Raw genomic sequence first — 144,179 nt, forward strand, 5'->3', positions numbered from 1 at the left:
GAGTAAAATGGTCGGAGTGAGGTGTTCTCTCATTTGTATCTGGAAGTACCTAGCAAGCTAGCTAATGTTATCCAGTTAGTTTGGGTGCTTGATTGCCGTTGTGAGGTCAGAACATTCGGCTCAACCCTACTCAGGTAGCAGGTAGCCTACTGGTTAGAGCGTTGGACCAGTAACCAAAAGGTTGCTGGATCGAATCCCCAAGCTGATGAGGTAAAAATCTGTCTTTCTGCCCCTGAAAAATGCAGTTAATGCACAGTTCCCCAATAGGCAGTCATTGTAAATAAGAATTTGACTTACCTAGTAAAATAAAGGTTAAATTAAAAATATATATATATTAAAAAACTAATCGACCAGAGTGTCCAGTGTGCGCTCTGAACATGAAATGCTCTGAATGTATGAACCACAGCTGCAGTCACCAACGCTCTGGAAAACATAACAACCTAACCAGCTCTGCTAGGGCGAGTAATGTTCAGTGAGCTGTTCTCTCTCACTTGGATGTCTGGAAGTAGCTAGAAAGTTATCTTGGGTGCTTGACTACTGCTGTTAGTACAAAACACTCTGATCAACCCGTAAAGAGATGGGTGGGGCTAAAGCTTAAGAGGGTGTGAATGATGCTGAGTGGGTGTAGACAAAGAAGGGGTCTCCAATAGTAGTACCAAAACATTCAAAGGCCATTTTCTCAAAAGTGAGTTTACAAGTTTATCAACTTTTAAAGCAAAATTACTTTCCCATTGTTCCTCAACTGTAGTGTATGACATACCATTTTGTAGCTCTGAGTCTCTACTTTTCGCCAATGTAAAAAACACAATTTCAAATTTTGCTACATAAGACCGATTGGAACCGGTTGGTCACAAAAGTGTATATGCAATTCGACCTGTTCACACCACAAAAACAATCTGATTAAAGTTTGACTATGCCCTGTCTTCCTCTCTCAGTCCCTCTGTCTCTCTCACTCTACTTTACCTATCTGTTTTTCACACCCCATTTCCCTCTCTCACTGCCAGCATCATCCCTCCTCTTTCTCAGTCCGTCTCTCTTAACCATTTTCAGTTTTAGGTAATGATATTTTAGGTCATTCTTCCTCCCGTCCTTCTCTCTCTCCCCTCTACCAGAGCCGGATTTGGGTTAGGAGGTAGAGGTCAGGGGCCCCACGGGCCCGTTCGTAAATCCGTCCCTGCCCACTTCACTCTCTATCCCTCTCTCTATCCCTACTCTCTCCCCTCTACTCCCTCTTTCCCTTTCTCTATCCCTCCTCTTTCCCCTCGACTCTATCCTGAAACCCTAGGAGCCCTAAAAAGAAGATTTTCTCCCAAACTACAAAACAACTCCTTGTTCTGTGGGATCACAGAAGGAGTCCTGTGTGTGTGTGTGTGTGTGTGTGTGTGTGTGTGTGTGTGTGTGTGTGTGTGTGTGTGTGTGTGTGTGTGTGTGTGTGAGTGAGTGAGTGTATTTCATCTTGCTAAACCAGCTTTATCCGTCCCAACCCTGCCCTTGCTGCATATCACACATTCTCTCTCCTAGCTATAGATAGAGGAAGGGAGAGGAGGAGGAGGAGGAGGAGGAGGAGGAGGGGGAGGAGAATGAGGAGAATGAGGAGGGGAGAGGAGATAGAAGAGAAGGGAAGACGATCAACTGATTCATGTTTTATTGACTCAGAATTGGCAGAACTGAAATTATTACTGTGTGTGTGCATGTGGATGTGAGAGTGTCTGTGTGTGTACGATGATGCAAAATTATTACTGATCAGATGGTGGGTAGAGCTATGCAATGCCAGAGATGTTTTTCCTCTCTTCCTGTATCCCTTTCTGTATCACTTTCTTCCTACAACTCTCCCTCTCTCTCCACCTCCCCCTTTCCTCCCTCCCTCTACCTGATTCAGTGCTAGAGAGAGAAAGCGTGTGAACGAATGGATTTTTCTATGTCCCTCTTTCTCTCCCTCTCTGCTTGCTCCTTGGCTGCAGTAAAAGAGAGAGAGAAGGGGAAGGCGTGTGAATGAATGAGTTTTGGCTTGACTTCACTCACACACGCTTTGAAGAACACTCACTGGCCTTTACAGTTGAGGCTTCACTCTCCCTCCTCCTCTGTTCTTATCCTTTTCTCTCTCTTCACTAGATATTTTCTCTTTCATCCTCTTCCTGTTTTACCACTTCACTCTCATTCCTCCTCATCATTGGGATTTTAGCTGGACTATCGTAGCAGACTCTTAATAAGCTCCTGAAAACACCAGGAAATTTGAATCAGGAACTTGAAATTTGTTGAAACACGTTCTATCAGAATGAACAAAGAACAAAATAAACAATCAAATATGAAATTGTGCAGCAGCTAAGCTGAAATACGTGTGTCTGTGTGTCACGTGTGCGTTTGTGTGGGTTTGTTTGTGTTCATGCGTATGTGTGTGTCTGTGTGTCTCTCTCTCTCTCTGTGTGTGTGTGTGTGTGTGTGTGTGTGTGTGTGTGTGTGTGTGTGTGTGTGTGGGTGTGTGTGTGTGTGTGTGTGTGTGTGTGTGTGTGTGTATGTGTGTGTTCCAGGGCTACAAGTGCTATGAGAGTAGTTTGGGAAAATAGCTCTCACAGTCTCATGTCAGAATTAGACGTTCATCCATGTTTCTCAAACATTACATTTCGAAGTTGTTGCAAACGTCAAATTTCAAAGTATTAAAGGCAAAGTTTAGAGTGAGGTATTAACTCTGAATGGTTAGGGTAAGGGTTAAGGTTTAGGATAGGCATTAACTTCACAATCTTAAGGTTAGGCATTAACTCTGAATGGTTATGGTAAGGGTTAAGGTTTAGGATAGGCTTAAAACAAAAATCTCAAAACAACTTTCTATCGCTGTATTCAAACTTTGCAACCTTTGGTACCAGATGCAGATGCTTACGCCCATCCATCATCCCCGTCCACAACGCCTCAGCAAAACCCAAACCTATTGAAGGTGACAGCGCTCAGTGTTGCCCCTAGTGGCCGGTTTCAACCTCATCTCCCAACGTCTTCAGGCATGGATGGACATTGAATAGTTACTTGTATCACGGGTGACCTGGCTGAGTTTGAGCACCAGCTCTCTGCTCAGTCCTGATTTAGAATTAGGTCTATTCTTGTTCACCCCTGGGAAATACTTAAATCTGCCATGGAATGTGGTGTGTGCATGTGTGCGTGTGTGTGTGTGTGTGAGTGTGTGTGTGTGTGTGTGTGTGTGTGTGTGTGTGTGTGTGTGTGTGTGTGTGTGTGTGTGTGTGTGTGTGTGTGTGTGTGTGTGTGTACATGCTTAATGTGAATTAACAGGGAGTGAAACTAAAGCCATGGTCAGTAATTCATAAACAGAGCGAGTATAGTCCCAGTCAGTCTCACCTTGTGGTGCCACACACACACACACACACACACACACACGTCAACCACAGTCATACCTCGTATTCCACATAACATTCCATGGGGACTAAAGTGAAGTGCCACAATTATCGCCTTTGACACACCATTAATGATAATATACACAGAAACAGAAAAAAACGCAGACACACAAAACACGCTGACACACAAAACACACAGACACACACACAAAAACACAAAAACACATACAAAACACACACACTGCCCTCAGGTGACACCAAACACAGAGGAGTATATGATATGGGTAAGGATCGGTGCGTACTCACCTCAGGCTCCCCTGTGCTCCGTGGCTCCACTGCAGAATGGATTGGTTCCCCCGTACACACACACACTAACACTGCTGTTTGTGAAGACAATGAGACCGGGCAAGTGAGGGAGCGGTAGGAGAAGAGAGAGGGAGTGAGGTGTGACGAGGGGGGCAGGAAAGCAAAGGAGAGTGAGAGAGGGAGAGAGACAGAGAGAGAAAAGGAGAGAAAGAAGAACGGTGAGAAAAAGAGGTAAAGGGAGAGGAAGAGAAGTAGAGATATGTAGAAGGGAGGAACTGAAAGACCAATCAATGTAAGAATCAGGAAGTGTAGAGGTCTTTGTAGTGGAGATATGGTGTTCTCAGAGTCTATATGGAGAGATGGAGGAGAGATGGGAGAGAGACAGGGAGAGAAGGGGGCAGAGAGAGGGAAAAATGGGTGCTATAAAATAAATAATTCTGAAAAGAAAAGGGTCCCAAACGAAGCCAAGGTTCTTTTGTGTCTGTGTGTGAGTGTGTGTATGAGTGAGTGTGTGTGTGAGTAAGTGTATGTGTGTTTAGGGCGCTGTACCCTAACAGAGATGGACCAGAATGCGATTGGGGTCGGAGGGCTGACTTGTCTGTGTGTTTGTCCGTCCGTTCTCTCCTCAGTCTTGTGCATTCTTCTCAGTCTCGGTGTTGTATGAGCAGGGACCGATGAGCAGGGACCGATGTCATACTCTGTCTATCCACAGCACTGGTTAGACCTGAGGTGAAAATAGTATTTTCCTTTCTTTCTTCCCTCACACCACTCTGGGAAATACTTATTTCTAGTAGACTCCACACTATTATGTTTTATCTCTCACTCTCACGTTTATTCTCTAATTTCTCTGTACACCCACTCCCAAACCCCCTAGGGATGTCAGAGAGTTTTTGTATGTTTTTTTCTTTTTCTTTTTGAGTGGCAGCCTACAGGTACAGTATGTGTGGAAAAAACAAATGGAAAATACTGATATGAACAGAATATGAAATTATCGCCCTCAAAGAGAAAGGCTCTTTGAGTGTTTGCATAGAGGGCAATTAATTAGAATGAAAAGAAAGAGAAAGCATCTCTCTCTCCTCCGCTGGAGTCCTGAGAATACTCCACAATTAGCCAGAGTCCCAAGCACAGCCTGCAGACAAGACTGGGGTGGGAGAGAGGGAAGGAGGGAAAATAGAGCAGGAAAGAGAGGGAGATAAATTACACTGAAATGAAAAACACCAAAGGGACATAAAGGAGCTGAAGTTGTTAGGAAAATGATTGAAGTTTTTTTAACCATACCCTTCAGGCGAACTGGCTGTCCAGAGCTCAATGCTTGTATGCTCTCTTCCTCTATTGGTCTTTTTCTTTTCTCCTCCACTCCTCCTTCTGTCCGTGGGGCCGGCGATAATCCATCAGGGAAACGGGAAAGTCTGGATTGTTTTGAATGGACAGAGTTCACTCTTCCTCTCCTTCTCCTCTCTCTGTCCTCTCCTCTACCTTTTCCAGCTTGTTCGCCGATCATTTTCTTCACCACGGTGGTGACACAGAGCGTGTGGGTTAGAAGGGCGTGGGGGCTGGAGAGAAAGAAAGAGCGATAGAGAGATAGATGGGATGATGGGATGGGGTGAGAAGGAATGAGACAGAGCTGGAGGTAGTAATGACAATGGGAGAAGGGAGTGGGATGGAGGCAGGTGGAAGGGATTAGGAGCAGTGGTCTGTTTGTGTGTGGAGGGAGGGTTTCCTTTCCCACACACACCTCCACTACCCCGTCACTGAAGCAGAAGAGGAGAAAGAGAAAGAAAGGATGGATAGATGGAATCAGCCGACTGCCTTGTTCCCTCTCTGTCTACTCTCCTCCCTCTCTCCGCTCCCGTTCCTCTATCCACTCTTCACCCTCTCTCTGCTGGCTCTGCCCTCATACTCACTGAATACTCCCTCCTTCTCTGAGACACACACCCTCACCACCACACACACACACACACACAGTTCATTACCATTCACTGGTTCTCACTGTGACACGCTTGGCTAACCCACTCACAAAGACTGGGCTGAGCAAGGAGTAGAATCCTAATACAGGGAAGAGAGAGGGAGGGAGTTAGGGAGAGGTCATAGGGCTAGGGAGAAAATAAGTGAGTGAGGGAAGGAGTGGAGAGGAAAAGAGAGAAATAAAATGAGTGAGTGAGGGAGGGAAAGGGAGGTACTGAAGTAGGGAGAGGAAAATAAAAAGAGAGAGGGAGAGAAGAGAGAGAGAGAGAGAGTAAAAGAAGGATGGGGGAGTATGAGGAGGGGGTATATCAGACTAGCAGGAGTCCTCTAAAGTCTGCTCATGTCAATGAATAGACTGTCCTTCTTGGCTGGTTTGCATTGTTCTCTCTCTCTCTCTCTGTGTGTGTGTGTGTGTGTGTGTGTGTGTGTGTGTGTGTGTGTGTGTGTGTGTGTGTGTGTGTGTGTGTGTGTGTGTGTGTGTGTGTTGCCAGTCACTATCTACTAAGCTGGACTCAAGGGATCACTAGAAAATCATTATTTTTCCCTAAATATTCATATTTATAATCTCATTTACCTCAAGAGATCCCAAGACCAATAGGTTTGGTGTTGTCTCACATTTACCTCACTAACACTTTCTGATTCAATTCCTATTGATTCCAGGTTTAACTTCATTGCTTTCTATACACACTGACACTGATATCATTACATTTCCTCTGAATCACAAAGAATCTGTCAGTGTTCTTGATAATAATAACGATTCTCTATTGTTTGTCATCATCTCTGTGGTTATGAAAAACAAATTGTGTGCGTGTGTGTTTATGGAAACTGCCTTTCTTAAATGTCAGGTAGAGCATGGCCGTCACCATCCCTCCCCCACACCTCTGGAGAATCATGGGTAATATTGTTTACAGATCATGGTGAGTGGCTGCTGAGAAGCCAGTGCCCTTTCCACTGCTATGATTGACAAGAGTGAGGGGGTTCTAGGAACAAATGTTGGGGGTGATTTGTGTGAGTAGGAGCATGTGGGTGTCTTTCCTCCAAATTGTTGTGTACTCAGAGATTATAAATGCAATAAACCTATCAAAAAGAGAATGGTCCTGTGTTTCTGTCACACTGTCACCATTCTGTCCCCAGTAGGGTGTCCTCATAGTGAAACAGTGTAAGTGAGACTGTCTCCTTTCTTCAATAAGGGGAACAGTCAGTGAGTTTTCCCACAAATTTCCTTGGGAGCCACAGACTTTTTTACAGTCTATGTGTGTGTGTGTGTGAGTGTATATGTGTGTGTATGAGTGTGTGTGTGTGTGTGTGTGTGTATCACAGGGCTTTGTCTGGCCCCTCTGGGACTGAGGGGTCGACTCCACGCGGCCATGTCCATCGGAGCCATTCGTCACGCCTAAGGACTGTGTGTCTGTGTCATGGCCGAGCAATGTTAGACCCCCAGACACGGAGAATGAGTTAGCCTCCACCCTGGTTACCATGGCAGCGGCTAGCTTTATTAGAGTCCCACTTTGAATACCACACACACACAAACACGCACAAATACCAGCCAGGTCACATCAGATCCACTGCAGTATTAGATGTTTGTCCAGGTTTCCAGGATGACGAGAGATGCCTTCAATACCGTCCACTAGGGGCATTGCGAGCGCCTATTACAATCTAGTAAGCTCGTGGCTTGCTATGGCTGTGGCTCCGAGGATCGCGGGTCCAATCCCAGTGCTAGGCACTTGTTTTACGTTTTCTTTTTTAACCATTACCTTAAAGGTTAGGAAGCATGAGTTTTTACTCACCAAAATAACAACACAGACTTAGTAACTTAGTTGAAGTAATGATCTGGTTAACTATAACTACAAACATAGTTATGTTTTTGGGTAATTACATATGTATTAACTTATTTCCGAATATCTCTTATTAAACTACCCACAATGCACTATTTCTCAACATCATATGGAGAATCTGCTCTGTGCTCCCAAGTTCGTATGCTAGATCGGTAGCTAGCTCAAGCTGGATAACGGTGGTGGACTGGATGGCTGCTGTTTTACGGGATCCTAACTAACTGAGCTATTTTGTTTGTTTTCTCGCATTGTTTGTAACTAATCTTGTACATAATGTTTCTGCTACCGTTTCTAATAACCGAAAAGAGCTTCTGGATATCAGAACAGCGATTTCTCACCTCGGACTGGACAAAGTTTTTTTCTTTAATGAGTTTGACGCAAAAAATATACTACTTCCCCGAGACCAGGCCCAAATCCCCATCATTCTTGTGAAGAAAAGATGGAAATACAAGGGGTAGAGATCGGGGTGCCTTGTGAGAATTTGTCAGCGAGTGGGTAACCCGCCTCTACTATCCATTCTATTGGCCAACGTTCTATCACTGGAAAACAAACTGGATGATCTCCACTCGAGATTATCCTAACTATGGGACATTAAAAACTGTAATATTTATGTTTAACCGAGTCATGGCTGAATGACAACACAGATAATATAGAGCTGGCTGGGTTTTCCATGCATCGGCAGGAAAGAACAGTTACGTCTTGTAAGACGAGGTATGGGGGTGTGTGTCTATTTGTAAATAACAGCCGGTGATCAATGTCTAATTTTAAATAAGTCTCGAGGTATTGCTCACCTGAGGTAGAGTACCCCATGATGAGATGTAGACCACACTATTTACCAAGAGAGTTTTCATCTATATTATTCGTAGCTATCTATTTACCACCACAAACTGATGCTGGCACTGAGACTGCACTCAACGAGCTATATAAGGTCATAAGCAAACAAGAAAAATTATCATCCAAAAGCGGAGCTCCTAGTGCAGGCAAGGTTAAATCCGTTTGACCTCATTTCTTCCAGCATGTCACGTGCAAACGGAGGGAAAAAAAACTCTAGACCACATTTACTCCACACACTGAGACACATACAAAGCTCTCCCTCGCCCACCATTTGGCAAATCTGACAATAATTCTATCCTCCTGATTCATGCTTACAAGCAAAAACTAAAACAGGAAGTATCAGTGACTCACTCAATACAGAAGTGGTCAGATGACGTGGATGCTATGCTACAGTCTGGAATATGTTCCGGGATTCATCCAATGGCATTGAAGAGTATAGTCAGGCCCAAATCCCCATCAAAATTGCACCGGAAGAAATGGCAGCAGTTTTACGGGCGCCCAACCAATTGTGCTATTATGTGGGGTTTTTTCGCGTTATTTGTAACTTATTTTGTACATTATGTTTCTGCAACCGTATCTTACTGCAAAAAATAGCTTCTGGATATCAGGACAGCGATCACTCACCTCAGATTAGATGAAGATTTTTTCTTCAACAAGCAAGACGCACAGGACATTCTCCAAACACCCGACAGGGCCAACATCCCCATTATTTGCAAGATGAAGCGAAGCAGGTACAGAGGACAAAGAGCCGGATGCCTGGTCAGGACCCGGAAAAGGTGAGTGGGAAAACTGCCATTACCGTCAATACTACTCTCCTACGTGCAATCATTGGACAAAAAACTAGATGAGGTATGATCATGAATATCCTACCAACAGGACATCAAAAACTGTAATATCCTATGTTTCACAGAATCGTGGCTGAATGACGACATGGATATTCAGCTAGCGAGATATACGCTGCACCGGCAAGATAGAACAGCACACTCTTGTAAGACGAGGGGAGGTGGTCTGTGCATATTTGTAAACAACAGCTGGTGCACGAAATCTAAGGATGTCTCTAGATTATGCTCACCTGAAGTAGAGTATATTGTGATAAATTGACACACTACTTGCCTAGAGAGTTTAGCTATACTGTTTGTGGCTGTTCATTTACCACCACAGACAGATGCTGACACTAAGACCACACTCAGTCAGCTCTATAAGGAAATAAACAAACAGGAAACCACTCACCCAGAGGCGGCGCTCCTAGTGGCCGGAGACTTTCATGCAGGGAAACTTAAATCAGTTCTACCAAATTTCTATCAACATGTTAAATGTGCAACCAGAGGGGAAACATTCTAGATCACCTGTACTCCACACACACAGTGTAGTGAGGTGCGTTCTGGCGGCAGAGAAGTCACAGGAGAGCAGGAGAGCGAAAACTGATCTTTAATATCCATAAACCACCATCAATAGAACAATACAAATAAATGGGTCAAACAAAACCCGGTAATAACAGCATACCGTGCAAAAGCACTACAATAAACAATTACGTACAAGGACATGGGGGGAGAACAGAGGGTTAAATACACAACATGTAATTGATGGAATTGGAACCAGGTGTGATGGAAGACAAGACAAAACCAATGGAAAATGAAAAGTGGATCAGCGATGGCTAAAAGGTCGGTGACTTCGACCGCCGAACGAACAAGGAGAGGGACCAACTTCGGCTGAAGTCGTGACACAGAGACGCTTACAAAGCTCTCCCTCACCCTCCATTTGGTAAATCCGACCACAACTCTATCCTCCTGATTCCTGTTTACAAGCTCAAACTAAAGCAGGAAGCACCAGTGACTCGGTCTATAAAAAAGTGGTCAGATGAAGCAGATGCTTAACTACAGGACTGATTTGCTATCACAGACTGGAACATGTTCGGGATTCTTCCGACGGCATTGAGGAGCACACCACATCAGTCACTGGCTTTAACAATAAGTGCATTGAGGACGTCGTCCCCACAGTGAATGTACATACGTACCCCAACCAGAAGCCATGGATTACAGACAACATTCGCACTGAGCTAAAGGGTAGAGTTGCCACTTTCAAGGTGCGGGACTCTAACCCGGAAGCTTACAATAAATTCTGCTATGCCCTGCGACGAACCATCAGACAGGCAGTACAGGGCTAAGATTGAATCCTACTACACCGGCTCCGACGCTCGTCTTATGTGGCAGGGCTTGCAAACTATTACAGACAGGAAGCACAGCCGCAAGCTGCCCAGTGACACGAGCCTACCAGATCAGCTAAATCACTTCTATGCTCGCTTCAAGGCAAGCAACACTGAGGCATGCATGAGAGAATCAGCTGTTCCGGACGACTGTGTGATCACGCTCTCCATAGCAGACGTGAGTAAGACCTTTAAACGGGCCAACCTGCACAAGGCTGCGGGGCCAGATGGATTACCAGGAAGTGTGCTCTGGGCATGTGCTGACCAACTGGCAGGTGTCTTCACTGGCATTTTCAACATGTCCCTGATTGAGTCTGTAATACCAACATGTTTCAATTAGATCACCATAGTCCCTGTGCACAAGAACACAAAGGCAACGTGCCTAAATGACTACAGACCCGTAGCACTCACGTCCGTAGCCAAGAAGTGCTTTGAAAGGTTGGTAATGGCTCACATCAACACCATTATCCCAGAAACCATAGACCCACTTCAATTTGCATACTGACCAAACAGATCCACAGATGATGCAATCTCTACTGCACTCCACACTGCCCTTTCCCACCTAGACAAAAGGAACACTTATGTGAGAATGCTATTCATTGACTACAGCTCAGCGTTCAACACCATTAGTGCCCTCAAAGCTCATCACTAAGCTAAGGATGCAGGGCCTAAACACCTCCCTCTGCAACTGGATCCTGGACTCCCTGACAGGCCGCCCCCAGGTGGTGAGGGTAGGTAGCAACACATCTGCCACGCTGATCCTCAACACTGGAGCTCCCCAGGGGTGTGTGCTCAGTCCCCTCCTGTACTCCCTGTTCTCCCACGACTGCATAGCCAGGCAGGACTCCAACACCATCACTAAGTTTGCAGACAACATAACAGTGGTAGGCCTGATCACCGACAACAACGAGACAGCCTGTAGGGAGGAGGTCAGAGACCTGGCCGGGTGGTGCCAGAATAACAACCTATCCCTCAACGTAACCAAGACTAAGGAGATGATTGTGGACTACAGGAAAAGGAGGACCGATCACGCCCCCATTCTCATCTACAGGGCTGTAGTGGAGCAGGTTGAAATAGTGGAGCAGCTTTAAGTTCCTTGGTGTCCACATCAACAACAAACTAGAATGGTCCAAACACACCAAGACAGTTGTGAAGAGGGCACAACAAAGCCCATTCCCCCTCAGGAAACTAAAAAGATTTGTCATGGGTCCTGAGATCCTCATAAGGTTCTACAGCTGCAACATCGAGAGCATCCTGACCGGTTGCATCACTGCCTGCTAGAGCAATTGCTCGGCCTCTGAGCACTACAGAGGGTAGTGTGTAAGGCCCAGTACATCACTGGGGCTAAGCTGCCTGCCATCCAGGACCTCTACACCAGGTGGTGTCAGAGGAAGGTCATAAAAATTGTCAAAAACCCCAGCCACCCCAGTCATAGACTGTTCTCTCTACTACCGCATGGCAAGCAGTACTGGAGTGCCAAGTCTAGGACAAAAAGGCTTCTCAACAGTTTTTACCCCCAAGCCATAAGACTCCTGAACAAGTAATCAAATGGCTACCCGGACTATTTGCATTGTGGGCCCCCCAACCCCCCCACCCATATTTTAACGCTGCTGCTACTCTCTGTTAATCAAATATGCATAGTCACTTGAACTTTTCATTCATGTACGTACTACCTCTATTGGGCCGACCAACCAGTGCTCCCCCACATTGGCTAACGGGGCTACTGTATGTAGCCTTTCTTTGTACTGTTGTTTTATTTCTCTACCTACCTATTGTTCACCTAATACCTTTTTGCACTATTGGTTAGAGCCTGTAAGTAAGAATTTCACTGTATGGTCTACTACACCTGTTGTATTCGGCGCACATGACAAATAAACGTTGATTTGATTTGATATACAACCTCAGTCACCAGCTTCATCAATAAGTGTATTGATGATGTCGTCCCCACAGTGACCGTGCGTACATATTCTAACCAGAAGCCATGGATTACAGGCAACATCCTCACCGAGCTAAAGGCTAGAGCTGCCACTTTCAAGGGTGCCACTTTCAAGGAGCAGGACACTAATACTGACGCGTATAAGTAATCCCACTATGCACTCAGACCCATGTGAGCAACATTCACAAGGCCGCGGGGCCAGACAGATTACCAGGACGTGTACTCAGAGCATGAACGGACCAAGTGTCTTCACTGACATTTTGCCACGCTGACCCTCAACACTGGGGCCCCTCAGGGGTGCGTAATTAGTCCCCTCCTGTACTCCCTGTTTACCCACGACTGCGTGGCCAAGCACAACGCCAAAACCATCATTAAGTTTGCTGATGGCACAACAGGCCTGATCACTGACAACGACGAGACAGCCTATAGGGAGGAGGTCAGAGACCTGGCAGTGTGGTGTCAGGACAACAAACTCTCCCTGAATGTGAGCAAGTCAAAGCAGCTGATCGTGGACTACAGGAAAAGGAGGGCCGAACAGGCCCCCATTAACATAGACTGGGCTGTAGTGGAAAAAATGGTCAAAGACTCCAGTCACCCAAGTCGTAGACTGTTATCTCTTGTTGTGCGGTAGCAGAGAGAAATGAGCACCAAGTTTAGGTCCAAAAGGCTCCTTAACCGCTTCTACCCCCAAGCCATGACACTGCTGAACAATTAATCAAATGGCCACCCGGACTATTTACATTGACACCCCTACCCTTTGTTTTTACATTGCTGCTACTCACTGTTAATTATCTATGCATAGTCACGTTACCCCTACCTACATGTACATATTACCTCTACTAACATTGACTCGGTACCGGTACCCCTGCATATACTGTAGTTAGGCAATCATTTGTACCTACGGGGAAAGGATGGACAGCCACACAGGAAGGTGACGTTTACTAAGGAGGAGAAGAAGACCATGCTGACTGAGATGCACTGGCCATTTCGGAGTAAAGCGCATGATTGCCAAAATCAACCTACGTTTCTTCTAACAGGGAATTGTCAAGGAGGTGGACAGCTGGGAAAGTGAAATAACCTTTTGTTAATCAATCACATTCTATATTATATCTGAAATTATTATGATTTCAATGAATGTCATATCAGAGAGCATTTGTATTTGTAATGTATTTGTAATATGAAATATAATTGCATTTATTCCTGTTATAAATCAAGGTGAGACTGAACATCGACAAGGCGCAGGATAAACAGGAGAGCTACCGGAGCAGAATCAAGGTGGGAAAGAGAAGGGGGGATACCTAGTTAGTTGTACAACTGAATGCATTCAACTAAAATGTGTCTTCCACATTTAACCCTAAGTGTTTCACTCACTACTACTACTACTAAGTGTTTCACAGAACCCCATCCTTAAACCCCAAACAGCCAGCAATGCAGATGTAGAAGCACGGTGGCTAGGAAAAACTCCCTAGAAAGGCCGGAACCTTGGAAGAAACCTAGAGAGGAACCAGGCTCTGAGGGGTGACCAGTCCTCTTCTGGCTGTGGCGGGTGGAGATTATAACAATACATGGCCAAGATGTTCAAATGTTCATAGATGACCATCAGGGTCAAATAATAATAATCGCAGTGGTTGTCGAGGGTGCAACAGGTCAGCAACTCAGAAGTAAATGTCAGTTGGCTTTTCATAGCCTAAAATTCAGAGTTAGAGACAGCAGGTGCGGTAGAGAGAGAGAAAGTCGAAAACATCAGGTCCGAGACAAGGTAGCATGTCCGGTGAACAGGTCAGGGTTCCATAGCCGCAGACAGAACAGTTGAAACTGGAGCAGCAGCAAGACCAGGTGGACTGGGGACAGCAAGGAGTCATCAGGCATGGTCCTAAGGCTCAGGTCATCAGAGAAAAGAGAGAGAGAAGAGAGAGAGAAGGGAGATAGAGAGATAGAGTGTCACTTTCGTTGGAATGAATATCGGGCCAAGGCAAGGTATGTTGAGTTCCACATAATTTTAATGAATAATGTGTAACTTAGCAAAAACAAAAAACAAAATAAACAATAAACTAACAACGAACCTTGACTACAGAGATGCAACGTGCAATAACTCAAAACAATATCCCATAAACACAAGTGAGAAACACAGCTACTTAAATATGATCCCCAGTTAGAGACAACGATTACCAGCTGCATCTAATTGGGAATCATACACAAACACCGACATAGAAGATCAAACCTAAAACCCCACATATAAATAATAAACTAGACTAACCCCTAGTCACGCCCTGACCTACTCTACCATAGAAAATAAAGGCTTTCTATGGTCAGGACTTGACAGAGAGAGAGAGAATTAGGGGGAGCGTACTTAAATTCACACAGGAAACCGGATAAGGCAGGAGAACTCCTCCAGATATACAGACTGACCATCGACCTGTTTACGTTCTGCTGTGCGGTTTGTTGCTAACCTTACTTTGCTACCTGCCAACTTTACAGTTTTTACCTTTTAGTTACCGTTTATATTTAAATGTTTTCCCTAAACTTTTTCACCCCAGATGCTATCTGGATGTGGTTCGTCAGGACCTCCACTAGCCGAAGCTAAGTAATAACATTAACATTATGCCTTCTAATTGCAGTCGCTGTAATCATAATATACAGGAGAACGATCGCCTTATGGCGAGGATAACTGCTGCAAGCCCAGATTCAGATGCAATCGTTAGGCAAGGGTAATTTAAGTGTAGGAAAGGATGAAACAGTGTCTGTGCCACCAATAAGTGCAGACAGTAGTATAAATCCTCTCACACAGTCCCTGCAGCCGGACAATTTTCTCATGACTTCTGGAAGGAAATGCTGTAGGAATGCTCAACCGGTGTCGCTCATTCAGCTGACAGAAACGTTCAACCAGTTCTCCCCACTAAGCAACGGGTTGGAGTCAGAGGCCGAGCCTTCTCTGGTCTCTCCTCCTCCCGTTACGAGGTCTGAGACGCCGAAGCCTCCCACCATTAGCTCTGACAAATTGAAAACCCTAGTCATTGGCAACTCCATTTCCCGCAGTATTAGACTTAAAATGAATCATCCAGCGATCATACACTGTTTACCAGGGGGCTGGACTACCGACGTTAAGGCTAATCTGAACATGGTCTGGCTAAGGCTAAAACTGGCGAGTGTAGAGCGTATAGGGATATTGTTATCCACGTCGGCACCAACAATGTTAGGTTGAAACAGTCAGAGGTCACGAAGCTCAACATAGCCATCAGTGTGTAAATCAGCTACAAAGATGTGTCGGCATTGAGGATTTGTCTCTGGCCCCCTCCCAGTTAGGGGGAGTGATGAGCTCTACAGCAGTCTCACAACTCAATCGCTGGTTGAAAACGGTTTTCTGCCCCTCCCAAAATATATAATTTGTAGATAAGTTTAGAGTTGGTTTTAGACTTAGCCAGCACCATGTTCACATTAGCCATAACATCTGTAGCCCTGCCCCCGGTAAACAGTGTATGATCGCTGGATGATTCTTTTTAAGTTTTATACTGTGGGTAATCGAGTCGCCAATGACTAGGGTTTTCAATTTGTCAGAGCTAATGGTGGGAGACCCCGTAACGGGTGGAGAAGAGACCAGAGAAGGCTTGGCTTCTGACTCTGACTCGTTGCTTAATGGGGAGAACCGGTTGAAAGTTTCTGCCGGCTGAATGAGCGACACCGGTTGACAGTACATGTCTGGGGTGAAAGAGTTGAATGAAAAAAGTTGAGCGAGGGAAAAAAATTAAAATATAAAACAGTAATTAAAAAGTAAAAACCGTAAAGTTGGCAGTTAGCAAAGTAACGCTAGCAACAAAACTCACAGCAGCACGTAAACAAGTCCACAAGTTGTAACAGAAAATTGCGTCCATCGGCTCTGGGATTTGATCCAGCAACCTTTCGGTTCTTATCCCAACGCTCCTACCCACCAATGCTACGACATCAGGGCGATTTACTTGGTTTGAAAGAAGGATGAAAGGAAGGCGAGACCTGGGAAACCTCGCTGCTCTTTCGCTCCTAGCTGGGGTCACCATCTGTTAATGTGAATATAAAAAATCTCAGATAATAACTATTGCATTTGCACAAAAAATAACCTGAAGCTAGTTTTAGTTTCCCTAACACTGATATGTTTCTCTTTGTCTTCCTAGGGTTACCTCAGTGGAAGCCAACTATCTTCTCCAGTTGGAGCAGTTGGACGGTCAACCACTGAAAATACTGACGCCCTATACTTCGGTGAAGCCCGATAGACAAAGTATGTTAAGCTTTGGTTAACATTTGAGAAAGCAAGAAATGGTAGCTATGCTGAGCTTGTAAATATGTACATCTTCAATTTTCCTCTTCAAATTCCTTTAGGACCATCGACTGTCCAAACCCCCAAGAGGTATCCCATCCTCTGGTCTGTGGTCTGAGTCAGAGGGGGAACCAGCTTGAGGTAGGCTATACCATCCTAAAGTGTTAAAAAGTACATATCTCCCACTTATAACACTGCACTAATCCATCAAATTATCTCCCAGTATAGTGTAACCTGCGTGTTTGCTTGTTTACGTCTCTGCCTCCTACCCTGTTCCCTTTTACCTCTTAAGGATCCACCCGTTTTTTTCAATTTTTGCCTAAAATGACATACCCAAATATAACTGCCTGTAGCTCAGGCCCTGAAGCAAGGATATGCATATTCTTGGTACCATTTGAAAGGACACACTTTAAAGTTTGTGGAAATGTGAAAGGAATGTCGGAGGATATAACACGGCAGATCTGGTAAAAGATAACACAAAGAAAAAACAACTGTTATTTTCAATTTTTTTGTACCATCATCTTTGGAATGCAGGAGAAAGGCCATAATGTATTATTCCAGCCAATGTGCAATTTAGATTATTAATAACTTTTCATGTTCAAAACTGTGCACTCTCCTCAAACAATAGCATGGTATTCTTTCGCTGTAATAGCTACTGTAAGTTGGACCGTGCAGTCAGATAAACAAGAATTAATGCTTTCTGGCAACATCAGATATGTCTATGTCCTGGGAAATGTTCTTGTTACTTATAACCTTATGCTAATCGCATTAGCCTACATTAGCTTAATCATCCTGTGGATGGGACACCGATCCCAAATAACATTTATAACTCTACTCCTGTTCTCCAGGACCTAGGGGTTCTTCCCAACACCCAGACGTGGATCCACCTGATGTCCTCCATTACCAACCACCCTTCAACGTTTCATTACATCATCTACAGCTACTGTTGTTGTCAAGTTGTCATTATCTGCTAAGAACGTTTTCTTGCTCTATCATACTGGTCACATAATTATGTGAGATACACAGTTGAACTAAAAACATTAGCACTGCAAACACTCAGAACAAAGAGAGCAGCAGTGCCTGGTCTCCCTCTTCAAGACCCCCTTCTAAGACTGGCTGCCTATTGAGAACAAGTGACAGGCAGAACATCCCACCCACTCAGTAACCACCTACTCTATTTTCCACACACCATAATTCAGTATTTTAGTCTATGATTGCCATGCGAGGTTATAAAAAAATCTGTGAAAATAAATTAATGACACAACTGTACCAACAGATATCAACGGTAATGTATTAAAATCTTAAATATTGCCAGGTTGGTTTTCACAGTTGTTTCACAAGTTGTTCATTGTATGTTGTAAGATATCCTTTGATGGTATGTATTTGTTCCACATTATTCATTGTTGTATCCCAGGACCTACAATACAGTATATTCAAGCATAAGGGTGTACTAATGAGCAATGCGAGCTAGAAAAAAAGGAATCATAATAGAAGATTACTGAAATGATATTATTTCAGTGTAGATAAGGGAAGGGCAGGTTAAATAAAAACATAAGCATATGAATGGAGTGGAAATGAGCTGACTGTGATCTGTAAGGAAAGTAACTTTAATGTGTCAAGTAGATTACACATCAGATGGCTTTATGTATTTCCAAAACTTTGATTGACTTTAATGTAGCTGTAAGCTAGGTGTTGATAGTAAATGACAGACTCATGCTGTGCTGGTAGGGATAATGTTAGCAGACTAGTTGGCTAGCAACCTTGCAAGATGATTTGTAACTATACATTCATAAAGTATTTGCTTGCAAGTTGGCTGAAAATTAAATTGAAACCAATAGTCATAAGTGCAAATGATTTTGATTAATTTGCTATACAGTACCTGTCAAAAGTTTGGACACACCTACTCAGTCAAGGGTTTTTCTTTATTGACTATTTTCTACATTGTAGAATAATGGTGAAGACATCAAAACTATGAAATAACAAATATGGTATCATGTAGTAACCAAAGAAGTCTTAAACAAATCAAAACATGTTTTATATTTGAGATTCTTCAAAGTAACCACCCTTTGCCTTGATGACAGCTTTGCACACTCTTGGCATTCTCTCAACCAGCTTCATGAGGTTGTAACCTGCAACGCATTTCAATTAACAGGTGTGCCTTGTTAAAAGCTAATTTGTGGAATTTCTTTCCTTCTTAATGTGTTGGAGCCAATCAGTTGTGTTGTGACAAATTAGGGATGGTATACAGAAGATGGCCCTGTGGTAAAATACCAAGTCCATATTATGGCAAGAACAGCTGAAATAAGCAAAGAGAAACGACAGTCATCATTACTTTAAGACATGGTCAGTCAATCGGAACTTTAAAAGTTTCTTCAAGTGCAGTCGCAAAACCATCAAGCACTATTGTCAGGTTCATTGTCTTCAAACTCCCTGTCATAAATGAGCCAAGGCGCAGCGTGCATGTAATTCCACATTTATTAATTGTAGTGAAACCTTAACAAAAACACAGGAAAACAGAAACCGAACGAGACGCAACCGTGGCGCACACAAACACACACCGAAAATAAATAATTACCCACAACATTAGTTGGGAAAAAAGGCTGCCTAAGTATGATTCCCAATCAGAGACAACGATAGACAGCTGCCTCTGATTGGGAACCACACTCGGCCAAAAACAAAGAAATAGAAAACATAGAATGCCCACCCAAATCACACCCTGACCTAACCAAATAGAGAAATAAAATGGCTCTCTAACGTCAGGGCGTGACAGCTATGATGAAACTGGATCTCATGAGGACCACCACAGGAAAGGAAGACCCAGTTACTTCTGCTGCAGAGGATAAGGTCATTAGAGTTACCAGCCTCAGAAATTGCAGCCCAAATAAATGCTTCACAGAGTTCAAGGACCAGACCCATCAGGCCTTCATGGTCAAATTGCTGCAATGAAACTACTACTAAAGCACACCAATAATAAGAAGAGACTTGCTTGGGCCTAGAAACACGAGCAATAGACATTAGACTGGTGGAAATCTGTCCTTTGGTCTGATGAGTCCAAATTTGAGATTTTTGGTTCCAACCGCAGTGTCTTTGTGAGACGCAGAGTAGGTGAACGGATGATCTCTGCATGTGTGGTTCCCTGTCATACCCTGATCTGTTTCACCTGTCTTTGTGCTTGTCTCCACCCTCCTCCCGGTGTCGCCCATCTTCCCCATTATCCCCAGTGCATTTATACCTGTGTTCTCGGTTTGTCTGTTGACAGTTTTTTCCCATTCTTCTGTTTCTTGTTAGTTCTTGTTTTCTAATTCTCCCAGTTTTAACTATTCTGCCTGCCCCGGACCCTGACCCTGCCTGCCGTTCTGTACCTCTGACACTGCCCTGGATTACTGACCCCTGCCTGCCCTGACCGTGAGCCTGCCGTTCTATACCTTACGGACTCTGCCTTGGATTACTGACCTCTGCCTGCCCTTGACCTGTCGTGTTCCTGCCCCTGTTTCATAAATAAACATTTGTTATTTCTAATTGTCTGCATCTGGGTAACATACTGATGTCTGATAGTTCCCACAGTGAAGCATGGAAGAGGAGGTGTGATCATGTAGGGTGCTTTGCTGGTGACACTGTCTGTGATTTCTTTGAAATTCAAAGCACAATTAACCTTAGCATTCTGCAGCGATACGCCATCCCATCTGGAAAGCACTTAGTGGGACTATCATTTATTTTTCAACAGGACAATGACCCAACACAACTCCAGGCTGTATAAGGGCTATTTGACCAATAAGGAGAGTAAGGGAGTGCTGCATCAGAAGACCTGGCCTCCACAATCACCCAACTGAGCCCAATTGAGATGATTTGGGATGAGTTGGACCGCAGAGTGAAGGAAACAAGTGCTCAGCATATGTGACAAGTGCTCAGCTAACAAGTGCTCAGCATATGTGGGAACTCCTTCAAGAATGTTGGTAAAGCAATCAAGGTGAAGCTGGTTGACAGAATGCCAAGAGTGTGCAAAGCTGTCATCAAGGGAAAGGGTGGCTACTTTGAAGAATCTAAAACATAAAATATATTTTGATTTGTTTCACACTTTTGTGGTTAAAAATGAAACGTCCTCTCACTGTCAAATGTGTTTATTTTCAGCAAACTTCACACGTGTAAATATTTGTATGAACATAACAAGATTCAACAACTGAGACATAAACTGAACAAGTTCCACAGACATGTGACTAACAGAAATGGAATAATGTGTCCATGAACAAAGGGGAGGGGGGTCAAAATCAAAAGTAACAGTTAGTATCTGGTGTGGCCACCAGCTGCATTAAGTACTGCAGTACATCTTCTCCTCGTGGACTGCATCAGATTTGCCAGTTCTTGCTGTGAGTTTACCCCATTCTTCCACCAAGGCACCTGCAAGTTCCCGGACATTTCTGAGGGGAATGGCCCTAGCCCTCACCCTCCGATTCAACAGGTCACAGATGTGCTCAATGGGATTGAGATCCGGGCTCTTCGCTGGCCATGGCAGAACACTGATATTCCTCTCTTGCAGGAAATCAAGCACAGAATGAGCAGTATGGCTGGAGGCATTGTCATGCTGGAGGGTCATGTCAGGGTGAGCCTGCAGGAAGGGTACCATAAGAGGGAGGAGGATGTCTTCCCTGTAATGCACAGCGTTGAGTTTGCCTGCAATGACAACAAGCTCAGTCTGATGATGCTGTGACACACCGCCCCAGACCATGATGGACCCTCCACCTTCAAATCGATCCCGCTCCAGAGTACAGGCCTCGGTGTAACGCTCATTCCGTCAACCATAAACGCAAATCCGACCATCATTAGACAAAACCGTGACTCGTCAGTGAGGCAACGTTGTTGCCGGTGATGTCTGGTGAGGACCTGCCTTACAACAGGCCTAAAAGCCCTCAGTCCAGCCTCTCTCAGCCTATTGCCGACATTCTGAGCATTGATGAAGGGATTGTGCATTCTTGGTGTAACTCAGGCAGTTGTTGTTGCCATCTTGTACCTGTCCTGCAGGTGTGATGTTCGGATGTACGATCCTGTGCAGGTGTTGTTACACATGGTCTGCCACTGCGAGGACGATCAGCTGTCCGTCCTGTCTCCCTGTAGCGCTGTCTTAGGTGTCTCACAGTATGGACATTGCAATTTCTTGCCCTGGCCACATCTGCAGTCCTCATGCCTCCTTGCAGCATGCATAAGGCACGTTCACACAGATGAGCAGGGACCCTGGGCATCTTTCTTTTGGTGTTTTTCAGAGTCAGTAGAAAGGCCTCTTTAGTGTCCAAATTTTTCATAACTGTAACCTTAATTGCCTACCGTCTATAATCTGTTAGTGTCTTAGGGACCGTTCCACAGGTGCATGTTCATTAATTGGTTATGGTTCATTGAACAAGCATGGGAAACCGTGTTTAAACCCTTTACAATAAAGATCTGTGAAGTTATTTGGATTTTTACAAACTGTCTATGAAAGACAGGGTCCTGAAAAAGGGACGTTTCTTTTTGATTTCATGTGTGTTATTTCATAGTTTTGATGTCTTCACTATTATTCTACAACGTAGAAAATAGTAATAATAATGAAAAACCCTTGAATGAGTAGGTGTTCCAAACTTTTGACTGGTACTGTATATTGGAAGTTATTTCTGTTGTAGTTTACATTATAGAGAATAGGCTGGCTTGCCGGGTCCTCCATATTACATCACACACCGGATAAAAATAATCCGACATGACTTCGGCATTCTTTCAAATTCTGAATGGTTTTATGGAAGAACTAGAAAAATAGAAACTTGAGGTGCAACTTTGCATTGGGACTTTTGATGCACATACCAATGCAAATCCATATGTAACATGTGGTTATGTTTATACTATCTACCCTTCCACTCTTACATCAACCAGTCGGAATAAATGGCTAAACTTAATGGTCAATATTTTTCTGTTTTAACACTATCCCAAACCTATTTTGGTATTTTCCTCATTAGTCCACTGTAGATACAATTCCAAAATGTTTTGCATGTAAACAGTCAAGTTTTCAAGATATTTGACTTTCAAGAAGCAATGCGTCACCCCCCCCCCCCCCACCCCCTTCCACAACCGTTGAATGCTGAAATGAGACCGTGAGATCTTGTTGCAGCCACGCATACACACAAGCACATATACATTCACACACACACACGCCACGCCACCCACCCCGAGGCGCTTGCATTTTAGAGCAGTTAAGAAACTTGTCAGGAATGGGAGATGGGTGATGTGTGGCGAAATGTGGCGGAATGAATGAAGGAACCACCACACGATTTCACACTAGAGTAGCCCGTGGTACAGCCACAGCACACACACTCATGCGCTCGCACTCACATGCAAACAGATTTACCTGCATGCATGCACGCACGCACGCACGCACGCACGCACGCACGCACGCACGCACGCACACACACACACACACACACACACACACACACACACACACACACACACACACACACACACACACACACACACACACACACACACACACACACACACACACAAAGGCACAACGAGATGCCTGAGGTGAATGTACTCTAAATACAAACCACAAATTCATATTGTCTCTGCAAAACCCTTTACTTATGAATATTCACCAATCCATATCCCATGGTGTTTTGAGAATTAATTCCCATATCAATTCCCTATAAACCCAACTCAATATCTAGTCTATGAACCGTATCCCATATCCACACTCTTCCCATTATAGTAAGCCCTGCTCCAGTCCATTTCCCAAATGGCACAGTCCTACCAAACCAAACAGCCCAACAGCTATTTAGACACTGTGGATGAAGGGGGGCCTATTGGACACCAGGGAAAATAACAGTCTCTCTGGAAAAGTGGAAATAATTATATTTTTTACATGTTCCTCCCCTTCCCCCCTTCTCCCTACTTCTCATCTTCCCCCTCTCCTTTCCTCTCCTCTGTCAAGCACTGGTATTCTCCTCCCAAAGAGCAGAACAGGGACGCAAGGACGCGTGTCGGAGAGAATACTAAACACTCTGAGGGGTGTTAGACACAAAGGCTTGCACACAAACACACAAACACACACACACACTCAGACACACAGACACAGACACACACACACACAGACACACACACACACACACACACACACACACACACACACACACACACACACAAGCACACACTTGTCAGCTCAAACACTGAAGATTATGGGGATAAGAGGGGAATGCTAACACCAGGAAGGAGGGCAATGCCCTTGGCATGGGTGAGAAGGGGGAAGGAGGGGAGGAGGAAGAGGGAGGAGGAGGATAAAGGAGGGTTGAAAAGGATGGAGAAGCAAGCAGTAGCACAATAAATTTTGAGGCACCCACTAACATACACACACAAAAAGTCTGACTCTTGTCTCTGTGTGTGTTTGAATTTTTATAGATAACAGGTAGACGTGTCTGATAACAGATAGCAGTGAAAATGTGGAACTACCATTTTCATCAAATACTACAGGACATTGAGGAGTGGTTCATCGCCCTGTACCGGTGCATTTGTGTGGAAAATAGGGGATGTATCATATACTTCTACAAGTGGCAGGAGAAAATACATCTGTCATTTTCATTTGTGTCCTGTAATGGGGTGCATGGTATGTGGGAACATGCTAGGGCTGTGTGTGTGTGTGTGTGTGTGTGTGTGTGTGTGTGTGTGTGTGTGTGTGTGTGTGTGTGTGTGTGTGTGTGTGTGTGTGTGTGTGTGTGTGTGTGTGTGTGTGTGTGTGTGTGTGTGTGTGTGTGTGTGTGTGTGTGTGTGTGTGGTGAGTCAGCTGGATGTGTCTAGCAGGGTAATAACCTCAGATTGGATCTGTCAGGTCATTTTTACAAGTGTAACAGCGAGTGGGGAGGCAATCAGGGGGTGAGGGGGCAAGGAGCGGAGGGTGTCAGGGTGGTGAGGAGAAGAGATGGGGACAGATCTCAGCCGTGATGGGGATAGGTGATGGGAAGACAGGTAAGGAGAAGAGACTGAGAAAGGGAGTAGGGGAACAGAGGAGGGGGGTGGAAAGGATGAGGGGTGGGTGAGGAAATTAAGAAAGCATGGAGAAAGGGAGTGGGGAAGGGATGGGAGGAAGAGAAAGTAGAAGGGATAGAAAAGATGCTGGTGCTGTATTTCAAGGCATGAGGCATGTTGAATCTTTCCAGATAGGACTGCAAAGCTTGGTTAGATGTGGCTCTATGTGCGTCATGTCTTTTGTTTCTTGTGTGTGTTTGTGTGTGTGTTCCCTTGGGGTGTGAGTGTTCCCTTGGTGTGTGTGTTCCCTTGGTGTGTGTGTTCCCTTAGTGTGTGTGTGTGTGTGTGTTCCTTTGGGATGTGTGTGTGTTCCCTTGGTGTGTGAGTGTTCCATTGGGATGTGGGTGTGTTCCCCTGGTGTGTGTGTTCCCTTGGTGTGTGTGTATGTTTTCTTGGTGTGTGTGTGTCTGTGTGTGTCAGGCTGATGCTAAGGTGAGGTGATGGTGATGGGTCAGTCCATATCACACAGGGACACCCCCGCCCCCCGTTAAGGTCATGTAGTCCCTGTGGCATTAACGTTATCCCCAAATGCCACAGACCGCCAACGCCAGCAAAACAAACAGCCAGGGTTGTTACCTTGGAGACAAACTAACCCAAATATCTGTAATATTCCAGTACATCAGGTGAAACTGGGATGGTTAACACTGGATAGACCACAGAGACACAAACAGCCATTTGGAGGACAAACATTGGATAGATGTGTGTGGAAAATATAGGTTCCCTTTATGGGAAACTGAGATAGAGCACACACAAACACAGCTATTGATACAAAAAAATGATATACTCACATATACTCAGTTATACAGTACACACAAACATACACAGTAGGCAACCAGGGAACACAAAGCAGAAAGACTGGAGCTGGGTCTCATTCTCTCTCATCATTCTCTCTCTCTCTCTCTCTCTCTCTCTCTCTCTCTCTCTCTCTCCCTCTCTCTCTCTCTCTCTCTCGCTCTCTCTCTCTTTCTCTATCTCTCTTTCCCTCTCCCTATTTCAAGGAGCTAATTGGGCTTTCAGCTCTGGGTGAATGTGTATGTGTATGTTTGTGTGTATGTGTGTGTGGTGTTTACCTTACCACAGAGGGAGCGCTCTGTGCTGATACATAGTGACAGCTTCTCCTCTCCTCACAAACACTAACACACTGCTGGTTAGTGGCTAATTAAGATGCATGAGTCACCCTCTCTCCTCTTCTGCTCTGCTCTGCTCTGCTCCTCTCCTCTCCTCTCCTCTCCTCTCCTCTCCTCTCCTCTCCTCTCCTCTCCTCTCCTCTCCTCTCCTCTCCTCTCCTCTCCTCTCCTCTCCTCTCCTCTCCTCTCCTCTCCACACTCATCTGTTTCATGCTATACATGAATGGTGCTGTCTAGGGTGTAATTAGCAGAAGTTAATGTTTTTGGATCCAGGAACAGTGTCTAATTCAGGAATGACACACGCCACACAGAAACATTTCAGAGTAAAAATAAAAAAATTCACAAAGTATGATTACATTTTTTTTACAGGGTCAGCCATAGTAGTACAGCGCCCCTGAACCAAATTAGGGTTGAATGCCTTGCTCAAGGGCACATCGACAGATGTTTCATCATGTCAGTTTGAGTATTCAAACCAGCAACCTTTTCGGTTTCTGGGCCAACCGCTAGGCTACCTGCCGCTCTTTTAGGCAAGCCCTTTAAGTTACACCATCCATGTTCCACACAGTAAGTGTAACACCAACAAACTCTTGACAGGGAGAATTATGATAGTATGAGTGAGACCAGTTGGGTGTGGGAGTGTAGAGTGGACAGAAATAGTATAATCGTCACTTTCCAAAACCCCACACACTCAAAAATATCATTACATTTTCAAACGCTAGAACCTCCCCCCCATGACACAAAAATATCATGATCATCACCATCAGACATGAAATATCATCATCACCATCACACATGAAATATCATAATCAAATCAAATCAAATGTCTTTATATAGCCCTTCTTACATCAGCTCATATCTCAAAGTGCTGTACAGAAACCCAGCCTACAACCCCAAACAGCAAGCAATGTAGGTGTAGGAAAAACTCCCTAGAAAGGCCAAAACCTAGGAAGAGGAACCAGGCTATGAGGGGTGGCCAGTCCTCTTCTGGCTATGCCGGGTGGAGATTATGATAGAACATGGCCAAGATGTTCAAATGTTCATAAATGACCAGCATGGTCAAATAATAGTAATTACAGTAGTTGTCGAGGGTGCAGCAAGTCCGCACTTGGCTTTTCATAGCCGGTCAGTAATAAGAGTATCTCTACCGCTCCTGCTGTCTCTAAAGAGTTGAAAACAGCAGGTCTGGGACAGGTAGCACGTCCGGTGAACAGGTCAGGTTTCCATAGCCACAGGAAGAACAGTTGAAACTGGAGCAGTAGCACGGCCAGGTGGACTGGGGACAGCAAGGAGTCATCATGCCAGGTAGTCCTGAGGCATGGTCCTAGGGCTCAGGTCCTCCGAGAGAGAGAAAGAAAGAGAGAAAGAGAGAATTAGAGAGAGCATACTTAAATTCATACAGGGCACCGGATAAGACAGGGGAAGTACTCCAGATATAACAAACTGACCCTAGCCTCCCGACACATAAACGTGTAGGTATGTACGGCAGGACCAAATCGGAAAGATAGGTAGGAGCAAGCCCATGTAATGCTTTGTCGGTTAGCAGTAAAACCTTGAAATCAGCCCTTGCCTTAACAGGAAGCCAGTGTAGGGAAGCTAGCACTGGAGTAATATGATCAAAATGTTGGGATCTAGTCAGGATTCTAGCAGCCGTATTTAGCACTAACTGAAATTTATTTAGTGCTTTATCCGGGTAGCCGGAAAGTAGAGCATTGCAGTAGTCTAACCTAGAAGTAACAAAAGCATGGATTAATTTTTCTGCATCATTTTTGGACAGAAAGTTTCTGATTTTTGCAATGTTACGTAGATGGAAAAAAGCTGTCCTTGAAACAGTCTTGATATGTTCGTCAAAAGAGAGATCAGGGTCCACAGTAACGCCGAGGTCCTTCACAGTTTTATTTGAGACGACTGTACAACCATCAAGATTAATTGTCAGATTCAACAGAAGATCTCTTTGTTTCTTGGGACCTAGAACAAGCATCTCTGTTTTGTCCGAGTTTAAAGGTAGAAAGTTTGCAGCCATCCACTTCCTTATGTCTGAAACACAGGCTTCTAGTGAGGGCATGACAGCTGTGATTCATCCGCATAGCAGTGAAAGTTAACACTATGTTATCGAATGACATCCCCAAGAGGTAAAATATATAGTGAAAACAATGGTGGTCCTAAAACGGAACCTTGAGGAACACTGAAATTTACAGTTGATTTGTCAGAGGACAAACCATTCACAGAGACAATCTGATATATTTCCGACAGATAAGATCTAAACCAGGCCAGAACTTGTCCGTGTAGACCAATTTGGGTTTCCAATCTCTCCAAAAGAATGTGGTGATCGATGGTATCAAAAGTAGCACTAAGGACTAGGAGCACGAGGACAGATGCAGAGCCTCGGTCTGATGCCATTAAAAGGTAATTTACCACCTTCACAAGTGCAGTCTCAGTGCTATGATGGGGTCTAAAACCAGACTGAAGCATTCCGTATACATTGTTTGTCTTCAGGAAGGCAGTGAGTTGCTTTTTCCCAAAATTTTGAGAGGAATGGATATAGGCCGATAGTTTTCTATATTTTCTGGGTCAAGGTTTGGCTTTTTCAAGAGAGGCTTTATTACTGCCACTTTTAGGGAGTTTGGTACACATCCGGTGGATAGAGAGCCGTTTATTGTGTTCAACATAGGAGGGCCAAGCACAGGAAGCAGCTCTTTCATCACTATCACATATGCACAAATACAGTGCATCAACAAGTTCCCTTGTGCCTCCTCCACACTAAATATCATCCCATTCCGTCCAGTTTGTCTGTGTCATAGCCTGGGTGAGGGACGGGTGGGTGAGCCCGTACACACACACAACGTGGGCATAGAGGAGTGTGTCACCCCATGTTCCTGCTCTGTTTCCCCCTCCTCTCTCACTCTGTCCACCCTGTCTTCTCTTCTAATTTTCTGAACATGTCTCATTCCTACTTCTTTAACTGGCTTCATTTGACTCATTTCTCTATATTCATAAAGACAGAAATGCAGGTGACTCCTGATACGTGCACAGCAGATAGCTCCATGTCTCTCTATCTCACTCTCACACTCCTACTCCCCGTTAGTGTTTTTCCTGCACCTGCGTGGATTTGTCTGTTCATCATTGTTCCTTTGAACAGAATAGGAATGAGCATGGTACAGTCTGTCCTTACGTCTCCCTCTGTCCATTCTAATCAATTAAATTCAACTGCATTCAGTTCAATTCAAATCTGTTCTAAAACCTTTATTGGTATAAAAAGTGAGGGACCAGTTAAGTACGTCGGCAAGAAAAGGATGGCATTAAGAACATCAACAACAAAATGAACAACGTCATTACAGTGAACAATAGCAATAATAATCACATGACGAAGAGTCACCAAATAAAACATTAAGTACACATACACACAAAATTGGAGACACCATCTCTATTGTGCTGCTCTCTTTCTCTACCTTCAGATATCCAGACAGCACAAACAGTTCAGATTAGAGTTGTATGAATATTATCACACACCACCACCACCTCGTCCTTACAGGCCACCGTACAAACCAGACCTGATTACTCCATAAATACATGACCAGAAAACTTCATATGGCAATAACATTTCAGTTTTCTACTGAATATAGGATTTACAATTCAGTATGTTTCAAAAGCCCCCTGTGGTGATATAAACAGGAGCCCAATAAATGCATGATATGAGCACACAGTATTAACAATAACATAACCATGCCAAGACACTTGACATTCATGTTAATTCTCTTCCCTATATGTGAATAATCATTATCAAAATCAATCAATCTATTGGACATGCAAAATGCAAAATGTGAGTGATGAGTCACTAGTGCAGATTCCCACTGCTTGTGTCATGGTACTCTCCCATAAACAGTTCTATAAATTGAGGGATAGTTCCACTGGGCTGGTAGGTATCATGGGGCGGCTGTGGAGGGTAATGAGTTTCTGATGACCTAATTTTAGACAGGAGTCTGGAGAGAGGAGAGAGAGGTGTGAAGGTGTGATGTCTCACAGCTCTTCTCCTTTTCTCTGGCCTGTACCATGGAAGTGTAACCAGTCTGGAGCTGTGAAAGCACTGTCTGGAATATTATACACTGTACAGGGCTGTGGAGGACTTTCAGCACACTTATAGGGAAGGGCACTCAATACGTACTGCACTGACACAAATGACTGATGACTGGCTGAAAGAAATTGATAATAAGAAGATTGTGGAAGCTTCTTTGTTAGACTTTATTGATCATAGTCTGCTGCTAAAATGTGTTATGCTGTTATTCTTTACTAGTGACCTACCACTAGCACTGAGAAAAGTCTGTGTGTCTATGTATGCTGACAACTCAACATTATATATGTCAGCTCCCACAGCAAATTGAATCACTTCTACTCTTAACAAAGAGCTGCAGTCAGTTTCAGAATGGATGGCAAGTGATAAGCTAGTCCTATATAAAACACTGGCAATTGAGCAAGTTGTGGAGACTAAACTGCTTAAAAAAACAGATAAAACAACACTGTTTTAACCATGTTTGGACCCCGGGAAGAGGAATGGGGATCCTAATAAATCCTAATAAAAATTAAATACTTGGTATCAAATAAAATACAATTTTATTAGTCACATGAGCCGAATACAACAGGTGTAGTAGACCTTACAGATTAATGCCCACTTACGAGCCCCTAACCAACAATGCAGTTTAAAAATATATATACAAGTAAGAATAAGAAATAAAAGTAACAAATAATTAAAGAGCAGCAGAAAAATAACAATAGCGAGATAATACACAGGTGGGTACCGGTACAGTCAATGCACTGGTTAGGCTGTCATTGTAAATAAGAAATTGTTCTTAACTGACTTGCCTAGTTAAATAAAGGTTAAAAAAAAAAAAAAAGGTAACATGTACATGATGGTGGAGTTATTAAAGTGACTATGCATAGATGATAACAACAGGGAGTAGCAGTGGTGTAAACGAGGGGGGGGGGGACAATGCAAACAGTCTGGGTAGCCATTTGATTAGATGTTCAGGAGGTTGACGGCTTCAGGAAAGAAGCTGTTTATAAGCTTCTTGGATCTGGACCTGGCGCTTCGGTACAGCTTTCCAATAGGTAGCAGAGAGAACAGTCTATGACTAGGGTGGCTGGAGTCTTTGACAATTTTTAGGGCCTTCCTCTGACACCGCCTGGAGTAGAGGTCGTGGTTGGCAGGAAGCTTGGCCCCCAGTGATGTACTAGGCCGTACACTCTACCCTCTGGAGAGACTTGCGGTCGGAGGCTGAGCAGTTGCCATACCAGGCAGTGATGCAATGGTGCAGCTGTATAAGAGGATCTGAGGACCCATGACAAATCTTTTCAGTCTCCTGAGGGGGAATAGGTTTTGTTGTGCCCTCTTCACGACTGTCTTGGTGTGCTTGGACCATGTTAGTTTGTTGGTGATGTGAACACCAAGGAACTTGAAGCTCTCAACATGCTCCACTACAGCCACAACGATGAGAATGGGGGTGTGCTCGGTCCTCTTTTCCTGAAATCCACAAACATCTCCTTTGTCTTATTCACGTTGAAGGAGAGGTTGTTGTCCTGGCACCACACGGCCTGGTCTCTGACCTCCTCCTTATTGGTTGTCTCGTTGTTGTCGGTGATCAGGCCTACCACTGTTGTGTCATCGGCAAACTTAATGATGGTGTTGGAATCGTGCCTGGCAGTGCAGTCATGATTGAACAGGGCGTACAGGAGGGGACTGAGCATGCGACCCTGAGGGGCCCCTGTGTTGAGGATCAGCGTGGCGGCCCGTCAGGGAGTCCAGGATCCAGTTGCAGAGGGAGGTGTTTAGTCCCATGGGTCCTTAGCTTAGTGATGAACTTAGAGTGCACTATGGTGTTGAACGCTGAGCTGTAGTCAATGAATATCATTCTTACATAGGTGTTCCTTTCGTCCAGGTGGGAAAGGCCAATGTGGAGTGCAATAGAGATTGCATCATTGGAGTGGTATGCAAATTGGATCTGTGGATCTGTTGGGGTGGTATGCAAATTGGAGTGGGTCTAGGGTTTCTGGCATAATGGTGTGAGCCATGGCCAGTCTTTCAAAGCACTTCATGGCTACAGACGTGAGTGCTATGGGTCGGTAGTCATTTAGGCAAGTTACCTTAGTGTTCTTGGGCATAGGGACTATGGTTGTCTGCTTAAAACATGTTGGTATTACAGACACGGACAGGGAAAGGTTGAAAATGGCAGGGAAGACACTTGCCAGTTGGTCAGCGCATGCTCGCAGTACACGTACTGGTAATCCATCTGGCCTTGCGGCTTTGTGAATGTTGACCTGTTTAAAGTTCTTACATTGGCTGTGGAGAGTGTGATCACAGTCTTCCAGAACAGCCGATACTCTCATGCATGTTTCAGTGTTATTTGCCTCGAAGTGAACAGAGAAATAATTTAGTTTGTCTGGTAGGCTTGTGTCACTGGGTAGCTCTTGGCTGTACTTCCCTTTGTAGTCTGTAATGGTTTGCAAGCCCTGCCGCATTCGATGAGCGTCAGAGCCGGTGTAGTGCAATTCGATCTTAGTCCTTTGTTGATACTTTGCCTGTTTGATGGTTCGTCAGAGGGCATAGCGGGATTTCTTACAAGCTTCGGGGTTAATGTCCCCCATTGAAAGCGGCAGCTCTAACCTTTAGGTCAGTGTGGATGTTGCCTGTAATCTGTTTGGGTTATGTACGTATGGTCACTGTGGGGACGATATCATCGATGCACTTATTGATGAAGCCAATGACTGATGTGGTGTACTCCTCAATGCCATTGGTGGAATCCCGGAACATATTCCAGTAGGTACTAGCAAAACAGTCCTGTAGTTTAGCATCTGCTTCATCTGACCACTTTTTTATTGATCGAGTCATTGGTGCTTCCTGCTTTAATTTTTGCTTCTAAGCAGGAATCAGGCGGATAGAATTATGGTCAGATTTGCCAAATGGGGTGCGAGGGAGAGTTTTGTATGCGTCTCTGTATGTGGAGTAAAGGTGGTCCAATGTTTTTTCCCTCTGGTTGCACATTTATTATGCTGGTAGAAATGTAGTAAAATAGGTATTGTGTACACATAATGTTCACATTTTGCTTGTCGAAGATGCATGTCCTCTCTAGAGTCCCCTAGTTATATTTGCCAGCTTTAACTCTTCTTTTTTAAACTCTAAATTTGGACAGGGGATTAGAAACTGCTTCATTCAAACACAGTCCATGAAAAACTGTTGAGCTGGTGGATCTCTGGAATCCACACACAGAACTTTGTTCAGACTTTCATCTTAATTGTTCGGAAATGCTATTTATTCGCCCTTTCTCAGTACATACATCACTGCTTTAACCCTGATTTATTAAAGCTTTGAATGTTTTAAAATTCTGGATTCCGAACGCAGACCCATAAAAACAGCCTTCCAGGTCTGATGTAAAAGATGCAGGTGTATCCAGGGACCGTTTGTTTGGCATGTCTTCTCCACTCACTGTTTCAGGAAATGTTATTGTGTTACAAATTGTCTTTTTTTTGTCAACAATATACCCAAATGTCAAAGTGGAAGAAACAAAAAAATATAATTAGATAACAAAATAGAATAAAAACTACAATATAGTCATTGCATAAGTATTCAGCCCCTTTGTTAAAACCTCTACAGGATTGTTGTCCCGCCCTGCGGGACGGTTGAGCCAACGTAGGCTAATGTGATATGCATGAGGTTGTAAGAAACCCCAAAAAATCCCAGGACTTAGACATACAGTGGCTTGCGAAAGTATTAACCCCCCCTTGGCATTTTTCCTATTTTGTTGCCTTATAACCTGGAATTAAAATATATTTTTGTATTTTTGTAATAATTGTATTATTTGATTTACACTACCACTTTGAAGATGCTAAATATGTTAATATTGTGAAACAAACAAGAAATAAAACAAAAAAACATTAAAAAAACATTGCATAACCATTCACCCCCCCCAACGCCAGTACTTTGTAGAGCCACCTTTTGCAGCAATTACAGCTGCAAGTCTCTTGGGGTATGTCTCTATAAGCTTGTCACATCTAGCCACTGGGATTTTTGGCAATTCTTCAAGGCAAAACTGCTCCAGCTCCTTCACGTTGGATGGGTTCCGCTGGTGTACAGCAATCTTTAAGTCATACCACAGATTCTCGATTGGATTGAGGTCTGGGCTTTGACTAGGCCATTCCAAGACATTTAAATGTTGCTTTAGCAGTATGCTTGGGGTCATTGTCCTGCTGGAAGGTGAACCTACGTCCCAGTTTCAAATCTCTTGAATACTGAAACAGGTCTCCCTCAAGAATTTCCCTGTATTTAGCGGCATCGATCATTCCTTCAATTCTGAGCAGTTTCCCTGTCCCTGTCAATGAAAAACATCACCAAAGCATGATGCTGCCACCACCATGCTTCACTGTGGGGATGGAGTTCTCAGGTTGATGAGAGGTGAAGGGTTTGCGCCAGACATCGATGGCCAAAAAGCTAAATTTGAGTCTCATCTGACCAGAGTACCTTCCATATGTTTTGGGAGTCTCCCACATGTCTTTCGGTGAACACCAAATGTGTTTGCTTATTTTGTTCTATGAGCAATGGCTTTTTTTCTGGACCCTGTTCCATAAAGCCCAGCTCTGTGGAGTGTATGGCTTAAAGTGGTCCTATGGACAGATACTTCAATCTCCGCTGTGGAGCTTTGCAGCTCCTTCAGGGTTATCTTTGGCATCTTTGTTACCTCTCTGATTAATGTGCTCCTTGCCTGGTCTGTTAGTTTTGGTGGGTGGCCCTCTCTTGGCAGGTTTATTCTGGTGCCATATTCTTTCCACTGTTTAATAATGGATTTAATGGTGCTCCGTGGGATGTTCAAAGTTTCAGATATTGTTTTATAACCCAACACTGATCTGTACTTCTCCACCACTTTGTCTCTGACCTGTTTGGAGAGCCCCGTGGTCAGAGGCAGGTGTCGTTAGTTGTCTCTGATTGAGAATCATACTTAGGTAGCTTGGGTTTCACTGTTGTTTTGTGGGTGATTGTTTCCGTGTATGTTCGCCACACGGTACTGTTTCGGTTTTGTTCACGTGTATTGATTTGTATTTATTGAGTGTTCAGTTTATGTTTTATTAAACGATATGGACACTTACCACGCTGCGCATTGATCCTCCGATCCTTCTCGCTTCTCCTCCTCAGACGAAGAGGAGGAGGAAAACCCTTACATACACCCAATTAGTATTTGGTAGCATTGCCTTTAAACGTTTCGGGTAGCCGTCCACAAGCTTCCCAAAATACGTTGGGTGAATTTTGGCCCATTCCTCCTGACCGAGCTGGTGTAACTGAATCACGTTTGAGGCCTCCTTGCTCACACACGCTTTTTCAGTTCTGCCCACAAATGTTCTATCGGATTGAGGTCATGGCTTTCTGATGGCCACACCAATATCTTGACGTTGTTGTCCTTAAGCCATTTTGCCACAACCCTGCTAGCAGGTATGTTTGGGGTCATTGTTCATTTGGAAGACCCATTTGTGACCAAACTTTAACTTCCTGACTGATGTCTTGAGATGTTGCTTCAATATATCCACATAAAATTCACCCCTCCTCATGCTGCCATCTATTTTGTGAAGTGCGCCAGTCCCTCCTGCAGCAAAGCACCCCCACATCATGATGCCACCACCCCCGTGCTTCAAGGTTGGGATGGTGTTCTTCGGCTTGCAAACCTCCCCCTTTTAACAATGGTCATTATGGCCAAACAGTTCTATTTTTGTTTCATCAGACCAGAGGACATTTCTCCAAAAAGTATGATCTTTATCCCCACGTGCAATTGCAAACCGTAGTCTGGCTTTTTGGGGGGCGGTTTTGGAGTAGTGGCTTCTTCCTTGCTGAGCAGCCTTTCAGGTAATGTCGATATAGGACTTGTTTTACTGTGGATATAGATACTTTTGTACCTGTTTCCTCCAGCATCTTTACAAGGTCCTTTGCTGTTGTTCTGGGATTGATTTCCACTTTTCACACCAAAGTACGTTCATCTCTAGGAGACATAACGCGTCTCCTACCTGAGCGGTATGACGGCTGCGTGGACCCATGGTGTTTATACTTGCATACTATTGTTTGTACAGATGAATGTGGTACCTTCAGGCATTTGGAAACTGCTCCCAAGGATGAACCAGATTTGTGGAGGTCTGCAATTTTCTTTCTGAGGTCTTTCTGATTTCTTTTGAGAGGCACTGAGTTTGAAGGTAGGCCTTGAAATACATCCACTGGTACACCTCCAATTGACACAAATGTTGTCAATTAGCCTATCACAAGCTTCGAAAGCCATGACATAATTTTCTGGAATTTTCCAAGCTGTTTAAAGGCACAGTCAACTTAGTGTATGTAAACTTCTGACCCACTGGAATTGTGATACAGTGAATTATAAGTGAAATAATCTGTCCGTAAACAATTGTTGGAAAAATTACTTGTGTCATGCACAAAGTAGATGTCCTAACCGACTTGCCAAATCTATAGTTTATTAACAAGAAATTTGTGGAGTGGTTGAAAAACAAGTTTTAATGACTCCAACCTAAGTGTATGTAAACGTCCTACTTCAACTGTATACTGAGGTCATGTGACAGATCATGTGACACTTTTGATTGCACACAGGTGGACTTAATTGAACAAATTATGTGACTTCTGAAGGTAATTGGTTGCGCCAGATCTTATTTAGGGGCTTCATAGCAAAGGGGGTGAATACATATGCACACACCACTTTTCCGTTTCTTTTTATTTAGAATTTTTTGAAACAAGTCATTTTTTTCATTACACTTCACCAATTTTGACTATTTTGTGTATGTCCATTACTTGAAATCCAAATAATATCCATTTAAATTACAGGTTGCAATGCAACAACATAGGAAAAACGCCAAGGGGGATGAATACTTTTACAAGGCACTGTATCTGATAAAGGCAGAAAGTTTAAATTCTTGTTAACCTCTTGAAACTAGGGGGCACTGTTTTCATTTTTGGAAAAATAATGTTCCCAAAGTAAACAGGCTATTTTTCAGGACCAGATAATAGAATATGCATATAATTGACAGCTTAGGATAGAACACACTCTAAAGTTTCCAAAACTGTAAAAATAATGTCTGTGAGTATAACAGAACTGATATTGCAGGCGAAAGCCTGAGAAAAATCCAATCAGGAGGTGACTCTTATTTAGAAACCTCTGCGTTCCTATGCGTCCCTATTGAGCAGTGAAAGGGATATCAACCAGATTCCTAGCTTAGTAAATTAAAGTAAAAATATATAGCTACTACTAAATATAGCTCGCTCTTTCTTTCTCTCTCGATGTCTCTCGCTCTCTCTTGCTTCTCCTTAATTTTGGAAGAAATTAATTTGTTCAAAAGGTTTAACTGTTGTCTTTCTCTCTCTTTGAGTCAACTACTCACCACATTTTATGCACTGCAGTGCTAGCTAGCTGTAGCTTATGCTTTCAGTACTAAATTAATTCTCTGATCCTTTGATTGGGTGGACAACATGTCAGTTCATGCTACATGAGCTCTGATAGGTTGGAGGACATCCTCCGGAAGTTGACATAACTACTGTGTAAGTCTATGGAATGGGGTGAGAACCATGAACCTCCTTGGTTTTGTTTTGAAGTCAATGTACCCAGAGGAGGACATTAGTTAGCAGTCATCCGGCTACACCATGATGCTACCCTACAGAGTGTTGCGGAGGCTACTGTAGACCTTCATTGCAAAACAACGTGTCTTAATCAAATATTTGGTTGCGTGAATATATTTAGTATAGTTTTATCTAAAAAGGGTAACTTTGTTTATGTTTCACTTTGTTTTCTTCAATGCAATAATGATTAAATACAAATAAATGTGAATTAAAGGGTATTTTTGTTCAAATCACAACATTGATATATACAATCTCTTTGAGGAAGACATCTTAATACTTGAAATAATGGAGTCATGAGAGATGATAGATATTGGGCAAAGTTTTTTTTGTTTGTTCATAGCCACAAGATGAAGGTTTAACCAACCAAATTACAGGAGGCTCTTAGCATGACAATGTACTGTACGTCAACATAGGACACAAAATAAAAATGCACACCTGATAATGCGGATCTGCAGGTGCAAAGGAGTTAAAAGGAGCAATACAAAGTGTTTGGATTCCCTGGTATATCTCAAAGAGAATCGTATTATTTCATCATTACATATTTGTGATACTCTTTATGAAAATGTAAAACATATACTTCTGTAGCTAATACACAAAACTGTGAAACAAATTTATTTGGTATTGTTGAAATCCTTTTTTTACCTAAATGATTTTGCTGTAAACCCCTTTCTGTTGAGATTTGATACTAGGAATTATGTAATGTGTGGCAGAGCAGAGGAGTGTTCCTGTTCTCTGTGAATGTGGCTTATAGCTCTGGCAGAGATTTGCCTCTGGTCTTACATATAGTGGCAAGCCCGGACAGTATTGTATCTGGAAAATGTCTGCCTTCTCTCCATCAAGAGCTAAACACAAGACCTGATTTAAAATTATTTTAGGATGTCTCTGAAATCTTAGGAGATTCATCTTAACTGGTCAATAAAAGCTTGTTCTTTTAAATGAGATTATTGTGAATAAATCTGAAATAGTCTTTCCTCAAGCTATAAGAATGGGTGAACATTGCCACCTACTGGTGTGTTGGGGAAGTACATAATGTCCCCATTCGGACCTACTTTGACTGAGGCTTAACGTGATAATTACATTTGGCCAAAATTAATTGTGGAGTGTGGCAGGAAGACCCCATAATTTATTGCAATGCTGATCAATTGATTATTTTCTGAATTTAAGAATTTTTTACACTTTTGAGCTAAATCCTTAATAGTATATCAACTTGAACTTTTGAGTCTTCTTGTATGTTCCATTTGTGGCCCCTCCCCTTTCTTTCTTTCATTCTTTCTTTCTTTCTTTCTTTCTTTCTTTCTTTCTTTCTTTCTTTCTTTCTTTCTTTCTTTCTTTCTTTCTTCCTTTCATTCTTTCATTCTTTCATTCATTCTTTCATTCTTTCATTCTTTCATCCTTACCTCCGTCTCTGTAAGGTCAGTCTTATCTGCTTGGCTTGTGGCCAGCAGTCTTCGGCTGGAAGAGCAGAAAAAAAGGAGAAAAAATAAGGGAAATGGGACGAAGAAGGAGGCAGAGTGGAGAGGGGGAGGAAGGGGAAGGAGGTGGAATGGCAGATACGGGGGGGGTCTAAGCCCACTGAGGCGTGAAGGAGAGCCCTGTGTTGATAAAAGACAATGTAACTTACATACACTTACACCCCGTTAATGAGGTGTATTTAAAACACCCGGCATGTAACACACAATACACCACAGCTTGCGATGCAGCCCAGGGTGAAGGCCTATGTTCCATACAGCCATTCTGTACAGAACATGATATAGCACGTATAATGAATTAGACACTAGTTAGTGCTACGAGTGTTCGCTCTCGGAAATGTGAATAACATGAGTACAACTGGGGGATGTTTGGCTTTCAGTTTTAAACAGTAACAAAGGGGTAAGAACAAGTACAAGAGAAAATCGTTTGAATCAGAGTATTTCCTTACATCTTTTAAGGTATTCATATGCTTTCTCCATATAATAATGGATTACATAACATTTACATAGTGCTTCTCACATGGTTTTCCAAGTACCTTACCTGGATGATGCACGGCATGGCAGCCATTTTGTGCTAGAATGGCCCATATATTTACCTGCTCCTCTCTGGAGCATTAATTTCCCCCCTCTCCCTTCAGCTCTCTACCTCTATTCTGCAGCTGGCATGGACAGAACGGTCAAAACACAGACAGAAAACCAGAGAAAAAACGTCTTCTACAGTCAATTATGATAATTAATGGTAATATCCTGAGCCTCCAGCATATCCAATTGTCAGTTTGTCTAATTAATGTCACCTCTCTGGGAATACATTTAGCAGGCAGACGAAAGAACAGTCACCTGTTTTGGCAGCCTGAGCCTCACCACAGCAGACAGAGAGAGATGTTAACTTGCCCCTGGAAACCTATCAAAGAATGATTTACATGATTTTAACATGGATTCAGTGTGTACCTACAAGATCCTCTACAATTGATGAAATGTTAACCTGTTCTATAGTTCCTTATTGACATGTACTACATTATGTATCATCGAACACAAACATTATAAAATGCATAGGATAGGTTTAAGTTAAAGTGAAAGATATGGAGAGGAGTTGCCTGAGGACCATCTCCCTGCTGTTCTAATAGAATGTGATGTGATTACATTATATCATATTCTATTACATTGTCATATTTAAGTGATAATGCCCGAGAAGCCGTTGTTTGGAGTCTGTCTGTCTGTCAGGGGTTCTCGTCTCTCTCTCTCTCTACCTTCTCTTTACACCCTCCTCTCTCTGTCTGAGGAACGGTCCTTTCACTATCCTCTTCCTTCTTTCATTTCTCTGTTATCTAAAGCCTAACTCTCTGGATTGCATAATTCAAAGAGCTGTTTAATCAGTGAGAATGTAACTTGTATAAATGGGGAGGACTGGATGACACACACACACATACACAGAGCAGAGGAATCATTAGTTATTTTTCTATTTTTAGTTTATTTTAGTAAATACTTTCTAAACAGTTTTTTTTCTTAGAACTGCATTGTCGGTTAAGGGCTTGTGAGTAAGCATTTCACTGTAAAGTCTACACCTGTTGTATTCGGTGCATGTGACAAATAAAATTTGATTTGATTTGATGTGTTAGTGTTTGGTGTCAACAATTGGACAAGCAAAGTACAGTGAAGTTCTCCAGTATGTGGCTGTCAGAGAGTTACACTATTGTATAAATAGACAATATTTTAAGCTGGGGGGAATGGCCCTAGCCCTCACCCTCCGATCCAACAGGTCCCAGGCATGCTCAATGGGATTGAGATCCGGGCTCTTCGCTGGCCATGGCAGAACACTGACATTCCTGTCTTGCAGGAAATCAAGCACAGAATGAGCAGTATGGCTGGTGGCATTGTCATGCTGGAGGGTCATGTCAGGATGAGCCTGCAGGAAGGGTACCACATGAGGGAGGAGGATGTCTTCCCTGTAACGCACAGCGTTGAGATTGCCTGCAATGACAACAAGCTCAGTCCGATGATGCTGTGACACACCCCCCCCCAGACTATGACGGACCCTCCACCTCCAAATCAATCCCACTCCAGGGTACAGGCCTCGGTGTAACGCTCATCCTTTTGACGATAAACACGAATCCGACCATCACCCCCGGTGAGACAAAACCGGGACTCAGTGAAGAGCACTTTTTGCCAGTCCTGTCTGGTCCAGTGACGGTGGGTTTGTGCCAAGAGGCGACGTTGTTGCCGGTGATTTCCAGTGAGGACCTGTCTTACAACAGGCCTAAAAGCCCTCAGTCCAGCCTCTCTCAGCCTATTGTGGACAGTCTGAGCACTGATTGAGGGATTGTGTGTTCCTGGTGTAACTCGGCAGTTGTTGTCCTGTCCTGCCATCCTGTGCCTGTCCCGCAGGTGTGATATTCGGATGTACCGATCCTGTGCAGGTGCTGTTACACGTGGTCTGCCACTGCGAGGACGATCAGCTGTCCGTCCTGTCTCCCTGTAGCTCTGTATTAGGCATCTCACAGTACGGACATTGCAATTTATTGCCCTGACCACATCTGCAGTCCTCATGCCTCCTTGCAGCATGCCTAAGGCATGTTCACACAGATGAGCAGGGACCCTGGGCATCTTTCTTTTGGTGTTTTTCAGAGTCAGCAGAAAGGCCTATTCAGTGTCCTAAGTTTTCATAACTGTGACCTTAATTGCCTACCGTCTGTAAGCTGTTAGTGTCTTAATGACCGCTCCACAGGTGCATGTTCATTAATTAATTGCTACACTATCCGGACCCCTTCTACTGCCGGTATGGGGCACGGAACCCCGCCAATCCTTCACGACTGGAATACCGACATAATCTGCCCGAGGATCCCAACAGGTCCCTCAGGCGCGACATCCCCTGAAGGCCCTTTCTGCTAACCGCGGCCTGCTAGCTATCTATAGCATATTGGACTGTTAGCTGATCCACCGGTCAGTTTTTTGGACCACTATACCCATTTTGCCAATTGGACTTGGACCCCTCTGCTACTTGGAACCCTACTAATTCCACGACTGGTCTATCGACGTCACCGCACGAGGAGGCAAAAACAGACTTTTCCCCCATCGCGACGTTATGCTAGCTTGCTAGCCCCGGCCTGCTAACTGCTAGCTTGCTAGCCTCGGCCTGCTAACTGTCTGAATCGCCGTGTCCCCAGCCAGCCCAACCACTCACTGGACCCATACAATCACTTGGCTACGCATGCCTCTCCCTAATATCAATATGCCTTGTCCATTACTGTCCTGGGTAGTGATTACTGTCTTATTTCACTGTAGAGCCTCTAGCCCTGCTCAATATGCCTTAACCAACCAAGTTGTTCCACCTCCCACATATGCGATGACATCACCTGGTTTAAACGTCTCTAGAGACTAATTCTCTCTCTTCATTACTCAATGCCTAGGTTTACCTGCAATATACTCACTTCCTACCATACCTTTGTCTGTGCATTATGCCTTGAATCTATGCTATCGTGCCCAGAAACCTGCTCCCTTTACTCTCTGTTCCGAACGTGCTAGACGGCCAGTTCTTATAGCCTTTAGCCGTACCCTTATCCATCTCCTCTGTTCCTCTGGTGATGTAGAGGTTAATCCAGGACCTGCAGTGCCTAGCTCCACTCCTACTCCCAGGTGCTCTCATTTGTTGACTTCTGTAACCGTAAAAGCCTTGGTTTCATGCATGTTAACATTAGAATCCTACTCCCTAAGTTTGCTTTATTCACTGCTTTATCACATTCTGCCAACATTAGTCGTGTCTGAATCCTGGCTTAGGAAAACCACCAAAAACCCTGAAATTTCCATCCCTAACTATAACATTTTCCGCCAAGATAGACCTGCCAAAGGGGGTGGTGTTGCAATCTACTACAGAGATAGCCTGCAGAGTTCTATCTTACTATTCAGGTCTGTACCAAAACAATTCGAGCTTCTACTTCTAAAAATTCACCTTTCCAGAAACAGGTCTCTCACCTTTTCTGCTTGCTATAGACCACCCTCTTCCCCCAGCTGTGCCCTGGACACCATATGTGAATTAATTGCCCCCCCATCTATCTTCTGAGCTCCTGCTGCTAGGTGAGCTAAACTGGGACATGCTTAACACCCCGGTCATCCTACAATCTAAGCTTGATGCCCTCATTCTCATGCAAATTATCAATGAACCTACCAGGTACAACCCCAAATCCGTAAACAAGGGCCCCCTCATAGATATCATCCTAACTAACTCACCCTCCAAATACACCTCTGCTGTTTTCACCCAGATCTCAGAGATCACTGCCTCATTGCCTGTATCCGTAATGGGTCTGCGGTCAAATGACCACCCCTCATCACTGTCAAACACTCCCTAAAACACTTCTGCGAACAGGCCTTTCTAATTGACCTGGCCCGGGTATCCTGGAAAGACATTGACCTCATCCCATCACTAGAGGATGCCTGGTTATTGTTTAAAAGTGCCTTCCTCAACATCTTAAATAAGCATGCTCCATTCAAAAAATGTAGAACTAGGAATAGATGTAGCCCTTGGTTCACTCCAGACCTGTCTGCCCTTGACCAGCACAAAAACATCCTGTGGCGTTCTGCATTGGCATCAAATAACCCCCGTGATATGCAACTTTTCAGGGAAGTTAGGAACCAATATACACAGGCAGTTAAGAAAGCTAAGGCTAGCTTTTACAGACAGAAATTTGCATCCTGTAGTACAAACTCAAAAAAGTTCTGGGACACTGTAAAGTCCATGGAGAATAAGAGCACCTCCTCCCAGCTGCCCACTGCACTGAGGCTAGGAAACACTGTCACTACCGATAAATCCACAATAATTGAGAATTTCAATAAGCATTTCTCTACGGCTGGCCATGCTTTCCACCTGGCTACCCCTACCCCGGTCAACAGCCCTGCGCTCCCCACAGCAACTCGCCCAAACCTCCCCCACTTCTCCTTCACCCAAATCCAGATAGCTGATGTTCTGAAAGAGCTGCAAAATCTGGATCCCTACAAATCATCCGGGCTAGACAATTTGGACCCTCTCTTTCTAAAATTATCTGCCGAAATTATTGCATCCACTATTACTAGCCTGTTCAACCTCTCTTTCGTGTCGTCTGCGATTCCCATAGATTGGAAAGCTGCCGCGGTCATCCCCTCTTCAAAGGGGGAGACACTCTAGACCCAAATTACTACAGAACTCTATTTTACCCTGCCTTTCTAAGGTCTTTGAAAACCAAGGTATCAAACAGATTACCAACTATTTCGAATCTCACTGTACCTTCTCCGCTATGCAATCTGGTTTCAGAACTGGTCATGGGTGCACCTCAGCCACGCTCAAGGTCCTAAACGATATCATAACTGCCATCGATAAGAGACATTACTGTGCAGCCGTCTTCATCGACCTGGCCAAGGCTTTGGACTCTGTCAATCACAACATTCTTATTGGCAGACTCAACAGCCTTGGTTTCTCAAATGACTGCCTCACTTGGTTCACCAACTATTTCTCAGTTCAGTGTGTCAAATCGGAGGGCCTGTTGTCCGGACACCTGGCAGTCTCTATGGGGGTGCCACGGGGTCCGATTCTCTTCTCTGTATACATCAATGATGTTGCTCTCGCTTCTGGTGATTCTTTGATCCACCTCTACGCAGACGACACCATTCTGTATACTTCTGGCCCTTCGTTGGACACTGTGTTAACTAACCTCCAGACGAGCTTCAATGCTATACAACACTCCTTCCGTGGCCTCCAACTGCTCTTAAATGCAAGTAAAACTAAATGCATGCTCTTCAACCGATCGCTGCCCGCAACTGCCCGGTTCTGACTTAGAATATGTGGACATGTACAAATACCTAGGTGTCTGGTTAGACTGTAAACTTTCCTTCCAGACTCACATTAAGCAACTCCAATCCAAAATTACATCTAGAATCAACTTCCTATTTCGCAACAAAGCATCCTTCACTCATGCTGCCAAACATATCCTCGTAAAACTGACCATCCTCCCGATCCTCGACTTCGGCGATGTAATTTACAAAATAGCCTCTAACACTCTACTCAACAAACTGGATGCAGTCTATCACAGTGCCATCCGTTTTGTCACCAAAGCCCCATATACTACCCACCACTGCGACCTGTATCCTCTCGTTGGCAAGCCCTCGCTTCATACTCGTTGTCAAATCCACTGGCTCCAGGTCCTCTACAAGTCTCTGCTAGGTAAAGCCACGCCTTATCTCAGCTCACTGGTCACCATAGCAGCACCCACCAGTAGCACACGCTCCAGCAGGTATATCTCACTGTTCACCCCTAGAGAGAAAGAGAGAGCTAGATGTATTTATACTTCTGCTGAGTATAAAGAATGAAGGTACTTCGCAGTGTGTATATCTCTCCTCTGGATGTATTGTTGGAGGGGAACTATTTTCTGTTCTCTACAGAGACAGTGTAATTGGTCTGGGCTGGAGGGTTCCTCTCTCTGCCTGGGAGATTCATGTGTTTCTAGTCATCTGCCCCTGCTCACCAAAAGAGAGAGAGAGAGAGAGGGAGTGTGTGTGTGTGTGTGTGTGTGTGTGTGTGTGTGTGTGTGTGTGTGTGTGTGTGTGTGTGTGTGTGTGTGTGTGTGTGTGTGTCAGGTTTGTAGGCCTCCTTGCTCACAAGTTCTGCCCACAAATGTTCTATAGGATTGAGGTCAGGGCTTTGTGATGGCCACTCCAATACCTTGACTTTGTTGTCCTTAAGCCATTTTGCCACAACTTTAAAAGTATGCTTGGGGTCATTGTCCATTTTGAAGACCCACAAGCTTTAACTTCCTGACTGATGTCTTGAGATGTTGCTTAAATATATCCACATAATTTTCCATCTTCATGATGCAATCTATTTCCTGAAGTGCACCAGTCCCTCCTGCAGAAAAGCACCCCCACAATATGATAATGCCACCCCCACAACATGATGCTGCCACCCCCATGCTTCACAGTTGGGATGGTGTTCTTCGGCTTGCAAGCCTCCCACATTTCCCTCCAAACATAACGATTGTCATTATGGCCAAACAGTTCTATTTTCGTTTAATCAGACCAGAGGACATTTCTCCAAAAAGTACGATCTTTGTCCCTATGTGCAGTTGCAAACCGCAGTCTGGCTGGTTTTGGAGCAGCGGCTTCTTCCTTGCTGAGCGGCCTCTCAGGTAATGTCGATATAGGACTAGTTTTACTGTGGATATAGATACTTTTGTACCTGTTTCCTCCAGCATCTTCACAAGGTCCTTTGCTGTTGTTCTGGGATTGATTTGCACTTTTCGCAACAAGGTACGTTAATCTCTAGGAGACATAACGCGTCTCCTACCTGAGCGGTATGACGGCTGCGTGGTCCCATGGTGTTTATACTTGTGTACGTACTGTTGTTTGTACAGATGAACCTGGTACTTTCAGGCATTTGGAAATTGCTCCCAAGGATGAACCAGACTTGTGGAGGTCTACAATTTATTTTCTGAGGTCTTGGCTGATTTCTTTTGATTTCCCATTATGTCAAGCAAAGAGGCACAGAGTTTGAAGGTAGGCCTTGAAATACATCCACAGGTACACCTCCAATTGATTCAAATTATGTAAATTAGCCTATCAGAAGCTTCTAAAGCAATGACATAATTTTCTGGAGTTTTCCAATCTGTTTAAAGACACAGTCAATTTAGTGCATGTAAACTTGTGACCCACTGGAATTGTGATAGTGAATTATAAGTGAAATAATCTGTCTGTAAACAATTGTTGGAAAAATGACTTATGTCATGCACAAAGTAGATGTCCTAACCCACTTGCCAAAACTATAGTTTGTTAATTAACAAGAATTTTGTGGAGTGGTTGAAAAATGAGTTTTAATGACTCCAACCTAAGTGTATGTAAACTTCCGACTTCAACTGTTTATATATGTATATATATATATATATATATATATAGAGAGAGAGAGAGAGAGAGAGAGAGAGAGAGAGAGAGAGAGAGAGAGAGAGAGAGGAGAGAGAGAGAGAGAGAGAGAGAGAGAGAGAGAGAGACCCGGCTCCATGTCCTGATCTCTGTTTGTTCATTAAATATTAACCCACTACTTTGGTGCCAGCATCTCCCTGGAAAGGATTTACATTTTCTGTTATGTTCTTCTCCTCACCCATTTCCCCTGTGTGTGTGTGTGTGTGTGTGTGTGTGTGTGTGTGTGTGTGTGTGTGTGTGTGTGTGTGTGTGTGTGTGTGTGTGTGTGTGTGTGTGTGTGTGTGTGTGTGTGTGTGTGTGTGTGTGTGTGTGTGTGTGTGTTTGAGTGTGTGTGAGTGAGTGAGTGAGTGAGTGTGCACCCTGTACTGAAGGACACAGCCATTCTAATCAGTCTGAAGAATGTTCCAGCCCGAGCTTCTGGCTTCTGTTCCATGCTGCTCAGTACTATTCGTGTGCGTGTGTGAATTTGTTAATTTGTGTTTCATTGGAGTTTTCTGTTCAATAAACAGTGTAAGACCAAGTTATTGATCCTAATGCTATTATGTTATTTACGTGGCCAAACAGTGATGATTCTAAATAGAGAATATAATGGACTATTCTGGGGGAGAGAGACGCTTTGAGAGCCACCCTATCGGCCTTAATAAATATTTCATTAGCTCAACCTCTCTGCTCTGACAACAAATTTAGCAAACGTCATATTTCATGCAAGATCATACCTGTGCATTTACTTTGGCTGTCTCTCAAGTCAAACGGCACTTATTCCGCAAGGGAAGTCGTCTACTTATAGGTTTTCATTGTAGATTTTCCCTCTGTGACTTCTACCTGTGATGTGAGGGGTGTTGAAGAGGACACCTCCCATAGAGAGGGTCAGATAGGTTTGGGTGAACAGAAAATGTGTGGAAGGTGAGGGGGCTGTGGAGGGTAAAATTAGTTCAGGTATTTGAGGAAGGTGAGGTGGCTGTGGAGGGTAAAATGAGTTCAGGTATTTGAGGAAGGTGAGGGGGCTGTGGGGGGTAAAGTGAGTTCAGGTATTTGAGGAAAGTGAGGTCGCTGTGGAGGGTAAAATGAATTCAGGTATTTGAGGAAGGCGAGGGGGCTGTGGGGGGTAAAATGAGTTCAGGTATTTGAGGAAGGTGAGGTGGCTGTGGAGGGTAAAATGAGTTCAGGTATTTGAGGAAGGTGTGGTGGCTGTGGAGGGTGAAATGAGTTCAGGTATTTGAGGAAGGTGAGGTGGCTGTGGAGGTTGAAGTGGAAGGTGAGGTGGCTGTGGAGGGTGAAGTGGAAGGTGAGATAATTGAAAGATGGTTGTGTTGATAATTCACCAGCTGAGGCGGAGCAGCAAAGCAGATGCAGTTATGCAGAATATGAAAACAAAACAGACACAGCCACACAATGTACATACTGATGTAAACAGTAATAGATAATAGAGAGATTATCTCCCCCTCTCTCTCTCCTTTCTTTCCAGCCCTGCCTAGTGGGACTGAGGCCAAATACAGTTGGAGGGTTTTGTGTAAATTCCACTGCAAGACAATTCATCCAAATAATAATCTAATCAGCAGCAAGCCTTTGGTACCCTACTTCCTGTTTCCTGGCCTGATTCTGGGCCCACCAGCGCTCTGATCCTGACCTCTGACCCCTTAGCACCATTGCCATCAGTTACAAAACAAACGTATGTGCTGTAAAGACCACTGCTCACACTGCTACTCCTCCATTAGAGAGGTTCAACCGGCCACAGAGTTCTTTAATACCTTAATATCTAACAGTCTATTATTGTTGTTGGTTAGTTGTCCAATAGATTGTACCAGGAAAAAATAGACAGAAGCAGGCACAGACGAGTAGAGTAGTCCTATGTTGGCATCAAACGTCTGTGTTTGTGTGGGCATTGCCATGTCAATGGAATGCAAAAGGGCCTGAACCCCATCAGATGCTGGGAGAGTAGTTTGTGTCTGTCTGAGGAATTTCCCCTTCTATGTTAAGCGTTAAGCCATATACGCGCTCTAGATAAGTCAGCACTTTATTTGCCCTCTCTCTCCATTCAGGACCAGGTTTGGTCAGCCCTCACTTCCCTACAGACATTGTGAATGATTGTATGACTCCTTTCAGTTAACTCATGACCATGATACAGCTTTACTGTCCTAACTAACTGTGATAGAAGCTATCTGGCTTCTGCTGTCACATGTGACCATTCAAACTTGCCTGCACAACTCAAGACCACATTAGCCAACTGAGCTGATGCCTAGTGACTGGATGTGTACACCATCCAAAGTGTAATTAATAACTTCACCATGCTCAAAGGGATATTCAATGTCTGTTTTTATTTTACCCATCTACCAATAGGTGCCCTTCTTTGCGGGGCATTGGAAAAGCTCCCTTATCTTTGTGGTTGAATCTGTGTTTGAAATGCATTGCTCTACTGAGGGACTTAAAAAAAACATATACAGTAATTGTATATGTGGGGGTACAGAGATGAGGTAGTCATAAAAAAATTGTTAAACACTTATTGCACACTGAGTGAATTCATACAACTTGTGACTTGTCAAGCACATTTTTATTCCTGAACTTATTTAGGCTTGCCAAGACAAAAGGGGTTGAATACTTATTGACTCAAGACATTTCAGATTTTGTAAAAATCTAATTTGTGAACATTTTGAAAAACATAATTCCACTTTGACATTATGGGGTGTTGTGTGTAGGCCAGTGACACGCTGGCCTACACACGCTGTAGCACAACAATGGAAAAAGGGGTGTGAATACTCTGAAGGCACTATAAGTAAATAAAATGGACCCGGACGTGTTTGGTTGTAGTTGTGTTTAGTTGTTTAAGGTTCCAAACATGTCATTTTCATAATCCATCTGACTAAATGACAGCATAGGTTTCAAGTATCATGTTACCTAGTCTTGGGTGTTATAGCCTGCGAGAAGTTATAGGAGAGACAGGCTGGATGAAAGTAAATGTTAACTGATGACCTGGAATTTTTTTTTAAATGTTTAAAGCACAGGCCATTGTCTCCTCTAGTTATGATGTTAGCAAAATATCAACAAGTGACAATGTTTGAAAATGATATATGACATCCCTAGAACGACTTATGTCTTAATTAATTGACTTGATGGATCAGCTGTCTCACAAATGTATATCGACATGTTAGTGGTTAAAAATATATATCTTTATGATTCTGGGGGTCAATTACCTTACGTCAAGCCACAGAAATGTGATAAGCATGATCAGTTTGCCAATTGTTGAATAGAATTGTAACGGTTGTCGTAGGTGGAAGAAGGTGAAGAGGACCAAGGTGCGTGCTCATGGTAAATTTAATAAAGAAACTGAACAAAAAACTTAAAAAATAAAAAAATAAAAATAAATGTTTTTAAAAAAACAAAGCGGGAGAAAAAAACAAAACAGTTCTGTCTGGTGCAGACACACAAAGACAGAAAACAACTACCCACCCCTCAAGGGTGAAAACAGGCTGCCTAAGTATGGTTCTCAATCAGAGACAACGATTGACAGCTGCCTCTGATTGGGAACCATACCAGGCCAAACACATAGAAATACAAACATAGAACAAAACATAGAATGCCCACTCCAACTCATGCCTTGACCAACCTAAAATAGAGACATAAAAAAAGAAACTAAGGTCAGGACGTGACAAGAATCAAAACATGTATTCTATTAAGGCATGACAAGGACAGCTGGAGCGCACCTGATTGGTAGGGCTAAACATGAATAACCATTGAAAATGGTGAAAAACATGTCCTACTACGTTCCCATTTAAGTGAGATGAGAAAATGATGGTTAAAATAGCTATTACGTCATCCATTTATGTCCCATTAATATTGTAAGGCAAAATACTGTGGTTGGGCAACATTGCGATGTTGATGCAAGGTTAATTTTCATACATTTCTAAACTATAGTATTAATTATTCAAATCGACACCAACATGAAATTATGGCTGATAGTACATTTTTTGAAAGTAACAAGCATTACAAACCTGAAACACGGAGATAAGACAGATATTGTGCACTTCTCGCCATATGTTACCTTTGTCCCAAGGCTGTGTTACTCCCTCCCCGCAAGCAGTTTCTTCAAAGCAGCCTCCCTTTGCCTTGACGACAGCTTTGCACACTGGCATTCTTTCAACCAGCTTCATGAGGAATGCTTTTCCAAAAAGTCTTGAAGGAGTTCTCGCATATGCTGAGCACTTGTTGGCCGCTTTTCATTCACTCTGCAGTCCAACGCATTCCAAACCATCTCAAGTGGGTTGAGGTCGGGTGATTGTGGAGACCAGGTCATCTGACGCAGTACTATCACTCTCCTTCTTGGTCTAATAGCCCTTACACAGCCTGGAGGTGTATTTTGGGTCATTATCCTGTTGAAAAACAAATGATAGTCCCACTAGGCGCAAACCAGATGGGATGGCGTATCGCTGCAGAATGCTGTTGTAGCCATGCTGGTTAAGTGTGCCTTGAATTCTAAATAAATCACAAGTGTCACCAGCAAAGCACTACCACACCATCACACCTCTAACTCCATGCTTCACGGTGGGATCATCCGTTCAATACTCTGCGTCTCACAAAGACACAGCGGTTGGAAACAAAAATCACAAATTTGGCACAAAGGACAGAATCAGACGAAAGGACATAATTCCACCGATCTAATGTCCATTGCTCATGTTTCGTGGCCCAAGCAAGTCTCTTCTTCTTATTGGTGTTCTTTAATAGTGGTTGCTTTCATGCAATTCGACCATGAAGGCCTGATTCACGCAGTCTCCTATGATCAGTTAATGTTGAGATGTGTCTATTACTTGAGCTCCGTGAAGCATTTATTTGGGCTGCAATCTGAGGTGCAGTTAATTCTAATTAACTCATCGTCTGCAGCAGAGGTTACTCTGGGTCTTCCTTTCCTGTGGCTGTCCTCATGAGAGCCAGTTTCATCATTGTGCTTGGTGGTTTTTGTGAATACACTTGAAGAAACTTTAAAAGTACTTGGATTGTTCCATGTTGACTGACCTTCATTTCTTAAAGTAATGATGGACTGTCATTTCTCTTTGCTTATTTGAGCTGTTCTTGCCATAATACGGACTTTGTATTTTACCAAACAGGGCTATCTTCTGTACACAATTGATTGGCTCAAACGCATTAAGAAGGAAAGAAATTCCACAAATTAACTTTTAACAAGGCAGACCTGTTAATTGAAATGAATACCAGGTTACTACCTCATGAAGCTGGTTGAGAGAATGCCAAGAGTGTGCAAAGCTGTCATCAGGCAAAAGGTGGCTACTTTGAAGAATGTAAAATATAAAATATAATTAGATTTGTTTAACACTTTTTTGGTTACTACATGAATCCATATGTATTATTTCATAGTTTTGATGCTTTGACTATTATTCTACAATGTAGAAAACAGTACAAAAATAAAGAAAAACCCTTGAATGTAGGTGTGTCCAAACTTTTGACTGGTGAGTTGTTTGTCTTGAAATATGGTGTGTAGGTGATATATGTACAGGGAGTTTTTTTTCTATCGATCTCTGAGTGATTAAGAAAAAAAATAAAGTGTTACTTTCATCCTGGTTCTTCCTATGAATAACTCAGAAATGGTGTTGTGTCCTGCAAATTCAATCCCACATTTTCTGTAACCACGAAATTGAGGCTCTAATATACTGTACTAAAAGAGAGGATTTCTTTATTTATTTCATATTAATATATTCAGTCAGAAATGCAGAATTTAGATTAACTGTAAAAATATTTTTACATTATGTAAAAATTGACTGCTAAACAGTAAATCTTGTAAATATGGGCCTAGAAGTACTCAGCATATAAAGAAGATGGGTGAAATTATGGTGAATAACCCAGTTACCATCAATTTCCTGGATTAGTTATGTCTGAAAAGGATAAAAAATAAGCATGAAATTCCTAGTTGACCATACTGCCATGTCTACATACTGAAAAAAAGACAATGAAAGAGAGCTTCCAAGAGGATCCAAACACTGCAGGTTCAAACCCCACATGTGCAGATTGTCAATATACTGTATGAAGTGTACATAAATATGGGTGTGTTTGCATAATTAAATGCTGTTCAAATGTCCTATGAATGAAATGAAAATACTATATCACCTACAATACATTACATCTAGAAAGAATGTAGGTTTCTTCCTAGGTTTCTTTCTAGGGAGTTTTTCCTAGCCACTGTGCTTCTACACCTGCATTGCTTGCTGTTTGGGATTTTAGGCTGGGTTTCTGTACAGCACTTTGAGATATCAGCTGACGTAAGAAGGACTATATAAATACATTTGATTTGATTTGATTTGAGAGACACATAATGGGGATGTATTCCAATATGCTTTAATTTGGTTGCTGTGATATGTTATGGTGATATTAGGTCAAACTTCAATACAACATTTTCTAAATGTTTGGAGGACCTCCAAGACATGAACATCAATGGAATATTATTTTAAACCTAAAACAAATATGCTATTAAGGTGAATGTTCTGTGCAACGTAACTTAAACATGAATGTATGAATTATATCACAACTAAGCATATTTTGTGTTTTGGTAGCCTACCTCTTGCAATGTTCCCACAATCTACAGTGCATTCAGAAAGTATTCAGACCCCTTGACCTTTTACACATTTTGTTATGTTAAAATGGATGAAATTACATTTTTCCTCATCAATCTACACACATTAAAGACAAAGCGAAAACAGGTTTTTATAAATGTATTAAAAACAATAAACATAAATACCTTATTTACATAAGTATTCAGACCCTTTGCTATGAAACTTGAAATTGAGCTCATGTGACAAATAAAATTGATCATCCTTGAGATGTTTCTACAACTTGATTGTAGTCCACTTGTGGTAAATTAAATTGATTGGTCATGATTTGGAAAAGCACACACCTGTCTATATAAGGTCCCACAGTTGACAGTGCATGTCAGAGCAAAAACCAAGCCATGAGGTCGAAAGAATTGTCTGTAGAGCTCCGAGACAGGATTGTGTCGAAGCACAGATCTGGGGAAAGCTACAGCATTGAAGGTCGCCAAGAAGACAGTGCCCTCCATCATGCTTAAATGGAAGAAATTTGGAACCACCAAGACTCTTCCTAGTGCAGGCCACCCGGCCAAACTGAGCATGGTCACTCTGACATGGTCACTCTGACAGAGCTCCAAAGTTCCTCTGTAGAGATGGGAGAACCTTTCAGAAGGACAACCATCTCTGCAGTACTCCACCAATTAAGCCTATATGGTAGAGTGGCCAGACGGAAGCCACTCCTCAGTAAAAGGCACATGAGAGCCCGCTTGGAGTTTGCCAAAAGGCACTTAAAGGACTCACAGACCATGAGAAACAAGACTCTCTGTTCTGATCAAACCAAGATTGAACTCATTGGCCTGAATGCCAAGCTTCATGTGGCAGCATCATGCTGCGGGGTTGTTTTTCAGCAGCAGGGATTGGGAGACTAGTCGGAATCGAGGGAAAGATGAACGGAGCAAAGTACAAAGAGATCCTTGATGAGAACCTGCTCCAGAGCGTTCAGGACCTCAGACTGGGGTAAAGTTTCACCTTCCAACAGGACAACGACCCTACAGTAAACACACAGCCAAGACAATGCAGGAGTGGCATTCAAGACAAGTCTCTGAATGTCATTGAGTGGCCTATACAGAACCCGGACTTCAACCCGATCTAACATCTCTGGAGAGACCTGAAAATAGCTGTGCAGCGACGCTCCCCATCCGACCTGACAGAGCCTGAGAGGATCTGCAGAGAAGAATGGAAGAAACTCCCCAAATACAGGTTTGCCAAGCTTGTAGTGTCATACCCAAGAAGACTCAAGACTGTAATCACTGCCAAAGGTTCTTCAACAATGTTCTGAGTAAACAATCTGTATACTTACATAAATGTGATATTTCTGTTGTTGTTTTTTTATATACATTTGCACACATTTCTAAAATGGGGTATTGTGTGTAGATTGATTTGTAACGTAACAAAAATTTGAACAAGTCAAATGGGTCTGAATGTTCTGGGAACCTTTAAAGAACTGATAAAGGCTGTTATGTTATCATTCTTGCAACATCAACGGAATCCAATCAAATTGTATTTGTCACATGCACTGAATACAACAACCTTACCGTGAACGCTTTACTTATGTGCACCTTGATACAAACATTTTCTGAACCTCAGCACAACTCGACAGTTTTAGCGTTTTGGGAACGTATATCAAGTCATGTTAACCCTATGTTCCCACAACCTAATGAAACATTCTGGGAACCTTTAAAGAACAGACAAAATGTGTTATGGAGACATTTTTGTAACATCAGATGAATGTTTTTTGCACTCTAAAAGAGACATTGTAGAATCTTCTGCACAACCGGACAGTTTTTGTGTTTTGGGAACATATCTTTTGTGATGTCCCCACAATGTTCCCACCCGACTGTTCCCACAACCTAATGAAACATTCGTGGACTTAAAATAACAGATTAAATGTGTTATAAGAACGTTCTTGCAACATCAGGCACATGTTTTATGCAAACATACAAACATTTGGGGAATGTTCTTTGGTGGTTGTTACAGATGTTGTGGACAACAATTTAGTGAATGTTAGGAGAACATTCCAAGGATATTTAATCTAAAAGAAAATTGATAAACAAATATATTTTGTCAAAACATTTTCTCAAGATAAAACCCTAGCTAGAACTTAATGGGAATCTTAGCTAATGTTCTGGAAATGTTCCCGGTTTGCTGGGTATTCACTGCTTTTGCCTTGGGTTGGGTTTACGAGACTAAAAGGTGCATGTGTTGTTCTCATAACTGCTGTAAAGGAGATGATTGTTGAGAGCATCCTGACGGGTTGCATCACTGCCTGGTATGGAAACTGCTCGACCTCCAACTGCAAGGCACTACAGAGGGTAGTGCGTATGGCCCAGTACATCACCGGGGCCAAGCGTCCTGCCATCCAGGACCTCTATACCAGGCTGTGTCAGAGGAAGGCCCTAAAAATTGTCAAAGACTCCAGCAACCCTAGTCATAGACTGTTCTCTCTGCTACTGCACGGCAAGCGGTACCGGAGCGCCAAGTCTAGGTCACCGAGGCTTCAAAACAGCTTCTACCCTCAAGCCATAAGACTCCTGAACAGCTAATCAAGTGGCTACCCAAACTTTTGCATTACACCCCCCCACCCCCCCATATACGCTGCTGCTATTCTCTGTTATTATCTATGCATAGCCACTTTAATAACTCTACCTACATGTACATAATTACATAAATGACCTCGACACCGGTGCCCCTGCACATTGACACACTGACTCTGTACGGGTAACCCCTGTATATAGCCCCGCTATTGTTATTTACTGCTGCTCTTTAATTATTTGTTATACTTATCTATTCATTTTTTTGTATTTTCTTAAAACTGGATTGTTGGTTAAGGGGTAGTAAGCATTTCACTGTACGGTCTACATCGGTTTTATTCGGTGCGTGTGACAAATACAATTTGATTTGTTCAGTTGCTTCAACCTGTTTCCAAAAAATGGCTGTCCTGCATTAGCTGGTTAAAGTGAGAATCATGTCAACACTGCAGGGCAGGCTGTGGAACGCTTGTGCGATGCTGAGCTGTGATTGGCCGTTGCTATAACAATGAGGGCGGGGTAAATGCGGTAGGGGGCGGAGAGAGAGATTGAAGATAACACTCTTCTGTAGCGTTCCCTCTCTTCTCATAATCTCGAGTTAGCTTCTGTTTTTTTCTGTTTATTATTTTTCAGTCAGCAGGTCATTGCATGCAGGCGGACGGAGTGGCTGAGTCCTGCGCTGTCAGAGGGGGAGATTGGAGTGGTTGTCTCTTGCTACTACGCTCTCTCTATTTCTCTCTCTTGCTTGTGTTCTGCCTGCTACCATCGGAATAACATTCCTGCAGCTCTGGATTATCTGCCTAAAACACAGAATTACACTTTTACACACACACCTGGGAAATCTCTGGATACCGTAAACAGAAGGAGAGAGGCTTCTGTTTCCCTTCGCGGGCGACCTCTTCTCCCCTGTAAGTACAACTGCAGCTGCTCTCTCTCTCCCTCTCTGCAGCGGTGTGCAACGTTACTTCTCACGTTGTCTGTATCTCTTTCTCTCTATCTTTCATACCTATCTGTTTTACCGTTTGCAAATGGAAGCACTTTATGTATCTAGTCCCCCCATTTGAAGGTGTCATAGGTATTTGGACAGTGTATTAAAGTAATCAAATCTTTGTTGTACCCATATTCCTAGCACGCAATGACTGCACCAAGCGTGTGAATCTACAAACTTGTTGGATGCATTTTTCAGTTTGTTTTGTTTTGTCTCAGATTGTTGTGTCCAATAGAAGATAATGGTAAATTGTTAATAAGAAAATATGTTTCTGAACACCTCTATATTAATGTGAAATGCCTCCATGATTATGGATATTGAGGAATAAATCGTGAAAACGTAATGAGTGAGAAAATGACACAGGCAGAAAGATCATACCACCCCCCTCAAAAAGTATGCCTGCTAATCTTTGTGTGTCTGTGTCTCTCTCTCTTTCTGTGTGTGTGTCATACCCCCCCCCCCCCCCCTAAAAAAAATGCTAACCTCTTACCATTACCAATAACAGCGGAGGTTAATGTGCCGGTGTTCTTTTCTCACCCATCAATAGTCACGATTCATTCATGATTATCCATAATCAAATCAAATTGTATTGGTCACATACACGTATTTAGCAGGTGTAGCGAAATGCGTGTTCTTCTAGTTCCGACAGTGCGGCAATATCTAACAAGTAATCACGGTAACACACACATTAACGTAGCATGTCTTGGGGATATGATCAAATATGAGAATACACTCAAATAAAAGGTGACATTCTGTATTGTCGCTACATTTGATCTCAAATCCAAAATGCTAGAGTTAAATTAAAAGTTTTAGCTTGAGGTTTCTACAGATCTGCCAACCCTGGCTCTGTAAGGCCTTGCCCTGTGTCCTTTGCAGTGACACATATTCACCTCTGGCACTCTTGCACAATTTATTTTATTTAATTATTATTATATATTTTTTTAAATAATTGCCAGCTTGGTTCTCCAAAGACACTAGGCTAAAGATTTAAAAACACGGTCTCACAATGAGTGAAGATGGAATCACTGAGAAAGAAACAGGGAGCGTAAAGGTGTGTGTACAGGTGTAGGATCTTAATTTAATCACCCTGTTGCAGAACACTTCCTAATATTGAGTTGTACCTACTACCATACCCTATTCAAAGACACTCAAATCTTTTTTCTTGACCTTTTTTCTTGCACACATACACAATCCATATCTCAATTGTCTCAATGTTTAAAAATCCTTCTTTAACCTGTCTCCTTCCCTTCATGTGCACTGATTTGAAGTGGATTTAACAAGTGACCTCAATAAGGGATCACAGCATTCACCTGAATTCACCTGGTCAGTCTATGTCATGGAAAGTGTTGCCAGTTATTCTGCTCTCTGGCACACTCAGACTAGAGTGCTCTGAAATCGGAGTAGATAGCCAGAGTAAATTTACAAACACACCCTTAGATTGACACACATGTGCGTTAATAGACTGTTAAGGATTAGACATATTGTACTTTTCTTAAATGTTTTTTTGTATTTGACTAAAACAAGCAGACAACAACAAAATTGCTTTTGAAAAACGTAAACTATTTGTTGTGAGCCAATGGGGTAACCTAGGTAACACCAGGTTGTTTTCTAATACCGACTGGGATTATCGCAATTATGCATCACCTAATCAACATAGAACCTCCCTTTTTTTTAAATATATATTTTGAATATTCATCAGTGTGTTGTGTGGAAGCTCTGTGGCAGCAGACTGTCAGCAGGGCAGAGGGAGACAGACTGAGATAAACAGACAGACAACTATTAATAACTCGAACAGCCTTTATTAGCACTGTTTGTATTATGTTGTTACATTACCATAATTAAAATAAAGGTTAAATAAATAAAAAAATGTGTACACTACCATGAAGACTGAGGGACTAGAGTAGTGCACATGTTATTTCCTTAAGTTTCTAACTGTAGTTATATCATCAAACAAGAACTAGTATGCTTATACAAACGTACTTGCATTTTTAAAATGAAATTAATTATACAATTACATGTATACTTTTGTTAATCCCTTTGAGGCTTTGTCTTCATTCAGCTTTGACTTAACTATACTATATAAAAATCTAAACGCCACATGCAAAAATGTCAAAGATATGACTTAGTTGCAGTTCTTATAAGGAAATCAGTCAATTTAAATTAATTAGGCCCTAATCTATGGATTTCACATGACCGGGCAGGGGTGCAGCCATGTGTGGGCCTTGGAAGGCACAGGCCCACCCACTGGGGAGCCAGGCCCACCCAATCAGAATGAGTTCCTCTTCAAAAAAGGGCGTTATTACAGACAAAAATATTCCTCAGCACCCTTGGGATCTTTCATTTCAGCTCATGAAACATGGGACCAACACTTTACATGTTGCGTTTATATTATTGTTCAATATATATTCAGATCCTCTTTTTTGTTGCAGCCACATTTCTCCACCACACAACTTTTTAGAAAACAAAGACAAGCACAAGAAACAACCATTTTAATAAGCCATTATCAATCATCTGCTAACAGAGGTCACATACACAGAAAAACATTTGATAAACAATGTTATTCTTACAAACAACGGCCTCTAGTCTTATGTCGAGGGCTTCCTTGGGAACAGGTTAAAAGTACTACGTAGGATGGATAAGTATACCAATATGAACATACTGTACATTTGGATAGAAAAACACATACTTACTAGCTAGCTAACAACAACTATCTACTTCCTGTTTTGTCTTCTTCTGCTGTAGTGACTGCTTATTTACTACCAACATCAACTAGTAAAATCACTACCTGATTACTATTGACAAGCCTGTGTGTACTAAAGCGTTAGTGTTTTTAATACTTATTTACAACCAACATCAAGTAGTTAAAATCTCTACCTGAGTACTACTTTACTACTGGAAACACTGTTTTCCTACTGAACACAAAACTCTAATTGTGTATCTGAGTAGTGCATAAACTACACAATCCCTACAAGTCTCTACATAGCCACTACTGCATGAAATATGTTTTGTCTAGTATTTCAGTAGTCGTTTTTCATTACGTAGGAGAGAAATACAACACTGTGGAAGGGAAGAGAGAAGGCAACTGTTCTTGAGAAAATATATATTTTTTGGCTGAGGACATTTTGATACTCTTAGTTTGACCGTAGCTTCTGTTTGCGTCTTTAGTTGACACAATGTAAAAGCCCTTTTCCTTGGTAAAGATACACTGCCTCACAGAGACGATAAGACGCATTCCTCTGTACCTCATGTAGAAGGGGTCTGCTTGTTTCTGCCAGCTTACGCTTAATCGTCTTAGCCTTAGCCCTGAGACATGTAGTGGCGGTCACTCCTCAACCATGATATGAGTAGTGGTGATTTTCTGCTCTCTGAGGCACGGATGTATGGGCAAAAGGTCAGCAGTCAGCATCAACCTTCTCTGGCCTCGTATGTGTGTGTGTGTGTGTATACATACATACATACATACATATACACACACACACACACTGTATGTGGGGGCATTGATTGTGAGAGAGCTGGGGGACAAACAGCAATGAGTAATTTGAGAGTACTCTGAAATCAGGGTTAGATGAAGCCGTCAATAGAGCCAATACATCACCACTCAGATGTCCGGGATGGTGACATCATCAGTACTATTTAGATGGCCTGGCTCATGAATACTTTATGAAAGAGAATAGTTCAGCTTGCTTAATGTAATGAGTACGATGGGAGACAGAGAGCTGGTTTCAAGCGCAGGGCGCAGTAGGTGTTTTTTAGTAAAGGATCACAGAAGGCAGGTAGCTGGGTCCAGGGACAGGCAGAAGGTCATACACAGGGACTCCAACAAGGTAACGGTACAGGCAGGGAAAAGGCTAATAACGAAGTCCAAGAGATCAGGCAAGAGGTTGATGATAGGAAATCTGATAGGCAGGGAATAGGCAAAAAGACGTTGTTAGTGAGGATGGCCAAAAACTATGATACACAGGAGGACTAATACGGACATAAACAGAGCTTCGACTAGATTGTGTATCAAAACAAACAATACCTCAAAATGATGGGGTGCAAAGAAGTGAACTAAATAGTGTGTGTAAATGACATACAGGTGTGTGAACAGGTGATCAGAATTCAGGTGATTGGGATCTAGAGAGTGAGCTGCGTTCAGGGGAGCTATGTGTTTGAGAGTGTGAGTTGGAAGCGGACGTTTCACTTAAGGCATTCCCAGCCGATTGTTATATTTTGGTTCTCCTTGAATTGCGGTGGCATTTGGGCATGGTTAATTTTTCTTGATTAAAAAAATATATATCTCTAATTGTAAATCAACTAATATGGCAGTTTAATAATGACTTTAAATCATTATTACCATTATGATAACAATGTGCCACCAGTAAAAGTAGTAACACCAATTACACATTTAAGGTAATTGAGGAACGTCAAAACTCAAGTTTAGGCATTCAGACAAGTTAAGGAATGGGTTAAAGAAATCCTCTGGTACTGTTGTATACTTTTTAGCCAGTAGTTCCAAAAGTAGCACTTACGAGCCAAACGTGGTCCCTGAAAATCACATAAAATGTCATATGTGCACATATGTGCATCCCGTCATTATTCTCGCTCTGCTGTGTGTTTATCTTGCTAGCTATCACTCAAATGACGAGGGTCTGAACTGAAGCTCTTGGTTAGAAATCAAATTGCTAGGGGGCAGGTCCACATGGGGGGAAATGTAGGGAAAATGGCAAAAAAACGAGAAAAAACCCCCCCAGCTAGTTTCAGACAAGAATTTTCATGGCTAATTGAGGTAAAATAGTCATTCTGATCATGTAGATTCTGCATGTATGAACTACACATTGACACATCCAGCCCAAAGCGGGAGGATTAAAAAATACTTTTCTATTCACAAAAATTTCCAGAGCATGTCTTTAAGTTTTGGGATAAGGTTTAAACAGAACATTTTTAAATTACTTCTGTGGTATAAATTACTTGCATTATGTTTGATCATTGATAATCAGTTCAATATAAACAAAATATGTATAACAGTCATGTAAAAAAGTAAGTAAACCCCCTGGAAAGTAGTATTTCTATTTGGACAGATGAATATGTAACCTTCACTTCAACACTTGACGGATAAAGGTACTTATACTTTGCAATAATTTATTCATCAAAAATCTACAGAAATGCAATTCCATATACAGTATATAAGACCACTTTCCAAAGGGTCTACTTACTTTTTCACGTGACGATGTGCAACTATTTGCCACCACATTTCAAGAATGACCCATTTACAGGGTTAATGGGGTGCCCTGACTTTTTAGAATTTCAAACCTTCCCAGTACTTACTCCATGTTAGTGAGTTAGTGTAGTGTGTATGATGCCAGGGCTGTAGGGTTAAATGTAATTTTTAAACAGTATACACTGAGTGTACAAAACATTAAGAACACCTTTCTAATATTGAGTTGCATCCCCCCCTTTTGCCAGCCTCAATTCATCTGGGCATGGACTCTACAAGTTGTCGAAAGCATTCCACAGGGATCCTGGCCCATGTTGACTCCAATGCAGTTGTGTCAAGTTGGCTGGATGTCCTTTGGGTGGTGGACCATTCTTGATGCAAATGGGAAACATTTAAGCGTTAAAGAAAACAGCAGCATTGCAGTTCTTGACACAAACCGGTGTGCCTGGCACCTACTACCATAGCACGTTCAAAGGAACTTAAATGTTTTGTCTTGCCCATTCACCCTCAATGGCACACACACTATCTATGTCTCAATTGTCTTAAGGCTTAAAAATCATTCTTTAATCTGTCTTCTCCCCTTCATCTACAGTGATTTAATGTGGATTTAACAAGTTAAATCAGTAAGGGATCATAGCTTTTACCTGGGTTCACCTGATCAGTCTATGTCATGTAAAGAGAAGATGGTCTTAATGTTTTGTACACACAGTGTATATAAGTATAGGAGAAACAGGAGCTAAGAATCACACAGGACCAGAGAAGCTCACCATGAAATGTCCCAAATTCCAAACCAACACCTAGCTCCCACCCCTAGACACCTCTTAATACCAACTGTGAGGAGTTCCCTTCTCTGAAGTCCCCTTCAATACCATTGACCCATAAAAGCCGCGTATTTTACGAGTCTAGGGAGAGAAACAATATTTCCTGCCTCAGGAAGGTACAGTAAGTGACATCACTGCACAATGCTAATTTAAGCCCCATTCTTACAGGACTAGTATTACTAAAGAATTTTGGTTATGTAATTTAATATTTAAAAAATAAAATAATAATTCACCTTTTATTTAACCAGGTAGGCCAGTTGAGGAGAAGTTCTCATTTACAACTACGACCTGGCCAAGAAAGTAAAGTAGTGCGACAAAAACAGCAACACAGAGTTACACATAGGATAAATTAACGTACAGTCAATAATGCAATAGAAAAATCAGTATACATTGTGTGCAAATGAAATAAGGAGGTAAGGCAATAAATAGGCCATAGTGGCGACGTAATTACAATTCAGCATTTAAAACACTGGAGTGATATGTGCAAGTAGAAATACTAGTGTGCAAAAGAGCAGAAAAACAAATATAAGGGATGAGGTAGGTAGTTGGTTGGATGGGTTATTTACAGATGGACTGTGTACAGCTGCAGCGATCGGTAAGCTACTCTGACAGCTGACGCTTGAAGTTAGTGAGGGAGATATAAGTCTCCAACTTGAGTGATTTTTGCAATTCGTTCCAGTCATTGGCAGCAGAGAACTGGAAGGAAAGGCGGCCAAAAGAGGTGTTGGCTTTGACCAGTGAAATATACCTACTGGAGCATGTGCTGCCAGTGGGTGTTGCTATGGTGACCAGTGAGCTGAGATAAGGCGGAGCTTTACCTAGCAAAGACTTATAGATTACCTGGAGCCAGTGGGTTAGGCGACGAATATGTAGCGAGGACCAGCCAACGAGAGCGTACAGGTCACGGGGGTGTGTAGTATATGGGTCTTTGGTGACAAAACGGATGGCACTGTGATAGACTGCATCCAATTTGCTGAGTAAAGTGTTGGAAGCTATTTTGTACATTACATCGCCAAAGTCAAGGATCGGTAGGGAAGTCAGTTTTACGAGGGTATGTTTGGCAGCATGAGTGAAGGAGACTTTGTTGTGAAATAGGAAGCAGATTCTAGATTTAATATTGGATTGGAGATGCTTAATATGAGTCTGGAAGGAGAGTTTACAGTCTAGCCAGACACCTAGGTATTTATAGTTGTCCACATATTCTAAGTCAGAACTGTCCAGAGTAGTGATGCTAGTCAGGTGGGTGGGTGGGGACAGCGATCGGTTGAAGAGCATGCATTTTGTTTTACTAGCATTTAAGAGCAGGTGGAGGCTATGGAAAGAGTGTTGTATGGCATTGAAGCTCGTCTGGAGGTTTGTTAGCACAATGTCCAAAGAAGGCCAGATGTATGCAGAATGGTGTCATCTGCGTAGAGGTGGATCAAAGAGTCACCCACAGCAAGAGCGACATCATTGACGTATACAGAGAAAAGAGTCAGCCCGAGAATTGAACCCTGTGGCACCCCCATAGAGACTGCCGGAGGTCCGGACAACAGGCCCTCCGATTTGACACACAGAACTCTATCTGAGAAGTAGTTGGTGAACCAGGTGAGACAGTCATTAGAGAAACCAAGGCTGTTGAGTCTGCTGATAAGAGGGGGGGCTTGGGCCCTAGAGAAATGCTTTTTGAAATTATTGTGGATTTATCGGTGGTGACAGTGTTTCCTAGTCTCAGTGCAGTGGGCAGCTGGGAGGAGGTGCTCTTATTCTCCATGGACTTTACAGTGTCCCATAACCTTTTTGGAATTAGTGCTGCAGGATGCAAATTTCTGTTAGGAAAGCAAAGGCTAGCTTTTTCAAACTTGACTGTGTATATTGGTTCCTGACTTCCCTGAAAAGTTCCATATCGCGGGGACTATTCGATGCTAGTGCAGTATGCCACAGGATGTTTTTGTGCTTGTCAATGGCAGTCAAGTCTGGAGTGAACCAAGGGCTATATCTGTTCTTAGTTCTACATTTTCTGAATGGGGCATGCTTATTTAAGATGGTGAGGAAAGCACATGTTTTTTAAATAACCAGGCATCCTCTAATGAGGAGGTGAGGTCAATATCCTTCCAGGATACCCGGGCCAGGTTGATTAGAAAGGCCTGCTCACAGAAGTGTCTTAGGGACTGTTTGACAGTGATGAGGGGTGGTCGTTTGACCGCGGACCCATAACGGTCGCCAGCAATGAGGCAGGGATCACCGAGATCCTGGTTGAAAACAGCAGAGGTGTATTTGGAGGGCAAGTAGGTCAGGGTGATATCTATGAGGGTGCCCATGTTTACGGATTTGGGGTTGTACCTGGTAGGTTCCTTGATAATTTGTGTGAGATTGAGGGCATCTAGCTTTGATTGTAGGATGGCCGGGGTGTTAATCATATCCCAATTTAGGTCACCTAGCAGCATGAACTCTGATGATAGATGGGGGGCAGTCAATTCACATATGGTGTCCAGGGCACAGCTGGGAGCTTAGGGGGGTCTATAACAAGTGGCAACAATGAGGGACTAATTTCTGGAGAGATAGATTTTTAGAATTAGAAGCTCGAACTGTTTGGACATAAACCTGGATAGTATTACAGAACTAGCAGGCTATCTCTACAGAAGATTGCAGTTCTATCTTGACGGAAAATGTTGTAATTGGGGAGAGATTTCAGAAATTTTGGTGGCCTTCTTTAACCAGGATTCATACACAGCTAGGACATCAGGGTTGGCGGAGTGTGCTAAAGCAGTGAATAAAGCAAATTTAGGGAGGAGGCTTCTGATGTTAAATCTGTAGTAGAAGACGTCCTAAAAGCCCTCCAGCCTTCAGATGTGAGCTAAACAGTGCACTTTATATGCATTTCTAAGCTATGAATGAGAAAGTGAAGTTGTCATTTCCAAACTTTTAGCTCAATTTTATGCTGCTTTGCGATCTATTAACAGCAAGGGCTCAATAAATAAATATTTTTAATGATTGCCTATGTTCAATTCAATCGCACATATCATATAAACAAAATCATTCACTGTGGCCCTTCATATTGTTGTAAGTGGAGATCCCACCTACATAGTTATTGTATGAGTGATGGCTTACCAGCCAATCACATGAGAGTTATTCGGTTATATTTGTTGGGCTCTGGTTTAAGTGTCGGATTTTGACTTGACATATTGCCCTAGAACAGAGTCAAGCTAGTTCTGGACAACTAACGGTAATCGGAAATGACTATAAACTCAGAGACATTATTGTGCCGTCCAGCTACAAGTTTATTGACTGTTTATATAAGTAAACAGACATTAGACTCCCCTCAATTGGTGTAGCTAGCTAGCTAGCGTGAATCCAACGTCCCCATCTCTCTATGGCTGATGATCATCACATTGCCATGACAAAACTGTAAAAACAACTGAAGCCAGATGTCACACCCTGATCTGTTTCACCTGTCTTTGTGATTGTCTCCACCCCCTCCAGGTGTCGCCCATTATCACCTGTGTATTTATACCTGGACTCTCTGTTCGTCTGTTGCCAGTTCTTCTTGTTTGTTCAAGTCAACCAGCGTTTTTTGTCTCAGCTCCTGTTTTTTTCCAGTCTCTCTTTTCTCACCCTCCTGGTTTTGACCCTTGCCTGTCCTGACACCGAGCCCGCCTGCCTAACCACTCCGCCTGCCCCTGAGCCTGCCTGCTGACCTGTACCTTTGCCCCCCTCTGGATTACCACCCTCTGCCTTACCCTGATCCTAATCCAAAGATTTTGACTCCCCCATCGGTTTGACCATCCGCATTGATGCGTGATTGTGGGAACGACGGATGGAGAGGAAATTCGATTTCACTAGCACGTCCAGGGATTCCACCTCGCCTCCGAGTCATCCAGGAAGTCCCCGACGGTCCCATGACCTAGAGCACCCGAGATTTCCCAACCTTCCTCGAGAGTCACCGAGGATGGCCAAGGCACTGTTTCCCAAGCCCAGGCAACTAGGCAGGGCTGGGCTGTCGCCAGCGGAACGGCAACCCCGGATCAGAACAAGGAGCTGTCTGTATTGCAGGACTTTTGGTAATTTTGTGTCCTCGTGCCTGGAAAAAAGACCAGGCTCACCGATAAGAGCGAGTACTCTGGTGGCCATATGGGGAACGTTTTTCCTTCCCTTACTCGCACCATTTTTCATGTCATTCTGCTGTGGGGAAACCAGTCCAAATCTCTCCGGGTCCTCATTGACTCTGGGGCCGATGAGAGCTTTTTGAATGCCACGCTGGCTTCCGAGCTGAACATCCCCACTCAGCCCCTCTCCATTCTCGTGGATATTAGAGTGTTGGTTGGACACTTTATAAGTAGGGCCCCCCCTCCCCCCCCCCCCATTCTGATGGCAACACCGCCATATTGACCGTGGCGGATCGCTTTTCCAAGGCCGTCCACTTCATTCCTTTCCCCAAGTTACCCTCTGCCAAGGAGACGGCCCAGCTCATGGTGCAGCACGTCTTCCGGGCCCATGGGCATGGTCTCCGAATGCGGCCCTCAGTTCTCATCCCGGTTCTGGAAGGCGTTCTACACCCTCATTGGGTCGTCGGCCAGCCTGTCTTCAGGGATCTACCGCCAGTCTAACAGACAGTCGGAGCGAGCCAACCAGGACCTCAAGACCACCCTGTGCTCCTCCAACCCCACCACCTGGAGCCAGCAGCTGGTGTGGGTGGAATATGCCTGCATCACCCTTCCCTGCTCTGCCATGGGCCTATCACCGTTTGAGTGTTCCCTGGGGTATCAGCCCCCGCTCTTCCCTGAGCAAGAGGAAGTCGGCATACCTTCTGCCCAGATGTTTGTCCGCCTTTGTCATCGTACATGGAGGAAAGCCCGGTCGGCACTCCTCAAGACCACCTCCAGGTATTGATGACAAGTGGATCGCCATCGGACCCCAGCTCCACAGTATTGTCTCGGGCAGAAGGTATGGCTATCCACCCGGGATAGAGAGGGGGTACTGTCACTCCCTGATCTGTTTCACCTGTTTTTGTCATTGTATTCACCCCCCTCCAGGTGTCGCCCATTTTCCCCATTATCCACTGTGTGTTTATACTTGTGCTCTCTGTTCGTCTGTTGCCAGTTTGTCTTGTTTGTTCAAGTCAACCAGCATTTTGTGTCTCAGCCCCTGTTTTTACCAGTCTCTCTTTTCTCACCCTCTTGGTTTTGACCCTTGCCTGTCCTGACTCCGAGCCCGCATGCTTGACCACTCTGCCTGCCCCGGAGCCTGCCTGCCAACCTGTACCTGTGCCCCCCCTCTGGATTACCGACCTCTGCCTTACCCTGACTCTGAGCCTGCCTTCTACCCGGTACCGTTTCCACTCCACTCCACTCCTGGTTTACTGACCCCTGCCTGCAATGACCTGTCTATTGCCTGCCCCTGTTGGAATATTAAACTATTGAATAAACAATGTGGTCTGCATCTGGTTCTTACCTTCATACCTGATAAGATGTTGCATCTTGAGGAGGACCATTTCAACTTTGGAAAGTGATACACTGTGGCAGGACGCTGTCAGTGCATGGAGCCAGTGCATCAGGATACAGATTGAGATATAGTTTTTTCTTTTCTAGCTCAGAATATACAGTATTTTTCAAAATCACAGTGTAATTTTAAAGGCATGTGCTGTTCTCCTACTTAGCGGCAGCTAAGCGAGGTCCAGCAGCAGCTAAGCGACAAATCAGAGAAGAGATGTGACCAACTGGAGAAGAGAATCGGCAGGAAGATGGATGTCATCCTAAGCTCATGTGAGTCTGCTCCGCTCTGCTCACTTATCATGGTTCTGCATCTGGTCTATTTTTCAATGGGGCCCCATCAAACACACCCTTTGCAGCAGAACTTCATGTCATTGACCAGTATGCCCACAGCTCAGGTCCCCCAATCACCCAGTCAGACCGAGGGAAACTGGTTGTAGGCTTGTCTAGAATTCTCCCATGGCCTTCGAACATGACATACAGTATCTGGACACACCCATGAAACTGCCAATAGGCCCACGTCCAGATCTTCCGTGGCCAGTTATCGGGTAGGGGAAGGAAACACAGAGGAGAGGCTCAGGCCCATGCACAGCACCCCCATGAGTACTGATTTTAAGGAGGGCCGCTTCTATGAAGGTGATGGCCTGAAGACCAAGTTGGCTATGTTTGAGGGGAAGGAGGATTGGGGGTCATTCATAAAATACTACTGGAACTCAGAGAAACTTGACAGGCTGCACAAGTGCCTGAGGGGTCATTCCATCTGTTTTGTGTGCTCCCTCCCACAGTACGTTAGGGAGGACAATGACCAGCTGGCCGCGCACCTGCAGACCAGGTTTGGTAAGAAGGAACCACCCACGACTGTGAGGAGGAAACTGGGGGAGATTAGGCAGGGTATGGAAACATCTGCTGAGTTTGCAGAGGAGGTCAATTGCCTGGTTTCTCTTGCCTATCCTGGGGTTAGCTTGGTGCTTCAGGATCAGCTTGCCACTGACGCTTTCCTTAATGGACTCAAAAAAACAAAAGGTGGCATACGAGGTGATAAACTGTGACCCTGGCTCAAGCACAGCAACTCGTGGAGGTGCATGAGCACAACTTAAAGGCAACTGTTGGCCGTGACAGGAAATCAAGGCACAGGGCTCGAAGCCTATCATGGTCTGACAGACGAACAACCAGTGACATACATGGTTCAAGGGCCCACATAAGTTTGAGTCTCTACTGGAAGAAATTAAACCGTTACGGTTGGAGCTGAGAAGCCTCGAACAACCCCCTGCACCCCCTAAGTTTGTCATGTCCGGCCCCATCAGCTACCTTGAGCTGTCTACTGAGCGGGAGAGGAGGTCCGGCCAAGGCGGAGTCACATTCCAGTCCCCAAGCCCAAACAAAGGTGCCAAAACCACCTGCTTCCAGTGTCGGGAGGGACATTTCAGAAAACAATGCTCAAGGTCTCCTAGCCCCACCCCATCCAGAACTCTAGACAGACGCCCAACTCCAGACCTCACCACCATGAACAAGTCCCGAGAATAGGGCGAGCTGCTAGCCGAGGCCCAAGCCTTCAGATCCCAGTCTAAGTTAATGGGGTTGATCAATTTGCACGCTGAGTTGAGGCCTACCCACTCCCAGACCAAGGTACAGAGAGCACAGCAAAAGCCCTGGTCAAGGAGTTCATTGCTCGCTTCGGTAGTCCCCTCGAACTCCACACAGATCAAGGAATAAACTTCCAAAGCTTTCTATTCCAGGAAGTGTGCCCCCTCCTACAGATAACAAAAACAAGTACCACACCTTACCATCCATCCTCAAATGGTAGAGCGGTTTAATCGCACGCTCTTGTAGATGAACCGCCTCTATTTTGATGAGAATCAAAAGAACTTGGACCAGCACTTACCCCTACTCTGTACTGCCTACGGCAGCGTCCCACACTCCACAATGGGGTTCACACCCAACAGAATGATGCTGGGCAGAGCTATATCAACCACAGGACATCTGGCTTCGCACAGCAGAACTGCAAAACAAACAGAGACATACCTACCTTTGTGCATCTTTGCGCAGCATAGGTCCGGCAGAAGAAAGCATATGACCTACGTGCTATGGAGAGAACCTACCAACTGGGAGACTTGGTGTACATGCGGGACAACACCAAAAAATAAGGACTATGCCCTAAGCTAAAAGCACCATAGGAAAGGCCCCTTTGTCATCGGTGAATGTTTTGGACCAGTCCTGTACGAAATCAGTGGTCTGCGAGGAAAGAAGGTCCTCCAACATGACCACCTGTCTCCATACACTGGGCAGGTGGTCCCAGGATGGATGAAACGACTCAGACATCAGGTCACCATACAACACCGGAGTACCTCAACTGAACCCACACAAAGCATAGATACCCCTGACAACCAAGACCCAATTTCCACAGCTGTGGAACAGAGTGAAAATGACTGTGAGGAGGGACAAACTTCAAAAAGAAAAAGCTCTGACCGGCTGCACTCAGTCGCTGCATGCTGAAGAAAACACAAACACCATCAGCCAAGAATAAAACACAGAGGGCGAGTAGTCCACTTGTTATCAGGACTGACACATTGGGAAAAAAACAAGAAACAAGCAAATATTGACTAGTTACTGATGTTTTTCAGTGAAAGGGAACTGTTACTGTCATCCTGAAAAGTGAAGTTGTGAAAAGGACATTAACACTCACCTTTAGTTTACTGAACAAGGTAGTCACTTGTTCAGTAAAAAAAAGAGAGAAAAGAGATACTTACCTTGTTTGCTGTTACTACTGATGACACTCAAATGTTTGAAATGCATTTAACTTTGCATTTAACTTTTACCAGTATGTTTGTTCATAGGGGGGAAAATTGTTAGTTATTGTGGGTGCCCAAGGGACTCGGCACTGCTGGAGGGGGGTGGTGTTGTAAGTGAAGATCCCGCCTACATAGTTATTGTATGAGTGATGGCTTACCAGCCAATCATGTGAGAGTTATTCAGCTATATTTGTTGCGCACCGGTTTAAGAGTCTTGACATATTTCCCCATCATGGAACCAAGCTAGTTCTTGTGTTGGAGATAGTTGGTCTAGTGCATTATATTATTTACAAGTTGGTAATAAAACGCCCAAAGAGAGAATGTTGTTGTGGCCTTCTTTCCACCCATCCAAACAACGAGTAGCTGACAGGGGTCCAGGATCATTGATCGAACTACAGTACAGTAGCTAGCTACCATTAGCCAACAACTGTGGTAAAGCAACAGGAGACGGCTGATCAACTCCACGTAGGACATACAACAATATATAGGCTATGCTCAGAACGTTCAATTTATCGAATCAGTTATTGTTTTCGTGCTCAAACTTTGACCAACACCTGTCAAACTCAGACATTTTTCTCAAAACACAGGGATGTAGATTCGCACGGGACTAGTATTAATGGCACCGGAGGAGATGGCTGCCGTTTTATGGTCCCCTAACCAATTGTGCTATTGTGTGTTTTTTTTCACAGTATTTGTAACTGATTTTGTACATGATGTTTCTGCCACCGTCTCTAATAACCGAAAAGAGCTTTGAGATATCAGGACAGCGATTACTCACCGAGTACTGGAAGAAGATTTTTTATTTTAGGAGTTGGCCACAAAGTATTTTCTTCACACACCCGAAAAGGCCCTCATCCCTGTCATTCGCAGGAGAAAGAGACTGAGATATCGGGGACGTAGGTCGGGGTGCCTTGTAAGGATCTGACGGCGAGTGGGTAATCTGCCTTTAACCATTGGTCCTATTAGCCAACGTACAGTCATTGGATAATAAAATAGACAAACTACGATCACGTATAATCCTACCAACAGGACATAAAAAACTGTAATATCTTATGTTTCACAGAGTCGTGGCTGAACGACGACATGAATAACATACAGCTGGCGGGTTTTATTCTGTATCGGCAGGATAGAACAGCCGCCTCTGGTAAGACAAGGGGTGGCGGTCTATGAATATTTGTAAACAACAGCTGGTGCACAACATCTAATGAAGGTTTTGCTCACCTGAGGTAGAGTATCTCACGATAAGCTGTAGACCACACTATTTACCAAGAGTTTATTTATATTGTTCGTAGCTGTCTATTTACCACCACAAACAGATGCTGGCACTAAGACCACGCTCAATGAGCTGTAGACGGCCATAAGCAAACAGGAAAACGCTCATCCAGAGGCAACGCTCCTAGTGGCCGGGGAATTTAATGCAGGGAAACTTAAATCCGTTTTACCTCATTTCTACCAGCATGTTAAATGTGAAACCAGAGGGGAAAAACTCTAAACTCTAGACCACACACAGATGCGTACAAAGCTCTCCTTCACCCTGCATTTGGCAAATCTGACCATAATTCTATCCTCCTGAAGCACCAGTGACACGTTCAATAAAAAAAGTGGTCAGATGAGGCAGAAGCTACAGGACTGTTTTGCTAGCACAGACTGGAATTTGTTCCGGGATTCTTCCGATGGCATCAGTCACTGGCTTCATCAATAAATGCATAAGATGACGTCATCCCCACAGTGACTGTACGTACATACCCCAACCAGAAGCCATGGATTACAGGCTGCCGCTTTCAATGAGCGGGACTCTAACCCCGAAGCTTATAAGAAATTCCGCTATGCCTTCTGACGAACCATCAATCAGGCAAAGCATCAATACATGACTAAGATTGAATCGTACTCCACCGGCTCAGACGCTCGTCAGATGTGGCAGGGCTTGCAAACTATTACAGACTACAAAGGGAAGTCCTCTAAACAGGTCAACATTCACAAGGCCACAGGGCCAGCCGGATTACCAGGATTTGTACTCCGAGCATGCGCTGACCAACTGACAAGTGTCTTCACTGACATTTTCAACCTGCCCCTGACTGAGTCTGTAATACCAACATGTTTCAAGTAGAGGTCGACCGATTAATCGGAATGGCCAATTTAATTAGGGCTGATTTCAAGTTTTCATAACAATTGAAAATCTGTATTTTTGGACACCGATTTGGCCATTTAAAAAAATATATTTTAAATTGTATTAATTTTTATCCACCTTTTTAACTAGGCAAGTCAGTTAAGAACACGTTCTTATTTTCAATGACGGCCTAGCAACGGTGGGTTAACTGCCTTGTTCAAGGGCAGAGCGACAGATTTTTATCTTGTCAGCTCGGGGATTCAATCTTGCAACCTTACAGTTAACTAGTCCAACACTGTAACCACCTGCCTCTCATTGCACTCCACGAGGAGCCTGCCTGTTACGCGAATGCAGTAAGAAGCCAAGTTAAGTTGCTAGCTAGCATTAAACTTATATTCTAAAAAACAATCAATGAATCAATCATAATCACTAGTTTAACTACACATGGTTGATGATATTACTAGTTTATCTAGCGTGTCCTGCATTGCATATTATCGATGCGGTGCGCATTTGCGAAAAAGGTTGTTGCTCCAACGTGTACCTAACCATAAACATCAATGCCTTTCTTAAAATCAACACACAAGTATACATTTTTAAACCTGCATATTTAGTAAATATTGCCTGCTAACATGAATTTCTTTTAACTAGGTAAATTGTGTCACTTCTCTTGCAACAGAGTCAGGGTATATGCAGCTGTTTGGGCCGCCTAGCTCGTTGCGAACTGTGTGAAGACTATTTCTTCCTAACAAAGACAGCCAACTTCGCCAAACGGGGGATGATTTAACAAAAGCGCATTTGCGAAAAAAGCACAATCGTTGCACGACTGTACCTAACCATAAACATCAATGCCTTTCTTAAAATCAATACACAAAGTATATATTTTTTAAACCTGCATATTTAGCTAAAATAAATCCAGGTTAGCAGGCAATATTAACCAAGTGAAATTGTGTCACTTTTCTTGCTTTCATTGCACGCAGAGTCAGGGTATATGCAACAGTTTGGGCCGCCTGGCTTGTTGCGAACTAATTTGCCAGAATTTTATGAAATTATGACATAACATTGAAGGTTGTGCAATGTAACAGCAATATTTAGACTTAGGGATGCCACCCGTTAGTTAAAATACGGAACGGTTCCGTATTTCACTGAAATAATAAAAGTTTTTGTGGAGAGATGGGTAACGATGCTTTGAGGGTGGCTGTTGTCGATGTGTTGTCGATGTGTTCCTGGTTCGAACCCAGGTAGGGGTGAGGAGAGGGACGGAAGCTATACTGTTACACTGGCAATACTAAAGTGCCTATAAGAACATCCAATAGTCGAAGGTATATGAAATATAAATGGTATAGAGAGAAATAGTCCTATAAATACTATATAACTACATCCTAAACCTCTTACCTTGGAATATTGAAGTCTCATGTTAAAAGGAACCAGCAGCTTTCATATGTTCTCATGTTCTGAGCAAGGAACTTAAATGTTAGCTTTTTTTACATGGCACATTTTGCACTTTTACTTTCTTCTTCAACATTTTGTTTTTGCATTATTTAAAAATAAGTGTTCATTCAGAATTGTTGTAATTGTCATTATTACAAATAAATAAATAAAAATCGACCGATTTTAATCGGTATCGGCTTTTTTTGGTCCTCCAATAAATCGGTATCGGTATCAGCGTTGAAAAATCATAATTGGTCGACCTCTAGTTTAAAGCAGACCACCATAGTCCCTGTGCCCAAGAACACTAAGGTAACTTGCCTAAATGACTACCAACCCGTAGCACTCACGTCTGTAGCCATGAAGTGCTTTGAAAGGCTGGTCATGGCTCACAACAACACCATTATCCCTGAAACACTAGACCCACTCCAATTTGCATACCGCCCCAACAGATCCACAGATGAGGCAATCTCTATTGCACTCCACACTGCCCTTTCCCACAGAAGGACCACATATATGAGAATGCTATTCATTGATTACAGCTCAGCATTCAACACCATAGTGCCCTCAAAGCTCATCAATAAGCTAAGGACCCTGGGACTAAACACTTCCCACTACAAGTGGATCCTGGACTTCGTGACAGGACGCCCCCAGGTAGTAAGGGTAGGTAACAACACATCCGCCACGCTGATCCTCAACACGGAGGCCTCCCAGGGGTGCTTGCTCAGCCCCCTCCTGTACTCCATGTTCATTCATGACTGCATGGCCAGGCACTACTCCAACATCATTAAGTTTGCCGATGACGCAACAGTGGAAGGCCTGATTACCGACAACGATGCGACAGCCTATAGGGAGGAGGTCAGAGACCTGGCCATGTGGTGCCAAGATAACAACCTCTTCCCTCAACATGATCAAGACAAAGGAGATGATTGTGGACTACAGGAAAAGGAGGACCGAGCACACCCCCATTCTCATCGACGGGGCTGTAGTGTAGCATATTGAGAGCTTTAAGTTCCTTGGTGTCCACATCACCAACAAACTATCATGGTCCAAACACACCAAGACAGCTGTAAAGAGGGCACGACAAAGCCTATTCCCCCTCAGGAGACTATGAAGATTTGGCATGGGTCCTCAGATCCTCAAAAAGTTCTACAACTGCACCATCGAGAGCATGGTTGTATGGTATGGCCTGGTATGGCAACGGCTCTGCCTCCGACCGCAAGGCACTACAGAGGGTAGTGCGTGTGTGTTTTGTCGGTGCGTGGTTCCGCTTATACAGGACTATTAAAGGCCCAGTGCACTACTTTAATGATTCCCCCCCTGACGTCCTGCGGCTATGACTTTCCATTATGTAAATAACATTTATCATAACCATAACTTGACCTCAGCAGCAGATTAAATATGTCCTGATTCTCCACTCTTCCTTTAGATATCTAGCTCACTGAGATACCGTCCAAAGGTTATGTGTAGAGACAAAACAGACATTATCATTCAATAACTGTGCAGGGGTGTTTACTGTAAGTACAGACAGAGGAAAGTGCCCAGCCTGCTCTGTTTTCTGTATATATGCCAAAAACACCTGTGTGAGTGAGTACAGTACATAGTAATTGACACTCTGCAATCATACACTCTCCAGCACACTTAGTTCAACACAGCCAAGGTCGACATCTGATGTTCCAGGTACAATCACATCACATGCACCTGCATGAGCACATTAACAAGCATACACACACACTTCTTTTTTTACAATATACACTTGCAAACACTGAGTGCACACAAAGACTTTGTAATTGCAAGCACAATGTCATATTATGACTATAACCAAAAGGAAAATGACCAAACAAGATAAGAATGCATAACATAAATGTCCTATTACATAAAGCTGCATGGCCAAGCCTGGAACACAATGGAGCACTCTAATGTTGACCCAGCAGAGTGAGATATTTGTTTTTCACTTAGGCCCATGATGTACAGTCGGCCTTCTGTTCAGAGAGAGAGCGAGAGAGATGCACACACCAGACACACACACACCGAAGATGGAGAGACCGAGAGGGGGGACAAGACAGAGCCCAAAGAAAGGAGCATTTGTTGTCTTACGAGTCATCTCTCAGCTGCTGGCGAGGAAAAATACAAAAGGTTATCTTTATTATTGTCTCACCACAGATGAGGAGAGAGGGATGGATGGAGGAGGGACAGATCAGGGGAAAACTCCCACCATGCATGGTGAGTCTGAGTCCATGAGACGTGTCATTGTAATGTTGAACACGACAACAGTCCCTTTGGAACATGACCAGAGGAGAAACAACAGTCCTTCACCACTGTACTGTACTTATATTATCTGCAGTCACTCACACACAATTACCACAACAGCCCTTTACAGCTCTAACATTTCACTGAAGAACATAAGTGCTTCCAATTCTGTTTTCTTTGTGTATAGTGGATTGTTTTGTGTCTTGAAAGTAGCTTGTCTTTTAGTCTCTTGCACCTGGAAATAACAAACTTTGCACTGGACTGGTCAACGGCTGTGTTTGGATGTGAATTTGCTTGTGCGTGTACCTGCTTGTGTGCAATGGTGCTTCTGTACTCTGGTATATAGGGGGACAGATGTTCAATGTTCCTGTGTGTGCCTTCTGTCTGTAGTCCTGTCGGGACATTCTCTCTAGGAGAATGTTGTCGGATGTGTGTAGAGACAGTGTATGTGTTGTGTGTATTCGTAGACAACGAGTTTGTGTGGATGAAAGAGTGTGCATGTGCAATGTGTGTGTATGTATGTTTGTGTGTGTTTTGGAGAGCTACCGCCGGTTACACAGGCAGCGCTTGAATGAGCAGTCTTTCGGTGCGTGTGAACTGTTGGGGCGAGAGGTAATATGACCACAGGCCCAGAGTTGGCCTCACTACTGAGCAGTAACAAAGTCTGCACAGTACAAAGGCACACTCATTCATTGTTCTTCCTTAAATCCATTTTTACAAAATAAACACCAGCTCAATCTTTCTTTCTCTTCCTCTCACATCCCCCTCTCCTCACATCATGTGCCATTCTTACTGCATGCTCATCTGCTTTCCACAACTTCCTTTTTAAAATCCATCAAACCATGTCAAGGGCAAGGTATTGGTATTTAGGATTGTGATGCACATTTGCCATGGTACTTTGAATGTTTTTTTCAATGTTCTCATCCTTTCTTTTTCCATTGAAATATCTGTGTATCTGTTTGTTTGTGACTGCTGTCTCCTCTCCTGCCAGGTTCAGAGGTCTGATTGGAAAATCACACTGGTCAGATTAGACTGCTTCCTACTGTAATGGATTTTCCTACCATTGAGCCCAGGCACACATTTCAGCCTATTTCATGTGGTTTTGGGATATTTCTGTGGGCTGGAGAGTGTGTGTGTCATGTTCCTGATGTGCACTGACCTGCATAAACCCATGAAGCCAAAGTGAACAAGCACACATCATCTACCTCAGTAGGCTGTATTCTTGAGAGAAGTTTAATCCAGGACAATGGTTGATTTCTACAGACATTTGGGTTGTGGATTTACAGTATATGACAGGAGTTATTATGGAAGTCCTTTTTGCTAGAAAGACTATTTGAACAATAGTTAATTGAATGAATCATCATGATCCATCTAAGACAGAAGTGATAAACACAACAAGCAGCTAATAGACTCAACTTTCCTTTTATAACTCTTCTAATGCATTCTAAACTTTACAGGAGAGAGTATTGCTGGAGTGGAGCAGAGAGACCATTAGTGCTCTCTCTCTCTCAGGAGAAAGATGCACCATTAAGGCTCTGTGTCCAGGACTGATCAGAGGGAATGAATGGCGGGACTGAGCCTTGCTGGCACCCCTACATGACCAGATGCCCTCTGATTGTGTGTGTGTGTGTTAATCGTCTAATTATCTGTGTGTGTGGGGGGGGAGGGGGGGGGATTGTGTTCCCTTTCAAATACACCAAACCCCACTGAGCCTTCATGTGTTGAACATAGAACACTCATAACTTATTTTTCTCAATCTTCTCTGCATCTTCTGGTCTTCTGTAGTTGTGTATCCTGCATTGACCACCCACACACACACACACACACACACACAGTCATACTGTACATTTACTGAGCCTGACGCCATGTTCTTTGACAGTGTTAAAGCCATCCTATTGGCTCAGAGCATAGAGCTCCCAGAATGCACCCTGCTCCAAACAGAGGGATATGTTGTCTGTAAACAAGATACTTGGAGCACACCACCATTGGTAACACTTCCCTGACAACACACAAACATACTTACTCTGTGCTCAGGAACACTTCGTATGCTGATTACTCAACACTACATACGTCAGCTACTGCAGCAAATAAAATTACTGCAACATTTAACAAAGAGCTGCAGTCATTTTTAGAATGTGTGGCAAAAAAAACTAAAAGCTAAAAAAACTAAAAGCATTGTATTTGGGACATATCATTCGCTAAACCCTAAACCTCAACTAAATCATGTAATGACTAATGTGGAAATCAAGCATGTTGAGGAGACAACTGCTTGATGTAACCCTGGATTGCAAACTGTCATGGTCAAAACATATTGTTACAACGATAGCTAAGATGGGGAGAGGTCTCTTCGTATCGCTATCAACAAAACAAGTCCTACAGGCCCTAGGTTTGTCGCACCTGAACTACTGCCCAGTTATATGGTCAAGTGCCACAAAAGGGACAAGCAAACAACAGTTGGCCCAGAACAGAGAGGCACGGCTGGCCCTTAAATGTACACGGAGAGCTAACATCAATAACATGCGTGAGGTGGGGTGGGCATTCTATGTTGTTGTTCTATGTTTTGTTCTGTTGTTATATTTCTATGTGTTTGGCCTTGTATGATTCTCAATCAGAGGCAGGTGTCAGTCGTTGTCTCTGATTGGGAGCCATATTTAGGTAGCCTGTTTTCTATTGTGTTTTGTGGGTGGTTGTATCCTGTGTTAGTGTTTTCACCATATGGGACTGTTTCGGTTGTTTGTATTTTTTGTTCAGTCTTCTGTTGATTTATTAAATATATCATTATGGACACTTACGACGCTACACATTGGTCTGATCCTTGCTACTCCTCCTCTGAAGAAGAGGAATTCCGTTACAATATGATGTGGTAAAGTAGTGTGTAATAATGTGTTGTGTGATTTGTAATTGCCTTAGTCTTTTTTGAACCTCAGGAAGAGTAGCTGCTGCTTTGGCAGGTACTAATGGGGATCTGTAAGAAATACAAAATTTATGTTACGACACACAATTAAGCTGCTTTGGAGTGCTGGAAAGAGAAAAGGGGAGGAGAGCAGTGAGGAAAAGGCGACGTGAGATGTTTCACTCTTGCCCGACTCAAAATAAGCCAAATGTGTTTCTATCGGCTTATTTTGGATCTAAGCTTCTCACCTGTCTTCCCGCCTTTGGGACAATGACTCCCATTTGTTAGGGCATGGAGACATGAGCATCTCATCATTAAATACAGATCTCTGAGAAGAGCAATGAATCGAGAGGCTGAATCCAAAGGACATAGAACTATCATTCTCTTGTCTCTCCCAACCTTTGAGGGGAAAGATTTAATGCAACACCAGGTTTGCTGGTCATCTGCCTAACAGACGTTGCTTTTAAAGGGGCAATCACCAGTTGCTACATCTATTTTTATAAATGAATGGCATATACCCATTAATTCTTAAAGAATATATTTTATAAATGACTCAATCTAATTTTATTGGTTAACTCGTTTCAACCACTACACAAATTTCTTGTCCTAACCGACTTGTTAGAACTATAGTTCTATGACATCTACTTTACAGACAGATTAGACAGATTATTTCACTTATAATTCACTGTATCACAATTCCAGTTGGTCAGAAGTTTACATGCACTGTCAACTTAGTGTCTTTAAACAGCTTGGAAAATCCCAGGAAAGTATGTCATGGCTTTAGAAGCTTCTGATAGGCTAATTAACATCATTTGAGTCAATTGGAGGTGTACCTGTAGATGTATTTCAAGGCCTACCTTAAACTCACTGCATCTTTGCTTGACAAATTGTAGACCTCCAAGTCTGGTTCATCCTTGGGAGAAATTTCCAAACGCCTGAAGGTACCACGTTCATCTTAACAAGGAAGAATCCACTGCTCCAAAAATGCTGTAAAAAAGCTAGACTACGGTTTGCAACTGCACATGGGGACAAATATCATACTTTTTAGAGAAATGTCCCCTGGTCTGATGAAACATAAATATAACTGTTTGGCCATAATGACCATTGTTATGTTTGGAGGAAAAAGGGGGAGGCTTGCAAGCCGAAGAACACCATCCCAACCATGAAGCACGGGGGTGGCAGCATCATGTTGTGGAGGTGCTTGGCTGCAGGAGGGACTGGTGCGCTTCACAAAATAGATGGCATCATGAGGCAGGAAAATTGTGGATATATTGAAGCAACATCTCGACATCAGTCAGGAAGTTAAAGCTTGGTCGCAAATGGGTCTTCCAATTGGACAATGACCCCAAGCATACTTCCAAAGTTGTGGCAAAATAGCCTAAGGACAACAAAGTCAAGGTATTGGAGTGGCCAAAACAAAGCCTTGTGTGTGAGCAAGGAGGCCTACAAACCTGACTCAGTTACACCAGCTCTGTCAGGAGGAATGGGCCAAAGTTCACCCAACTTATTGTGGGAAGCTTAAACAATTTAAAGGCAATGCCACCAAATACTAATTGATTGTATGTAAACTTCTGACCCAATTGGAATGTGATGAAAGAAATAAAAGCTGAAATAAATCATTCTCTCTACTATTATGCTGACATTTCACATTCTTAAAATAAAGTGGTGATCCTTACTGACCTAAAACTGCATTTTTACTAGGATTAAATGTTAGGAATTGTGAAAAACTGTGTTTACATACACCTTAGCCAAATACATTTAAACTTCCGACTTCAACTGTAAGTATATGGATGAGCGATGGCCGAGCGGCATAGATGGTATAAAATACAGTATATACTGCACATGTGATATGAGTAATGTAAGATATGTAAACATGATTTAAAGTGGCATTATTTAAAGTGACTAGTGATCCATTTATTAGTGTCCAGTGATTGGAACGTTGTTCTGAAAGAGCTGCAAAATCTGGACCCCTACAAATCAGCCAGGCTAGACAATCTGGACCCTCTCTTTCTAAAATTATCTGCTGAAATTGTTGCAACCCCTATTACTAGCCTGTTCTCAACCTCTTTCGTATCGTCTGAGATTCCCAAAGGTTGGAAAGCTGCCGCGATCATCCACCTCTTTATAGGGGGAGACATTCTAGACCCAAACTGCTACAGACCTATATCTATCCTACCCTGCCTTTCTAAGGTCTTTGAAAGCCAAGTTAACAAACATATTAGCGACCATTTCGAATCCCACCGTACCTTCTCCGCTATGCAATCTGGTTTCAGAGCTGGTCATGGTTGCACCTCAGCCATGCTCAAGGTCCTAAATTACATCATAACCGCCATCGATAAGAGACATTACTGTGCAACCGTATTCATCGACCTGGCCAAGGCTTTCGACTGTCAATCACCATATTCTTATCGGCAGACTCAACATCCTGGGTTTCTCAAATGACTGCCTCGCCTGGTTCACCAACTACTTCTCTGATAGAGTTCAGTGTGTCAAATTGTAGGGCGTGTGTTCCGGACCTCTGGCAGTCTCTATGGGGGTGCCAGAGGGTTCAATTCTCGGGCCGACTCTCTTCTCTGTATACATCAATGATGTTGCTCTTGCTGCTGGTGATTCTTTGATCCACCTCTACGCAGACGACACCATTCTGTGTACTTCTGGCCCTTCTTTGGGCACTGTGTTAACAAACCTCCAGACGAGCTTCAATGCCATACATACAACTCTCCTTCCGTGGCCTCCAACTGTTCTTAAATGCAAGTAAAACGAAATGCATGCTCTTAAATCTATCGCTGCCTGCACCTGCCCGCCCGTCCAGCATCACTACTCTGGACGGTTCTGACTTAGAATATGTGGACAACTACAAATACCTAGGTGTCTGGCTAGACTAAACTCTCCAGACTCACATTAACCATCTCCAATCCAAAATTAAATCTAGAATCGGCTTCCTATTTCACAACAAAGCATCCTTCACTCATTCTGCCAAACAAAACTGACCATCCTACCGATCCTCGACTTCGGCAATGTCATTTACAAAATAGCCTCCAACACTACTCAACAAATTGGATGCAGTCTATCACAGTGCCATCTGTTTTGTCACCAAAGCCCCATATAATAGCCCCCACTGCGACCTGTACGCTCTTGTTGGCTGGCCCTCGCTTCATATTCGTTGCCAAACCCACTGGCTCCAGGTCATCTACAAGTCTTTGCTAGGTTAAGCTCCGCCTTATCTCAGCTCACTGGTCACCATAGCAGCACCCACCTGTCGCACGCCCTCCAGCAGGTATATCTCACTGGTCAACCCCAAAGCCAATTCCTTCTTTGACGCCTTTCCTTCCAGTTCTCTGCTGCCAATGACTGGAATGAACTGCAAAAATCACTGAAGCTGGAGACTCATATCTCCCTCACTAGCTTTAAGCACCAGCTGTCAGAGCAGCTCACAGATCACTGCACCTGTACATAGCCCATCCAACTACCTCATCCCCATACTGTATTTATTTATTTATTTATTTTGGTCTTTTGCACCCCAGTATCTCTACTTGCACATTCATCTTCTGCACATCTATCACTCCAGTGTTTAATTGGTATATTGTAATTATTTCGCCACCATGGCCTATTTATTGCCTTACCTCATTTATCTTACCTCCTTTGCACACACTGTATATAGACCTTTTCTACTGTATTGTTTGTTTATTCCATGTGTAACTAGCCTACCTGGTTAAATAAAGGTAAAATAAAACTAATAGTAATTGGGTCAATGTATACAGAAGCAGCCTCTGTGTTAGTGTTTGCTGTTTAGCAGTCTGATGGCCTTGAGAGAGATCTTGTTTTTCAATCTCTCGGTCCCAGCTTTGATGCACCTGTACTGACCTCGCCTTCTGTATGATAGCGGTGTGAACAGACAGTGGCTCAGATGATTGTTGTCCTTGATGATCTTTTTGGCCTTCCTGTGACATCGGGTGCTATAGGTGTTATGGAGGGCAGGTAGTTTGCCCCCGGTGATGCGTTGTGCAGACCGCACCATCCTCTGGAGAGCCTTGCGGTTGAGGGCGGTGCAGTTGCCGTACCAGGCTGTGATACAGCCCTACAGGATGATCTTGATTGTGCATCTGTAAAAGTTTGTGGAGAAGTGAAGTGGAGTGGAGTGGAGATGTTGTTTCCTACCTTCACCACCTGGGGTGGCTGGTCAGAAAGTCCTGGACCCAGTTGCACAGGGTGGGGTTAAGACCCAGGGCCTCCAGCTTGATGATGAGCTTGGAGGGTACTATGGTGTTGAATGCTGAGCTGTAGTCAATGAACATAATTCTTATTCTCATGAGCTTAGTTCAACTGTTGTACCCCATCAGAACCCAAAATATAAGCTTGTTTTACTCCAATGTTTGTAAACGATGTAAATGTAAACAAACACTATGTAGCCTCAACATGGTCAGAACTATGATGTTGATATCATGGATGGTGGTTACATTTCTCCAGGCCCATCCCTCAGCCTTTTTACCTAAACAGGAGCTGATATTGTTTCTACTGTTGATTGTCACTTTAAAGGGAAGTGTGCATCTTCAGGTTCAAATTATTGAAAAATGGAATAAGAAATTACACAGACGAATTGTACATTTTTTAGTGGCACCGACTGGTAAGATGCTTCAGGAGGGTGGTCATGTGTGCTAGAAATGCAGAGGTCCTGGAATCAAGCCTCTGGGTGAGCCAAATTAGTGGTACTCTAAGCAAGCAGCGTGATGTCCGTTACACACATGCACGCACAATCATGTGTACGACTGAGGAACATAGTTCTGCCTACTGTTAGGTCTTAAAATAATGACATCACACACACAGTCTGAAAGGAAACTAATTAGAAAGTAGGAGACCATAGCAACCAACCTGCACTGCTGCTCAGTGATTGAGAGTGAGAGAACGATATAATGAGTGGGGGGAGAGGGTTATATGGTTATGTGATGTATTGACAAAGCAGTGTCTGGGCCATGACAGAGAGGTGACTGTATTGATTAAATGCTCTCCTGCTATTTCGCTGCCTCATTATTCCATCAATCAGTGATCTGATGTTAGCATTTTTAACAGCCAGGGAGCACCACACACAGAGTCTGTCTCTCTGTTTCTGACCTCAACCAAAGACCACAACCCAATCACTAACGGGAGCTGTTCTGTTTGGTGTGCCATGGGAGGGTGTGCAGTTAGGTTAGAGAACATTGGTTCAGCAGAGGGTAGTTACATATTCACTTCCCTCTGTCCAGACAGTCTGATCGTTATGCTCTTTCACCCCGGGGATTATGGATAGTGGTTCAAATTGTATAATGTGGTTGTAGCGTGTAAAATGTTAAGGACATGGTGTTGTTTGAGTAACTTTGCCTTGGATCTGAAAACTTGTGTTATTTATTTAACCCTTATTTTACCAGGTACTTTGACTGAGAACCCATTCTCATTTACAGCAACGATCTGGGGAATAGTTACAGGGGAGAGGAGGGGGGATGAATGAGCCAATTGTAAGCTGGGATGACTTTTACCTCAGTGGGCTTACATCAAATCAAAGTTGATTTGTCATGTGTGCCGAATACAACAGGTGTAAACCTTACAGTGAAATGCTTACTTGCAGGCTCTGACCAATGGTGTGAAAAAAAAAGAAAAAAAGTGTGTGTGTGTAGGTAAGTAAAGAAATAAAACAACAGTAAAAAGACATTTGAAAAAAGAGTAGCAAGGCTACATACAGACACCTGTTAGTCAGGCTTATTGAGGTAGTATGTACATGTAGGTATTGTTAAAGTGACATGCATATATGATGAACAGAGAGTAGCAGATGTGTAAAAAGAGGGGTTGGCGGGTGGTGGGACACAATGCACATAGCCTGGTTAGCCAATGTGCTAAAGGTCTTACTCACGTTGGCTACGGAGAGCGTAATCACACAGTCGTCCGGAACAGCTGATGCTCTCATGCATGCCTCAGTGTTGCATGCCTCGAAGCGAGCATAGAAGTGATTTAGCTCGTCTGGTAGGCTCATGTCACTGGGCAGCTCACGGCTGTGCTTCCCCTTGTTGTCTGTAATAGTTTGCAAGCCCTGCCACATCCGACGAGCGTCGGAGCCGGTGTAGTATGAGTCTGGAGTGATATACAGCAAAAAAACAGGGTTCGATACCCAGTCATTTACATACATGTATGCCTTGTTCTCTCTCTCTCTCTCTCTCAGCGCCATGAACAAGATGAAGAACTTTAAGCGACGTTTCTCTCTGTCTGTCCCTCGCACTGAGACCATCGAGGAAAATGAGTTCACTGAGCAAATCAACCAGCTCAACATCCAACACACTCAGGGTAAGACCTCTAACTACCTTGCACTGCCTGTCCAACACTGTCCAATGACACACAGTAAATCATCTCCTCTGTCCTTGTATCCGGTGGGTCTTGCTGTTATGAGTGTTGCTAATGGATGACAGCGTTTTGGGACAATATTTAGAAACAGGAAGCTCAAAATCCTGATCCCAGATCTTACACTACTTTCTCCTCCATACCTCCCTGCATTCATTTATTCATCATTTTATTAATGGATCAGGCCATTCTTTGATCCGTTTGTAATCAAACCACCAGCCCAGTCATCTCTGTACGAGCCCCACTCTGTCCCCACAGCCTGTACATCACTGATTTCCAGCTAAGGGAAGGCTGCAGTTTGATGAGTTTAGGACACACATTTACACAAGCTCCGAGTGGAGCGATAGAAGAGAGGAGAAGCAGAAAGAGAGGTGTGTGTGTGTGTGTAAGAGAGGACAGGAGAGGGAGAGAGAGGACAGGAGAGGGAGAGAGAAAGACGGAGGGGGAGAGAGAAAGACGGAGGGGGAGAGAGAAAGACGGAGGGGGAGAGAGAAAGACGGAGGGGGAGAGAGAAAGACGGAGGGGGAGAGAGAAAGACGGAGGGGGAGAGAGAAAGACGGAGGGGGAGAGAGAAAGACGGAAGGGGAGAGAGAAAGACGGAGGGGGAGAGAAAGACGGAGGGGGAGAGAGAAAGACGGAAGGAGAGAGAGAAAGACGGAAGGGGAGAGAGAAAGACGGAAGGGGAGAGAGAAAGACGGAGGGAGAGAGAGAAAGACGGAAGGGGAGAGAGAAAGACGGAGGGAGAGAGAGAAAGACGGAAGGGGAGAGAGAAAGACGGAAGGGGAGAGAGAAAGACGGAAGGGGAGAGAGAAAGACGGAAGGGGAGAGAGAAAGACGGAAGGGGAGAGAGAAAGACGGACAGAGAGAGAAAGACGGACAGAGAGAGAGGGGTGGAAGAGTGAGACGGGGTGCTGGGAGCTGAGGCGGATGGGGATTAGCAGTGTTCAAGACACATTTATACAAGCCAATCTCCCTTGTTGTAGGCCACTGGGTCAGAGCAACAACCATCCTCTCATCTGGCACTAGTCTGCCCTGCAGCAGTGAAAGAAAACCTTTTAACCATTGTGCTCTGGTGTTCATAGTGTTCTTTAGGCTCTCTGTCAATCCAGACATTCTACCCTTCGCAACCCGTTATTCCACCACAGCCTGTTTCAGACAATAACTGAACAAAGATTTCATGAAATAATCATTGATTTCTGCAACAGTGAATCAGGGCGATGCTGTCCAACTTTCTGTCCATGTTTGGAGTGACGGACTTGGCTGACATTTTTATTAACCACATAACCTAACATTCCTTTCAACTCCTAATGAGTTTGGGATAAAACATCAGCAACTCAAATAATGTTTTTTTCACATCAAGATACAGCTCAATCATATTCCCTGACACTGAAATACCAGAACACACAAAAAGCTTGTCACATGCATCAGAGCAGCTGTCTTTACAGTGGTCATGTCTTTATTGTTTCTAATGGATCTTTATTGCAAACAAAAAGAGAAACACAATCAGCTCGCAGATCAGAATGACTATATATAGGTGTATATCCTTAAGGCAGTTTTATCAACATAATATCTCCTTCAGTCGCCTGTCTCGGTAGGTTAGCAAAAAAAGTCAATTAGTCACGTCTGAGTGAGAGATTAATTCATTAGCAAACCTTACAGGCTAACGTGTGTGTACCAGGGAGGCCACCCTTCTGCCTGCCAGTCTAATCTTTAACACAATCTAATACAGCAACCTAGTTTACAGTGCCTTCGGGAAGTATTCAGACCCCTTGACTTTTTCCACAATTTGTTAGGTTACAGCCTTATTCTAAAATGTATTAAATCATGTTTTTCCCTCATCAATCTACACACCCCATAATGACAAAGCAAAAACGTATCGCATTTCCATTAATATTCAGACCCTTTACTCAGTACTTTGTTAAAGCACCTTTGGCAGCGATTACAGCCTTCAAGTCTTCTTGGGTATGACGCTACAAGCTTGGCACACCTGTATTTGGGGAGTTTCTTCCATTCTTCTCTGCAGATCCTCTGAAGCTCTGTCAGGTTGGATAGGGAGCGTTGCTGCACAGCTATTTTTAGGTCTCCAGAGATGTTTGATCGTGTTCCGGTCTGGGCCTTGGCTGGGCCACTCAATGACATAGAGATTTGTCCCAAAGCCACTCCTGCGGTGTCTTGCCTGTGTGCTTAGGGTCGTTGTCCTGTTGGAAGGTGAACCTTCGCCCCACTTTGAGGTCCTGAGGGCTCGGGAGCAGGTTTTCCTCAGGGATCTCTCTGTCCTTTGCTCCGTTCTTCTTTGCCTCGATCCTGACTACTCTCCCATTCCCTGCCACTGAAAAATACCCCACAGCATGATGCTGCCACCACCATGCTTCACTGTAGGGATGGTGCCAGGTTTCCTCCAGACATGATTCTTGGCATTCAGGCCAAAGAGTTCATTGTTGTTTTCATCAGACCAGAGAAACTTGTTTCTCATGTTCTGAGTTTTTAGGTGCCTTTTGGCAAACTCCAAGCGAGCTGAGGAGTGGCTTCCATCTGGCCACTCTACCAGAGGCCTGACTGAGTGCTGCAGAGATGTTTTTCCTTCTAAAAGGTTCTCCCATCTCCACAGGGGAACTCTAGAGCACTGTCAGAGTGACCATCAGGTTCTTGGTCACCTCCCTGACCAAGGCCCTTCTCCACCTCCCTGACCAAGGCCCTTCTCTCCCGATTTCTCAGTTTGGCCAGCTCTAGGAAGAGTCTTGGTGGTTCCAAACTTGTTCCATTTAAGAATGATGGAGGGCACTGTGTTCTTGGGGACCTTCAATGCTGCAGACATTTTTTGGAACTCTTCCCCAGATCTGTGTTTCGACACAATCCTGTCTCGGCGCTCTACGGACAATTCCTTTGACCTCATGGCTTGGTCTTTGCTTTGATATGCACTGTAAACTGTGGGACCTGATATAGACAGGTCTGTGCCTCTCCAAATCATGTCCAATCAACTGTATTTACCACAGGTGGACTCCAGTCAAGTTGTAGAAACATCTCAAGGATGATCAATGGAAACAGGATGCACCTGAGCATAATTTCGAGTCTCATACCAAAGGGTCTGAATAATTATGTAAATAAGGTATGTTTTTTTTATATACATTTGCAAACATTTCTAAAAACTTGTTTTAGCTTTGGCATTATGGAGTATTGTGTGTAGATATCTGAGGATTATTTATTTAGTCAATTTTAGAACGAGGCTATAACAAAATGTGGAAAAGGTCAAGGGGTATAGTTTCACTATATTAAATAATACTTTTTATATGCTGATTGGAAGATCAACATAATGAAATAATTGAATTAGTTCAGGTCATCACATTAAACACTGTCATACAAAATTTTACCAGAGCCAGCTAGAGAGGAATGGATGCCCCATCGGTAGAAAACATTGTAGTAGCCTACAACAGGAAGCTTCATTAGAAATGCAACTCTGAGAGGAACTAACAGTCAGCAGACAGCTCCTGCCTTGAATTTGAGTTTCCTACCTGGCCATGTGAGAGCCTTTCAGTCTGCCCTTTAATACATTATTCATTATATCAGATGTCTATATTATCTCCCAATTTAGATAGGACTATAACACACAGTCTTTTAAATATACACATAGGCTGAAGACTCTGTACCCTCTCATCATAAAGAACAATATTATTGTGAACACTTTTCTTCCTCTTGTACCCGCACACCAACAAAAACACGACTACAAACTAACTCACACTCACTAACTCTCCTTCTTTGTGGACATGGCCTTACATAAAGACATCTTGTGGTCCACTTATTGGATTGTCCTTTTCCAAACAAGCTGTCTTATACCTTTGTGTGTGTGTGTGTGTGTGTGCGTGCGTGTGTACACGTCTCACCTGCCCTGACCCCAATTACAAGCAGACAGATCAAAGGGTTGCTGTAAATGTGATATTTAAATGACCAGCCTGCTCCCTTTATTTCTTCCCCTCTCGCTCTCTCGTTCTGTGCCCACCCATAGCAGAAGTATTAATCAAACTAAGATGACATCATAGCTATCTTTCTGACCATTAATCTATCTCCACTTCATACTAGAGGTTGACCGATTAATCGGAATGGCCGATTAATTAGGGACGATTTCAAGTTTTCATAACAATCGGAAATCGGTATTTTTGGACACCGATTTGGCCTATTTATTTACACCTCTATTTTATTTTTATTTAACTAGGCAAGTCAGTTAAGGACACATTCTTATTTTCAATGACGGCCTAGGAACGGTGGGTTAACTGCCTTGTTCAGGGGCAGAACGACAGTTTTTTACCTATAAGTACCTATAAGAACATCCAATAGTCGAAGGTTAATGAAATAGAGAGAAATAGTCCTATAATTCCTATAATAACTACAACCTTAAACTTCTTACCTGGGAATATTGAAGATTCATGTTGAAAGGAACCACCAGATTTCTTATGTTCTGAGCAAGGAACTTAAACGTAAGCTTTCTTACATGGCACATATTGCACTTTTACTTTCTTCTCCAACACTTTGTTTTTGCACGATTTAAAACCAAATTGAACATGTTTAATTATTTATTTAAGGCTACATTGATTTTTTTGATGTATTATATTAAGTTAAAATAAGTGTTCATTCAGTATTGTTGTAATTGTCATTATTACAAATACATTTTTTTTTAAATCAGCCGATTAATCGGGATCGGCTTCTTTTGGTCCTCCAATTATCGGCGTTAAAATCATAATCGGTCGACCTCTACTTCATTCCATCCAATTCCCTCTCTCTCGCCTTCGTTGATCTCTCGATCTCTATTCCATCTCTATCGCTCTTTTGCCCAATCAATTTTTCACCTTATTTTTCTAACACTTAAGTGAGCTGGTTAGATACTTGCCTTCTGCCTATGAATGATTAACTTTTATTTAAACTAAAATCTACCATCTAAATTTCCATCATCATCATTTGCGTGCATGTACACCAGAAATGGTATCTGTGTTTGCAGACACAAGTGTATCTACTAATAAAAGGAAGACTGTGGGTGCAGGAATAAATATTAATGGATGAGCTATCTGTCAGAGAGAGACTGGAGACAAGAGAAGGAAACAGAGAAAGAGGGGGAGAGGAGACCGAGAGAGAGGGGAGGGGTGCAAAGAGAGAATATTTCCCTCTGTTTAGCCCTATCCTCACATGCTTTTGTTAGCAATCAGTGTCTCCATGGAAACAACGAGTTAAAGAGCTCACTGCAGACTACATCAAACACCTCAGGAGGCAATTGGCTGAACACACACAAGAACGCGCAGAAGCACAAACACACCCTAGCAACGGTCATTGAAATTGTTAAAAGGTTTTGAAAACTATTTTAATAAATGCAACAGTTGGACAATGGATGAACACTAAAAAAACATTTTAGTCTTTTAGGAGATACTCTTATCAAGAGTGACTTACAGTACTGAGTGCATACATTTTCATACCTTTTCGTACTGGTCCTCTGTGGGAATCGAACCCACAACCCTGACATTACCATGCTCTACCAACTGAGCCTCATGGCACTACATTTTTCAATTTTTTATGAATGGAGTTCAGGCATTATATTTATTGTCAAATGGCAAAAAAAAATGTACTTGTGTGTGTATATAAACTACCGTTCAAAAGTTTGGGGTCACTTAAAAAAGCACATTTTTGTCCATTTAAAATAACATCAAATTGATCAGAAATAAGGTGTTGTCACGTTCTGTCTGACCTTAGTTCCTTTGTTTTGTCTTAGTTTTAGTATGGTCAGGGCGTGAGTTGGGGTGGGCAGTCTGTTCTTTTTTCTATGATTTGGGATTTCTGTGTTTGGCCTGGTATGGTTCTCAATCAGAGGCAGCTGTCAATCGTTGTCCCTGATTGAGAACCATACTTTGGTAGCCTGTTTTCACCCTTGAGTTGTGGGTGATTATTTTCTGTTGAGTGTTTGTATTCTGCACCAGACAGAACTGTTTCGGTTTCGTTCGTTCACTGTTGTTTTGTATTTCAGTGTTCAGTTTGATTCATTAAATATTAACATCATGAACGCATACCATGCTGCGCTTTGGTCCTCCGATCCTTCCTACTACTCCTCAGAGGAGGAGGAGGAAGAAGAAACCTGTTACAAGTGTAGACATTGTTAATGTTGTAAATGACTATTGTAGCTGGAAACACCTGATTTTTTTTTATGGATTATCTACGTAGGCGTATAGAGGCCCATTATCAGCAACCATCACTCCTGTGTTCCAATGGCACGTTGTGTTAGCTAATCCAAGTTTATCATTTTAAAAGGCTAATTGATCATTAGAAAACCCTTTTGCAATTATGTTAGCACAGCTGAAAACTGTTGTGCTGATTTAAAGAAGCAATAAAACTGGCCTTCTTTAGACTAGTTGAGTATCTGGAGCATCAGCATTTGTGGGTTAGATTACAGGCTCATAATGGCTAGAAACAAAGCACTTTATTCTGAAACTCGTCTGTCTATTCATGTTCTGAGAAATAAAGGCTATTCCATGCGAGAAATTGCCAAGAAACTGAAGATCTCGTACAACGCTGAGTAGTACTCCCTTCACAGAACAGCACAAACTGGCCCTAACCAGAATAGAAAGAGGAGTGCCCAGGTGCACAACTGAGCAAGAGGACAAGTACATTAGAATGTCTACTTTGAGAAACAGACGCCTCACAAGTCCTCAACTGTCAGCTTCATTAAATAGTACCTGCAAAACACCAGTCTCAATGTAAACAGTGAAGAGGTGACACCGGGATGCTGGCCTTCTAGGCAGAGTTCCTCTGTCCAGTGTAGTTTTTTTTCCACATATTAATATTTTATATTTATTGGCCATTCTGAGATATGGCTTTTTCTTTGCAACTGCCTAGAAGGCCAGCATCCCGGAGTCACCTCTTCAATTAAGCTGCCAGTTGAGGAATTGTGAGGCGTCTGTTTCTCAAACTATACATACATACATAACCTGTCCACACACACACACCTACTCATTACAGCGTTTTTCTTTATTTTTACTATTTTCTACATAGTAAATATATATTTTGAATTGTTTAACACTTTTTTGGTTACTACATGATTCCATGTGTGTTATTTCATAGTTTTGATGTCTTCACTTTCTACAATGTAGAAAAAAGTTTAAAAAAAAGAAAAACCCTTGAATGAGTAGGTGTGTCAACTTTTGACTGGTACTTTATATATTTTATTATTATCAAATACAACAGGTGTAGGCCTTACAGTGAAATGCTTACTTACGAGCCCCCAACCAAAAATAAGAGATAAAAGTAACAAGTAAATAAAGAGCAGCAGTAAAACAACAATAGCGAGACTATATACCAGCACAGAGTCAATGTGCGGGGGCATCGGTTAGTTGAGGTAGTATGTACATGTAGGTAGAGTTGTTAAAGTGACTATGCTTAGATGACAACAGAGGTCCTGAATGGCAGTAGAGGAGTAGAGGTCCTGGATGGCAGGAAGTTTGGCCCGTGTACTGGGCCGTTCACACTACCCTCTGTAGTACCTTGTGGTCGGAGGCTGAGCAGTTGCCATACCAGGCAGTGATGCAACAAGTCAGGATGCTCTCGACGGTGCAGCTGTATAACCTTTTGAGGATCTGAGGACCCATGCCATACCTTTTCAGTCTCCCGAGGGGGAATAGGTTTTGTTGTGCCCTCTTCACAACTGTCTTGGTGTGCTTGGAACATATTAGTTTGTTGATGATGTGGACACCAAGGAACTTGAAGCTCTCAACCTGCTCAACTGCAGCCCCGTCGATGAGAATGGAGGTGTGCTCGGTCCTCTTTTTCCTGTAGTCCACAATCATCTCTTTTGTCTTGGTCACGTTGAGGGAGAGGTTGTTGTCCTGGCACCACATGGCCAGGTCTCTGACCTCCTCCTTATAGACTGTCTCGTTGTTGTCGGTGATCAGGCCTGCCACTGTTGTGTTATCGGCAAATTGAATGATGGTGTTGGAGTCAAATAAGTGAACATGGAGTACAAGAGGGGACTGAGCAAGCATCCTTGTGTTGAGGATCAGCATTTTGGATGTGTTGTTACCTACACAGGAAGTCCAGGATCCAGTTGCCGAGGGAGGTGTTTAGTCCAAGGGTCCTTATCTTATTGATGAGCTTTGAGGGCACTATGGTGTAGTCAATGAATAGCATTCTCACATAGGTGTCCCTTTTGTCCAGCTGGGAAAGGGCAGTGTGGAGTGCACTAGAGATTGCATCATGTGTGGATCTGTTGGGGTGGTATGCAAATTGGAATGGGTCTAGGGATTTCTGGGATAATGGTATTGATGTGAACCATGGCCAGCCTTTCAAAGCACTTCATGGCTACAGACGTGAGTGCTACGGGTCGGTAGTCATTTAGGCACGTTACCTAAGTGTTCTTGGGCACAGGCACTATGGTGGTCTGCTTAAAACATGTTGGTACTACAGACTCGAACAGGGAGAGGTTGAACATTTCAGTGTAGACACTTGCCAGTTGGTCTGCGCATGCTCGTAGTACTCGTCCTGGTAATTCGTCTGGCCCTGTGGCCTTGTGAATGTTGACCTGTTTAAAGGTCTTACTCACCGGCTGCGGAGAGCGTGATCACAGTCTTCTGGAACAGCTGGTGCTCTCATGCATGTTTCAGTGGTATTTGCCTCGAAGCAAGCATATAAGTAGTTTAGCTCGTCTGGTAGGCTCATGTCACTGGGCAGCTCTCGGCTGTGCTTCCCTTTGTAGTCTGTAATGGTTTGCAAGCCCTGCCACATCCGACGAGCGTCAGAGCCGGTGTGGTATAATTCGACTTTAGTCCTGTATTGACGCTTTGCCTGTTTGATGGTTTGTCAGAGGGCATAGCGGGATTTCTTATCAGCTACCGGGCTAGAGTCCTGCTCCTTGAAAGCGGCAGCTCTAGCCTTTAGCTCAGTGTTGATGCTGCCTGTAATCCATGGCTTCTGGTTGGGGTATGTATGTACAGTCACTGTGGGGACAACGTCATCGATGCACTTATTGATGAAGCCAATAACAGTTGTGGTGTACTCCATATTCCAGTCTGTGCTAGCAAAACAGTCCTGTAGCTTAGCATCTGCTTCATCTGATCACTTTTTATTGATCTTGTCACTGGTGCGTCCCTCTAATTGTTGATTGTAAGCAGGAATCAGGAGGATAGAATTATGGTCAGATTTGTTAAATTGAGGGCGAGGGAGAACTTTGTATGCGTCTCTATGTGTGGAGTATACAGTTGAAGTCGGAAGTTTACATACACTTAGGTTGGAGTCATTAAAACTCGTTTTTCAACCATTCCACAGATTTCTTGTAAACAAACTATAGTTTTGGCAGGTCGGTTAGGACATCTACTTTGTGCATGACACAAGTCAGTTTTCCAACAATTGTTTACAGACAGATTATTTCACTTATAATTCACTGTATCACAATTCCAGTGGGTCAGAAGTTTACATACACTAAGTTGACTGTGCCTTTAAACAGATTGGAAAATTCCCAAAAATTATGCCATGGCTTTAGAAGCTTCTGGTAGGCTAATTTACATAATTTGAGTCAATTGGTGTACCTGTGGGTGTATTTCAAGGCCTACCTTCAAATTTGATGCCTCTGCTTGACATCATGGGAAAATCAAAAGAAATCAGCCAGGACCTCAGATTTAAAAAAAATTGTAGACCTCCACAAGTCTGGTTCATCCTTGGGAGCAATTTCCAAACACCTAAAGATACCAAGTTCATCTGTACAAACAATAGTATGCAAGTATAAACACCATGGGACCACACAGCCGTCTTACCGCTCAGGAAGGAGACATGTTCTGTCTCCTAGAGATTAACGTACTTTGGTGCGAAAAGTGCAAATCAATCCCAGAACAACAGCAAAGAACATTGTGAAGATGCTGGAGGAAGCAGGTACAAAGTATCTATATCCACAGTAAAATTAGTCCTAAATCGACATAACCTGAAAGTCCGCTCAGCAAGGAAGAAGCCACTGCTCCAAAACCGCCGTAAAAAAGCCAGACTACGGTTTGCAACTGCACATGGGGACAAAGATGGTACTTTTTGGAGAAATATCCGCTGGTCTGATGAAACAAAAATAGTGACCATAGTTATGACCATCATTATGTTTGGAGGAAAAAGGGGGAGGCTTGCAAGCCGAAGAACACCATCCCGTCCATGAAGCATGGGGCTGGCAGCATCATGTTGTGGGGGTGCTTTGCTGCAGGAGGGAATGGTGCATTTCACAAAATAGATGGCATCATGAGGCAGGAAAATGATGTGGATATATTGAAGCAACACCTCAAGACATCAGTCAGGAAGTTAAAGCTTGGTCGGAAATGGGTCTTCCAAATGGACAATGACCCCAAGCGTACTTCCAAAGTTGTGGCAAAATGGCTTAAGGACAACAAAGTCAAGGTACTGAAGTGGCCATCACAAAGCCCTGACCTCAATCCTATAGAACATTTGTGGGCAGAACTGAAAAAGTGTGTGCGAGCAAGGAGGCCTATTACCCTGACTCAGTTACACCAGCTCTGTCAGGAGGAATGGGCCAATATTCACCCAACTTATTGTGGGAAGCTTGTGGAAGGCTATCCGAAACGTTTGACCCAAGTTAATCAATTTAAAGGCAATGCTACCAAATATTAATTGAGTGTATGTAAACTTCTGACCCACTGGGAATGTGATAAAAGAAATAAAATCTGAAATCATTCTCTCTGCTATTATTCTGATATTTCAGATTCTTAAAATAAAGTGGTGATCCTAACTGACCTACGACAGGGAATTTTTCTTAGATTAAATGTCAGGAATTGTGAAAAACTGGGTTTAAATGTATTTGGCTAAGGTGTATGTAAACTTCTGACTTCAACTGTACCTGTAACGGATGTCGTCGGGAGAAAGAAACGAGGACCAAAGCGCAGCGTGGTAAGTGTTCATGATGATGTTTAATTAAAACTCAGAACACTAAACAATAAATGACAACTTGAATTTACCGAAACAGTACCGTGTGGCCCAATCACTCACACGGAAACAAACACCCACAAACCAAAAGTGAAACCCAGGCTACCTAAGTATGATTCTCAATCAGGGACAACAATTGACAGCTGCCTCTGATTGAGAACCATATTAGGCCGAACTCAAAAACCAACATAGAAAAACAAAAACAGACTGCCCACCCCAACTCACGCCCTGACCATACTAATACAAAGGAACTAAGGTCAGAACGTGACAGTACCTATACAAACTTTACATTGTTTGCGAGATCAGACATACTATAATATCACTATAATCCAAGTGTTCATTTTCGAAACTTGCCTTCATTTCAGTGCATCTAATTTGTAAACATTTCAACTGTATTAAATCAATACTTTTTTCAATTACACAAAAAATGAACAACCATCAAAATAAATGGCTGATAACAACATCCTCAAGTGGGTGGGTTATGCGCGTTGCTACTGTACGCACGCACACACACACACACACACACACACACATCAAATCACTATACACACACATAGGCACACATGCACAGACACACATACATAGAGGTTTCAATCGGTGTGATGGAAGAGACACATATCCACTCCAAACACATCCAAAAGCAGTGAGACCAACAATCCATTCACATACAGGGTCAAACCAAGGCTGAAACACTCCACCTTGAGCTGTTCAACGGCCTGACACAGTTACACATGCACACACTTCCACACAGTATAGCTGATACAGCCTTGTGTAGTGTCCAGACTGAAAGAGTGCTGTGTTGTTGTTTCACAGAGTAATTGTCCACTCAATCTGTTGTGTACAACACTGAAGAGGATAGATTGTTAAAACAAGTGTGTGTGTAAGGCTACAATATGTATTTATCAGTATCTATAACACTATGTTGTCTCCCTCTCTGTCTGACCTGCAGCACTGACTCCAGACAGCCTGACTCTGCCGTCACTTCACCCTGAGGCCAGTCCCAGTCCAGTGAGCCCTGAGCCAGCCACGCCCGGAGCACAGTCCCCCTCCCAGCTCCAGTACCGCAGCAAAGCACCACACCGACGCTTCTCTATGGAAGTGAGACAGGGAGGGAGAGTTGGGAAGAAAGAAAAATGCATATAAAATATAGAGAGTTTAGATGTGATAAAGTTAATATTGACAGACCGATTAGTATAGTATAGCTCAAAACACCAATCTGAAAGGAACTGCTATACTGAGAGAGACACTAAGTAAATATAGCCTCCTGTACAAGTCAGGTAACACATTACTTGAAGGGTGTATACATAAGGCATTCATAAAACCGTTATGAAACCAATCATAACACCATTATGATATCATAAGTGACTGGGTTCCTCTCCTCCCTCTCCAGGCTGAGTGGCCATAACATCCTCTCAGCCTCAGAACAGCAGTAGCTGCTACACAGCCCACAGGGAATTACAAGCCATCATCTGAACTGTCTTTCTTTACCGTCTCTCGCTTTATCTCTTCCTCTGTTTTGCTTCCACTAAACCCAGCCGTGACAGATACCTTTAGTGAGAGAATTCAGCCGTATTACTTTTCAACAAAAATAACTGCAAAGAGCGACTGTCACAAATGCATGTGTTTGTGTACGCACGCACATACGAGCACACACACACACACACCCTCGGGAAATGTACATAAACACAAAAACTTTATTTTAGACAGTTCCAGATGTGTATTACAGGGGGAAGTGTGAGATAGTCACTCACAGGAGAAACTGTGTCAGAGGGTGAGAGACTGGGGGAAAATATTAATTGAACAGAGGTTTGATTAATCTCGGCCTATATTCAAACAGGTCTCCATTCATACAGAATAGACTCACAGAGAGAAGATGACATTCTCAAACCAATAGTTGTCTAATCATCCCTAGCTTTAAATAGCCACAATCCCTCCTCACCTCTGGCAATGAACATTCTGGTGCAATGTGTCATTGATAATATGAGAATATTGCCCACTTATGATGGTATGTATATTGACGAATACTGATTGATTATGTGTGAGTGTTGCATATTGATGACGGATTATTGATTGTCTGCAGGACGTGAGTAAGCGTATGTCTCTGCCCATGGACATCCGCCTTCCTCCGGAGTTCCTCAAGAAGCTGCAGATGGAGAGAGAGATGGAGAGTGAGAACAACTCTCCTCCCTGCAAACCCCTCAGCCGCATGTCTCGACGGGCTTCACTGGTTAGTACCCCATACCTCGTACCCCTACTGTATACCTCATACACCTATACCCTAATACACCCATACCCTAAATCAAACCCCTCAAACGCATGTCCCTACGGGCTATCACATACCTGTACCACTATATACCATAATACACCCATACCCCAATACACTAAATCAAACCACTCAGACGCATGTCCCTACGGGCATCACTGGTCAGTATCCTGTACCCCCCTATACCCCAATAGCCTAATATACCCATACCACAACACCCAGTAGGCTACCGCCTATACCCAATATCACAGTATCCCAATACCATGATCGCTAAATCATATGGTCATAACCATAAATATATCCCTTTACCATCCATAACCCTACAGCACAGTTACCCTACACATAACTAACCAATATCCCAATACTGTAATAATACCCTATTGCCCTAACCATAGTAGGCTACCTAATGTGTTTTTCCATGCAGTCTGACATTGGCTTTGGAAAGCTGGAGACGTACGTGAAACTGGGCAAACTGGGAGAGGTAAGTATGTGTCGCTATGGTCACGCTCTTTCAGCTGCAGTTCAAGCCACACATCCAGCTGATGGAATAGGTGCAGGATACAGAGAATAACATGTGAAAATAAAGGAGAAACTTGAAAGTAAAGGTGTGTGGGTATTATCAGCGTGTGGGTATTATCAGCGTGTGGGTATTATCAGCGTGTGGGTATTATCAGTGTGTGGGTATTCACCTTCCCTTTTACCTCATCTAGCTCCCTTAAGAAAGTCTAACAGGAAACAAGTGAGTCAACACATTCTCTGGGGACATACTGGGTTTCACCAATCTACAATAGCTGGATAGGTGTAAGCAATCCCCTTACTTAGTTTTCTTCATATGTCTTACACCTATTCAGTCCTGCCAGATCTGTGAAGGGGAGTGAACATGGGCCGCATCAGGGTGAGAGCAGTGTTCTGGAATGTATTGCAGTCTAGGTCATCTCAAACCAGAGGGGGGAGTTAAAACATGTGTTTACAGTAAACTAACAGAACCAATGAATGGTCAACCATGACTGCTCCTCCACATAACAATGTGGTCCTCTTTAAATACCTTACAGTGCCTTGCGAAAGTATTCGGCCCCCTTGAACTTTGCGACCTTTTGCCACATTTCAGGCTTCAAACATAAAGATATAAAACTGTATTTGTTTGTGAAGAATCAACAACAAGTGGGACACAATCATGAAGTGGAACGACATTTATTGGATATTTCAAACTTTTTTAACAAATCAAAAACTGAAAAATTGGGCGTGCAAAATTATTCAGCCCCTTTACTTTCAGTGCAGCAAACTCTCTCCAGAAGTTCAGTGAGGATCTCTGAATGATCCAATGTTTACCTAAATGACTAATGATGATAAATACAATCCACCTGTGTGTAATCAAGTCTCCGTATAAATGCACCTGCACTGTGATAGTCTCAGAGGTCCGTTAAAAGCGCAGAGAGCATCATGAAGAACAAGGAACACACCAGGCAGGTCCGAGATACTGTTGTGAAGAAGTTTAAAGCCGGATTTGGATACAAAAAGATTTCCAAGGAGCACTGTGCAAGCGATAATATTGAAATGGAAGGAGTATCAGACCACTGCAAATCTACCAAGACCTGGCCCTCCCTCTAAACTTTCAGCTCATACAAGGAGAAGACTGATCAGAGATGCAGCCAAGAGGCCCATGATCACTCTGGATGAACTGCAGAGATCTACAGCTGAGGTGGGAGACTCTGTCCATAGGACAACAATCAGTCGTATATTGCACAAATCTGGCCTTTATGGAAGAGTGGCAAGAAGAAAGCCATTTCTCAAAGATATCCATAAAAAGTGTTGTTTAAAGTTTGCCACAAGCCACCTGGGAGACACACCAAACATGTGGAAGAAGGTGCTCTGGTCAGATGAAACCAAAATTGAACTTTTTGGCAACAATGCAAAACGTTATGTTTGGCGTAAAAGCAACACAGCTCATCACCCTGAACACACCATCCCCACTGTCAAACATGGTGGTGGCAGCATCATGGTTTGGGCCTGCTTTTCTTCAGCAGGGACAGGGAAAATGGTTAAAATTGATGGGAAGATGGATGGAGCCAAATACAGGACCATTCTGGAAGAAAACCTGATGGAGTCTGCAAAAGACCTGAGACTGGGACGGAGATTTGTCTTCCAACAAGACAATGATCCAAAACATAAAGCAAAATCTACAATGGAATGGTTCAAAAATAAACATATCCAGGTGTTAGAATGGCCAAGTCAAAGTCCAGACCTGAATCCAATCGAGAATCTGTGGAAAGAACTGAAAACTGCTGTTCACAAATGCTCTCCATCCAACCTCACTGAGCTCGAGCTGTTTTGCAAGGAGGAATGGGAAAAAATGTCAGTCTCTCGATGTGCAAAACTGATAGAGACATACCCCAAGCGACTTACAGCTGTAATCGCAGCAAAAGGTGGCGCTACAAAGTGTTAACTTAAGGGGACAGAATAATTTTGCACGCCCAATTTTTCAGTTTTTGATTTGTTAAAAAAGTTTGAAATATCCAATAAATGTCATTCCAGTTCATGATTGTGTCCCACTTGTTGTTGATTCTTCACAAAAAAATACAGTTTTATATCTTTATGTTTGAAGCCTGAAATGTGGCAAAAGGTCGCAAAGTTCAAGGGGGCCGAATACTTTCGCAGGGCACTGTACATCCAGCCATGAAACAAGTAATTGTTTCAAGAGAGAGACAGCAATGACATAAAGCTGCCTGGTAGCAAAATTAACCTTATTCTTAATAGGTTATGGTTAGGGGTAAGGTTATGGGATAGGGTTAGACTCAGTAGTTAAAAGGGTCAGGGTTAGACATTTGGCATTGACTATTCCATCCTGTTTCCTATTTCCTGATCCCGTATAGGGGACGTATGCCACCGTTTTTAAGGGTCGGAGCAAACTGACAGAGAACCTGGTGGCGCTGAAAGAGATTAGGCTAGAGCACGAGGAGGGAGCGCCCTGTACAGCTATCAGAGAAGGTAACACACAGCACCCTATACAACCATCAAACCTCTCTCCTAACCTCTGCTCACCCCTCATCACACCACACATACCCACAAACGTGTTTCAACAGGGCTGAGATTTACTACTGTAGCTCAGTGCCCCCCCCCCCCACAATAAATAAATGTCAATGTAAGAAACTCAGTTTGGCTTTCAACTTACTCTAGAAAGTTGGAATAGTAGAATGCACAAGTGTGCAAGTTTGTTATTGGGTAGTGCATCATCATGCCAGTCATTGCATACTATGACTGACATGATAATACATCTATTTATTTGTCAAAAATGTCCAGCTCAACTAGCCCATGTCAGATAACGTTTTTTAGCCCATGGATTTTTTGATAACGTTTGAGTCACTCAAATATCACATGAACACACATAAGACATGGCAAAGTGTGTAGAATTGCAGGAAATGTGCTTTAAAATGCAACATTTTCTCTGCACCCCATGACAAAAATGTGTAGAATTGCAGAAAATAAGCTTTAATGTTTAAACATGCAACATTTTCTCTCTGCCAACAAGGACAGTGTGAACAGTTTGTGTCATGAACAGTGCTTGTGCCCATAGAAATGGATGTGACGCCACCCAGTGGAGCTAAAATGTAATTACCATGTCATCCATGCAGCCAGAGGTACATCCAACCATTTTCTCTGTCTCTCTGCAGTGTCTCTACTGAAGAACCTAAAACACGCCAACATTGTCACACTGCATGACATCATACACACAGAACGCTCCCTCACTCTTGTCTTTGAGTACCTGGTGAGTAGTTCAAACATCTTTCAGATACTTTGAGCAGTTTAATAATCAGTATATTTTAAAAACATTTTTTTACATAGCTTCATGTTCTTAAATAGTGTGTGTGTTTGTCTGTGTGTCTCTCAGGACAGTGATCTGAAACAGTACCTGGACAACTGTGGAAACCTGATGAGCATGAACAACGTCAAGGTTAGTCCCCAGAGCAATAGAGAGTTCAGACACCTTTTAGAAACAGATGCCGTGTAGTTGCCAATGAGCAGTCCATTTATCCATTCATGGCAAGAATTTGGATTCTAATTTTAGAAGTTCAGTAACATTCTGTAGCATTGTTTAAAATTAAGAAAAATTCCAGGAATTGCTATCGGTCAATACTTCTCATGGGGAACTAACATGGCTGCCGTGTGGAATTATTTGATTGTATTGTATCATGTAAATGCATCATAAAGCAGAAACCTCAATGTCCTAACTCTAAATATATGGTTATTGTCACCCCTACTGAAAACAGTTCATCTTCTCTTCTTCTCTCTCTCTCTGTAGATCTTTATGTTCCAGTTGTTACGTGGTCTGTCCTACTGCCATAAGAGGAAGATCCTTCACAGAGACCTCAAACCTCAGAACCTGCTCATCAACGACAAGGGAGAGCTCAAACTAGCTGACTTTGGTATGACATGCACACACGCACACACATACAGATAGTCTCCCCATACAGATAGATACACAGACATTGGTAACTTAGTAACCTTTTCAACACCCATTCGGCATGTAGATGACCAGATCAGTAGATAACGTTCCCTCTCGGAGATCCAGCTCATGACTGTTTGTTTGATTGGTCAGGTCTGGCACGGGCCAAGTCTGTCCCCACTAAGACCTACTCCAACGAGGTGGTGACTCTATGGTACCGCCCCCCTGAAGTACTTCTGGGTACCACAGAGTACTCTACACCCATCGACATGTGGTGAGTAGTACACTACACAGGTACACACAAAAATGCACACACACACACAGACCTCCATTCTGAGACAGAATCCTTTCAGAAAACCTCTACATGTCTGTCACGTTGATTAACCTTCATTAACAACAATGGAAACCTAAACGATAGAAACCATGTTTTGATCAGATGTCCACACTATACATGATCACAGCAACATAGCTAAGCTGTTCCTTCACTTAACTCACATATAAGCCATCACTCCTGATATGAGTAATCACCATGGTGATCATTTCTGCATCACATGAATTTACCTTGAATCTTCAAATGCTGTTATCCAGCAACACAATTCAGCAACTTTCAACTAATTTGCAACACATTATTTTCATCAGTGGATGGGTCTCCATCAGAGCAGAGGACATCATTGTACTCTCTTACACCTTGGCTTGTACACAGGCCTGCTCTTAGATTTGTGTGTGTGTCTCTGTTCTACTGACGAATCCCCTGCTCTGTGTCAAGTCAAGTTTTATTTGTCACATACTTTGTAAACAACAGGTGTAGACTAACAGTGAAATATTTACTTATGTGTCTGTGTGCGTGTGTGGTGTGTGTACATGGTGGTCTAGACCATGTGATGTGAGTCCATCAGTGTGAGTGTGTGTGCGGTTCCAGGGGTTTGTTATTTCCATACACACTGTGAAGCATTACCACCTCCCTTCAGGCATTAGTCTCCCAAGATCACTTTGGACATGTTCCAGAACATCAAAACTGTGGTGTATCATGGGTCAATTGTGAATGACTGACTGATCTACAAATAATCTGCTATGTCAAACGCACCCTTTACTTTCCATTTCAATCCTCTGTGTCTGTGCTTCCTGTGTCTGTGTTAAAGGGGCGTGGGCTGTATTCTATTTGAGATGGCGACAGGTCGTCCCATGTTCCCCGGCTCCTCAGTGAAAGAGGAGCTGCACTTAGTCTTCAGAATCATTGGTAATTCTACTCTTTCATTTATACCACTGGGCAATCGTGCTGGTAACTAGATTCAAAGACATACAGACAACCCCCCATACAGACATAGAATATGAAGCATTTACATTAACCTTTCTCTCTCTCTTTCTCTCGCTCTCTCTCAGGTACCCCAAAAGAAGACAGCTGGCCAGGTATCTCCAATAATGATGAGTTCAGATCCTACATGTTCCCCGAGTACAGACCTCAGCCACTCATCAACCACGTGCCTAGGTAACACAACCACAGCATTACCGCAATAAGACCACTCACAAACCACTAGCTCAGGTAACACAAACCACAACCCAGTAACATAACCAGAATCTACTGTCCTCTCCAGGCTGGATACTGAGGGGATTGACATGCTAACTGCTTTACTCCTGGTAAGAAAAACACTTACACCAACCTGTAACCAATAGTGTTCAATACCAAACCTTTATTCTGACGTTGTGTGTATTTCCCTGTGTTATTTCAGTATGACACTAGGACCAGAGTCTCAGCTGAAGCATCTCTTAGACACCCCTACTTCCTCACCCTGGGAGAGAACATCCACAGCCTTGCAGACAGTAAGACACACACATTAAATGTATTTGACTTCAATCATGTGGTGAGAATGATGCATTAAGTTGCAATTTATGTTTTGTGCTTCATGCTCTCTCTATCTCACTCCCTCCCTCTCACTTTCTCTCTCTCACCTCTCTCTAGCCTCCTCTGTGTTTTCTCTCAGAGAAATTAAACTACAGAAAGACCCAGGCCACCGCAGCTCAGTGTTCCAGCCTCCAGGTACAATACAGTACAACAAATACAGTACTACTCCCATAAACCATCACAATAACACAAATAACAACTACTGCAAATAAACCATGAAACATGTTCAGTTAATTCATGTGATCCTCCTGTTCTCTTTACCAAACCCAGGTCGGGGGAAGAACAGAAGGCAGAGCATATTCTAAAGGACGACCAGCCGATGGAGTGCAGACAGGGCGAGAGAAACCCTCAAGGAGGAATCGGCTTTGAAGACAAACACACTCCAATCCCTCATACAAACAGAAATACAAATGCAAACACACACATCCAGGTCACATCAGTCTAACCTAAAAGGTATTTCCTGGTTAAATAAAGGTTCAAGTTAAATTTACACACACACACACATCTAATCCTCTCCCTCCCCACAACAGAGGATGGATACAGACAGGGTTTCTGAGAATAAACTAGCACTACACCTCAAACGTCTTGGAGCCGAGTTCCCTCTATATGAGCATTCTACTGTCATGATTCTGGGACTGACCAGGAAGTATCTCCCATTCTCCTACCCAATCCCCTTCCTACTCAGCCCCCTGCAGACACCCAAGCTAACCAATCACTCTGCATGTTTCAATGATCTCCACTTCTCCCTTTCCCTTCCTCCTCTCCTTCTGTTCATGTCCCCTTGTAGTAAAATAACACAGAGTTAGCACCTTGCAACACAACCACCATCTGAGACCAAAAAACTAAATCCAAACAAAATCTGTATGGTTGGGCAAACCTTCCTCTACATAACCACCCCTTGATTTCACCTAGTGGGGATTTCATTCAAATCAGTATTACAGTTTTTGAAATGGCCTTAGTAAAATGTGTTTGAGATTTCTTTCTTCAAAATATGATATAAAGAAACCTATGGGCATTTGCTTTGCATTAGTGAATAACACACGGTTAGTGTTCGTATCACTGAGTTACCTATTTGCACAAGCCTGAAATCACCTCTGAAGAGTATTCCTGGACTGGCTCTAGATTAAGATGAAGAAGGATTAGACAAAGACCATTACATAATGAACACGGAATTGCAAATGGAAACTGACTATTCCAATTGGTTTATTCACTTCCATTCACTGGAGCACAAATTCTGATCTCCCCACTTCTCTCTGAAGTGTGCAGTTGTCCCCCCCCCCCCCCCCCCCTATGAAATGGGCTTGGGAATTCCAATTGGCTCCCAGAGCAGATATAGGATACTTCCTAAATAATCTGGACATCACTGTCTAATCTGTCTCCATTTTATGCTTGGACCGAGCCTGTCTTCTAACATAGTCTCCCCTTACCTCTCACCTACCTCTCTCCTAACCTAGGGTGCATCTAGTCTTGAGGGGGTTCCTCTTCTCCTCTCATTCATCTAAACTATTATACAAAAGACAGGGTCACTGAAAAGCAATTTGGGGTAAGCCTACTAGAATTAAATCTGTTTACACCTCTGTGTGTCCAGCACATTTATATCTGATGAAAGAAAGGGAACAAGGAGAGGGAGCCACTATAGACTACTCAGATGCAGTTCTCTCTACCCCACACTGGAGACAACGCCAATAATCTTATAGAGATAACTTTCCTTGTCTCCTTTACTTCCTAACTGAAAAAACTGACAGGTAAAAGCAATATGGTGGACACTTATCCAGTCCTATCAGTGGCCATGAAGGAAATAAGGTAAGGATGGGAAGCCAAAAGCATTGGGACCCACTGGGAGAGATGGCGATCTGTGTATTACACTTTAAAACTTCCCCTCTGTTTATTTTAGCAACCTCTGGGGCAGAAGTATTAGCCTACTGTATATGTTTTGCTGTGGTAAATAAAGATATTTTAAATACTGTACTGTAATGAAAATAAATCATATATATGTACCTTAAAGGCCCAGTGCAGTCAAATGTGACATTCCTGTGTTTTATGTATATTTCCACACTATGAGGTTTGAGTAATACTGTGAAAATGTGAAAATGATGATAATGCCCTTTTAGTGTGAGAGCTGTTTGAAAATACCACCTGTTTACTGCCAGGCGGTAAATTAGTTAATAGTCAAATAAGAAAGAGAGTTCCAAACCTCTCTGGCAATAGCAGCTAGTTTTCAGTTTTCCCCTCAATCAGACCACTCCCATATAGTCTTAGCAAAATTAGAAATTGCTCTTTGCTAAGGAAGCTATCTGGTTATTTAGATATTAATTTATTTTTGACATTTTGAATCGACAGCAATCACAGTAAGGTACTTAATTGTAACCCAGAAATGACTTGATGTCTGATAAAAACATCTGCATTGGACCTTTAGGAGATGTTTTTCTGTTTTCTCAGTGAATTTTATGCCAGATGATACAAGTGATGACTGTGTTAAATGACTGTAGATGATGTCTAAATGTTTTATAAAAGATAAAGTATATTTAGATTTTTGTATAAAATGTGATATTCAATATTTTGTGTGATTTATCTACAGCACTTATTAAAACAAGAGAAACTGAATGTATTGTGACTGCCAAGAAGCCAAAAGTGATCAAATAATAAATAACTGATAAATTAATAAATTATATAATTCTGTAGCACAATGACCGTCTCTGATTCAGTACTTATACACAATACGGTCTATGACTGAGCGTCTTCAATCATGACGGAAAATAAATAGAAAGCAAGAAAATGTAGTGTTCAATTGGTGTCACAATTCCAAATCTGGCCTTTCATACTAATTTGGACATTTAATCATCCATATTTCGTCACTCATGATCTACTTTAAGATATTGACCATAACCTATTTATTAAGATCATGAATCTCGTGGTCATAATGCGATTGAGGAAGACCAACAGGAGTCGCAACACAGACCACTAGTCAATGGACAAACCCAGCACGCTTAAAACTATTCCATAAAAATGCTTTACACGGAAAATAACGACAATAGCACTTCACATAACATAGATTATTGCTAAACAGTCAAATCTAGCGTGGAAGATGCAGGCGCGGAACAACGAGATGTTAGCAGATGATCTGGTCTGGGCTTTGTTCAAGCACCACTGGCAGCACACCCTGACCTACTGGAGCGTGTTCTTTAGTTTCGGGCTGTGTAATTGCGTTCCTGGGGCCGACCATCCTGGACCTGAGGTGTCAGACCCAGTCCACTCTGCAGGAGATCTTCTTCTTCGCCCAACAGCTCTCCCTCATGCTGGGGAGCGCCCTGGGAGGAATCTTCAAGAAGATGTGAGTGTCAGATGTCTGGCTACTGGTGTGGCCAATGTGTACCAGCCAGGGTTGGGGTAAAATTAGTTTCAAGTGATTTTTAAACTATAACCTGGGATTTGTTTTTCGGCAACAGCAATTAACAGCAGCCCCTCCACTAATTTTGGTGTGCAGCAGAGGGATTGGCAGTCATAACATCCACATGATAGTCTACTTTGAAACATTTTAGCGAGTTCTAATCTCACCACGGACCATTTTTTGCTCATTAGCAACTTTACAACTACTTGCTACTTTACAACTACTTACCATGTTAGCTGACCCATTTCCTAACCCAAACCTTAACCCTTTAGCTAACCCTTCACCTAACGCTCACCTCAACCCTTTTAGCTAACCTTTTCCCTAACCTTAACCCAACTCCTAACCCCAAGACTAGCTAACGTTAGCCACCTAGCTAGAATTCGTAATATATCATACATTTAGCAAATTCGTAACATATTGTATGTTTCACATATTCGTAACGTATAACACTAATTGTAATTCATAACATATCATATGAAATATGTGATGGACAGCCACAAATTAATACGTAGCATACAAAATGGAGTGTCTCAGACATAAGTACCGAATAATACGAAATGCTCAGGGACAACGTTGCGCAAACAACCACATGTCTGATAAAAACAAATGTCATGACAGGCCTGATGGAAACATCAACTTTTTCTGTCAATTTTCCAGATGTCGACAAAATACACTGGACAAGGTCCTGGGATCTTCTTGTGTCTGTATTATACGAGAAATGACAATGAAAACTCCTTTATGTGCAAATATTGATTTAATATCCATCATATCGAAGTAGACTTGGAGTCATAATATGGTGTGTGGTCCTCCCTCTATGACTCGGGAAACCATGCAGTTCATTAGGCTACAGCTGAAACAAGTTATGATGAACTAAACAGGATGGTGATCTTGATGCTCCTTTCCAATAAATATCAAGGGTCTTATTCTGGCGACATGATTGTTGATGCCTGACTGCTGTTTGACAAATGCAAATATTTTGGCTCTTATCCACAATAACCATCTTGTAGACTAGCTTACCCGCTCAGCCTACCCACACTGTATCAGCAAGCTGTTGGCTAGAGCACACTTTCCAAGACCAGAGAAGGCAAATTTAGCTATTTATTTGTGATCACTATCGGTAGAGTTGAAAATGCGATGGAAAGACAATTTACGTGAAAGTGGCTTCTTTGCTGCCCTTCTTGACACCAGGCCATCCTCCAAGTCTTTGCCTCACTGTGCATGCAGATGCACTCACACCTGCCTGCTGTCATTCCTGAGCAAGCTCTGTACTGGTGGTGCCACGATCCCGCAGCTGAATCAACTTTAGGAGACGGTCCTGGCGCTTGCTGGACTTTCTTGGGCGCCCTGAAGCCTTCTTCACAACAATTGAACCGCTCTCCTTGAAGTTCTTGATTATCCGATAAATGGTTGATTTAGGTGCAATCTTACTGTTAGCAATATCCTTTGCCTGTGAAGCCCTTTTTGTGCAAAGCAATGATGACGGCATGTGTTTCCTTGCAGGTAATCATGGTTGACAGAGGAAGAACAATGACTCCAAGCACCACCCTCCTTTTGAAGCTTCCAGTCTGTTATTCGAACTCAATCATCATGACAGAGTGATCTCCAGCCTTGTCCTCATCAACACTCACACCTGTGTTAACGAGAGAATCACTGACATGATGTCAGCTGGTCCTTTTGTGGCAGGGCTGAAATGCAGTGGAAATGTTTTTGGGGGATTCAGTTCATTTGCATGGCAAAGAGGGACTTTGCAAATAATTGCAATTAATCTGATCACTCTTCATAACATTCTGGAGTATATACAAATTGCCATCATACAAACTGAGGCATCAGACTTTGTTAAAATTAATATTTGTGTCATTCTCAACTTTTGGCCATGACTGTACTGTTCACAGATCATAGGGTCTTACCTCCTGTAAGACCCTATGATCTGTGAACAGTACAGTCATGGCCAAAAGTTGAGAGGTCTAAAAAAGTGCCTAAAATTGCCAATTTCATAATTTTCTGAAAGGTTTGTGACAAATGTTGTTCCCCCCACACGGGACGGTTGAGCGAATGTGCGCTAATGTGATTAGCATGACGTTTTAAGTAAAAAATTACATTTCTCAGGACATAGACCTATCTGATATGGGCAGAAAGATTAACAAGAATTTAAGCTAACTGCACTGTCCAATTTACAGTAGCTATTTACAGTGAAAGAATACCATGCTATTGTTTGAGGAGAGTGCACAATTATGAACTTGAAACTGTATCAATAAACCAATTAGGCACATTTGGGCAGACTTGATACAACATTTTGAACAGTAATGCAATGGATAATTGGATCAGTCTAAAACGTTGTACATACACTGCTGCCACCGAGTGGCCAAAATTTAAATTACACATAGAGTCCTAAGTCATAATGGCCTTTTTCTTGCATTTTAAAGATGGAACATAAAAAATTGAAAACACTTTTATTTCTTTGTATTATCTTTTACCAGATCTAATGTGTTATTCTCCGACATTAATTTCACATTTTCACAAATGTCAAAGTGTTTCCTTTCAAATGGTATCAAGAATATGCATATCCTTGCTTTGGGTCTTGAGCTACAGGTAGTTCAATTTGGGTATGTCATTTTTGGCTAAAATTGTGTGTGTGGGGGGGGTCTGATCCTTAAGTTGTTTAAACTCTTTCCTCCCAATGACGTTCCTATATGAGAATTACCAGCGCAATCTGAGATTCCCAGTGCTCCATTGGTTCTTGCATTAGGCAAAGCGCTGACTGGATGGCATTAGGGTGTAATTAGTGTTCAGGATATGGGAGGGGTTGCCAAGATGCCAACAATGCCTTGTGTGAATTTGTCTCAGTGATGCTCATGAATTGGGAAGTTGAGTATTTTGCTTCTGTCACCACCCCAGAACATAACAAATGACTGCCCTCTAAGAACTGCCAATATTGTTCCCATACCAATGAAGTGGTATGGGAACAATTACACATACACCTGTATCACCTGTATCAGAGCTGAGCACTGAAGAGAAAACATAAAAACAGAGGGAGAAGGGGAGTAGAGAGAAACAGGAAGGGAGAGAGAGTGAGCGATGGGAAGAGAGAGCGATTGAGAGGTAGAGAGAGCGATTGAGAGGTAGAGAGCAAGAGAAAAAGAGAACATATTCTGGTGTTGGGGAGGGAGAGAGGAAAAAAAGAGATGTACATATTCTGGTGTTAACTGCAACTTTCTGTGTTTATTAGGGACCCAGTCTAATGGAACGTTAGTTCTCAAACCAGCTCACAGAGCGAGAGAGTGGAAAGTTGCCAGTGCAGAGGTGGAGATAAGGCGGGGCTTGCTGGACACTAGGTGCCTCGGGGGTCGGAAACTCTGACAAACAGGGTAAATACGACTGTAGCATTTATCAGTGGGGATTGGGTCAAGGGGACATTCCTGCTACAATACTGCCCACGCTAGTAGAGCTGGAGAAACAAACCCTCAGCTACCCTACTTCTAGCCCTGGGTTAAGGCCAGAGATGGAGAGCTAAGCAGGCCTGGGCACAGTCACTTCCTGGATGGGAGACCAGATGTGTCTAGAAGTGGAGAGAGGGCCAGCCAGGGGGCTCAATTACCTTGTTGTAACTTTACTTTCATTAATCTGATGACTGTTTATTCATTTAATCCACTAACTATGTTTAATTGTTACCCAATTTTTAAATTAATGATGTAACAATTTAACTCATTAGAAGTTTGGGGCACCATGGAAGAGGTTATTTAAAGAGTTACCAACTCCCGAATTAAACTCTATAAGGTCTTTACCTATAACATCCATAAAACAGTCAACATATTAATCAGAACCTTTTATTATATCATTCTGAACAGTCGTAACCTCATACATCTGCAAAAACCCCAGCCTTACTCATGATTCAGTACTACATCAATTGGTTTAATTATTTATTTACTAGTTAACTAAAATAAGAAAACAGGATAAAATACACACTTAATACATGAGAAGATCCCTAGCGGACTGACAATATGACGGCTTGTTACAGAGGGGGGGAAAGAGAGGGAGAGATAAAAAAGGGACACTTATCGTGGATACATTTTAGAACGATTCTCACATTTAATCAAATACTTTGCACATAAACCGGTGCCCATTTGGAATAAGAAATTATGAATGTATTTCTTTGCCGTTTGAGACTCGTAATAGGATGGGAGGGTTTGAAGCGTTGTAGAATGGTCTTCTTCGATTCGCTTTCCTCGAAATCTGACTTAGGACAGCTAATCAGCCGTACCAGTGATTGTCTGGGAGTTGAGATCCTCGCCTACGCCTCGTGTTGATTGTTCAGGGTTCAGGATTCAGACCACTTTACACATACAGCTGCAATCTGGCAATGTTCTGGTCTCAGAGGTGAGGTATTTCTTCACCTTGTGTTGAGGTTCAAAGTTCTACCCATTTGAAATGTGTAGCTCCTGCCTCACGTTTCCTGGTCTAATGTTTATTTCTGTTGACAATCCTTTTATGCCCTCTGGCCGAAGGGAGCCGTTCTGTCAGTCTGACAGGGTATCTGACCTTATTGGGTTGTGGCTACTTACTTATGCACAGTTTATAGTAGATAGGAATGTGATTTTAGGAGGTATAAGAGAATCTCTGAACAAAAATACTTATTATACTTAACATTTATGGATTATGTACCTTTGATTGTAACAATGTTTTTTTCCCTTGTCAGTGTTGTGTGGCAGCCCCATGCCCAGGATGATGGTGTGTCATATGACTATTCCCAGATCTATGGGCAGTGTTCATTTTGTAAACATAATAGTGACAAAAATATGTCAAACACCTATTTTTCAGCTGCAATTGAGGAGGTTATAACTGACTAAATAAACCCAGAAAAACCTTTAATTTGACTTAAACAGGAGGAGACTAAATTATCTGTGACTAAAATCTGACTACTGAGTGGAAAGGACAATAGTTTTTGGAGAGATTGAGAGCTTTCCAGTGATAAGCACAATTATTATTTGCAGCACAGATGCGCAACACAGTTCCGTTCAGCAGTGGGAAGGACGCGCCACACCCGGCACACACAGCCTAGCCTATATCAGCTTGTGAGCTGCTGGGGAGCAAGCGATGAGCGTGAGCAGACAGGCTCTGCCTCCTATTATACACATTACTTAGGCGACTCTCTTGCTTCACCTGTAGCTAAACAGTCACCAGCAGCCTGGTTATGAAACACAAGCTGTTTTACGAAATGAAAAACAATAGCATTAAGTTTAAGAGTAAAACAACAGTCTAGCTATGTCTCTGTCCCTTGAGTGTAGAAACGTTTAAAAATGTGTAGTCTATCGCTTGTCGCTTGTGTAGTTTCCCCACCGCTTGTCATAGCGAGGTTCTGTAACCAATGAACTAGCCAAGTCTCCCTCTTTTCCTCTGAGAAAACGGTGAGTTAATGTGGACCCAACGACTCAGAATTCAGTACTTGGACCAGGACTTGAGCACGGGGACTTCAGCCATAGGGACATGTGACTCGATAATTGTTGACTCTTACTTGGACTCGGACACAGGGGACTTGGAACTCGATTTCGGACTCGGGGTTTAGTGACTCGACTACATCACTGGGCGAAACAGTTATCAGCTCCCTTTCTACTTTTGGACATCAATGTGCCTGTGATGATAACAATGGCAATGACGTGACCGAGTGATGGAGGTGCAACCCATACTACTTTTCCAATACTTTGCAACACCATCTGGTGATTGTGCTACTCTCAAGCATGTCTGTTTTTTAATGAAATGTGCAATATCTGTGTAGGCTGAATTAGGATTTTACATGGCCGGATAATTGTTATAGTGTATATTCTTATATAGTGAACAAAAATATAAATGCAACATGTAACAATTGCAAAGATTTTACTGAGTTACAGTTCACAGAAGGAAATGAGTCAGTTGAAATTAATTCATTAGGACCTATTCTATGGATTTCAAGTGGCTGGGCAGGTGCAGCCATGCCCACCCACTTGGAACCTACCTACCTGGCTGCCCGGCCAGCATGACCTTACTATCTGGCTAGCCAGACCTACCTGGCCGACCTGCTAGCCCTACCAACTTGGCTGGTCGGACCTACTTGGCCCGACCAACCTACCTAGCTTGCTGGCTGGCCAGCTAGACCTACCTGGCTGGACTTATCTGGCAGACCTAGCTGGCCAACTGGCTGGACCTATCTTGCTGGCCTGACCTACTATTCACCAGCCAGGCAGGTCCGGCCGGCAAAATAGGTCCGGCCAGTCGGCCAGCTAGTTCCAAAACATACCCTTAATAATAATTAATGCAAGTCATGCAGAGCCCTTGGTCTAGTGATAACCCAGCTTAGACACGTCACCCTTCTCCCACATTTTGTTGTGTTAGCCTGAATGTTAAATTGAGATTTGTTGTCACTGGCCTACACACACTGTTTTTCGAACTATTTACAAATGAATTAAAACTGAAAAGCTGAAATAAGTATTCAACCCCCTTGTTATGGCAATAAGTTCAGGAGTAAAGATTTGCTTAACAAGTCACATAATATAGCCCCACAGTAGAGGTGTCATAATAGCCATAAAACCTAGCGGTCAAACAGGAAAATGGTTTTTCAAACAATTTTTTCCCCATTTCGAAACACTGTTTCATGTAGGCTTACTCTGGCATGACGTTTTGATATCCATATAAAGTGCATTTGGAAAGTATTCAGAACCAATGACCTTTTCCTCATTTTGTTACAATACAGCCTTATTTTAAAATGGATAAAATAAAAAAACTCTGCAATTTACACACAATACCCCAAAATGACAGTGAAAATAGTTTTTCTAAATGTTTGCAAATGTATAAACAATAAAGAACAGAAATACCTTATTTACGTAAGTATTTAGTATCAGACCCTTTGCTATGAGACTTGAAATTGAGCTCAGGTGCATCCTGTTTTCATTGATCATCCTTGAGATGTTTCTACAACTTGATTGGAGTCCACCTGTGGTAAATTCAATTGATTGGACATGATTTGGAAAGGCACATACCTGTCTATATAAGGTCCTACAGTTGACAATGCATGTCAGAGCAAAAACCAAGCCATGAGGTTGAAGGAATGGTCTGTAGAGCTCCAAGACATGATTGTGTCGAGGCACAGATCTGGGGAAGGGTACCAAAAAAATGTCTGCAGCATTGAAGGTCCCCAAGAACACAGTGGCCTCCATCATTCTTAAATGGAAGAAGTTTGGAACTACCAAGACTCTTCCTAGAGCTGGCCGCCCGGCCAAACTGAGCAATCGGGGGAGAAGGGCCTTGGTCAGGGAGGTGATTAAGAACACAATGGTCACTCTGACAGAGCTCCAAAAGTCACCTAAAGATTCTCAGACCGTGTGAAACAAGATTCTCTGGTCTGATGAAACCAAGATTTAACTCTTTGGCCTGAATGCCAAGTGTCATGTCTGGAGGAAACCTGGCACCATCCCTACTGTGAACTATGGTGATGGCAGCATCATGCTGTGGGGATGTTTTTCACAGGCAGGGACTGGGAGATTAGTCAGGATCGAGGCAAAGAGGAACAGAGCAAAGTACAGAGATCCTTGATGAAAACCTGCTCCAGAGTGCTCCGGACCTCAGATTGGGGTGACGGTTAACTTTACAACAGGACAACAAACCTAAGCACACTGCCAAGACAATGCAGGAGTGACTGAATGTTCTTGAGTGGCCCAGCCAGAGCCCAGACTTGAACCCTATCTAACAGCTTTGGAGAGACCTGAAAATAGCTGTGCAGCAACGCTCCCCATCCAACCTGACAACGCATGAGAGGATCTGCAGAGAAGAATGTGAGAAACTTCCCAAATACAGGTGTTCCAAGCTTGTGTATAAGAAAGGTCAGGAAATGTATATTATTTTACACACATTTAACCCCTTACCTTGTTGGCACAATACCTCCATTTGTTTGTATGGGTTGCCTTCAGATTCTAGATTCTCATGACACTCGTGGGGGTCCTAGAGCAGAACACAATCGTATTCGTGAGTCTCCCCTTTCCATAGAGTTGTCTACAGTATGTAGGCCAAACTGTTCAGACACAACATAAATTTGTCTGACAAACACTTTCCACCGCAGATGCGGAAGCCCGACAGGCAGAGGAGGTGGATTGAGACGCAGCCCATACAAAAAAAAAAATATCTTTAGCTTAAACTGACAGCTTTTGATTGGGATTTTTAAAAATATGTTACGGGTGAGCCAATAGACAACGATTTTAAACTGCAAAAGTACCGGTTTAATAATGGAATTGTGATTCAAGGAAAAGTGGTTTAATTCTTTAGAGTCAAAGGTGTTGGGGGTGGGGGGTGCTAAGCTGACATGGAATTGTTTTAAAATGGTCATACTATGGATCATTTTCCTATTAGATTTTACATTTTAGGACACCTTAAGGTATCAAACTTAAAAAAATAAATAATATTCTGATAAAATATTGATTTTGGCCGTTACTACTAAAGCCCATAGAAACGCATTGAATAACATTCATAAAATGGTAAAAGGGACAGTGAACAAAATACATTATAAGAAACAAGGCTTTGAAGTGTCCCGTCTTAAATCTAGGAAATATTTTAAAAACTCAGGAAATATTTTAACTCAGGAAATAAATATTTTTATTTATTTAACCCCTTTTTGGGGTAGGCACAAAACTACCGTAATACATTTTTTTTTATACAGGTAACCTTCAGATGAGTCCCGTGACACTTGTGTGGGTCCTAGAGCAAAACAGAGAACACCATCGTGTTCGTGAGAATCTTCCCTTTCCACAGTGTAGTCATCTTCCCTTTCCACAGTGAAACCCTTCAGACACTAGACGTTTATGTGAGAAGACCACGTTTCACCTCAGACGTGGATGTGTCACACTGGCGGATGCGGTGGATTGAGACGTGTGGAATGGAACAAAAAACTCTCTAGCTTGACAGAATTTTTTTTTTTTGTCATGTAACTTAATTGACGAACAGGTGCATCAATCGACTCTAGGGGGTTTAATGTAAAATAAAAAAAAATCTGAAATATGCACTAGGTGTAATGTTTTGTGCAACAGGGTCTAATGAATGAAACATGAATCAAAATCATTAATATGCCTACATATTCAGAGGGTGTCTATCAGAACTATAGTTATGTATATAGAACTGTTTTTGACTACTGTATCAAGTTAATAAATCTAACTCTTTAGTTTAGAGGTAATACACATCTGTTATAAGGCCAAACTAAACATAGGGACTCCGCTTCATTTAAAGTTATGCCTCAGACACACTTCCTTAGAATATAAACATTTAAGATTTAATCCTTAGATTTGCATTAAAGTACTTTGTGCATAGTTTTGCTGTTGATTGGGAAATAGAAATGTACACAATTCATTTACAGCTATTATTAGATCAATATAGCTTTTTGAAAGAACACTGTGGAAAAAGTAGAATTTGAAACACAGAAAAGCGATGCTGTAAAATCTCATACTACAGGCACCCCATTGTTCTAAATGCCAACATTAAGACACACCTACACAGACAATATTAACAATATCAAAATACTTAACAAAGACATGGATTTAAGTTCCACTCCTTAAGGCTTTGATGCTCAAATAGTCAATGCCATTAGTCCAACAATGAGTATAGAAAACGGTGTAAAAACCAAAGACATCACCATTAAAAACAGACTACAGAACAGCATGGAGTCTCGCATCTGGTCGTGTAACAAAACCACAGATTACAATTCAGATTGTTAGGGTGATAGGGGAGGGGGAGACGGAATTCATTGAAAATACATGTCAGCTGAAGTTCACATCACAATCATATGACAGAGAAAATAGTATCTGACACCTCATAAGCAGATAACAGACAGAGAGGGATTAAGACAGGTTTGAAGGTATACTGATAAATCATATACATGTGTACATGTTTTAGCTCGTGCAAAATCAAGTTTAGCAGAATCTCCCTAGAAATTATTTATGGTACATTAAAAGCTCATGTTCCTCATTCACAGGACTTGCAAATGTGGGTGACGATATTCCATACTAAAGATGACTGTCATTCAAATCACAATACCTATGCAAACCTGTTCTAAAACATGAATCATATATACCAAAATGTAAATGCTATGTCACATTACGTCATGAGAATAAGTAAAAAACGCTATTGTGACAGGCTTTGTGAACACCCTGTGTGGGTATTCTGACAGCCTGCTTCTGCCTTCAACCGTGCCACATCATTGCCATTTTCTAAACAGTCTTGACAAGGTGACATGTTTGCAATGCAGAAACAGACTGGCACCACCCAGGCTATTCACTGGCCATGTCATGGCAAGGGCCGTTTTTACACACGGGTCATTTTACCCACACCTGGGAGAGAAAACCCATAGGAGAGCCGACTTTAGACAAGTAAAGGACCGGTAGAAATCTATAATACTTACATTATGTAGTCTACTTTATCAATTCACGTTATAAACCAAATACTGTTAGTGCTCTGTAGAAGCTGAGGTTTACTCCCAGGGAGAGCGTATAGGCACTGGAGACCAGGGCAGAGGGAGTAGGATAGGGTGGAGAGGAGGGATGGTTGTTCCTCCTCTTCATGTTTGGCTTGGGGGTTAAGGCACCACATTAGAATGGCTGAGTCTTATGGAGCAATGCTGTGGGTTAGTGACAATATGCCATCCAACACTAGCGCCAGCGAAAGTACTCCTCACTTATCAATTCTATATTCGGAATCAAGATGTGATTTTGCTTCACACATTTAATGTTTTTCTTATGGCTTTATATCAACAGAAGTGCATAGCCTTAGGGTTAGTTTAGGGTGAGGATCATTATTTGCTCAATCTCCACAAGGTTCGTGGCTATTTGTCAAAGGAGGTGATAATAATGGTCCATTGTACTACCTGAGGCCACAGGTTGGTTTAGATTTCCTTTGTAGGTTAGGAATATGGTTAAGGCCAGGTTTAAGGTTGGGACAAAGGTAATGGTTATGGCTTCTCATAAATGTACCTAGAGGTATAGGGGCTTTTTCACACAAATTCAAGCATTACCAACCCATAGGTCACATATGCCCATTTGTCTCTGGTATAAATGGTGGGTGTGAGGTGGTTTTGTTCTGATGTGGCCTCCCTACTGGTCTAAGTGAGGGCGTTACAGTAAGGACTTAATCTGTTATGGCAACAGTTTCTGCTTGCCAACACCAAGTGTGAGGCCAGTTGAAGCATTTCCCATCTGAGGTGGTCTCCAACTTTTAACAAATGTAACATGTCACAAGCTACAAATTATTTTCTAGCTTTCAAATATATACATTATTCACCTCTCCGGATCCTTTGTGTACAAGAGAAAGTAGTGCACTCTTTTCTGTCAATATACCTGGTAAAATGGTTAATAAAAAACTAAGGAGGGCCCTACAAAAATAAAATATAAATCCCCAAATTTGGTTTAAGCTTTTCCCAAATTCTGTTCTCTCCATTTTATTTTTCCTGGTTTTAGATTTTTTAGTTTTTCACTCAAATTACAATTGTTCACAGAGAAACAGCCAAACTGGATGTTCTGAATCAATGTCAATGCTTAAAAAGAACAAACATTTAGATTTGACTGAAATTCCCCTTTTTTCATATTTAATTGTGCATCTCGCGTGCCGTCTAATGTCCCGGTCTAGCGATGGTTCTGTAGTGCTATTGTGTTAGGTTTGGCTTTTTAAGCCAATAGTGGCTAACCAGGGGTGGGATAATGTCAATGTTGCGTTGGTTAGATAGTAGCTGGGAGCTTGCGGTGTCCGATACTTGTGAGATTTGTTTATGACAGTTTGCAGTGAAACACGTGAAAATTGCCAGTTACTGGTATCTCGTGATTGACCTGTTGGAGACCCCTGGTTTAAAACATACAACAAATAGCAGGAACATTACCCATGAAAACATCTAAAAAACTGCATTGGAATTGACAACACAGCCTCAAACAGAATAGAAGAAGGAAATAATATCAAGGTTCACATAAAAAAAGAAAATCTGTAATACCATTGGTCTCAAGAACAGAGACACAATTGCCTGTTCCAGGTAGAGATGCACATTTGTGACTGCTCAGCATCCAATCCATGAACTTTGCAGCACCCATTACTATTGCAATTCCTAAAAAGTCTGGCTACGCCCTCTTTAGGGGAGTTGTGAACCACCGTGTCTTGTGTCTGTTTGGGGGGTGTGGGGGGAGCTGAAGCAGGGCCTCATTGTCTGGTGGCTGCACAGGTTCCAAGGAGAAGGTCTCTTATGTCTTATGAGGGTCTGGGGTGAGGGGTCCAGGGGTGTTGGTCCCATCGAGGCTGTGTGTGGGGATATGGAAATGAGGGGTGAGCACCGAGGGGAACTGGAAGAGAACACATAAGAGAACACATGAGAACACAGAACTGCTTCAAATGTGTCATAAAGAACAGAATTTGGGTCCATAGAATAGAGGACAGAAACAGACGACACAGTAAGGAGTAGAATCACAGGGTGTTTCTCAATATGCATACTACCGTGCACCACACTCATGCTCAGAGTTCATTCTCAGAGGATGCTAGAGTGTGGAGAATGCATAAAAATGTACATTTTGAGAAGCACTCCCCTGCTATTGCATTACCTTTAACCAATACAGGCAAACAACTACATAAAGTAAATGCAAGCATGTAACTTCATAATTATCAGCCACCTACAGTGGGGCAAAAAAATATTTAGTCAGCCACCAATTGTGCAAGTTCTCCCACTTAAAAAGATGAGGCCTGTAATTTATCAGAGGTACACTTCAACTATGACAGACAAAATTAGAAAAAATCCAGAAAATCATATTGTAGGATTTTTTATGAATTTATTTGCAAATTATGGTGGAAAATAAGTATTTGGTCACCTCAAACAAGCAAGATTTCTGGCTCTCACAGACCTGTAACTTCTTCTTTAAGAGGCTCCTCTGTCCTCCACTCGTTACCTGTATTAATGGCACCTGTTTGAACTTGTTATCAGTATAAAAGACACCTGTCCACAACCTCAAACAGTCACACTCCAAACTCCACTATGGCCAAGACCAAAGAGCTGTCAAAGGACACCAGAAAAAAAAATTGTAGACCTGCACCAGACTGGGAACACTGAATCGGCAATAGGTAAGCAGCTTGGTTTGAAGAAATCAACTGTGGGAGCAATTATTAGGAAATGGAAGACATACAAGACCACTGATAATCTCCCTCGATCTGGGGCTCCACACGCAAGATCTCACCCCGTGGGGTCAAAATGATCACAAGAACGGTGAGCAAAAATCCCAGAACCACACGGGGGGACCTAGTGAATGACCTGCAGAGAGCTGGGACCAAAGTACCAAAGCCTACCATCAGTAACACACTACGCCACCAGGGACTCAAATCCTGCAGTGCCAGACGTGTCCCCCTGCTTAAGCCAGTACATGTCCAGGCCCGTCTGAAGTTTGCTAGAGAGCATTTGGATGATCCAGAAGAAGATTGGGAGAATGTTATATGGTCAGATTAAACCAAAATATAACTTTTTGGTAAACTCAACTCGTCGTGTTTGGAGGACAAAGAATGCTGAGTTGCATCCAAAGAACACCATACCTACTGTGAAGCATGGGGGTGGAAACATCATGCTTTGGTGCTGTTTTTCTGCAAAGGGACCAAGACGACTGATCTGTGTAAAGGAAAGAATGAATGGGGCCATGTATCGTGAGATTTTGAGTGAAAACCTCCTTCCATCAGCAAGGGCACTGAAGATGAAACGTGGCTGGGTCTTTCAGCATGACAATGATCCCAAACACACCGCCCGGGCAACGAAGGAGTGGCTTCGTAAGAAGCATTTCAAGGTCCTGGAGTGGCCTAGCCAGTCTCCAGATCTCAACCCCATAGAAAATCTTTGGAGGGAGTTTAAAGTCCGTGTTGCCCAGCAACAGCCCCAAAACATCACTGCTCTAGAGGAGATCTGCATGGAGGAATGGGCCAAAATACCAGCAACAGTGTGTGAAGACTTACAGAAAACGTTTGACCTCTGTCATTGCCAACAAAGGGTATTTAACAAAGTATTGAGAAACTTTTGTTATTGACCAAATAATTATTTTCCACCATAATTTGCAAATTAATTAATTAAAAATCCAACAATGTGATTTTCTGGATTTTTTTTCTCATTTTGTCTGTCATTGTTGAAGTGTACCTATGATGAAAATGACAGGCCTCACTTATCTTTTTAAGTGGGAGGACTTACACAATTGGTGGCTGACTAAATACTTTTTTGCCCCACTGTATATGTGAAAAGTATTAATCTAGCCAGCCAGCTAGTAAAAAAACAACCTAAAACTAATGTAATGAAAAGATAATGTAGATGGGCCAACGTTAGCTACCAATTCTTTATCAGTTAGCCTGCGGTCTACGCACACTACAGTGGCTATTCTAGGCAGTTAAACATTTCATAATTAACATGATACGTTAAAATAAATACGTACTAAGGCAACACGAGATGTGATTGGGCAACTTTTCATTTCAAAGTCGGAGGTAATTTTCTCTCACTTCAGCTCAACCAGCAGCCATTTTTTTTCAAGAAATATTGAGTGTTTTTTTACTTGGCTCGTCATATTATACCAACAATCCTGGGAATATTTCAATTGAAGCTTGAATCGATTAATACTGAGAAATATGTACAAACAAAGTATGCATCTGCGAACAACCATCCATGTTCCGTTTCATATACTTTGATTTGGACTCGTACTCTGATTACCGTTCCATGCTCGAAGCACACTAGTATGCATATCAAACTGACAGAGAGGACAAGGATAGAAAGAGGGATAAGAGAGACTGAAGTGCAGTGGAGATTGGAGGGATCCCTGAGAGAGGGATGAGTGAGGATAGATGAGAGTGGGGGTGTGTTCTGACCTGGAACAGGGTGTGTGTGCCCTGCTGGCGCCGGGTGGCAGGGCTGAGGGGAGCCACCGGGCTGAGCGTGCTCCAGAAGTGGATGTTAGACAGAAGGGGACTTGGGGTCAGCAACAGAGTGGGTGTCTGTAAATACACACACACACACACAAAACAAAACAAGGAGCTTATCAGCAATAGATTTGGACACATAAGTAGTCATTTGGGAAGATCTCAAATTATGGCACAAAATTGTTCTCAAAACTAGAATTCCAGCTTTAAGTGCAAGTAGTCATGTAGACTTGATAAAGACCAGAAGAGAAAATATGTGCTCTTCTGTATCCATAATGGAGGCTTTGAGGGTTTCGCAGCAGCCCAAGGAAAAGTCAACCCAGAGGAGAAGCTGGCCTGGGGCTGGTTCAAACAGCACTGTCTCATGACCACATTAACATAGACGTTAAACCATAGAGGTAGAATCTGAGAGAATAATGAGACCATTGTCAGGTCCTGCTGATCTAATCTTAAGATCACAACAGGACACATTGTCATGTGGTCAAACATCAACATCTCATTGTCATGGTAACTCTGTTCAGACTGGTAGAATGGGTGTTCAATAAAACTACAAAATTGCTGCCATCTGCTGGGAGAAAACTAGCAATGAAATGTGTTGACATTTCACTTAGCCTTGTCCCTAATTGTAAATGTATCTTCTCCTAATCAAGAACACATCTCAAAAAATAATTCTGAGTGTGGAGTGTATAAGATTGCATAAAAATGAATGTGTGTGTGTGTGTGCGTCTCACCTGTAGCAATGCAGGTGTGAGAGAGGCGGTGGGAAGGGAGGGGCTGTAGAGGTTCATAGGTGGGAGGTCAGAGGTGGTGACCACCAGTGTAGGAGTGGACAGCTCCAGGACTTTAGGAGGCTTGCGGGCCTTGCCCCCTGTGATATGGCCACTCACACACAACGGAGATAAACTCATCTCCCTATTCCCTCCCTTGTCCCTGTTCTCTACACACACCTCACCACCTGACACTTGGCAAAAACTCTGCACCTGGGGGGGGGGGGGGGGGGGGGCAGTTGAATCACAGAAAGCAAAAACATGAATGCTAAATCCATCTTCATGTTTAGTAATCTGCGACTCTGTGGACTGGACGGAGATGGTCTCCATGTCGCAGTAGGTTGTGTGTGCGTGTGTGTTTTCCTTACCCCCTGTATCTGCGTCTCTGTGGGCTGGGAGGAGATGGACTCGATGTCGCTGTCGATTACTAGCTCCTGGGTGGAGTCAGGCACCATGCTGGGGGAGGGGCTCCGAGTGGGCAACTCTGATAGGCTGAAACTATTCAGAATTCGAAGACTCGAGGATTCCATGGGCTTGGCTTGCTCAAACGCACACACAGCCTGAGGCAGGAGGACAGAGTGTGTCATCACGACATCGCCCATGGGAGGGCACAATGGCGGATTAGGTGTTTCTATTGAAATCTGAGGGCTTCTCTTGGGAGGGGTGGTCCCGAACTTGATAACTGACGGCGACAGCAATGGCTGCTGAGAGGGCGGGTCTTGAGCCTGGGTGTTGGACTTCCTGTCGGCCATCTTGTCTGCAGGGTTCTCCATCTTAATGGACTTGAAGAGCTGGCGTCCATTTTGCAGCGAGGTGAGGGTGAAGGAGGTGTACAGGCCAGAGTGGATGTAGTCATTACGGTTGGATGGCTTAGTACTGGACCCCTGTGTCACTGTCATACCTCCACCCCTGTCCCCACCTTCACCATCTCGGGAGTTGTTGTCGCCCCTCTCGGACAGGGGCATGCTACATCCTGCACCCCCCTCCCCTTCCGGCCGAGCAGAGGCATCCCCTTTCAGGATGTCTGGGTAGGAGACGAAACGGTACACAAACTTCTGCCCGTTCACCTTCTTAATGATGTTCTAGAAGAGAGAGTAGGGGAGAGTGAGAAATGTTACGCTATGTGGAAAAATATGTACAGAAGACACACTCTACTCTCTCTTTCCTCCCCTCCCCCTCTCTCGCTCTCTCTTCCAAAAACAACCCACAGAGTAACCACTGTGTGGGACAGTTCCATTCTTCCTGTCTGTACCAAGTTAAATACAGCTCACCACCCCACCCACTGACAGAGGCAGGCTGTCTTTAGGCCAAGCCACAGGCAGAGTGGATGAGACAAACAGCGACACATGAACCCAGCTGTACTGTGAGGGAACCCAGCAGTACTGTGAGGGAACCCAGCAGTACTGTGAGGGAACCCAGCTGTACTGTGAGGGAACCCAGCTGTACTATGAGGGAACCCAGCTGTACTGTGAGGAAACCCAGCTGTACTGTGAGGGAACCCAGCTGTACTGTGAGGGAACCCAGCTGTACTGTGAGGGAACCCAGCAGTACTGTGAGGGAACCCAGCAGTACTCTGGGTGGTGTGGTGACATCACAGGATGGCAAAACAGAAACTTCCCTGCCCATAGCTCTACCCAGCTCAGCATTAAACCAAACCCTGCACTCATTTTCAACAGGTCTCATCAAGGGGCCCCTTGTCAAAGTTAATGCATTGTGTGGGAGTGTAAGTTTGAGTGTATGTACCTTGTCATAGCATTTTTTTTAAACATTTTATTTAAACTTTATTTAACCAGGTAGGCAAGTTGAGAACAAATTCTCATTTACAATTGCGAGCTGGCCAAGATAAAGCATAGCAGTTCGACACATAACAACACAGAGTTACACATGGAGTCAAACAAACATGCAGTCAATAATACAGTAGAAAAATAAGTCTATATACAATGTGAGCAAATGAGGTGAGATAAGGGAGGTAAAAGGCAAAAAAAAGGCCATGATGGTGAAGTAAATGCAATATAGCAAGTAAAACACTGGAATGGGAGGTTTGCAGTGGAAGAATGTGCAAAGTAGAGAGAAATAATGGGGTGCAAAGGAGCAAAATAAATACATTAGGGGAAGAGTTAGTTGTTTGGGCTAAATTATTGATGGGCTATATACAGTATTCTGCTGAGTTTGTTGTAATTCATGCTGTGTGTCTCTGTGTGTGTGTGTGTAGGGCCCTCTAAAATCTGTGATGCGGAGAACGCGGACGAGATCACGGAATCCAGACATTAAAACAGGATTCAACAATATTAAAAAATGAACTTATTTGAAAATGTATTGACTTGCCCAAGATTATCATAGGACATGAACAAAATGCATCAGTGATTCTTATTTTCCTTCAACCTTCTGACGAGGCAACGTGTGAATCCCGTCTGTGTGCTCGTTTGTGTATTCTGGTAGATGGGAAGGATTTCCAAAAAACCTTTGCAATTTAATGTTAACTACAAAGTAGCCTATGCCTACCTGGCAGAATGATATCATGATTATTTTCATCATTCCAGAGGGTATTTGTTTAGCAAACTATGCAATCACATGTGCACTACATAAAACAGCGCTAACCAAACAAGGCTCTTACATTTTTGTCATTTAGCAGACACTCTTACCCAGAGCGACTTACAGTAGTGAGTTCATACATTTTCATACCGGTCCCCCATTGGGAATCAAACTAACAACCCTGGTGTTGCAAGTACCATGCTCTACCAAGTGAGCCGAGGACACTGTGTGCACTTGCTGGTGTGCACTTGAATCTTGGATTTTTCCCAGACCTCAAAAGTGGTCTGCTGATGTGGTTAAAGCATTGTTGTGGACTTAGAACATCCAATTTAAATTTTTCTACTAAAAACTGATCTCGAGAGCAAAAACCTGAAAACATTTTAGACAAATCAGAAACCTTGAAAAACAAAAGAGAAAACAGAATTTGTGAAAAAACTAAATGGAATTAGGAAAAATAATGTACAAAGCCTATGCATGCATGTGTGCGTACCTTGTCGTAGTAGTATCTTAGGGCTCTGCTGAGCTTGTCGTAGTTCATGCTGGGTTTGTTCTTCCGGGTGCCCCACAGCTTGGCCACCTCCTCTGCCTGCAGCAGCTTGAACTCGCCCTCCTCATTGGTCCAGCAGATCAGCTGATCATTGGTGGGGTCCAATAGGAGCTGGAGAAGGAACTGCCACAGGGTCACAGAGCTGTCCATGCTCCCCGCTACAGAGAGAGAGAAAGGGGATGAAGATGACAGACCAGACATGCAGTGTCACCAAAAGGCAGTTATTGGTGATTCCATGGTAAAGTCAACCTGAGCATGTAAAAATAAAGTTACATTTCCAAATGAAACCACATTCCAAATTATCATTCATGTCTATATGTTGGAGTTCAGGCTTTATTTGACCAATTAAAGCAGGAATTGCATGATTTCTTTTATATTACAGTGTAGGAGGCCAACTCTCTAAGGCTTTTAGTCATTCATATTTCATTGCAATTAGAAAGGGCTCCCAGAGCTTGTTTTGCCACTCACACCTGTCCCCCAATGTTAATGAGGAAGATGAGATGTTAATGAAGCAATAGAGCAAATTGAGTGTCTTGAGTTGTTTGCATGTTCTATAGTCTTGTAAATATAGGGGGAGTGACTGGGACAGGCAACGTATAATCCATAACGTTTTTGTATTGTAAACCATACACCTTACATCGGATTATTTAAACTTTCTCTGTAAAGCTAACTTTCATTAAGATTTTATATGGTCAACAAATGGGTCCTTTTCATTGTCAATACCCTTTTTCAGCATGATGATATCCGTAACATTGATAAGTTATGAATGTGATGGATATTGATTTATCAAATCGTAGCTTCACAGACTTGTGCATACACCAGATTTTGTGTGCTTGTTCTGAGATGTATCCCTTAGACTTTTACTGAAGCAATTGTTGATATCTTGAAAGTTGGGTTCAAGCTAAGAATATCTTGAATATATGCTGAAATGCATTTCTCATACATGGCAGTACCGTTTTTTTTAGATAATGTGAATAGTTTCAAATGAAAGCCCTCCAAAATATACTGACTTCATCCAGTGTCCAGAAAAGTAGATTGGCAGTATAGGCACATGCATATGGTCTCATTTGCATATTTTGTTACAATGTTTCAGAAAAATTGTAATTACCCCAAAAGATGATATTTTTGTGTCGACATTCAACTGGTAGGGGATGATATTTATGAAGAGCGAGAGAGAAAAATACATTTTAGGGTGTGGTACCTGGTCTTGTATACACTGTTTTTATGTAACCTTTATTTAACTAGGCAAGTCAGTTAAGAACAAATTCTTATTTACAATGACGGCCTAGGAACAGTGGGTTAACTGCCTTGTTCAGGGGCAGAACGACAGATTTTTACCTTGTCAGCTCGGGGATTCAATCTAGCAACCTTTCGGTTACTAGTCCAACGATCTAACCACCTGCCGCCCCTACTCAGGTAATTACGCAATCCTAAAACACTATGCCTTTTGCTGACATTTTTAAAACATTCCAAATGCTAACAAATGTGTTGACAGATTTTGATCAAGAAATCGTTAAGATTTGAATGTCTAATTCAGACTAACATCCATAACGGTCATTGTACCCCTCTAAAGTAAAAATGGAAATTACAATATCAAAAGATATACGTTTTTGTGTTTAGCCAAGCATTTCCTTCAAAATAGATAGCTATGTTTTGATACGAGATTTACAGTGCATTCGGAAAGTATTTAGACCCCTTCCCTTTTTCCACATTTTGTTACGTTACAGCCTTATTCTAAAATTGATTTTAATTTTGGTTTTAAAAGGCTTGTTGCGTCATACCCAAGAAGAATCAAGGTTGTAATCGCTGCCAAAGGTGTTTCACAAGGTACTTAATAAAGGGTCTGAATTTTTATGTAAATGTAACATTTACAACATTTCAAAAACCAGTGTTTGCTTTGTCCTTATGGGGTATTGTGTGTAGATTGATGAGGGGGACACACAATTTAATACATTTTAGAATAAGACTGTAACGTAACAAAATGTTTAAAAAGTCAAGGGTTCTGAATATTTTCCGAATGCACTGTACACCTTAGACTTTTGCTTATGTTCAATCTCCCCAAAAAGCTTGTTTATGTCATGAAACATCCATAACGCTATTTATTTTCTTTATTTCTTCATCACGCCACCATTGATGGGGAAAGTCTGCTTTTTGGGGTACACACTCCCCCCACGGGCTACCATAGACACACATATAATTTAGCCTATATTTTGTTTGTTCATTCTGTGAGACACTAAAGTTGTGATTTTGCATGCAATTGTTATGTCCATAATACTTGAATCACCCTTATCAAACTGGTGAACTGCTCCTACTTATAGCCTTGTAAAGTCCCCCATTCAGAATCTACAGCCTCAGTCAACAAGCCTAGAGTATCTGCCCTTTTCTGCACTCAACAACGCAAAAGCAACAACAACAAAAAGTCTGGCACCAAAGCTATCAGATGTTAATGTCAGTTGCAGCATTTTCTAATCTTGATCACCTAATATAGAGTTACTGTTTGGAATTCAAGGTGATTTGATGATCAGTGATTCTGCACAGCCCAGCTCCTTGGTCAGGCATATCATCTTGAATGTCATCAGTCATGAAGAAAACATGTTTTAAACACCTTTTCACCTGTTCTCTAGAAATGCTGTACATTCATTCATAAGGCTTTGAGAGAGACAGACACATTATATTTCTGAATTGTAAAGCTGCAGGGGACATTAGTGTTGTTTGGACTTCTCTAAAGGGGAACTAGAGGGGGTGCAGCGGTAAAGCAGCCTTTCATACAACTCTGAATAACCCCATCACGCACCACTTCATGGACAACAACAAAAGGAGCAGGGAGCTTCGTTCTGTTTAACTCGGCTGTGAACTCGGCAGTGAGAGAACACACAGAGGGGCTCAGAGGAGAGCTCTACTGTATGAGCCTGGCGTATGGAGGAAATAAGGTGGATTCTACTCCAGTCCAGGCCCATTAAATGGCTAGGTGGAGCCCACACCTATCCTGTCCCTTCAGATATTTAAATACCACAAGGATAGGGCTATAAACAGGACTTGGGTTGTTTTCAAACTGAGGAACAGCATTAGTTTTTAAAATGACAAAAAGGTGAATAGGCTAGTAAAGCTAAAAACTGATTTTGGTTGGTTGATTATGAATGCTAAACAAGACAATTAAACTAAATTAATCAAAAACAACCTAAACATCAAAGCTATTAAGCCCTACATATGTGCTCCTTCCCCTAAACAGTATTATACTGAGATTGGGCCAGATACCATTTTAGAATCTTTAATTTAAAGATGTTTGTATTTTCTGGCATTCAATCTTCAATAGCTCTTATACAAAGCATGCCATGACTATGAAAACTATATATTCTGAATCAGGGGAGGATGGACAAAAATCCACTTGTTTTTTGGCTTTTAATCGTCAATAGTTCATATAATATTTAAAAAACTTTTTTTTTTTTAAAGTAATTCATTCTAAATGGATATCAAAACATAATCCATCCCGAAATCAAATAAATTTGGGTCAGTATCAATGCGTGACATCACGTCCGTAAAACAACCTGCACACGCATCTCTCCAAGCTGACAATGACAACCTGCACACGCATCTCTCCAAGCTGACAATGGCGGGTGTCACAACTGGCCTATGATGACAACCTTGGGTAAGATAATTTCTTAAGAAGTGAACATGAAAGTAGCCAAGACCATCCCTTTAAGGTTTATTGTTATAGATCATTTTTGGGTGGAGTGAACTACACCTGCTGAAATTTTGCATGAAAGGAGAGTGTAATAGGGGTGGTGCATTACAGAGATGAGCTGCTGTTAGAGCTGAGTGATTACACAGAAGATTTTTTTTCATCCCTCGATTATTAAACAACTAATTGACCGGCGTCGGTTCAATTGCTTGAATTCCATTTAGTAGGCATAACAAATGTATTATAAAAATGTCAGTTATATAATCAAAATCAATAAATAAAGCATGTTTTGGAGCTCATTCTGTAGTCATGGCACGCTTTGTGTAAAAGCTATTGAAGATTGAAAGCACCCAAATCCTACAAATAAACAAAAAAACTGGGGATATTTGTCCATCCTCCCCAATTGAGAACTTTAATAGTCATGGGACGCTTTGTCTAAGAGTTACTGAAGATTGGGGGCTTTCAAACAAATTCTAAAAGAAAATGAATCAAATAAAAAAACCTGTGGATTTTTGTCCATCCTCCCCCAATTCAGAAAATATAATTTTCATAGTCATGGCACGATGTGTAAGAGCTATTGAAGATTGAAAGCTGAAAAAATACAAATACAATTCTAATAAAATACAAAAAGATGTGTATTTTTGTCCATCCTTCCCCGATTCAGACTATATCATTTTCATAGTCATGGCACTTTGTGTAAGAGCTACTGAAAATTGAAAGCCAGAAGAAAAGAAAATATAAAAGAAAACATCACCCCTGCAAAAAAAAGTGGATTTTTGTCCAATTCAGAATATACAGTGCATTTGAACCCCTTCCCTTTTCCCACATTTTGTTACGTTACAGCCTTATTCTAAAATTGATTAAATATATAACATTTTCCATCAATCTACAAACAATACCCCCCAACGACAAAGTGAAAAAAGGTTTTTAGAAATGTTTGCAAATGTATTAAAAATAAAAAAGAACAAAAATACCTTATTTACATAACTATTCAGACCCTTTGCTATGAGACTTGAAATTGAGCTCAGGTGCATCCTGTTTCCATTGATCATCCTTAACATGTTTCTACAACTTGATTGGAGTTCACCTGTAGTAAATTCTATTGATTGGACATGATTTGGAAAGGCACACACACCTGTCTATATAAGGTCCCACAGTTGACAGTGCATGTCAAAGAAAAAAAATAGAAAAAAAACATGAGGTTGAAGGAATTGTCCATAGAGCTCTGAGACAGGATTGTGTCGAGACAGATCTGGGGAAGGGTACCCAAAAAATGTCTGCAGCATTGAAGGTCCCCAAGAACACAATGCCTCCATCGTTCTTAAATGGATGAATTATGGAACCACCAAGACTCTTCCTAGAGCTGCCCGCCCAACCAAACTGAGCAATCAGGGAAGAAGGGAGGGGACCAATAACCCGATGGTCACTCTGACAGAGTTACTCTGTGGCGATGGGAGAACCTTCCAGAAGGACAACAACCTCTGCCACACTCCACCAATTACGGTAGAGTGGCCAGATGGAAGCCACTCCTCAGTAAAAGGCACGACAGCCAGCTTCGAGTTTGCCAAAAGGCACTTAAAGGCCTCTGAGCATGGGAAACATGGTTCTCTGGTCTGATGAAACCAGGATTGAACTACTTGGCCTGAATGCCAAGCGTCACGTCTGGAGGAAATATGACACCATCCCTACGGTGAAGTGTGGTGGCAGCACCATGCTATTGGGATGTTTCTCAGCAGCAGTGACTGACTGGGAGACTAGTCAGGATCAAGGGAAAGATTAACGGAGTACTGATGAAAACCTGCTCCAGAGCGCTCAGGACGGTTCACTATCGCCATTGTGTGTGTAGATTGAGGGGAATCAATTTTAGAATAAGGCTAACATAACAATGTGGAATAAGTCATGGGGTCTGAATACTTTCTGAATGCACTGTATCATTATCATAATGGCATTCTTTGCATAAGTTATTGATGATTAGAAATCGCAATATCTACCGAGTATCTAATATAAAACTAGTTGTACCTCGTTTTGATGTGGTACATCTGACTGCTTGCTCTCTGCATAGGAAATGGGTTTATGGGGCAAGAAGGCCTGATAGGGTTGTGTACTGAACACTGCCTACCTAATGCTTGTGCGTCTAAGAGGCTTAGATAAGTAAATCTGCCTTTACTCATCCAGGCCAGCTGGGACACACCCCCTACTCACAATCTGACCATGTAAAATGGGTCAAAAAGGGACCAACTGGCTCTCAGTGCGGCCGCCAAGAGACAATATTATTTATATATAAATATATATATGATTCGAGTTTATCCGACTTTGTAACGACACAGCACACACACACACACACACACACACACACAGCTAGGACCCACAGAGAAAAGAGTGAGATGTCACTAGCAATATGTTAGTGGTGTTTTAGTTTGTCCACCAAAACAATAATACCGTATAACAAATCACTAAAATACGGTGTTAATGTGATAGTTGACATTTTAGTTACTAATTTAACTACCTTGAAATTCAGACAGCTAGCTGTTGGCTACAACATGGCCATTTCGCTAACGTTAGTAGTTAACCAACGCTAATTTAGCTAACCTAACGCTGAGATTGGATGTAACGATGTATTTACCCATATTGCAATTAGCTAGCTAGCATGTACTGTCATACCCTTTGTCACCAAGCTAGCTGGTTTACAGTATTGTAACTAGCGAACTACGTTAGCGTTAGTTACGGTACGTCGGTAGCTTACCTTGCTAGTATAGCTCGCTTAAAATATGAGCCGTCCAGAAGTGTCGATAAAAGTCCCAAAACATGACAGAAAATGAGCTTGCTATGTTCAGCAAGCCGAGTAGCAAATGGGTAACTACGTGATTTAAGTAAAAACTATAAATTGCCGTATACGTTTTTGGCGATAAAAATACAGTGCGAATATTTAAGAACAGGAAATTAAAACCATGCTGAGATCACTTCCTTGTTATGTTTGCGTTCCATAAACGCATTGTTTTTTGTCACCGCCGACTGCTACTGTGGTTTGAAGTGTCGTCGCGCCAACCAATTTTACTTTCAGCTCGTTACATTTGTCTTCCTGTCTTCACAAAAATGATATATATTAAATGATGCTGCAAGCTAAAATAAGTTAGCTGTCGACCCACAATCATATTGTGTAGGCCTGTAATGTAATTTCGCAAGTTACAATATAAAAGGCAAATTTGTTAAGAAATAAGCGACTAGATATTGTCATGCTTCTGATGCTCGTCTCGCATATGAAGCATTAGTGCGTGGGAGACGTGGAGTGAGAAATGTTGCGGCAACCACCCATCGCTGACGGCTATTCTAAAACAACTGGAAACATATTTAGTGCTTCTAGAATGTGTTGTCTGCCAATATGTTTTTTCCAGGTGTAAATATGCGTTATGTCACATTTTGCTTTTGACACTACTGTTCAGAGCAGAGATGGGTCAAAATAAAATCGGGACAACCTGCTCAACAAATACCCCATCTGACCACTTTGTGGCAGCCTTGCACAAAATTGACATTTGTTTGATCAGGAATTCAAAGGGCAAAGCATGTCCAGAGACAGAGTAACCAGTGTCTACTGTCGAGATGGATTGTAGGTTGCCCCTGTAGATCATGCTCAGAAACCTATGGATCTTATGAACCTATGGATCTCCTTTCCTTATCCTTATGAAAGAACAGCCTTTTCTGTACAGTGGAGGCATCTGGTGTGTGGTATTGGGAGTGTCATACCTCTATTGATCAGATGCTTCAGTGACAGTGGTGAACTGAAATTCAGCTATTTCCATACAGTGGATATTTTTCATGATTACAATGATCTAAGCCCCAAACAAAGTATATCGTCAGCTCATACCAGGCATAATGTAAATAAAGGAAACTTGTATGAGACACACAGGCTAGTAGTAATGTAATACCAACCTGTGTAACTAATGTGATACTGTAGTGATGTTATGGTTAGTGAATGTCTGAGTGTGTTTTACTGGTACAGGTTGCCATGTTGAGGGCACTAGGAGAGTAGACAGAGGTTTTAAATGAAAGATAAAATGCAGGCTACACACATGACACTGGTTCAGGCACTGGACAGAAAACATGCAGACTAGAGTGAACAAATGTTCAAAACATTGAATCACTGTTTGGAGTATATCAAATTTGTGGACAAATTATTCACCTTTTTAAATTCTGAGAGGGTTGTGGAGAGCTATAGATGGACTGTATATTTTTAATAAGATGGGTCTAGAACTCACACAGAGTAGAAATAGCTGTTAGGCACAGATCTAGGATCAGTTGGGCTAGCCTCTCTATCCAATCTAAACCTCAACCATTACAGGGGGAAACACTAACCTGTGAACTGAAGCATGAAGTTACCTGTGGCTGCAAACAACAGTGTGATGAGATTTTACATATACAGTACATATACTGTATTTTACCATTCATAGACCAGCATCTGGTAGTAACCCTTCTCTATTGCAAACTTCATGTGAAATTCAGGACAATCTGAAGAACACAACCACAACATAAATTAAAAGATACCATAGACTACGTTCATTCAGCTCTACAGTGCCTTGCAAAATTATTCATCCCCCTTGGAGTTTTTCCTATTTTGTTGCATTACAACCTTTAATTTAAATTGATTTTTATTTGGATTTAATGTAAAGGACATACACAAAATAGTCCAAATTGGTGAAGTGAAATTTAAAAAATAACTTGTTTCAAATAATACATATTTTTTTTATGTAAAAGTGGTGCGTGCATATGTATTCACCCCTTTGCTATGAAGCCCCTAAATAAGATCTGGTGCAACCAATTACCTTCAGAAGTCACATAATTAGATCAATAAAGTCCACCTGTGTGCAATCTAAGTGTAACACGATGATCTCAGTATATATACACCTGTTCTGAAAGGCCCCAGAGTCTGCAACACCACTAAGCAAGCGGCACCACTAAGCAAGCGGCACTATGAAGACCAAGGAGCTCTCCAAACAGGTCAGGGACAAAGTTGTGGAGAAGTACAGATCAGTGTTGGGTTATAAAACAATATCCGAAACTTTGAACATCCCACGGAGCACCATTAAATCCATTATCAAAAAATGGAAAGAATATGGCACCACAACAAACCTGCCAAGACAGGGCTGCCCACCAAAACTCACGAACCAGGCAAGGAGGGCATTAATCAGAGGCAACAAAGAGAACAAAGATAACCATGAAGGAGTTGCAAAGCTCCACAGCGGAGATTTGATTATCTGTCCATAGGACCACCTTAAGCTATACACTCCACAGAGCTGGGCTTTACGGAAGAGTGTCAAGAAAAAAGCCATTGCTTAAAGAAAGAAATAAGCAAACACGTTTGGTGTCCACAAAAAGGCATGTGGGAGACTCCCTTAACATATGGAAGAAGGTACTCTGGTCAGATGAGACTAAAATTGAGCTTTTTGGCTATCAAGGTAAGCGCTATGTCTGGCACAAACCCAACACCTTTCATCACCCAGAGAACACCATCCTCACAGTGAAGCATGGTGGTGGCAGCATCATGCTGTGGGGATGTTTTTCATCAGTAGGGACTGGGAAACTGGTCAGAATTGAAGGAATGATAGATGGCCTCATGTTTGTCTTCCAGAGATTTGGGACTGGGACGGGGGTTCACCTTCCAGCAGGACAATGGCTCTAAGCATACCGCTAAAGCAACACTCGAGTGGTTTAAGGGGAAACATTTAAATGTCTTGGAATGGCCTAGTCAAAGCCCAGACCTCAATCCAATCAAGAATCTGTGGTATGACTTAAAGATTGCTTTACACCAGCGGAACCAATCCAACTTGAAGAAGCTGGAGCAGTTTTACCTTGAAGAATGGGCAAAAATGCCAGTGGCTAGATGTGCCAAGCTTATAGAGACATACCCCAAGAGACTTGCAGCTGTAATTGCTGTAACAGGTGGTTCTACAAAGTATTCATATTGAGGGGGTGAATAGTTATGCACGCTCAAGTTCTTTTTTTTTGTCTTAATAAGTTTCACAAAAAATATTTTGCATCTTCAAAGTGTTATGTAAATCAAATGATACAAACCACCAAAAAAATCAATTTTAATTCCAGGTTGTAAGGCAACAAAGTAGGAAAAATGCCAAGGGGGTGAATACTTTCTCAAGCCACTGTATCAATCACTACATACTTCACTCTGAGACTGCCATCTTTTGAAGTCGTTTGAGGGGACGTCAAAATGAGGGGTGTTGTACAAAAAGTCATCAACGATTGGATCGTCTAACCAATCAGAGTCCACCATGTTGCTTTTAATCTATCTTATGCAAAAAAAGAAGAGGAGAAAAGGAGAGTAAGCCACTTCTAGTCTTTCCGATGTCATCTATGGCTCTCAATGGAATGTGTGCAACACCCTGACCTACAGCCACAGGTCCAATAATTGTGAATCTTTATTCTAGAACTACAGGGCAATTCCATGGAAAGGAATTATGCTTACAACAATTTCAAATACATACTGTTTTAACAAAAACACATTTACTTGAAGAACTGTGCAGATGCAAAGTTTGGTATCAGAATTACAGTAAAATCTCCCTTAGTTTTTTATCCAACCACGTGACCTTTTCCAAAAGCTTGGTTATATATTTGCTCTGAATGAACTATCCTCTACTGTGCTGTCCAAACTTCTGAAACATAGATGTCTATGATTGGTTCAGATTTGGTTCTGGACATCTATGTTCGGGCCAAATCAAGGCCAGTCTGAACCGGACCAAAATGAACGTCTGTGGACGTCAAAATCACGGCCAGGGCGGACTGACCAAAATGTAAAGACTTTTCAATAACCATGGACGTTGGTGGTCAGTGGGTGAGGATGCTGGTTGTAGTAAATGGGAAGAGAGGGGGATCATGGAGAAGTGTCAGTAAGAGCCGGGAGAGGTAACATTAACTGGACAGAGAGAAGAGAGTGAGAGAGGGGCAAAGAGAGAGGAAAAGAGATACCGCTTTCACACTTTTACTTTGACCACCAGACCACAGAAAGAGAAAGTAAACAGTTATAAGCTGAACATAACTGTACTGTATGCCAATGGAAAGGAGGACAGTAACAGGTGACCCAGTACTGGGGTTTGTGACTACTATGTTTTTCCATTGTACCCAATTCAATTGCAGTAATTCTGTTACAGATACACTACATGACCAAAAGTATGTTGACACTGCTCATCGAACATCTCTCAGCATCTCATCACATTTCATTCATCTCATTCCAAAATCATGGGCAATAATATGGAGTTGGTCCCCCTTTTGCTGCTATAACAGCCTCCACTCTTCTGGGAAGTCTATCTACTAGATGTTGGAACTAGATGTCGACCGATTATGATTTTTCAACGCTGATACCGATTATTGGAGGACCAAAAAAGCCGATACCGATTAATCGGACGATTTTTTATTTATTTATTTGTAATAATGACAATTACAACAATACTGAATGAACACTTATTTTAACTTAATATAATACATCAATAAAATCAATTTAGCCTCAAATAAATAATGAAACATGTTCAATTTGGTTTAAATAATGCAAAAACAAAGTGTTGGAGCAGAAAGTAAAAGTGCAATATGTGCAATGTAAGAAAGCTAACGTTTAAGTTCCTTGCTCAGAACATGAGAACATATGAAAGCTGGTGGTTCCTTTTTTAAACTAGGGAAAGACTGCCTCAGTTCCTAGACTTAACCCTGGGGTGTATTATGCCCCAATGGTGGAGGTGTCTTTCTCTTGCAGGGTAATGACGACGTACAGGTGAGTCTACAGTCACATTGTCTTTTAGTTGTGATGGTGTATGCCCAGACTGAGGTGCAACAGTACACTGCGTAGGCACTCTGGCTGGTTCAGGTGAGTCTGGAGCACTTTCCACATTTGTAGGTTGCTGCAATGGACGTTCAGATGATGGCTCGTAGTCATGGTAGGTCTCTAGTAGCTGATCTTGGTTTGTCACTTGACAGGAGTCATCACTGAGGTTGGTTCCTGGCAACAGTTGATCCACGTGTCTCCTCCAGATTATGTTATCCGGTGTGTGAACTGTGTCGGACACAGGCCCTGTTTGTGCAACCACTCTGGCTGGTATCCATTTCGAAACTTTGCAGTAGTTCCGAGCAAGAACTCTCTCTCCAGCTATGAAGCTTCTGTCTTTTATTTTGCTCCGTCTCTCCACCTGTGCTCTCTGTTGTGTCTGTACAACCTGTTTAGTCTTTGGAGGTCTCAGGAGGTCGAGTCGCGTGAAAGCTGTCTTTTCATCATGGCTGACGCGGGTGCCACTTTGGTTGTAGCATGGGGAGTGTTTCTGTAGGTTAACAGGAAGGTGTTTAGGCACCTGTTGAGGGAGCCGTTCCCTTATGATGACTTTAAAGCTTGCTTCATCGTTTGGACAAACCTTTCAGTGAGGCCGTTCGTTGCAGGGTGATATGGCGCTGACTTGATGTGCTGAAATCCATTTGCTTCCATGAATGACCAGAACTTTTCAGACACCAGTTGGGGGCCATTATCACTAACGAGTTGCGTTGGCGAGCCGAAGCGACTGAAAATTGACCGTAGCTCTTTGATGGTTCTCTCCGCTGGGGTGCTCTTCATCACAGTGACCTCAGGCCATTTGCTGTGTGCGTCAACTACGACTAAGAACATACGATCCACCAGTGGGCCTGCATAGTCTATGTGGACTCGCTGCCAAGACTCCTCTGGGAAGTCCCATGGGTGTAGTGGCGCTAGGTGTGGCATGTTCCTCATCTTTTGACATGCAGAACATGACTTGACCTTGTCTTCGATTGCTGCGTCGACCTTGCCACCAAAAGTAGCTGCGTGCAATCTCCTTAATTTGTACCATGCCACAGTGCCCTGAATGGAGTTCTTCAAGAACCTGCCTTCTCAGTGGTGGCGGTATGATGACTCGAAACCCCATAGCAAGCATCCAAACTGAACCGTGAGCTCGTTTCTCCTCACTAGGTAAGGTTGTAGACTGTCCGACATCTCTCCTTCTTTTCCAAGAGTGACAATGTCCACGACCTCAGACATCACTGGATCAGTGTGGGTGAACTTTTTCACTTGGACAGATGTAACTGGGGCGTTAGTCACTTCCTTGAAGTAGAAGATTTCAGCCTGGGAGTGCTCAGTGTGTGCGACAGGTAAGGGAAGCCTTGAGAGGCCGTCTGCATTGCAGTGCTGCTCAGACCTTCTCTACTTGATATCGTACTGGTGAGCAGATAACAATAATGTCCATTGCATGCGGCTGCCTGCAAGCGACGGAATACCGGTGTGGGGACCAAAGATGGAGGTGAGGGGCCTATGGTCCGTCAGCAGTGTGAATCGGCCAAACAGAAACTGATGAAATGTTTAAATTCCAAACACAATGGCGAATGCTTCACGCTCTATCTTTGCATAACTGCTGGATAATAAGCTCTCGGCTTTACTTAAGGTCCGTCATGCAAAAGCAATTGGCCTTACTTCACCTGATGGCATGATGTGTGAGACAACCGCACCAACGCCATAAGGCGATGCATCACATGCCAACTGTAATGGCAAGTTGAGGTTGAAGTGGGTTAGGGCCTCTGACTGAGCTAAGGCTGTTTTCACTTTCTTGAAGGCCTCCTCACATCTGTCTGTCCACTTCCACTGTTTGGTTTTGTTCAAAAGTTCATGCAGTGGCTTTAACATGTTGTTAGGTAGGTTTGGCACAAACTTTGCATAGTATGTCAGTAGTCCTAAGAATGATCTCAGCTGACTAACGTTCTGTGGGGATGGAGCTTCTGCAACGGCCTTCACCTTCGATGGCACCTTGTGGAGCACCGAACTGTCGATGATGTGGCCCAGGTACTCAACAGAGGGTCGGAAAAACTCAGATTTGTCCTTCCGGACCCTCAGACCGTACTCCTCCAATCTCTGTAGTGTAGTGTTCAGGTGCTCCTGCTCGTATTTGCCGGTAATGAGTAGATCATCGAGGTAACATTGGACCCCAGTGAGCCCGCTCAGTATCTGGTCCATAGCTCTCTGAAACAAGGCCGGAGCTGAGGTGATTCCAAAAGGAAGCCTCCTGTCACGCCCTGGCCTTAGTTATCTTTGTTTTCTTTATTATTTTGGTTAGGTCAGGGTGTGACATGGGGGATTTATGTGTTTTGTCTGGTCTAGGGGTTTTGTATGTTTATGGGGTGTTTTCTAGTCTAGGTGTTTATGTAAGTCTAGGGTTGCCTAGATTGGTTCTCAATTAGAGGCAGGTGTTTATCGTTGTCTCTGATTGTGAACCATATTTAGGCAGCCATGTTCTTTGGGTATTTTGTGGGTGATTGTTTCCTATGTCTGTGCGCCACGGGATTGTTTCGTTGCCAGTTCACTTTGTTAGTTTGTATTTGTGTTCATGTTCAGTTTTCCCTATTAAAACATGGACACCTACCACGCTGCATATTGGTCCGATCCTTGTTTCACCTCTTCAGAGGAAGAGGAGGAGATCTGCCGTGACACCTCCGGTAGCTGTACAGTCCTTTGGGAGTCACTATAGTCAACAGTTCTTGTGACTCTTGGTCCACATGCATCTGTAGATAGGCCTGACATAAGTCTATCTTACTGAATATTTGTCCTCTAGCTAAACCCGAAAAGAAGTCGTCAGCAGTCAAGACTGGGTTAATTGTGTCCTTGAAACCACCATAGAGTCTGAGTGGTCCATCTTTTTTTATGACTGGAACGATGGGTGTAGCCCATTCACTAACATTCACTGGGTCCAATACTCCCCTCTCCACTAGTCTGTTTAGCTCAATATCAACTTTTGGTTTTATGGCATATGGGACAGGTCTGTCTTTGAAGCATTTTGGCTTGCTGTCTGTCTGGTTTCATGGTCAGTTTAACGGTTATGTCCTTCATACTGCCAAGTTATCCTTTGAACACATCTGCGTGTTTCCTCAATATCCCTTGTAGGCTTGTGTCCTCTTTTGCAACCATGTGAATTTCCTGCCAGTTTAGTTTGATCTTTTCCAGCCATGTGCATCCTAGCAATGCTGGATGGTTGCCTTTCACAATGTAGAGTGGCAGCTTTACCTTCTCTTTGTTGAGCTCCACTGTAACAATCACGCTTCCTCTCACTGGAACAATCTCACCGGGTGTATGTTTTCAGCGTCATCTTTGTGGGCTGTAGTGTGAGGTGACAACAAAGATATGGCTGCTCCAGTGTCCACTTGCATCCGTACTGCGTTTCCATCCAGTAGTGGTGTCACCCAGTATCCGTATCCATTGTCTGAAATGGACAAAACATGCAATGATTCTTCCCCTTCAGACAGGGTATCACTTTGTTCATCCTCTGTGTGCTCCATTTTATGCACTTTCTTTTTGTACTCCCTGAAGTCGCTTTTACTTTGTTCAGTACTTTTGTTTGATTGTCTCTTTGTTTTTACATGCACGTTCGATGTGACCCTTTTTTCCACAACTTCTGCAGTCTAAGTCTTTGCACCAACACTCCTCTGCTTGGTGACCTGGTTTCCCACAGCGATAGCATGGCTTGCCACCTCCTGCCGTGTTATGCACTTGGGTCGATGCACTTAGCTGTTGTGCGTCTTTATTTGCCATTTCCATTGAAATCTCTCTGCGATTATCAGTGGTTTGGGAGAATAATGCCCTTTAAAGTTAGCCACAATTTCATCAATTGATTTATCACCAGGTTTTTCAGGTGTTACTAGGCTGCGCAGTAGATTTCATGGGGGGGGGGGGCACTTAACATATCTAGATGAAGCATGGATTGTAGACTATTCCATGCCTCTGGTGCACAAGAGAAGGCATTATTGCCTAATATTAATTGCCTAATACTGTAAATGTCGTCGGATGTGGCAGGGTTTGCAAACCATTACAGACTACAAAGGGAAGCACAGCTGAGACCTGCCCAGTGACATGAGCCTAGCAGACAAGCTAAACTACTTCTATGTTTGCTCCGAGGCAAATAACACTGAAACATGCATGAGAGCACCAGCTGTACTGGAAGACTGTGTGTTCACGCTCTCCGCAGCCGATGTGAGTAAGACCTTTAGACAGGTCGACGTTCACAAGGCCGCAGGACCAGGCAGATTACCAGGACGTGTAGTGCGAACATGCGCTGACCAACTAGCAAGTGTCTTCACTGACATTTTCAACCTCTCCCTGTCCGAGTCTGTAATACCAACATGTTTTAAGCAGACCACCATAGTGCCTGTGCCCAAGAACACTAAGATAACCTGCCTAAATGACTACCAACCCATAGCACTCACATCTGTAGCCATGAAGTGCTTGAAAGGCTGGTCATGGCTCACATCAACACCATCATCCCAGTAACCCTAGACCCACTCCTATTTGCATACCGTCCCAACAGATCCATAGATGATGCAGTCTCTATTGCACTCCATACTGCCATTTCCCACCTGGACAAAAGGAAAAACCTATGTGAGAATGCTATTAATTGACTACAGCTCAGCGTTCAACACCATAGTGCCCTCTAAGCTCATCAATAAGCTAAGGACCCTG

At 42.8% G+C, this 144,179-nt stretch overlaps 2 protein-coding genes, 1 long non-coding RNA gene and 1 pseudogene across 4 annotated transcripts in view; 2 read left to right on the forward strand and 2 right to left on the reverse strand.

Annotated features, from left to right (window-relative positions):
* Nucleotides 1-5,883, reverse strand: part of LOC110528047 (uncharacterized) — a 23,305-nt gene extending 17,422 nt beyond the window's left edge. Inside the window, exons 1-2 of the long non-coding RNA XR_002474183.3 lie at nucleotides 4,923-5,883; nucleotides 3,645-4,785 (exon numbers count right to left, since the gene is read on the reverse strand). This is a non-coding gene — a long non-coding RNA (uncharacterized LOC110528047). The remainder of the gene's footprint in view (nucleotides 1-3,644; nucleotides 4,786-4,922) is intronic.
* Nucleotides 5,884-56,524: 50,641 nt separating this feature from the next.
* On the forward strand, nucleotides 56,525-108,547 carry cdk18 (cyclin dependent kinase 18). The gene is made up of 16 exons (XM_021609832.3): nucleotides 56,525-56,928; nucleotides 86,146-86,267; nucleotides 98,206-98,354; nucleotides 99,337-99,483; nucleotides 99,944-100,000; nucleotides 102,390-102,504; nucleotides 103,188-103,282; nucleotides 103,406-103,468; nucleotides 103,817-103,940; nucleotides 104,114-104,234; nucleotides 105,100-105,197; nucleotides 105,341-105,446; nucleotides 105,553-105,595; nucleotides 105,688-105,778; nucleotides 105,918-105,995; nucleotides 106,131-108,547. Exons 2-16 carry the CDS (start codon nucleotides 86,150-86,152, stop codon nucleotides 106,163-106,165), a joined length of 1,440 nt encoding a protein of 479 aa, XP_021465507.1. The 5' UTR covers nucleotides 56,525-56,928; nucleotides 86,146-86,149; the 3' UTR covers nucleotides 106,166-108,547.
* Nucleotides 108,548-108,796: 249 nt separating this feature from the next.
* LOC149982585 (solute carrier family 60 member 1-like) lies at nucleotides 108,797-111,104 on the forward strand (annotated as a pseudogene). The gene is made up of 2 exons (XR_016497485.1): nucleotides 108,797-109,191; nucleotides 110,749-111,104. The product of XR_016497485.1 is annotated as a solute carrier family 60 member 1-like (transcript).
* Nucleotides 111,105-117,837: 6,733 nt separating this feature from the next.
* Nucleotides 117,838-135,059, reverse strand: LOC110528050 (ETS domain-containing protein Elk-4). The gene is made up of 6 exons (XM_021609834.3): nucleotides 134,430-135,059; nucleotides 127,951-128,165; nucleotides 125,297-126,010; nucleotides 124,893-125,141; nucleotides 124,111-124,236; nucleotides 117,838-121,574 (listed from the first exon to the last, which is right to left on the reverse strand). Exons 2-6 carry the CDS (start codon nucleotides 128,155-128,157, stop codon nucleotides 121,476-121,478), a joined length of 1,395 nt encoding a protein of 464 aa, XP_021465509.1. The 5' UTR covers nucleotides 128,158-128,165; nucleotides 134,430-135,059; the 3' UTR covers nucleotides 117,838-121,475.
* Between the last annotated feature and the right edge of the window lie 9,120 nt (nucleotides 135,060-144,179).

The sequence above is a fragment of the Oncorhynchus mykiss genome, chromosome 7, assembly GCF_057628025.1.
Source record: "Oncorhynchus mykiss isolate SJ-2025 chromosome 7, ASM5762802v1, whole genome shotgun sequence".
NCBI classification, from domain to species: Eukaryota; Metazoa; Chordata; class Actinopteri; order Salmoniformes; family Salmonidae; genus Oncorhynchus; species Oncorhynchus mykiss.

What these genes read in the sequence shown, in the direction of transcription:
- cdk18 (XM_021609832.3), top strand. Translation starts at nt 86,150, where the DNA reads ATGAACAAGATGAAGAACTTTAAGCGACGTTTCTCTCTGTCTGTCCCT. An exon ending in GCTCAAACTAGCTGACTTTG is followed by an intron (nt 103,941 to 104,113) that starts GTATGACATGCA and finishes TTGATTGGTCAG; the next exon opens with GTCTGGCACGGGCCAAGTCT. An exon ending in CTCAGTGTTCCAGCCTCCAG is followed by an intron (nt 105,996 to 106,130) that starts GTACAATACAGT and finishes TACCAAACCCAG; the next exon opens with GTCGGGGGAAGAACAGAAGG.
- LOC110528050 (XM_021609834.3), bottom strand. Translation starts at nt 128,157, where the DNA reads ATGGACAGCTCTGTGACCCTGTGGCAGTTCCTTCTCCAGCTCCTATTG. An exon ending in TAAGATACTACTACGACAAG is followed by an intron (nt 126,011 to 127,950) that starts GTACGCACACAT and finishes TCTCTCTTCTAG; the next exon opens with AACATCATTAAGAAGGTGAA. An exon ending in GCACACACACCCTGTTCCAG is followed by an intron (nt 121,575 to 124,110) that starts GTCAGAACACAC and finishes GTTCTCTTCCAG; the next exon opens with TTCCCCTCGGTGCTCACCCC.